The sequence below is a fragment of the Pleurodeles waltl genome, chromosome 7 (genome assembly GCF_031143425.1).
Source record: "Pleurodeles waltl isolate 20211129_DDA chromosome 7, aPleWal1.hap1.20221129, whole genome shotgun sequence".
Classification (NCBI taxonomy): Eukaryota; Metazoa; Chordata; class Amphibia; order Caudata; family Salamandridae; genus Pleurodeles; species Pleurodeles waltl.
Genome location: NC_090446.1, coordinates 80,906,762 through 81,049,966, shown reverse-complemented (window position 1 = coordinate 81,049,966; position 143,205 = coordinate 80,906,762). Strand labels below are relative to the sequence as shown.

The 143,205-nt window shown below is 43.6% G+C and overlaps 2 protein-coding genes across 2 annotated transcripts; one reads left to right on the top strand and one right to left on the bottom strand.

The window, feature by feature from the left end:
- The first annotated feature begins 23,165 nt into the window (after positions 1 to 23,165).
- On the top strand, positions 23,166 to 47,853 carry LOC138247199 (complement C1r subcomponent-like). Its single transcript, XM_069201942.1, has 5 exons — positions 23,166 to 23,258; positions 28,141 to 28,360; positions 29,086 to 29,266; positions 32,216 to 32,344; positions 46,603 to 47,853. The coding sequence occupies exons 1-5, from the start codon at positions 23,215 to 23,217 to the stop codon at positions 47,403 to 47,405; spliced, it is 1,377 nt and encodes a 458-aa protein (XP_069058043.1). The 5' UTR covers positions 23,166 to 23,214; the 3' UTR covers positions 47,406 to 47,853.
- An 18,556-nt stretch (positions 47,854 to 66,409) lies between these two features.
- On the bottom strand, positions 66,410 to 124,663 carry LOC138247198 (mannan-binding lectin serine protease 1-like). Its single transcript, XM_069201941.1, has 9 exons — positions 124,401 to 124,663; positions 122,046 to 122,262; positions 103,287 to 103,464; positions 97,172 to 97,300; positions 89,830 to 89,948; positions 89,438 to 89,513; positions 83,805 to 83,936; positions 66,957 to 67,031; positions 66,410 to 66,653 (listed from the first exon to the last, which is right to left on the bottom strand). Exons 1-9 carry the CDS (start codon positions 124,427 to 124,429, stop codon positions 66,529 to 66,531), a joined length of 1,080 nt encoding a protein of 359 aa, XP_069058042.1. The 5' UTR covers positions 124,430 to 124,663; the 3' UTR covers positions 66,410 to 66,528.
- Positions 124,664 to 143,205: the final 18,542 nt, after the last annotated feature.

The following is a 143,205-nucleotide window of genomic DNA, read 5'->3' as shown; positions in this document are numbered from 1 at the left end:
CTCAGGACTCCCTGTTATTTCCTTTCCTAATCACCAGTTAAACTTGAAATAAACGATTGACTCTCTATTTACGATTGAGTGAAGAGCAACCCTGTAGTCCTCTAGCCCAGGGGGCCGCATGTAATGGTCAAGGGGGTCGCCGTGGCCCCCGCCTTTGAGTATCCATGGCCTAAAGACATTGGCATCTGGCTAAATGCAAACTTTCTGCTCTTCTGTCTCAGGTTCATTCACCACTTCCTAAACAAACTACCTATCCCTCTCTATCTTCCTTTCTGTCTGTTCTGCAGCTCTCACCCCCGTCTATTCACCATTCCACAAAATTCCACTACACAAATACACTCCTTGCCACACAATTCCACCCCACACAACTCCACTTAACAATTCCAAACTCTTAAATTTGTTGTTCACTATTGCAAGGCCTATCCCACCCATAGGAGAACATTTGGATTACCTTAAACCATCTTTTAAGTGTAATTTCCAGATGGGAAAAGATAGAAATATGGGGTTTTGTGTTCTTGGACTCACAATTTAAATTCACAACTTATGGTGAAATCAGATTTTAAATGGTCAGTGTGGAAATGCCACTTTTAGAAAGTTGGCATTTTCTTACTTTAACCATTCTTTGCCTCTGCCTGTCTCTGAATAGATGTCTGGGGTGGATGACAGCTGGGCTCTGTGTATTCCCCCTAGAAAGTCACACAATGGGAGCTTAGGTGTGACTTAATGGGCCTCAATGGCCAATTAATTGGCTTGATGTGTGGGGAGGGGGAGCTTAGCACCGCCTCACTTACACCTGAATTGGGCTGTGCCTCACCACACACAAAGGGCTCCATAACCCCGTATAGAGTGTCTGGAGCGAGGGAGGGCAGGACAGGAACCTTGCGGACTTCAAAGGAAGGTGGAAGTTTCTCCCACCTTCTAGAACCAGAGCAACACAGTATAAATACTGGACCCCAAACCCAACCAAATCAGAACTCTACTGCAACAAGGATACCCGGTCAGAAAGAAGGACTGCAGTGTTGCCAGGAGGCACTCTGCACTACATTGCTGTGCTGGCCTACAGCTGCTGTGTGCTGAACTGTAGGAGGAACTTCCACCTTGCTGCTGATCTGTTGTGCTGGTCTGCTTCATGCCCCCGCTGCCCAGCAGGAAAAGGACTGGACTCGCCTCTCTGTGCCTGCCCCAAGAGTCTCAAAGGGCTTGTTGGCTTGCTGTAAGGTCATGATTTACTATGCTTCAAAAACTAATACAAGTGAAGAAATCATAAAAAATGTGTTTTAGAATGCATTGTCTATGCCATGTTTTCCCAAAGTTTCTTTGAGGGGAGAAGCCCCCAGGCCCCATTGGAGCGGACAGGTTCTCTCGCTATGCACCATATGGGGGCTGGTCTGACTAAATTTGCCAGGGCTGGTCTGGCCAGAAGGCTGTTTATCTCTTTTTCTTTTCCCCCTTCTGTTTTTTAATCAGTAGGGAACTTGGGTGGGGGAGATTGTGCTGTTTGACCTCTTGTGCACTCCTGGAGGGGGTTGTTTGCTGATGGTCGATTCAGAATTCAACATAAAGGGGGGATTCGGTGTGGATTCACACCAAAGCTTTCAAAGTTCTGCATGGCAGAGTAGAACAGGGATGAGTACGGGTCGGTGGGGGAGGGGATGGTTGGTTTGGGGTGAGGGATGGTGTGGTGTACAAGAGACTGCATGAGGCTTTGGGGCAAAGTACAACAATTTGGGGGAGTCAACAGGATTCTAAAGTGGTAAAAGTATGGGATATAGCATCAATGAAGGCAATTGAGTCAAATCACAATATCATGTATAGATGTAAGCTTTTGCCTACAAATAGATTATATCATTAGTATCCATGACCAGGATGTGCACATACTTTGATGGACCATCAATGGTATGCATTACATTTCTAAGATTAGATATGTTAGAAAGGAATTATGTACTCTTAACCATCATCTTTTTTGTGCACAGGAGACCCATTTTACCACCATCAAACTTCATAAGCTAAGCAGCTTAGGCTATTATACCCTTACTGCAACCACGATTGATGTTCCAAAGAGGGTAGTGGCATTACTCTTTAGGGGTAAGGAATGGGATGCCCATTGGTCAAGCTTCATAGGTCCGAAAGATGGATGATCGTTTGCATAGGAAACAGTAGCTTACAATTAACCTTACATGTGGTTTATGCCCCATATATGGACAACCATGCAATGTTCAACTTTCTTCTTGGTGAGTTCAGTGGCAGGACCCAATTGTCATGTTCAGGGATTTTAACTTGACTATTCACCCAGGGGCGGACTTAACAACATACTCGAAAGTAAGTCAGAGGTATTTGAGAAAGTCTAGGGCAGCCATTAAGCAAACTCTCAGTACATATCCTCTCTGTGACATTTGGCAGGCCTGTCTAGGTGATGAACTTGGGTTTGCATTTCATTCTATTCCACATGGCGCATCCTATTGTATAGACATGTTTTTTGCAAGGTATAGCTTTTTTTCCCTCTCTGTCTATCAAATTAAATCCTAGGACTGTGTCGGACCATGACCCATTGTCATAATTTGTTAAGTCAAGTAAATTGGCTCAGCTTACATTCGGATTGTGGACACTCGCTTGAGCAAATTTATTAGTATCAACAAGGGCTCTGTTCACCTAATAATGGGTTGGGATGCTCTAAAAGACTTTGGCCCATATTTATACTTCATTTGCGCCAAATGTGCATCATTTTTTTTAACGCAAATTCGGTACAAACTTAACTCCATATTTATATTTTGACGTTAGACAAGTCCATGTAAGTATATATTTTTTATTTTTTTTGCCATCGGGGCCCTAACTTCGGGCCCCCAGCATGGCACAGGGTGCAATGGCCATGCCTAGAGGACACTTGTCCCCTGTGCTGGCCATTGGGGTGGTGGGCATGAGTCTTCTCTTTCCTAAGACAGGAGTCATGGTTTCTGGTGGTAGTGGCCCAGGAAATGGCGCTAGTCAGGTTAGAGGCATTTTTTTGCCTCTAACCAGGCTAGCGTCATTTTCTGACGCACAACCCCCTCCTTTCCTACCGCTACCCCCACCTTTCTAGCGTCTTTTTTAAGACACTAGCCCACGTTTAGCGACGGCTTGCGCCATTCAATAAATACAGCGCCCAGCTGGGGTTGTGAAATGATGCAAGCCGGTGCTAAACTTTTTGTTGCAAAACTGTATTAGCGCAGTTTTGCAGCAAAAACTATAAATATGGGCCTTTGTCCGGTGTCAGACTACTAGCTCAAAAGGGTAAGGAAGAACTGGCAGCAGAGGTAAAACTATATGAGAAACATTTACCTGGAAATTAAACACTCACTCCGACACAGATTTCAAAATTGACAAGCATTTCAGATATATTTGGTCAATTTGCTATGTTGCAGATGCAACTGAAGATACGATCTGGGAACGGGCCTGCTCCAGGTATCAGATGAAATGTCTATTGTCCTTTGAGAATAGTGAGTAGATAGATTACTTCTGAATTTTCAACTTAAAGGAAAGCCCCAAATTTCTTTACATCAGGCATAAGAGAGCTACTGGCAAAATTTTTACAAGTTCCTCTGATATTCTGATATATGAGCAGTCTTTCACCAATTCTATTCCAACCTCTACAATGAGGACTTTCGGGCAACCCAGGGTTTGATCGACAGCTATCTTCAGGCAGTAAGCTGGAACCAACCTCCTGCAGAGCCGAAATCTGGGCTGGACGCCCCAATCACCAGTGAGGAAATTGAGAGGGCACAATTAGCAATGTTTAAAGCAGCGGGTCTGGATTCTAGCCCGACAGAATTTTACAAGCAGTTTATAAATATTATTACCCCTATTTTTTGTGAACTGTTAAAATTTCCTGGCCTTTTTATAATTAACATCACCATCTTGGGAGTAAATTTATATTTCTACATTGGTAGAGATGAATAAAGATGCACTTAACTGTAGATCATATTGTCCTGTATCATTAATACATTGTAACTCTAAACTTTACATTCGGGTATTATCAAAATGACTAGCAGCCTTTATAATGTCACTAATAGATCTAATGCAACATGGATTTGTTTCCTCACGGGATCCCACCTCCCACATATACCTAGCCATATCAGCTTTAAATTTCACAGGGGAACTGGAAAGCCCGGCCTGGATGATCTTGTTGGATGCTGAAAAGGCATTCAACAGGGTCTCCCGGCAGCACCTGTGGACACTTAGGTCTGAGATGGCATTTGGGCCAGGCTTATAACAAGGAGCAAGTCACTTTAATCCTTCTTAACTGCTTAGATCATCTGCATGGGAAGATTTTCTGAGGCTATTCATGTCAATCGAGGCACCAGACAGGGATGACCCCTATCCCAGCTTCTATTCGCTCTCTATTTAGATACATACATCCAGGTAATGAAATTGTCTACTTTAATTCCACCCTTGAGACTACATAACTGAAAGATTGAACTTTTAATGTATGCAGATGACATTCCAATTTTAACATCAGCTATCACAAAGGCATTGCTGACAATTGAGGATGCTGACCCAGAAATGAGGCAAGTCAGGGTATAAACTTATTATGGATCAGACAGAGATTGCAGCCAATCTCAGTCCTGAAAACGTTGGCTCCAAGTATGCCACATCGGCTAAGTGTCTGGGTGTTAATATTTCTTTTAGTTTGGAAACCATAATTTCTCTGAACTACGAAGAATTATATACAAAATCCCTCGCTCTATTTAAAAAATGGGATAGACAATATCTAGGTCATATAGAAAGATGTAACATTATTTAAATGGTTATCGTGCCACATTATCTCTCCCTATTTAGGTCTATTCTCCTATATCTTCACAAGAGTTTCTTATAAAGAGTTGGAAGTAGCTTGGAAAAATGTATATGGCATTTAAAAAACCCTGATGTGCCATATGACATCGACAACTGCCTCTGTAGCCTAACACATTCTTTAGGAAGCATGAGCCAAGGGACTATGGACAATTGAGGGTAGTCACGACAAATTGCACCCAGACTATACCACAGCGGTCCAAAGGCACAAACTATTCTATAGGTAAAGAGGCACCTGTGAAGTCTAAATCTGAATTATGCCTTACTCTTCAAAGGAAAATTAAACACATCAATGCCCGAAGAACCACTGTTCTTTACCACTGCAGCTGAGGTCTGGGACTGGGTGGAAGGCGAAAGGTTCCAGATGCTGGAGATAAAATGGACCCAACCCTCAGGTCGGCAGAACAGATATCGAAAGGAGCAGCAAGAAGAAGAAGAGCGATCTCCACAAAGGACCATGGTCCAAATGGAATGGTCAAAATTGGTGCAGGAAGTAGAGATAGAGTATCAATGGATGACGGGCAACAGATGATCACCACTGGAGACGTAGCCATCTGTATCGAAGGGGCCCCAGGTGATGATGCAGGAGTAACGACACCACCGGTGGTCACCCCATGACAAAGGATGAAATTGTCTGGTGGATTCAGACAGAGGACACTCATGTCGAAGGGATTGCAAGTGGAAATCCCCGAGGATGGACCCCACCAAAATGTAGTGGATGATGGATTTTGAACTGTGGGGTCACGCCTCCGCCTGAGGAATGTTAACACATGTTAAATTTGTATCACTTGGTGACAGGCATACCGTAAATTGAGGTGGCAGTCAGTTCAAAGGCTGTGGCACGGTAAGGTAAAGATGGAAGGGAGTTGGGAAGTTGGCTGTAAGTTTGCAATGTTATTAAGAAACATGGCGAATATGAAAGGGTCACAGAACACTGGAGAGGAGGGGTAGAAAACATTACAGTGGCAGTGCATACTCTTAAACTGCTAACCTGGAATATCAATGGACTGGAGAATAAGATTAAATGGGGCCTGGTGACTAAATCTCTGGTGAGTTATTTGACAAGTGTAGTGTACAGGCAATAAATATGAAAGGTGCTAATGGAGCTATGCTAGGTAAGGGAAAATAAACTGTTTTAGGTGGTTATATGATGGAATCATGCATGTGGGAACCGCACATACCTTAACAATGCGGTCGGAACAACAACTGCGTTGTTTCCACGCATGCCTTTACCACCCATGCCTTTACAACAATTTTTTTTGTAAAAGCATACCTACTAAAGGCATGCGTGGGAACGGCATGCATGGGTCTATCTTGGCACCCTCCAACCACCCTAAGGCCCAAAAGTACTCCACCCCTAATACTTAAACTATCCCGAACCTCCACCCACCCTAAAAACAAAACTACTCCAACCCCCCAACCTATCCCTAAAAACAAAACTATCCCATCCTCCCCACCCGCCCCTAAAAACACATATACACAGACCAACCCCACCCTCGCCCCTAAAAACAAAACTACCCCGATCCCCCTCCCCTCCAGACTCAACTAACCCAACACACCCCACCCATCCTGAGCCCTAAAACCTTCCCTCACCTGCCCTAAACACAACAAATCCCCCCACCCGCACTAAAAATAAAACTACCCTGACCCCCACACCCCTGCCCTTAAAACAAAACTACCCTGCCCCTAAAAACAAAACTACCCCAAACCTCCACCTGCCCTAAAAACAAATTACCCTGACCCCCCAACCCAAGCCCTTAATCCACCCCACCCCTAAAAACTACCTCCTAACCCTGCCTCAACCCCACTTACCTAGCCACATCCTCTCCCGATCCACTCTGCCTTTTTCTCTGCCTTAACCACACTTATGCGTAGTTCAGCACATGCAATGCATGGTTAAGGCAGAGTAAAAGCCATGCTTTTATGGGAAACATCTGCATTGTTTCCAACGCGTTATCCAGGACGTTTCCCGTTGCTGGTCATTGAGGGTACACCATGAGCTCTAGAGGACTTGCAATACTAATCAAGAAAGATATTGCCTTTCCTGTGACCAGAGTGTGGACCAACACACTAGGAAGATACACTGAGGCGTTAGGAGATTGGGAAGGGGAGGCAATGGCACTCATCAATGTTTACATCCCACCAGGATTACAAACTGACACACTGCAATATCATAACAGAATTACCACAGGCCACAACTCTATTGGGAGGAGACTTCAACATGAGATTACATGCACAGTTTGATAAAGCTCAAATTAGGCAGACACACCAAACCAACACAGGGACTCTAGAAAGTTGGGAGGAATGGGAGACATCTGCAGAATGATACATGGCACGCACAAAGACCACTCCTTTCACACTGGAGCAAACAATAACCACTGCCACATAGATTATTTTTTCACTTCCATCCACCGCAAGGGGAATGTCAAACCACCCCTGACTAAGCATTGCACTAGGAACCCAAAAACTGAGGGGGAGTGGCAAGTGAAGAATGGCTGCACGGCAATTAACAGACCATGTGGAACTGGACCATTTACAGGAAGCCACAGCAGGCTATTTTTAGGAAAATACTGATTCAAAGCAGGAGGAATCTACCCTGTGGGCGGCTTCTAAAGCTACAGTACGGGGTGTGACTATATCGGGAGAACTGGGGGACAAAAGAAAGAGAGAGAAAGCCTCCTCAGAAACTGTGAGGGATCTTCTGAACCGAGAAGTAGTATGTGCCCAACCACCTGCAGAGGCCTTCAAAAACCAGAATGGATCAGGGTTGATGTCCAGATATGGGGCTGACACTCTGAAAATGCACAGAAAGAGCTGATAACTGTACGCAGATTATATCCTGCTGTAGCTGGAAGAACCGGAGCTATCCCGAGCAAGGGTAGGCAAAATCTTTGCAATATATGGGGGAGCACTCTGGATTGACGATAAACTGGGAACAATTCCTTATCTTCCCCATAGGTAGTTGGGTAGTATATGTAATCTCTGTAGTGGGATCATTATGAACATTTCTGCCTGTCCCATAAGTGAGACTCCAGTGTTTCACTTCAGGCTCTAGCCCCTGAAGTAATGGGACCAAATTGTCTTCATAGTGTGACTTCTCTTCCCCAGAGATTCAAAGTCTCAGGTATTTGAATTGACAGTTTGCAAACTTTAATGGCATAGGGAGGCAGCTGATCACTAGTTGTGCTTTAAAAATCACTGATTGATTGATATACGTCCAACTGCACCTCTCAAAAGACACCATAAACATAACTTGTATGCCAGCATTGCACCACAGCTTATATACCAGGATACTCCTGTACTGAACAAATACTGCAAAATACTTAGAAATGAACACCCATTCACATCAATTATATTAATTCTGATTGTTGTGCACTCAGCCTACAACCAAAGTGTCCATTAACACAATTCCCTTTTCAAAAACACTAACAACAATCAACACATACACTGTTCTAATACCCCATTACTACAACACACTGTAACATTTTCCCCACTCCTAAGAGCATACCAAAAAGCTAATTACCATGGGACCAATATGTCCTCCACGCACCACAACCTCATGGCAGCCACTTCTCCCCGCGTTGAGTGTGAACAGCCCTACTGCTACTGGAAGCACAAAGTGCTCCAACCCACCACAATATCAGTCCAACCACTCCATCATGAGGTGCTCCAGTGAACCCCAATCATGTAAAAGCCATGTCTACCTCACGAGCTTCAGCGCAATATCACATTGGCTTCCTCCGTGAGGCTAAGGTGAGCATGTGTGATTTCTAACCAGTAGCTCGTCTGCACTGACACCACAGTTGAGGCCTCATATTATTTTTACCTCCTTTGCTGCTGCATTCATCCCAGACCTCCTTGAGATGGGATTGAAATCTATAGCAAAACAGGAGGGGATGGGCTGGCTAGGGTGTTCGGTGGCATAGCAAGGGACCTCTGGACCCTAGTGCAAGTAAGGAAAATTATCCCTCCCCGATCAGTGGAGTAGTGAACAATAGCGATAAATGTGAGTTCCTAACATCCTCTAGACTTGTAGACACAGGGGACCTGGGAGGGCTGGGCTCACCAATGCTTTGTCTGTGCACAGTACCCTGTAGCCTTGTAATGAAGATCCTCTATGTGGACCTGACATAGTCAAGGAGGTGCATGCGTCAAGGGGTGGTGCTGCACTGTCGGGCTACCATTGTGCAAAGCAAAGGAAAATGGGGTCACAGCCACTGTCATTTTCACAACACAGCAGCACACAGCTGCAGAGCTCTGCTTCACGCCCAGCAGCCATCAGCAGCTCACACCCAGCCATCGGCTGCTGCCATCCTGTGTACATAGCCTGCTGGAAAGTTAGAACCATTTGGGGAAGAAACACTCTTGTGCAGTGTGAAGCAAACAGAGTTGTGGGACAGGAACATTTAGTTCTGACAACTTCAATGTCCTAGAGGTGTATAATACAACCCACTCAACAACTTTAATCATGTTGTAATAAGACTGCACCCAACCACAATTACAAGCATTCTTTCCCTACCTCAAAGGGTATTACATGTGGTGCTTGCTCTATTTCATTCTTCAGTTTCTCTAACGTCTGTTGTTCTAATCCCACACTTAAAGTATTTTGATATTTAGAAAATTTCTCAGGAGTTCACTTTTGATGGCAAAGTCTTTCACACAGGGAAAGATAACTGTTGCTCTTTAAGATTGAGGTGTTGATGCACCCAAAGTTGCTTGGACATGATTCTGCTTCTGTTTGATTCCACTCCTTGGTGATTTTGTGTCCTAAATATTCCATCTCTTCTCACCAGAATTTTCACACTCTCAATGTTAATATCAAACCATTATTTTCCATCTCACTCAAGACCTGAAACTGATTCTTGTCATGGTTGTGATAATCTTTTCCAAAGACTAACATATCGTTTGGAAAAGCCGCTTTGCCAGCATGGGGAGACTGATGTGGCACTCAATAGGCCTCAGGGCATTCTGCAAGACTGAAACATCCCCTCTGGAGTCACAAAAGCAGTTAAAGGTTTTGATTCCTCTTTGATTTTGACTTGATGATACACATCAATTGCCAATATCATCTTTTGGAGATTTGGAAGAAGATGCGTGTCTACCTGAAGGGCTTCATTTAGGCTGCGCGGATCAATGCACTGTTGAAGTAAGCCTCAGCAAGGCCTACTAGTGCAAGGGGTTTGCCCTTCTCTGCACAAAGTCCTCAGACCATATAGGAAGAAGTTGGCACAGAAACTGAAATAAAAGTCAAAGTTTATTAAACCTCATGAGGTGGTACTACAGTTCAAACAGCACCCTTCTGTAGTGTTTGAAGTAGCACACTGAACTAAGAGAGCATGGTACTTTTATACCCACACCGGGGCTAAAAGAAGGTGGTACAGTTATAGAAGCAAGACTTACATACATGTAAGGTCATATGGAAATGCACAGTCGACAGGTAGGAGGGGCTAACAGTTTCAAGGACTAGTTGACACATTACTGTCTGTTACTGATTACTAACAGCTGCAGATCTTACTGGGCATGTGCGAAATTGGGAAATGCTAAATATAACTTGTCACTAGACAGATTTTCAAGAGTAGTTAACAGAAAGGTAGGACAGAGTACATGGCAGAGAAAATGGCTGCCTTGAATACAAAATGGATTCCGCCAAATGTTCACAATAGTTGCTAAATACAAGATGTCTTCTGCTAATGCTTAATCTAATCGCTATTAAATTACAACAGACGACCCTTTCAGCATTAGCTGAAGACATTCGTTTTTCTGGGATAATCTAAATATTCATCTTGTATATTTATGCTCATCATTTCAGATATTTTCTTATCTAACATGTGTTGTGCTTTCATTTCTGTAATATTTCTTTTGGTAGGCATACAAGCAGTAATACACATGGAGCACAACATTGGACCACACTGAATACAGATACAGCATGTGAAAAATATTGCAATCATTACACACAGGATAGTCAGTAGTTTCCAGCCCCAAGCGGAAACAAGAGCCCAAAACCATCCAGAAAAAGTCCAAGTACCAGTCTCTGTGTGCATTTCTGCAGCAATTTTATGCAATTTAGATATTGCATCATATACTGAAGGTGAGTGATCTGGAATAAAAACACAGCAACTACTACCGATGATGCGACATGCACCACCTCTATCAGCTAATATCACATCTAGTACCATACGATTTTGGAGCGCTACAATCCTCGCAATTTGGAGCTCCTCGGTAATATTCACAAGTGCCAGAGCTGCCTGATTGGTAACAGCTTCCACAACCCTAGTCAATCGTCTCACTTTCCTACTGTTTAACGCAGCACCCACAAAGGAGAACAACCCTAAATTAAAATCAACATATTGTTGCAGGCTAGTATCCGTTTGGTCTACCTCATTTGTACTTATTGTCCTTTTATATCTATTTTTAATGATGTCATTGAACAGTTTAAAATCTCGGTGATATGATGCAGGGGCCAAAAACACAGGGGGTAATAGAAAGATACATAACACACACCTGACCACCCAACAGGTAGTTGGTAATATCCATAGTTACCACAAACAAAATATGTATTATGTGAAGCTGTAAAACTACTATTATTTACACCCTCAATAGTTCAAATCAAGGTACAATCGCTTATCCCTACTGAAATTCGCCTAATGCTACGCATACATAAATCCGCTTTAGTTTTTGTAACAGAAATCACAAATTGTTCTTTCTTGTCAGAGTCTCTTATATTTGTGAAGACATATGGTATTGAAACATTGTCCGGTTGATACTCTTCCCATTCCCATTTAGTTCCTTTGGCTTGGGGATACCCATCTTTGTCTTGGTAGCATACTTTATTAAGGCGAAAAAGAAGTCAGCCCTCTGTACGTTTTCCAGATGCAAATAAAAGCGTATACCAAGCTTGACAAGAACCATTGTGTGAAAAAGGAAGAGGAATGAAAGGTGTTCCTCCTTTCTTTTGATACGCAGGTATCATTCCACATACCCAACAGTTAGTAGTATTTGTAGCATTATGAGTATGATGCAACATCTGAATGAAAGTATTATTCAAGTACGATTGGCGGTGCTTCTGCTCCTGATAGGGAAGCGTAAAGTAATAGTGATCCTCTGGTACTGGAGTAGTGGCAACAAAACACTCACGAGCAGGAGCCTTCTTTTCAACAGACCAGGTGATTATTGCTGTAACCACCAAAACAACCACAAACCCCATTGTACTAATGATCAGTTTGTTATTCATTTTAGAAACAGTGATAATCGACTCTTTCAGAAATTAATTAAAAACAATCATTGGAGCTCTTATCCCTGGGCAGCTGCTGATTTCTTCACCATGGGCCAAGACGGGTGTCACTACTCTAATGCATGGCATATCCCCCCCCTTGCCACATTGGCTCTCCGTTTCACTAACCCAGGGCTGTAGCTCAACCAGTTTTCTCCAGCACTATGGGGTCTTTCCTCAGTCTCAAATTATATCGTGACACTCCAGAAATTGTATGGTCCAGGAAGAACTCCGCAGATTCGTCAGGTGATATAGCACTGCCTTTCTCCGTAGTCAAAATCGCTCGATGATTGGTCAGCACAGCAGGTTCCACCAAGGTAGGTAGCACTCTCTTGCAGTGAGTACTATGGACCCAATTATTACAGTTCGTCATTCTAACTGCTGTCCTTGTCGCAAGGAGCACCTGTTCTGGGCCTCACCACCTTCGTTCCAAGCTGCTTGACCTTTTAAGGACTTAATCATCACCTGGTCACCAGGTCGGAGTTCATGGCCTTCACCTGTAGATCTGTCAGGAAGTGCTTTTCGAACCTGTTGATGAATAGAAACCAAATTGTCGGTTAACTGTGTCAAATAATAATTCATCAGGACACAAGGTACATCATATACAGAATTTGGCTTAGGAACTCCCCAAATGTTCATTGGCCTTCCAAACACTATTTCATAAGGAGTAAGGCCGATTCGAGAGTGTGGCACTGACCTAATAGACAATAATGCCAACGGTAATGCATCCGGCCAAGTTAAGGATGTGGAAGCCTGTATCTTTGCTAACTTCAGCTTCAAAGTAGCATTATACCTTTCCACCAACCCTGCTGATTGTGGGTGGAATACCGCATGGAACTTCTGTTTGATCCCTAATCCTTTCAGGACATACTTAATAACTTCCCCAACAAAATGAGGTCCGTTATCATTCCATAAAAGCCTTCAAACACCAAACCTAGGGAAAAATTATTTCAAAAGCAGCTTCACTGTGGTAATGGCAGTATTATCCTTTGTGGGGTACGCCTCTATCCATTTACTGAAGGCACATACCACCACAAGACATACTTTAAATTGTTGCAGCGTTCAAGCTGAATATAATCCATTTGTAGTACTTCAAAAGGTGCAGTTGGCGTAGCAAACCCTCCATCAGGAGTACGTGTCCCTTTTCCAGGATTGTATTGTAAACAGATCAAACAAGACTGTACTACTCTCTTAGCAGTACTGAAAATTTCTGGAAGCTCCCAAACTTGCATAAGCAACTTCGTTATTGTTGAAGCTCCAACATGTGCCAGCCCATGTGCCATCTGAACCACACATAGGTTGTACAAAAGCTATAGGCAATTTCCATTTATCCATCTGCTTATTCCGCCAACAGCCCTCATCATCCAATTCTCCTTCTTCAGACCATTGCTCACGTTCTTTCACAGAAGCAGATTTCTGTATATCTAGTACGTCTTGTCCAGCATGATGCCAACGTTCAGCTTGTGACTTCACTACATACATAGAAGTAGTACTTCGCTGCATTGCAGTCTCACGTGCTACGCGGTCCGCAAGGGCATTACCTTGCCCTATCCTATCGGTCACTTTCTTGTGTGCACTATATTTCACAATAGATAGTTTCTTTGGATATGTCAATGCAGTCAAGAGGTTATGCTCTAATTCTCCGTGCATTATCTGCATCCCGTGGGATGTGAGAAAGCCTCTCTCCTTCCAAAGCAAACCAAAATCATGAGCCACTCCAAAAGCATAGCGGCTGCCTGTATAAATGTTCACACATAAGTCAGTACTAAGCTCACATGCTCGTGTCAAAGCTATTAGTTCAGCTGCTTGAGCTGACTTCTGTGGTATACGAGCTGTCTCCACTACCGTGTGTATTGTAGTGATTGCATATGCAGCTGAGGTCGTACCGTCTGGCAACTTCAAACAAGACCCATCAACCCACAATTCCCTGTCTACATCTGGAAGGGGCGTATCTTGTAAATCAATACGACTCTTTGTCCGTTCTTCGGTAAGGAATATACAATCATGTGTTTCTTGTGATTGAGGCTGAGTCACCGGATATGGCAACAAAGTGGCTGGATTTAGTGTTGCACATCTCTTCAGTGTAATGTGAGGAGCCAGCAATGTCAATTCATATCCTGTCAGGCGAGCGCTAGTTAAATGTTGTGTCTTTGTTTGTTTAAAAGAGCATCAACCGCATGGGGTACTAACACCAACAGCTTATGTGACAAAACTATCCCTTCACTCTGACGTATTGACACAGCTGTTGCGGCAACTGAACTAAAACACCCAGGCAATGCTCAAGCGACAGGATCAAGTACTGCTGAAAAATATGCACAGGGACGCTGCTTATCGCCATGTGTCTTTACTAAAACTGACAATGCACATCCATCTTTCTCATGTACGTAAAGTGCAAAAGGCTTCATGTAATCTGGAGTACCTTACACTGGTGTTGAACAAAGGGCGTGTCGTAGCTGCCGGAAAGCAGTCTCACATTCATCTGTCCATGGGAGGGGCATTGGAGTATCTTTAGTCAAAAGTGCTAGCAAAGGTTTGACAATGTGTGAAAACCCTAATATCCATTGCCTACAAAAAAAAGTAAGACCAAGGAATGCACGAACAGCTTTCTGAGTAGAGGGTACTGGTGTGTCTAAAATTGCTTGAATACGATCTGATGTAAGTGCACGGCCCTCCTTAGACAAAAGGTGACCTAAATAGGTTACCTTTGGTCTACAATATTGCAATTTCTTTTGTGACACTTTATGATGGTGTGAAGCAAGAAAAGAAAGTAAGGACAAAGTGCACTTTTCACATTGCTCAGGGGTATCAGCTGCCAACAAAATATCATCGACATATTGTATGAGAGCCACACCTTCAGGCAAAAACAAAGGATTCAAGTTGTCATTTTAACGCTTGACTATAAATACTAGGACTCTCAGTATAGCCTTGAGGAACTCTGCAAAATCTATATAATAATGTATTCAAAGTAAAACCAAACAAATATTGGCTATCAGGATGAATAGGGATCGAAAAGAAAGCATTCTTCAAGTCTATCACAGAGAACGTAGTTGCTGTCTGGGGAACCAAAGTAAGAAGTGTTGTGATGTTAGATACCACAGGATATTGTGGTATCACAATCTTATTGACTTCTCGTAAATCAATAATGAATCAGTAAATCCTAGTATCAGTATCCTTTTTCAGAATAGGAAGAATCGGACTGTTCCAAACATTATACGGAACTTCCTCAACAACTCCAACTGTAATAAGATCATGCACAATTCGTGTGAGTGCTTCTTTGCCCTCATGTGAAATTTTGTATTGAGGCAAACGTGGCAATACAGCTCCCTCCTTGACACTAATATGTACCGGTGGAATAATAATTTGTCCCGCATCAGTATCTGAAGTAGCCCACAAAGTACTAGGGAGTGAAGCTAATGCAATATCCTCTTTAACAAGACAAACTCTTTCCATCACAGGATGATTATCATTTAAAATAACACGCACCCCTTCAGGAGAGCATCGTATTGTAGCCCTGAAATACTTGAGCATATCAAGACCCACAATATTGTCTGGTGTATTTGGAGAAAGCAAAAATGGACATGGAGCAGTAAATTTATCAACATGGAATGCAAGTGGCTGTGACAATGGGCTAGGGGAAGGTGTTCCATCGAAACCTATCGATGTAATGGTTAAGCCAGACAGGGGAGCCCTTGGAATCAATTGTTTAGACAAGGCGCTACTAGTAGCTCCTGTATCAACCAGAAACTGATCAGTAGAACCCAAAACATGTGCTGTAACATAGGGACCCCTCTGATCTACTGGAACTTCAACTGATTCTTTACCCCATCCTAGGCAATCCTATGCATAAGCAGAATCTTGGAAATCAGGCTGCACATAGTTAGACATCTGGTATTGGTTGCGTCTATCAAAAGTGTTAAACCCATCCTGCCCTCGTACATTAGCATCAACCCTAGCATGATCATTTGTGCTTCTTCTAGGCCCTAAATATCCTGACCGATTTCTCATTTGTCCCCGACCACGTGAACACTGCTGAACACGTAGTGCTGGACAATCGGCAGCCCAATGCCCAAATTTCTTACAATACGCACACTGATCAACAGACAAATTCGAACGAGTGTAAGAAGAACCATAAGATCCACATCCACCTCTATCACTACCTCTAAAAGGCAGACCATAAGCTTGAGCCAACATAACCTTTGTCTTTAATTCTTTAATCTTTTTATCCTCGCTACCTTTTGCTTCTAATTCTTGACGTTCATAATACTGAGCCATAGTCAAAAGAGAAACCAGAGTAGAGGTAGTCCATGAACTTTCACTAGCTTTTAGATGACTAGCTATTCCTGGTAACAGATTTGTGACATATTTATCGACAAACAAATGTCTGCCCGTATCATCTGACAATAACTGTCCGCTAAAATCATAAAATGCTTCTTCAAAGCGTGTAAAGAAATCAGAGACCGATTCATCTGCCTTTTGCTTACAAGACGCTAAAACAGTCCAATCTATCTTTTTAGGGGGAATAATCATTTTTAACTTAACTAATATGGCTGCAGGAAGATCTAGAATCAACTGATATGGCGTTTTCGCAGGTTCCCTATCCCCGTCCATCTGTTCTAATTCTTTCCATGACGCCCCAAAAACTACACGATCATCAACTTTACGAACAGTTCTCAACATATCTGGCGGTAATATCAATCCGAAAAATAAATCAATGTCAGCCAAAGTCATAGTACAAGAACTAATTGCTCCCTCAACTTCCTCATAAAAGGCGGCTGGATTTTTCCGCGGGTCAGGTAATGCTGTTTTAAGTGCCATTACATCTGTCCTATTCCAAGGAGTATACACCCAATTATAAATAAAATAACCCTTAGCATCAACAGAAGTTTTATTATCACTTGTACCCAATCCTTTAGGAGGAACATACAAAAGCGCGGCCTCCCGCATTGGTTTTGCGTGAACTATCATAGTCTTATCTGTTCCGAAGATGGAAGCTTGCACCCCGCCGGTCTGAGATGTCCGTGCAACTACATCCACGGCCCTTTTCTCCTCTTGCAAACGGACTGCTACAACACATAATTTCACCAAACGCCTGATTGCATCAGCTCCTTTTCCGTCCACCCTTTCATGTTGTCTAAAAGTTCAGAAGCAGAGACAACGCTACGATTTGTTTTACGAGCAATAGATCTAAGCTCAGACGCACGGTCAGCAGGCAACATAGAGCGACTGTCTCGTATCTTTTGTTGCTCCGAACCGGAGACCTTAGCTAACTCATGAGGGGCAGAAGGAACGACATACGGAGGTGGAGGGCGATCTAGTAACAAAAAATCATTGTGTTGTTTATTAAGGATAGGATAGAGAGGTTGCTAACAGTGTATTGGCCAGTTACCTGTAACTTACGTTCTTTCTCTTCTAGCTCCTTTAAGTCATTTATTTCTTTCTTCCTCATTTCCAATGCTTTCACATATACATTCTTCTGCTGCTCTTTCTCAAGCAAGGCTTGCTCACGCTTCACTCGTCCACGCACTTCTTTCTCCCACATTCGTACACAGTCAAACATATCTTGCCTAGACCTTCGCTTACACATACATTGTTCGACATACTCAATCTTTCGCAAATCAAATGACCCATGCATAGGCCAACGTAACTCAGGATCCGCACAAGTGTATTTATTCCATAATGTGCTGTACATTATAGAAGAAAGACCATGTTTAACATACATATCTCTATTGGGCGTCCCCTCTGGGGGTGCCGGTTGCGATTCTTCCAGTCTCAAATTGGTACCATTACAAAAGCAACACATCCTACGAAGTGCGCTAAAAACAGGCCTGCCAAAAATAGTGCACAATATGCAATATTATAATCAAAGTAGCACTGAAGGTGCCGTTCAAATCAAAATTAAATTGGAGAAAATTCTCCTCATTACCTGCCTATATAAATTGCAATTTATATATCAATTCAAAGGACACAAATTGACTAGTCACCCAAAACACGAGAGCCACAGTAAGTAGTGCCAAACTTCATTACCAAACAAAGGCATCAAAACCCACAGCAAGTGCCGTTAAACGGCTCTTATCAATCACAGGGTGTCCAGGTTCCAACTGCCAAGTTCTAAAATCGACCAAATGGTCACTGCATGACTAAAAGGATCTCAGTCGAGGACCGGCGCGACCTGGATGGTCAAATCAGAAAGAAGGGAAAAACGCCGTGGTTGCCAAGACTCGGCTCTCCTCAGGCATTGATCGTCCGCAGCGAGATCCCAATCCTTCGTCGCGACCAATCCGTCGGGCGTCCGAGTCGCCGATGGGTCCCTGTTCGGGTGCCAATTTGTTGATGTAAGCCTCAGCAAGGCCTACTAGTGCAAGGGGTTCACCCTTCTCTGCACAAAATCCTCAGACCATATAGGAAGAAGTTGGCACAGAAACTGAAATAAAAGTCAAAGTTTATTAAACCTCATGAGGTGTTACTACAGTTCAAACAGCACCCTTCGGTAATGTTTGAAGTAACACACTGAACTAAGAGAGCATGGTCCTTTTATAACCACGCAGGGGCTAAAAGAAGGTGGTACAATTATAGAAGCAAGACTTACATAGATGTAAGGTCATATGGAAATGCACAGTCAACAGGTAGGAGGGGCTAACAGTTTTAAGGACTAGTTGACACATTACTGTCTGTTACTGATTACTAACAGCTGCAGATCTTCACGGGCATGTGCGAAAGTGGGAGATGCTAAATATAACTTGTCACTAGACAGATTTTCAAGAGAAGTTAACAGAAAGGTAGGACAGAGCACATGGCGAGCACATGGCAGAGAAAATGGCTGCCATGAATACAAAATGGATTCCGCCAAATGTTCACAATAGTTGCTAAATACAAGATGTCTTCTGCTAATGCTTAATCTAATCGCTATTAAATTACAACAGCACAACCTTGGTTTTCTTGAAATGACTATCAACAAGACCCAGGAGTCTATGAACTCAATTATATTGTTCATGCACAAATCCTCCAGCACATCTTTGAGATTCTTTCTATTATGTTAAATGTGCCATTAGGCCTATTCTCACCTGCAGCCAAACCTGCTGGTCATGGCCAAAGGCCCTGTGCAGCAGGGATGGCTACTTCATCGGGGTTTGGTTGCAGGATTTCTCTATAGGCCCAGCACATACAATCTGCTGTGGGGCTGCCATTCCCTACCCCTACCCCGCTGCACATGGCCTCTGGCCTAAGGTTGTTCACAGCAGGGTTGGCTGTCCCACTGTGGGTTTGGTGAGGGCATGGTTACAGGCCTGGTACTGCAGAAAACTCTTTGCCTGTGAACAGCAGGGGTTAGCTGCTCCAGGGGGGTTGCCAGCTAGGCCTGGCTGCAGACCAACCCCCACTGCACACATCCTCCTGTTGCCTTTTGTGACTTTGATGGAATACTTTAAGTGTCTAGGGCTATGGCCAGACATGGGACGTGTGCGCACTGTGCAATTGGAACCAAATTGCACCTGACTGAAGTGGCCAAAACAGGGAGAAACTGGTCTTGAGTTGCTTGTGTTCTTGTTTAGAGAAGAACTGGTGTGACACTTTGAGCTGGACTATTCCTATTGGAGTGGGATCAGCAGTTATTCACAGGACATGTTGGACAAAAATGATTTTGTTTTGGAATGCTATCCCAAGTGATTGCCGGTGGTTAGACTATTTGCAAGCATTTGTCCCATCACCTTTTTGTGTGTTTGTCAACAAAATATTTACATTTGCCAGCATCCCTCTATAAATGTGCCCACTGATTTCTCAGCCTCCTTTCTATTGTTAGTTTGGTAAGACAGAGTGCTGTGCAACTTGAATTACAAAAGAAGTGTCAAATGCATACTGTGGTATCAAACTTGCAGTCACCAAAGGGGGGGCGCTAACTTTTCCGGTGTTTGATAATGGCTCTCAAGAATATGAGGTGGAAGTTATAATTGGTTCTTACCTTTTTTGGTAAGCTCCAGCAGTTAATATCCTGAAAAGGGTATGAGGCCTCTGAAAGACCCTCTGAGATAGGCCCTTTTGTGCCTGCCACTAGACTGATGAAAGAAACTAGGCCATATCAGAAGATCAAGGGAGCGAGGTTTCTTTGGGGGGCAGGGTTACTGTCAGGAATATCAGGAAGTATCACACCAGCACAGTGCCTTTACCCAGGCATGTAGGATGCAGACCTTCCGTCAAGTACAAAGATGTCAGGCTTGGGAAATATGGAGGATGGGAACATAGACGGTAGGTTAGTACTGGGCCCAAGATGGAGCATCAGGGGCCATACAGGCTAGTGACTCTTAAAGGATAAGTGCACGCGCTGGGTAGGTGCCTGGCAACAGCTTATGGGTGTTTTGGCTTACTTTGCTTCAGTCAGTTTGTCACTCATCATTGGCAATTCCTCCTTTTTGTTGTTTTTTTCCCTTCTTGATTACCTGCCCCCCTTGTCCTTAGAACCCCTTCATCTCTCTTCTCCGATTTCATTTTACCCTTGTTTATGTTTGCCAAGGCCATTTACTTCTTTCCTCTTTGATGCTTCATATCAAATACCATATACTGGTGCTCCCCATCTTGGCTGCAACCCTGTAACATTGGACTCTGTTCTTTCTTCAAGCTGTGCAACCATCCTCCTAGATCTGCAGGCTGTCTCCCTCAGCTCCATCAGTGCTGTGTCCTGTACGCAGGCATTCGGCTGCAGGCCTGGATTCGGGTACCACCTGGGCTATCACAATTGTTCCTCACTGAGCTAGAAGCAAGTTAATACTTTCTTTGCTGAGTGACAAACATTTCCTGTTTTTTCTTTGTCTCTTTCACAAACATGTCAGAGTAGTGATTCTGACAAAGTTCTAGGATGCTGTTGACACCATCTCGAACCAGCGTCTCTGGTGTCTGTTCCTCCCTCCATCTTTCCCCAGGCCCCTAACCGATGTATTATATTTATTCAGTACCTTCTTTGGAAGAGGTAGGTAGCTGGGATTGTTGTCTGTATACCTTTTGTGTAATTACACTTCTGTCCCTAAATACTGAGGGGCTTTATTTAAGATTTGCCAAACGATTGCCCAACATTGATTCATGAATGGTGGCGGTAACTTAGCTCTGACCCTTGAGACGAGCTGCGTATCATCAGTGAACTGGGGGATGTTGCTGTCCTCATCTGCCAGGAGTATGCTGAGGGTTCCATTTAAATGCTGTCGACGACCTGTAATAGAATGGGATCGTGTTGTACATCACAGATCACAGGGATGCTTTGGAAACACTCATGGGCAAAGCAATGCTTGTTTTACAGGTGAAAGGAAACCCATAGCTAGATGGTGTCATTGAAATCCATTGTGTAGCAAGGGTGTTGTATGTGGGTTAATCCATGACTACACTGAATGTTCCATAAAAAATGATGAGGTATGAGTTGCAATTCTCAGTTACATTCAGGACATCAACCACAGGAATGGGGCTAGTCTGTCTAGTGCACCTTGGCCCTAATTAGTACTGGTAAGTAACCTCGTAGAAGAGAGAAGCTCATGATTCACTCCTACAGCTGGGTAGATGATACCTTCTTGACCATCCTTTTTTTGTTGTTGCTCAAAACATTTTAATATTTTTTAACTATCCATATGACATACATGAATGTAAAATACATGGGGGTCTATTGAGAGCTACACAGGTACATTTACTCTTCCACGTTAAGTAAATTTAAAACCTTTTGCTGTTCACAACGTACAAGTGTAAATTTAATTCAAAGTTGAGGCTGAAATAAAGAAATGGAACCAACTTTAAGAGGATAAAGTTGGTATTGGTAACATTTCATACCTAGGCGGATATCTCCCTACTGTGGTGAAGATGTATACAATATTGGAGCTCTCCCTAAGGTAAGAAATAGAGAAAATGATTAAAGCTTATTGATTTAGAAGACAATATTTCATGTATTTATTGTGAAATATAAATGTAAAATAAATTAAAATAGGTCATTTTTACTCTATAACTAATGAAATAAAGTAACATGTTACTACGCATTGCTTGCTCAAAATAAACGTTTACGAAATATTTAAATAATTTAAATATAAAAATTTATTTAATTAATCTTAGTTTTTAAGCAAAATAAAAATGCCCTGCCTAGAAATGTTATTGTCATTATGTTGACATTATTTCCTATGGGCTGTTAAAATAAGTACCTCTTTTCATTATTTTCTAGGGGAGTGTGTGTCAGTGTCTGTGAGTGGCCTAATGTGGTGGTAGACATACTTCACAGCTGGGCTGGAGTACATTCACCTTTTTTTCGTCACCATTAGAGCCGTATGCTGCTGACATCTGTTGCGATCTGCAGGTCAAGCATTTGGATCACGCCAGCAACATCTCGGTTGTTCATCCGTCTGAAGCTGATAAATTGACTCTCATTAACGAGGGGTTAATACATTAATATATAGAGCCTAGACGAAATGTGTTACTGAGCGCTATTTAAAATTCCATGTTATATTATAATGAATCAACCTCTGTGTTTGCAATAGGCATATTAACCAAAAAAGATAACGTTTGCATTAGGAAATATGAAGCAACCGTTTTTCCACGATTTTGCTGGTTATGTAATGAGACACTGAATACATCGATTACGTTTAAATTTCAGTAGTTCCCTCTCTCACATGTTGGTCAAATTACACGGGATCCTGAAGGGTTCCAGGAAACTGACGCTAATCAGAGCGCTTTGTGATTTTGTGAGGGTAGCGTGGTTTGATGAAATACATATACCTACTACGCACAATACAACACGCATTGTGTAAATGCACCAAACATATTGTGAAATGAGGAAGATCATTTATTCTATGGTGCAAAATTATACTTGGGAAAAAAATATGTTTGCCCCATTCCACGTTGTTCAAGCAGCAAAAAAGGTGCAAAAGGAATTTGCACTTTTCTGTCCAAAGGTGCAAAACTGCCGACGTCCTGGACCTGCATGTTTGGAAATGGACAAATACACAAGTCTCTTTCACTTTATTTGGACCCCTGCCCTCCCCCAGGTTAAACATTACCGACCTCCCTTCCTAGCCACGGGTTCATCCTTTCTGTGGTCATTTCAGTGCGGCTCAGTGACCACCCCCTCACAGGCCGGCCAGTCTCCGCCTGCGCCCACCGCAGCCATGCGTCGCCATCCGCTCCTGATGCACAACATGTCCTTCGTGTGGTGAGTGAGGCAACCCCAGCGCAGGCGGCGCAAACCTTCTGCAGATTCATGTGTAAATTATGTGTAGAAAAAATACAGTTTGCACCAGTAAGCTCCATTGTGAAATGTTATTATTATAATTTGCGCTTACGGCATTGGTACATTTCCACATAATTTACTTATGCGGATTTTCCACCTAGTTGGAAATCCCCACTAGTGCACTTTGCCCATTCGGAGTAGAAATAGAAGTCATGGCTGTTGAAGATTTGCAGGAGTGGATCTGGAGTTCTTTGTGAATCCCACAACTTTAAAAATGTACTCCAAACGTTGGAGGAGACCTACAGGAGTAAATATCTGTCTTTTTAGGGTCGAGCCTGCGTTGCATGCGCTCGCGCATGCGTATCGCAGCAAGACGCTTTAGTATTTAGAAAAGGGCTCGGAGCCCTGTCAACTTCACGTCAGTGTTTTTTATTTGTTCGTGGGCTTGCCTAACAAAATCTGCTTGCTTTCATTAGTCGAAGGCACGCATACGTCATGCCTTTTCCGGTAGCTAGCCCTCCTCGAGCGCAGCGACCAAGTACAGAAAACATGCGAGGCTCGCTGTTTTCCATCGGTCTCGTGGACTTCTTTTTCTCTAATTTATGAGCGCGATCTCGCTTGGCAGAAGTCGAGCGCTTTACATAGTTAATTTCACATTTTCGGGTTATGTACATAAATGCACATTTGTCCGATAGATGAAAAGTTGGGTTAGGAGTTTACAACGCGATCAGCTCTAACATGAGCAAACACGAGACCCGTTGCATTGTAAATGCTTGTTAATACTGTACTTTGCGAATTGGGCCACGGTTGGATTGGAAGTAGGCAGGTTAAATCACACTACGTGTGTCTGATGCTTTAACATTCATTGTGGTTCAGGGGTAAGCATTTTATGGGCAATGCATATTGTCTACATACATTAAATTAAAAGTGTTGTCCTGTTTGTGTTGACTATGGGCCTCACTACGACTTTGGTGGTCCGACAAGCTGACCACTGAAGCCGTGGGGAGGAGTCTGCTGTCAAGCCGACGGCCTCCCCCCAACCAATTACGATGTTTCCATTGGGCTGACAGGCGGAAACCTTCATATTCGGAGGCCTCAGCTACCTAAGTTGCAAACAGCACACTCGGTATGCGCACTGTCTGTCATAGCAGGCAGTGCACCTTCCGAGGGTGCCTGGCAGGGGGCCCCTGCACTGCCCACGGCATGGTTGTTGTCAATGCATGGTCCCCCAGTGGCCCCCAGTACAGCGTTCCCACCAGCCTTTCTATGGCGCGACCCCCCCCCCATGGGAAGACAGTTGGAAACTGGACTTGTGATCAGCTCGGCAATGCTGCTTTAAGCATCGCTGTGGCTGACCACGACTCCCCCCACCACCTACCCATTGGGATGCGGCACCCCAGTAGTGGCATTAGCCCACTGGAGGTTTGACCACCAGGGTCAGAATGAGGGGGTAGGACTGCCAGGATTGTGGCAGTCTGACTTCCTCCGCAAGTTTGGCATTTCTCGGACCTCCAAAGTTGTAATGAGGCCCTAAATGCCATAAATTATTTGTACTAGCCATTCAGCAACTCTTTGTGCCCTCTTTACAAAATACCAATGCCACCCTTCCAGAAAACCTAAAAACAAAGTATAGTGTGCATGCCATAGTTTGCATTATCGAGAGGTGTCTGTTTTGGTTGACATGTTTCTGGTATTTCATTAGAAAAGTGCCTGTTTTCCTGAGGAAAAAGTGCATGCTTGCATCCTCACTTTGTGCATTGTTCTCAAAGTGCGATCAGGCCATGTAGGAATGCAAGAGCGAGTGTAATACTGTATTTCATGGGCACTTGTACTGTGCCTTCCTGCCACTTACAATGACAACAAAACTTTCAGAATGATCGAGTGAGTAGCTACTCCATGTATAACTTGTCAAAAGTGGGAGAATTTACAGAACTAAGAACATGTGTGGCAAAATCAGCTTTATACTCCAAAAAGTAGACAGGAGGAAAATCCCTCTCTATTCCACTTCTGATTGTACCTAAAGGAAAAAATCCCTCAATCAGACAAAAGCCCCCACCCACCAAGAAAGTGGCACGCTTCATCACAGGGCTCCTCCTCACATTAGTCAAGGTGTGTAGCAATGTGGGATACTAACACACCTAGACCAATGTGAAGAGGAGTGATATCCCTATACATGCAACTTTCTTGGTGGGTGAGTGCTTTCATCCTATTAAAGAAACATTTAATTTGAGTACAACCCACCAGAGTAGTAAAAATAGAGAATTCCTTTCACACTAGGCCACACCTAGGCCTTGACTACTAGTTTGGTGGTAAACCACCAAAGTTAAACACAGGGCAAATACCAATGCCACAGGGTTCAGTAAATAATAAATAATATGAGTTAAATAACACTAATTATTATTTTTTACAGTATATTGCGAAATTGGTACTTACTGTATATGTTAAATTCCAAATTTGTGTTATTTACTGCATGTGCTATGTACCAAATCCAATAGATGGCACACACCCAAGATACCATGAAGTGCCCATTCCATGCACCGAAAGTTCCTGGAGTGAGGAAATTAATCTCTAGAGAACAGAAACAGTCAGTGCAACACACAGAAGGAACTCAGGACACCCCATAGTACACCAACAACTCCTTCCTGTGTGGGAGCGTGCAAGCATCAATTCCATGTGGACAAAACACCTTGAAACAAAACAAACAGAATCCAGTGACTTCTGGTATCACTCAGCTATCTCAAGCAGAAACCTGTAAAACTCATCCATCATGGACCACTATAGTGTTAGGCAGGGAAAGGAAATACAAGTTTGTGGTTCCTGAGCTGGAGGTCCTGAGGAAGGATTTGGCAATACACCCTGACCACCTAATGGATCATCTCCTGCTGAAGTTGTCACAAAAAACAAACAAGAACATACCTGTGGGAGGATTTATTTGGCAAAATCAAAACTGTATCTAGATATCCACGTGAAGTTGAGAACATTTAAAACAGGTTCCAAATCTTTGTATGCTAAGTACTTAAGCGGGTTGCCAAGAAGAAGCATTAAAGCATGGCTTCTGGTGAAACACATGAAGGAAAGTATTGAGGTCAGAGAAATCAAAGGTAAAGAGATGCACAACCTGGAAGTAAGGGTTGTTAAAAAGTTGACTTGGCTGAGAATCATCATCATTGTAAAGAGTTACCTGTGTAATTTGTTAGACATTTTCACATTGATTCATAAATGTGCAGCCACAGGGGCTAACAACTCTCTAATGGTAATTCACTCGCGTAATTATTCCTAATTCCCACAAAATTACTCCGAATTATGTGTAATTGTGTGAGAAGCATAATCCTGAATTTAGTTCTATTTTCTTGATGCAAAATGCACCCTCGTGTTCAAAGTGGACCAGAGTATGCATTTTGTACTAAGAAAATAGAACTAAATGCTACAGGACATGAATAGCAGTACCGAGCAACCACTCGCTCTCTTTGTTCGTTTTTCCTACTGTTAGGATTTTTGCCCCAAATTACTCTTAATTACAGAAGCTGGAGTGATTTCAGTAATTTCACATCACTAGAGTAATGCGTAATCCCTGAAATTACTCCAATTACTCCGGAATAACTGGAATTTCTCCCAGGCTTACTGCAGACGTATTGAAATTGGGCTTCAACAAGTACAATGCATTGTAATCTTGATGGTGGAGGGTTGATGTGTCTGCCTGGCACCTTGAGGGTGATGTCTTTCCACAGTAAGGCTAATGTTGCTTCTCCACGGGATCATGGCCTTGTGATTTGATCTAGAGCACCTCACACAACAGATCAGTATACACAGATCCACATCACACAGCCTGTGCACCTAAATAGTGTGCTTTATTTTACATTTCAATACACTGGTCCCTGTCTGCATGAGGCCACTGGATGAGTAGGAGTGCAGTCAATGAACCCTTGGATGTCAGGAAAGACTGATTTTGGCTTTGTTAGCATTGTCTGTGTACATGTCCATATTGAGCCATATTTGTTGCTCCCTCTGCTGAGAATCGATCACTCAGCGGGGTATTTTGGTAAAGGTTGACTGAGAAATGTCACACACCAATCCTATTGCCTATTGTTCGGTGCCTGATGCAAAGAATTTTAGTGCTTCTAGTATTTACAGGAAAGGAGGATGGAGAAGATTCTTATGTTGGGCTCAAGGGTATCCATAATGATGAAATGTATTTTGCATGGTGCCCATATTGAGCCACTATATCCTCTGGATCTCAAGCTGACTCATATTTATGTGTTCCTACCCCTTACACTATCAATCCTGGCTGTGCTACTAAAGGTCATTGTGTCACGGCCTGGTTGTCCCATCATGCTGCAAGGTTTATTGTAGTAGAACATGAGTCTGGCGTAACATGCTTCAGCGGTCCAGTGGTGCTGCATGCAGGTGGTGTACTGGGGAATGCAGGTGTGAAGTGCAGCAATCAACCTGTGTGGACTTCACCTGTCCAGGGCTAAATATCTAGGTCTGGCCCTTTGTGCAGGGGGGTGTGTGTGACTTTATTTTTTCAGGCCATACAGCGTATGCATTGTTTGTATTGTTTTACAGCTTTTCTTTCATAATTTAACACTTTCAGGAATTGTACCTACTGCTTTTGACTGTAGGTATTTCCCACTGGTTTTCAATGATCTCTCGTACTTGCAATTGGACATTATTTACCACATGCAGAATTTTTTGTGTGTGGTAAATATCACATACAGTAAATAGCACATGCATTAAAGATGGATGTATGGATGGACAGTTAGGTGAGTGAAATGCTGATGAAGTAAATAGCCAAATTGATATGATTCTATGTTAAGAGTCCTCAAAATTCCCTTTCAAACTACTTATAATGTTTCTGTTTCAGGACTGTACTCTGCCTGCTGCAGTGGCCCAGCGAGGCAATGATCATACTGCCACAGGCTAATATTGGCAACATCTCATGTGCAGTCAACAGAATGTGCCTCGAGAGCCCATCCTGCAACCAGACGTGGTATCTGAATGTGGCACACGGCTACCGGATCAAGCTCCACTTCACCCACTTTCACATCAGTAGACATGAAGACACCTGCCACAACTTTGTAAAGGTGAGTTCATCGAGACCTTCTCCCCACCTTCAACTAGTGAATCAAGTTCATCCCCAGTATTAAAGTCCTCCTGTCCGGAAAGATTCTGCTTCTTACTGCCATCAAGGTGGTCTCTTTCCAGTACTTTCTCTTTGTCTTTCTCATTTCCAGAACAGTTGCCCCATTTCCAGTGTTAAGTTGACTTGATTTTTAAATACTGTCCACATCCTATCTAGCTTTACTTATGTTTCCAGCATTTTTCTCTTGCCTTCAGAAGTCCTAAGATCTGACGCAGCAAGGACACTGCAGTGTGTAGTAAAGACCCATCAATGGGGTACCTCCTGCTGTGCCCATCTAGTCACAACTGACATTGTTTGCCCATATCCTCCTCCCGATGCCTTTCCTCAAAATTATCCCCTCTGATGAACCAATCATATTTGTCATTTAACACCTCATATAGAACTTCCTCCAGTTGCTTCCATAAAGATTTTAATCAAGAACCATCTCCTCATTCAACCCTGTATTTGTGAGGTGGAGAGATGTTTTTATCAGGCCAGTGATGTTAAAATAGGTATCACTTTTACAGGGACAAACAGAATATAATTGAGGGGAGATCTTTTTGTCAGAAAATATTTCCACAGCAGTAATCACATCACAAGGAGAGACATAAAAGAGGTGTGGATCAATGTCTGCATGAGATAGATGTTTTTATAGCAGAGATAACACATTGTTCTCTCTCCCAACAGGTGATGGATGGATTGAACCCGTCTATCATCATCTGCGGCAAGCAAAATGTGTCCTCTGGGCAGGGCAGCCAGGCTCCTATGGTCTTTTTCTCTTCTTCCAATACTATGACAGTGGCTTTCCATTCAAGCAGAAAACAGAGGGAGCACCTGGGAGGTTTCTCTGCTCACTACACAGCAGTCGGTAAAACTTCTACTTTGAGTTTGCTGGACAAGCATTGAGTAGAGCTTTTATGATGTGGCATGCTGAGACAATATCCCACTGCAAAATCAGCTGTGCTGCTTTCTGACCCCCGTGTTAATCTTCATTTTCTTCATCAATATTTACATTAAATTTTTCTTTCTTGTTATTAGACTTTAACTTCAAAAATTCACCTCCTAACTCTTCTGGCAGGTTACTCTGTGAGGCCAGACAGATAGCTCAGTGAATTAGTGCATCTGCTATTAGAGATTTTCTAACCTGGAGGCCACTGGTTTGACTTTGAGAGTGTGGTCTCAGCCTTTCATGCTTCTGAGGTCAACATAAGAGGTACCATTGAGCTGGATAACAATGAACACTTGCGGCGGTCACTGCTGTCATGACAGTTGTTGTTGCTGCTTTCCATGCTGTGGTAGTTGATGTGTTATTTATGTGATCCACGCTGTTATGGTAGGGGGAAGTTCTGCTGTGGTATTTGCCATGTTGAAAACTGTAGTTGCTATGGTTGTCTCTACTTTGTTCTCCATCTTTTAGAGTTGTGGTGCAAGATGTTGTCACTGCTTCTGTACATATTGTGCTTAAGACTATTGTTGCTTCAGTGGCTGCTTCTGTGGATGTTGCTTTGGTCAAAGCTATCGTTGGTGGTATCTGCAGTGGTAGAAGCACTGAGTGCAGCAGTTGTTGATGTGGTGGCAACTTTGGTTGATGCCGCGGTCCCTTCTGTGGTCACAGCTTCAATTCCTGTCCTGGTGGCATCTGTGGCCTCTGATGTGCTCCCAGCTTTCACCACAGTAGTGGTCACTGATGACTTCTGTGCTTGCAACTGTTGTTGCTGCTGCTGTGTGGGTGGCTCCTGTGGCACTGCTGTGGCTGTTGTGGATCTTGTTGTGGTGGCAGGTGTTGTTAATCTTGAGGTTCCTGCAGTTGTGTCGATAGTTGTTTTTGCTTTTGACCCTGTTGTGGCTACAACTGTGGCTACTGCGATTTCCCTGTCTTACTGTCAGCTGTTTTTTGGAATAGTGTTCCCTCAGATGAAGGTAGCTGTGGTCACGACTGTGGTTCTAGCTGTTTCAGCATCTCTGTCAGCTTCTTTCATTACAATGTAGTCGCTGCTGTTGTAGCATCTATAGTTGTTGCTATAGACTCCACTGGGGTCATAGCTGTGGTTGCTGTTGTGGTCCCTGATGTAACAGCTCTCAGCTTTACTGTAGTGGCAGCTGTAGTTTATGCTGTGGTTACAGCTGTTGTTGCTGCTGTTGTCTCAGTTATGGTGGTAACAGTGGCTACTATGCTGTCTCTGCTGTGGTTACAGCTGTTGTTGCTGTTGCCTCAGTTGTGGTGGTAGCAGGGGCTAATGCTGTCTCTGCTGTGGTTACAGCTGGTGGTGCTGCTGCTGTTGTCTCAGTTGTGGGGGTAGCCGTGGCTGCTGCTGCTGTTGTGTTTGCTGTGGTTACAGCTGTGCTTGCAACTATTGTTGCACCTTTTGCAGTAAATGTGGTAACAGAGGTGTTTGTAACTGCTGTGGGTATTGTACTGTTGTGGCTCCTCTTGTTACTGCTGTGGTCTTTATTCTGGTCACATCTATGCCTGCTGCTGTTGTTTCTGCTGTTGTGGCACCTAGGGTCCTTGCTGTGATCACTGCTTGGGTTTCTGCCACAATGGTAGCATTGGTCTCATTGCTGTGGTCCCTGCTGTACTTACAGGTGTTGCTTCTGTGGCAGCTCCTGCGGAGATGGCTGTTGTGGCAGATGTTGTGGCTGCTTGGGTGGCAGCCATTGCTGCTGTTGTTTCTGCTGGTGTTATCTGTGGCTGCTGCTGTTGTGCCTTCTGTGGTCAGTGCTGTGGTCACCTCCAGCATCCTTATATTGCTCCCTACCCTTCTTTCTGCTGTTGTCCTGCCATGTTGCAGCTGTGGTTGCTGCTGTTGTCCCTGCAGTGCTGGCAGCTGCTGTTGTTGTTGTTCCTGCCATGGTGGCTGTTGTGGTCACTGCTGTGAACCTGGCTATCGTGGTAGATGCGATCGTTGCTGCAGTTTCTGTTGTGGATGTTCCCTAACAACACACGAAGAGTCAGGAGGAGAATTTGGACTGTGCTGGCAGAGTGGGAGTACTTTTTAACCAATGCAAAAATAAAACGCAAACTGTACAATTATTCACATTAACATGAAAGGCCCTTCGTTATCTGGTCTATATTTTAATGTTGTGTTAATGCATGATTTCTCGCAAATCCCCCAAGCTGTCTGTAGCCAGACCTAAAACTGAAACACTGTCATTAATATGTATCCATGAGTAGCCCCCCGCATTTCTGGAAACAAATCCTGTTCTATGCATTAAGAGTTCAAAAAAGAGATTTCTTTGTGGGCTGAATGTTCCATACATTACGTTTTAAAATATACATTACATAAAGTATGAACCGATAGACTGTATGAATAGTGTCGTGAAGAGGGGATGTTTGACTTACGTTGAGAAATCACTCATTAAATATTATTTTATTAGCCATTTAAAAATATATGGTGCTGTAACTGACTAAGAAACACATTTCAGCAGGTTTCTAATATGTATGTGCAAATCTAGGAATATTGAACTCACACGTTGTTCATTCCGTGTAGCCTGCTCCATTGTAAACGCTGTGAGTGTTGCAGGGCATTTCCCAGCCGCATGGCGGGCATTGGAACATCATGCTTGCTGTGTCATCAAATGGTTAGCACTCTAGATATTTATTAGAGCTCTGTGGCTGACATACTTGACAGATTTCTGATGTCACATTCTTCTTTCTGTGATGTCACAGTCTTGTCTCTATGATGCAACAGTAGTACCTATGATGACGTGCTTTGAGGTTTCACTATGACATCATACTACGCCTAACCTGCCAGCTTCTAATTCCCTGATGCCTCTCTCCTAACACTTGAGGTATATGGACCTTCCACCCTTACAGATATTGATGAATGTGCATTGAGGAATGGTCGGTGCAGTCGATTCTGCCACAATTACCCCGGAGGCTACTCATGTTCCTGCGACCTTGGATATTTTCTGAAGGAAGACAACAGGACCTGTTATGAACTAGGTATGTACTTCTCTACTCCTTTTGGGTACTAGGAATGACTAAATTGTTTAAAAACAGATGTAATGTTTCTTAAAGTTTACTTTGCTGAATTTACCTCGGAAAATCCACCCTCAAATCAAATCAGGGTTTATAAAGCACAACTACTCACCCGTAAGAGTATCAAGGCGCTAAGGGGATTTGTCCTCTGAGCTTCAGTTGAAGAGCCAGGTTTTAAGGTCCTTAAATAGGTCCTCAATATTGTCTGGGCTACCAGAGCCCATTGTAGACTTATAGACCATTTTGAAATAACTTTCTCGTCTTCCTATTGAAACGTCAGCTTGTGGCATGCAACGTGCTCCAAATAATCTCATCTTTCTAACACAGATTTTACAAAGCCTCAGCAGGGGAAACAAGAAGCCTGCCTTCTTCTGCAGGCTACACTGAAGGCTCATTCTAGATTAGACTGATGAAAAAGGTATATTTTAATATATAGGTTTCCAGATGTGCTGTCCACTTCCTAATATCTGCCCAGAGGGATCTTAATTGTCATTTAACAATCTCTAGAGTTGAGAAGTGAATTTTTTCACTCACACTGGATCGTTGTGTTCATATTGAGGCAAACCCAGCCCACTGTGACAGAGATGACAGTCAGTGGCTTGAAGATAAACTAACAAAAGATGAGCGGAGTAATATAAACTCAATGGGCATCATATCAAAAATTGTAAGTTGTTTTATTTCAAGGCTGACATTTCCAGGCTGTCATGTAAGTTATAGAGTAACACCCAGAATTATGGTGGCCTAGAGCCATTCCAATGCCACATTAGCAACCTTTTTTTATGCTATTGTGGTGTTGGAAGGGCAAATGCTGCAGCATATTTACAAAGTGGCGCAACGCATGCCCCGCCTCACTCTTCCTTCTCCCGCCTCTCTCCACACTCCCCGCCTCTTGCTCTCTGTACCTCACTCTTGAATCCGCCTGCACTTCTGTGCCTCTCTTTTCTCACACTTCTAAGCCTTTTTCTTTCTCACACTTCTTGCAGCTTTTCCTCACTCTTTTTCTCATACTTTTTGAGCCTATTTTCCTCACTCTTTTCCATTACTTTATGAATCTTTTTCTCATACTTTTGTCTGTTGCTATTTTTCCCCCACAGCTCCCACACCCTCACCATAGGTTGAGTGAAAACACATTTTTCTCTCAGGGAGTACTCATGCTATCACCTTCAAGCACTCAGTAGGAAGAACACTTTATTACACATAAGTTTGTGACAGGGCGAAATCTTCCTCGCCACCTTCCTCGCCACCTTCCTCGAGCACCTCTCATGTCAAACAAAAAGCTACAGGCATGTGACAGGAACTATTCAGTCGTGTCTCACAGGGGTTACAGGGGGTGGGGGAGCATGCGGGGTGGGGAGATTAATAAAATAAAATAAATATATATATTTTTTAAACTTACAGCCACGCCCCCTCAGCAGCAGGCAGGCACAGGCTCCCAGTCTGCCCTTCGGCCAATCCTGACGGTGCCCACAGCAGCGTTAGGATTGGCTGGGAGTGCCCAGCCAGGGCGCTCCCAGCCAGACTGGGAGCCTGTGCCTGCTCTCTCCAGCCTGACAACACAGTGCCGGGCTGGAGAGAGCACAGTGAGCTTGTGTGTTTGGCCGACCCGAGACGGCCGGCCAAATATACATGCGCACTGAGGGGAGTGCACAGTGCACTTCCCTCAGTGCTCGTCATCCCCAATGTCCCGCCCCTTTAACAATGAAAGAATAATAAACATAGCGGAGGAGCTGTCGCTGGAACTATTGCATGGGATGGAAGTAAGTGATAAAGGGGGTTTGGTCCCTGCCTTAACTTTGGTTAGCCAACAACTCTTATAATAGCACAGGAATATGAAGAGACAATGTTATTTGTGTAATGACTGAAAGCAACACTGGCATCCACCCTTCCTTCATGTGCTCTTGGTTCAAATAATATTTCCACGGTTGCAACATTGGAGAGACGGCAAACATGTAACATTTAAGGTTAATTGTCTAAAACTGGCAAACTTATTTCCCTCCTTTTAGATGAGTGGCGGGTTAAAGTACTGTAATTATTCTGAAGAGATTACATAAAGTTGATCCAAAACCTTGCACATTTCCAATACATTCAGATTCTCCTTTGGGTTGTGGATTTTGCTCAAAACTATATAGTCATATTTGCTAGGAGTTGTCTTTATTTTTCCCCTGGTTGCAAATTAGGTACTGTTTCTTTCGTTATAGACGGATGACCATACCAGTCCATGTACAAAACTACACGATTCAGTCCTTCCATATTGTCTCTATGGAGGTAACATACTGGGCTTTATTCACATTGACTCATATCCTAAAAGCAGAGTTTGTGTATTTAATTCGTAAATACCACTTTATGAAATTGGATTATCATATGTGGGGTGACTACCCACATAAAGGAATAATCACAACCCTTGTCCTGGTGAACCCTTAAGGTCACTAAATTAACCTGTACTCAACCTCCTGACACAGAGCAGACTAACTTAACGCAGGGCAATGTGTTAAGTGTTTATGACGCACCAAAATAATAATAAAGTTGAAATTCAAAACAATAAAAATCCTAAATAAAATTAGATAAACTAGGGTAACATTTAATAAACAAGATGACAACAAACTAACAAAATCCAAAAAGGGAAACTGGAGATATGAATTTAAAAAAATGAATTAGGGATAGCACTAAGAAGCATAAAGTGCCAATGATCTCAAAGGAGCAGTGTCTGATACGCCAACCAGTTTTGTCCTGTCAAAGATTTCAAATTCTGACTTTAGTCCTTTAAGTCCCAATCCACCAGAGGAGTAGCTTTTAACCAAGACCCCAGGGGATGCACTGAGAGAGTCACAGGTTGTCAGGCAAAGGCTAAACACTAGGGTCTAGTCCAGTTATAATTTTCACTGATCGGTTGGGTAGTTGCAGGAAAAGGTAACTTGTACCTTGTTGGGTCTTTGTAGCTTTAACAAGAGGACAGACATATGGCCCTTGGAGTTCACTTCTTGGCTATGGGTACAAAAGAAAGCAGGCCCAGTCCTTTCTTCTCAAGTTGCAGACAGCAGGTTTAGTCCTCAGGCCCAGGAATGTTCTGAAGTGGATCCCTGGTGGTGTGACATTTATGCATGGCACCAACTAGTGGGAGGGAATGACTCCTTGACACACCCATAAACAATGGAGTAAAAGTTCCAAGGGCCAACCGACCCACTTTCTGCATTTTCAAAATGGCTAGTCTTTAGCCACACTAAACCTGAGCTCTGAGGGCTAGGGGTGTACTAGGGTAATCCCAGAGCCCTCCCACATCAAACACTTAAACCCTGTTTGGGGCACTCACTGTACCCACAATAAACCCAGACACAGAAGTTTGGTAGAACAAAAGCAGGATTCGTAGCTACCAGACAGCAGATAAACAAGATTTGTTTTGGTATCCTATTTCCCTTCATTTTGTCTTCCAGCATCATATGTAAAAACCCAACAGACCATTTTAAGCAGGATTTTATATTCAAACAAGATTGGAAACTGCAGTATCAAAAAGGGTATGCACAGCCTCCCCCTGCAAATTCTGTTAGGTTCAGAGGAGACATCTCTGCCTGTTGTTTGCTCCAGGGAAGCACTTTGCACCTTGTTCTCACCTACTCAAATGCTAATTACTGTTGGCAGAAGTGGGAGAGCAAATGCAGCCTCCATGGATTAAAACATCCAACTTCACCAATTAATTGGATTTTTAATAACTATAAAAAATAGTTGTTGAATTATTGTTCAAGCTAGTTAATTCCTGAGGTACAGTATTAGGACTTTTAATCTGTACTCTGGTTTTCTACGTAGCACACTATGCCTGCCACAGTGAAAATAACTTTTTGGATGCTAGTCATTGTAAGGGCACCTTAACATTTAATTTCTAAACGGGCTGCGTTTAAATACCATGCACTCTGCATTGTGAGCTGCAAGGCATATATTGGGGTGACTGAACAATACTTAAAAGGGAAGTTTTTACCTGTCAGAATGGTTTATTTTGACAGTTCAAATTGCAGTCTTTAAACTGCCACAGTCAGTTTGCGATGATAGGCCTCAAACCATGTTTTACGCTGTCAATGTAGTGGATTGCACACATGGTGGTGCAGCTGCTTTAGGGTCATTTAACTTATGTGCTTTCTTTACATCTTGTACCATATACTAGGGACTTATATGTAAGTTACAGATACCCATTAGGAATATTCCAATTTGACCGTGTTGAAACGGGAAGAATGGGTTCTTCAACACTGGTCAGCAGGGTTGCGGAGCAACCAGCTTCCCCCCTCTTTACACAGATATAACAGTCTTCCCACAGTAACATAACACTGGACGTATCATAAGTAATTGATTAAAATGTAGCTTATTAGCATGCGTCACGAATGGGTATGTCACTCATATGTGACCTGTGATGGTGTTATCTCTCAGATAATCTGCTTCATTGAGATGAAGCACCCATGTGGGGTTGGGGACAATGTAGTCCTCAAGAACAGATGAGGCAACGTGTCCCAAAGATAAGCTTCAAAACAGCCTTTGTAAATGAAAGTCAGTAAAGGAAATTGACTCAATTAAGGTGTTCAAGATTAGAAATATAGAAAAACCATGAAGTTTTATTAAAATATTAATTTGCAATAGAAAAGTCAAAAATATAGTTAGCCAATAAATTAGTCATGAAGCTCACAAATCAATTGCCATGAAGGAATGTAGTATTTTAATTGATGCAGTAATGATCAAAGTCTGAAAACTCAAGTAAGTCCATGGTGTGCAGCAAATCAAGAGAAAAAGGTATCATCCCTGGTAGAGACCCAAAAGAATCGGGTTCACCCCCAAACTCAGGGGTTTATATAATAAGTTTTACAATGGAAGCAGAGGAAATCGCCCATTCGGTGAAGGTTGAGCAAATGTATGAATGCATTGTTGAATCCTAACACAGAATTATAAAACATATAATATCACCATCCTTGCACTATCCCCTTATGTAAATATTAATAAGTTCCCTTCTGACCTAATGTCATCTGAGGTGCCAATACAAATCTGGTTATAAAAAAATGAAAATCCTCATAAATGAGTAGTTTATATTGAGTGAGCAGGAAGGGCCATGAAAAGTAACAAAAGACTTTCTACTGAGTCCTTGAAGAACAGCCTGTCAACACAAAGCAACAGTGCACATTTTACGGTGTGCACTGTCAATGAGAAAAATAAACACACAATGAATATTATGGATGCTTCAAGAAACAAAATAGAAATGATGCCTGATAGAGGCCTGCTTTGACCCATGCTAGGAAAACGTAGGGGCTTATTTCCAAGCCTCTGTGTTCCCACAGAGTATCATTTTGTAGATGCTTCTGTGGTGCACAGTGCAGCCCCATATCTACAAGGCACGCAAAGCCCCCCTCCGTGGCTTTACTTGGCCTTATAAACATAGTGTAGGGCCACGCAGTGCAGCATTGGGGAGGCATGACATGGGCGTTGGGGGTGTTACCACTCAGCACCCATGATTTTTGACACGGCCCCTGTTTTACAACATAGCGTCAATCTGGGGCAGTGCCAAAAACGTACACCTCCCCAGAGCTGGTGTATCAGAGGAAATGTTTACATTTCTCCTTGTTTGTCTTCTTTTCGGGAGTGCTGCATTCTGCAGCACACATAGAATGAGTATAATGCCTCTCCTAATTGTTTTTGTGCAAGAAGGTGCCTCTTTCTGCACAAAAAACAATCATGCCAACAACACAGACACCCTCGCATTGTGGTGTAAGGGTGCCTAGGTTGGCACTTGGCTGCAATTTGTGAACCGGCACTATCTGAAAGGACATAAATGAACCATATCTTGTAGATACGTGCATTCCTGCCCTTTCCAATAGGCGTACGGCAGTGCAGCATGATGACTTGCATCACCGCCTTATGCCAATTCTTTGTTGATAATGTCCTTAGTTCTACCCATCACAGCATTATTGTTTCAATTGCAAAAGGTTCATTTTAATAAGCAATTCAGAAATTAACCATTCAAACTGTAACTGTGGCAACTATGCCTCACACACAGGAACGGTAGGAGTAGGACGGTACTCTGCAGTACAGAGGTAGAAGGAAAATCAAGGAACAGGTAGCCACACTAACCTAACACCGTGAAACTGAAGGACAAAACAAACATAGGGAAAAGAAAGCTGTGTGTGAACTCATAAAACAAACAGGAACCTTACAACACATATCCGTTACTAGGCAAGTTGTTATTTGCTGACTCTGCCTTTAAACATATGGAATCTTCCATGTGCCACCTCTTCCCTGATCTGAAGCCCCTGTGGGCCCCTGGTAATAGTTTTTGGTCATCAGCCTACACAGATTATGGGTGTGCGCCATGACCTAGGCCTGTTTCATGGTAGTGGGCTTCTGGTTGGGCCAGAGGAGGTCTCCAAACTCTACCCTTGTGATCGAAGAGTGCTAATGCCCCTTCCTTCCAATTAAAACGTCCTAAAGGCTATTTTCACTGTAGCAGGGTTAAATTTAATATTGTTATCTCTGCCTAGAAAATAGCTACAAAGTTAATTTTATACTTTTTGAAATGTTTATTACAAGTCCTATCTATTGGTGAAGTTGGGTTTCTAGTTAGCATTTTGGAAAATGTACTTTAAGAAAGTCACACCCTTCCCCCTGCCCAAAGTATCTTGTGGCCCATTTGCATGATCTATAGTTATAACCCATAAGCTAACTAGCCCCTTTGATGAGGTGTGAACTTGCTCCCAGAAATGAGAAAAAGGCCTTGGCTGTGGGGAGGTGTTCTGTTCCTCTGGCAGGGGGACCAGTTGGGCTGTACCCAGGAACTTAATTAACTTCAAAGAGACCTATCCTGACACAGGCATGTGTAGCTAACCCCTGGGCCTGCCCCCTCCTTCGCCTCTCTATTCAGCCGAGCACCAATCCCACTGGGAGAGGTGCATCTCCAAACGGATTTCAAGTGACCACGGAGGAGAGGTTCCTCATTTACCTGTCTATACCTCTATGGTGGACACTGGAGTTCTGGACAGGAGAAGAACTGTCCTGCCATTGTGATTTTAGGTAGAGAGGGGCACTGTGGGATTGTTTTAAGAAGAGGGCACACAGGAAAGGGTCCAAAAGTGGGTATGGTCACCCCTGAGATCTTTTATCCCATTCGGTTGGGAATGGCCAGCAGTTTTCCCACCCACAGACATGCTCCAAGCCTAAATGTGACACCTACAGTACTCTCCTCAGAACACTTCATGGACCTGTGAAAAATCAGAAGAGGGCTTGCCCTGATGTCTGTGGCATGAGAAGAGCTCTGAAGACTATACTTGCTCTCCTTCTTGTACCCATGACAAAAAAGTGAACTCCATGGATCTTAAGGCCAACCTCCTGCGCAAGCACAGGGACACGACAAGCTACAAGAGCCCTTATCTGCAACTTCCCGGGTGACCAGTTACAACTCTTCCTGCCCTGGTCCCTTCTTCTGGAGTGTATCTTTGACACCAAGGCTGTCCCTAAGGTTCTGGAGCCAAAGTATACTCCTCATAAAGTTTCTTGAGACCTGGGACTTAGAAACATTTTGGCTTCAAAGGGTTCCGTGGGATTAGGACCAACCTGCCAAGCCGATCCAACGAAGGTGCGTTGCTGCTGCGACAAAGATTCAGGTTAATCCCACTCAGAGCTCTTCCACAGCAGCAAAACTAATTCAGTGAGACCTCACAGAGGTGGTATTCAGCCTTGAAAAGGCTTCTTTGGCAACAGCCTGCAGCCTTGCCCTGCTGTAAGAATCTGAGCTCCAACAAAAGTGACTAAGTCCGAAGGCAGAAATATTAATATGGCAAATGTGAAAAGTATCCAGCTAGTGAGGGACCCGTGCTAGTGCAAAATTAAAATTTCTCCCACTGGGACCTTTATTGCCAAAAGTCAATGGCTTCACCAAAACCTCCCAGGGCATTATCTGCCAACATGGAGTCCCTTTGGCAATAGCCTCCTGCTTTGCTCCAGTGAGACATTTTGACTTCCTTTTAAGAGAAGGTAAAATGTCTGCATGGTTCAACCTGGTTTCAATATCTGTCCATGGCTCCATTGTAGTTGGTCTTAACTTGTGCCTTTGTACTGGTCAAGCGTAACCACATGTCTGTGGTTTTTCGTTGAAAGCTTTTTGATGTATTTTGAACCTCAAATTTAAAAAAATCATAACTCTGCTTTCCTTTATTGGCTTTTTGTCATTTTTGTGTCATTTATTTATTACTATTTACTCTATTTTTCTAAATTAGTTTGGGATGGGATTTTTCTTGCATTGTATTTTGACTTGAGTACTACATAAATAATTTACACATTGCCCGTCTGTGTGCTCTGTGCCATAGCTACCAGGGGGGTGAGTGCAGGTTCATTTAGTGACTTTACAGGTTCTCCCTGATGAGGACTGAGGTTATTATCTGAGGTGGGTAGCCCCCCACCCAACTAATACCCCATTTTCTTACATGCATGGATTGTCTGTAACACTGGAGAGCATCTGATACTTGTGTGCGTGCTGAGATGCATGTTTGCACCTGTGTATGGTACGTAACATGAAGGTCTGTGGGTTACACTTTGGAAGTCTCTGTCCTGAAGAGGATAATGGATGTGAGGACTGCAGCCCAGAGACAGGAGATGTGGATTGTTGACATTGCCTAGGGCTAGGGTGCTGACCTTATAAGTTCCACAATCAATCTGCCAATGAGTTCAATCCCCAATTGCCAGCAACTCTCCCTTGGATCAAAAAGACCACTGATATGCACAGAAGATGCTCTACATCACCCTCTCCGTGTGTGTGTCTGGCAATCAAACCAACACACACAGAAGGAGGTAAAATGTCTGAAATTCTGATATCTAAAAGTTGCATTGTTGGTTTGCTGATTAAACGAGTGGTGTGCTGGACTTTTAGGAATGTATGTGGTTTCTTTGGATGGACACTATCAGTTATTCATAAGGCTAAGATCCCTGAAGTTGTTTTTGCTTTTTTGTGGTTCATGGAAATACCTGGCTCACGTTTTGGATTATTTTACAAGAACTTGTTCTCTTGTTGGTATTAATGCACTTCCAGCTTAGACGTATTTGAAAGCAAAGGTAATGGGCAGATTCAATCCATATGTTCTCTTTGCCAGGGTGAATCCTGCCTTCACATCAGGGTGAGCCACCTCCTAGAGCATCTTGAAACACATAGAGTCTCCTGCTACCATGCTGTTCTGGTTATAATCTGGCAAGGCTGGCAAAATGGCAGTGGCAGGTATGGGTTAATTTCAAGGGCACATCCACAATAGATTACAAGATCACTGCAGACACAGGCTTTCCTCACCCATGACACTCCTAAGGTAAGATCTTTCAAAGTTATAGTTGTTCACTGATTCAAAGAGCTGAGTGGTGACTGATACCAAGTGTGCACTCACTTACAAACAAGTGCATTAGCTTGTACACAGGTGTGCATTAAATATAGTTCAACCTTTAACTAAACACAGCTGCACACTGAGCGTCAGCTGTTGGCTTGTGCCTAGGCAATGTGCATACACACATAGATGTCATATTATCTCAGTGATGGACGTGCTTGATGTACCACAGTAGGAGTGAAGAGTAAAGAAGAATAGGAGTCATTGAACTGAGAAAGAACTCAAAGAGGCTGTGAATAAAATTAGGACTTGTTGATATCTGCTGATGAAGGAATGAATGCAGAAACATGTGTCTAGAGTTACACGGCACAGGGTGCACCAACAAAGGGAGAAAAATTAAAGACTACTACTGAAATAAGTGTTATCATGTGCTGCATTTACCATGATGCATTGGGCCAAATTGAGAGCTGGGATGTGAGGTAGTGTGCTCTCACCTCCTTCTACTTTGAGTCGACAGTGCAGCCACAAATTACTGAAAAATCTCATCTAAACCTCAAGACACCCAAAATAGGGAGTGACACAGAGAACAAAAACTGTCCTGAGGTAAGCAAATGCATTGTGTACAGTCCTGCTTGAATTCACCTTAGAATGGCAGATCTCCACGTTGGGAAAGCCTTATTTGTGCGTACAGCACCCCCTGCGCGTTAACTATCCAGTGAAATACCGCAAACAGTCCTAAATCGGTTGGGAATGCTTGAGTGACAGGTGAGTCTCATCTCAGGTACAGAATGTTACCTGGTGGTTTGGTACGTCCATTAAACAGTCTGGGTCAGAATTCAGGCCCTTATTTTCATCAGCTTTTAAGTAGAAGGAAAGAGAATCAAAGCAAGAGAGAAAGTTGGAGATGGAGGGAGGAGAGGCAAAGAGAAAAAAAGAGAGAAAGAGATGGAGGGAGGGAGAGACGGGACACATCAGTACAAGACAGGGAAGTTAGAAGATATGGATATGTTAGAAATGGGGTTTCTGGTTGGCTAGGGTATCCACTAAGCCAGGCAGAACCCACCCACTCTAGTCAGGGTGAGGAAGGTACACACCTAAAATAACCCATGCTCACCTCCTTTGGTAGCTTGGCACAAGCAGTCAGGCCTATCACAGAGGCAATTTGTAAAGCGATTGCACAACACACACAACACGTGATTCACCATCCCCACCACAAAGGAAACACAACAGAAAGTTATATAAAAATAAATTCTATTGTACACAGCATCATTAGATCAAACACAACATGTCAGTAATATCCTGCTACCTAAGCAGTTGTCAGAACATTAGGCGGTACTATTACTCTGCAATAGCCAGCAGTAGTCACTTAAAACATATAGGTTGCTGGTTATCCTGCAACATAAGCAGTAGTCAGGTAAACATTACTAAAGGAATGCACATGTCATACCAAACATATGATCATCATTGCCAAAGCATTATCATGAATGTGCATAACGTGTTGCAGTATAAAAGCTCATGACATTAGCATACTGTAAAACATCTTTGAGCTTGTTCTTCACACCAAGGAATTCCCCTTGTAGGAAACATGGAGGCCATGACCTCCGCATGAGACTCAGTCCCCAAGGACATATGTAAGGCACAGTAACTTAATGCATAGATTGCTACTCCACCCTGCCAGGGATGTGTATTGCAGGCAAAAGGGGCCATGACTTCTTCCTCCCCTTTCCTTCACAAGGGTGGTAGTGCCTCAGAGCCTCTCTAAACACTGAGGGATCCCCTCTAGCCCACCAGGAGGCATCCCTGGGTCTCCTGTGCCGGGCCTAACACTAGCCAAGAAGAACTACAAAGAAAAGCCTACACCTTGGTACCAGACGGGGAGACCTCTAGGGTTCTCTTCCCGCAGTGGGAATCCAGCTCGCGCTCTTCCTGCACTTTGGATAAGTTGGACAAAGTTAAACCCAATGCTTCCCTCATGCCGGGGAGCAAAAATGAAGTGCTCTTCTAGCGTTGAGAAGCAGGGGACAGGGGCCTCAGTACCCAACCCCTGGAGACAGCAAAATGGAGCACAGGGCGGGAGGGCCCAACAAGCAGCCCAGCACAAGGGGTTGCAGTCAGTGGCAGTTCCTCCTAGTGACCCAGGAGGTCACAGGTCAGCACAACAGCAGCAGATCAAGGCGGTTCCTGGTGAGTCCCTCCAGCAGCATTCTGTGTCCAAGTTAGTTCAAAAGCGTCCCCCCAACAAGGAGAAAAACCCCTGTACCTATACTCAGTTTTGCACAACTCTTACAAAGAGGAGGGGAAGAGGTTCCAACCAGTTCCAACTGGTTCTAGGAGTGTCCCCTCTCTCCTCCACAACAGGCTGCAGACATCAGTTGTGGGTAAACAAGTCTTTTGTGTGAGGCCAGGGCACAGCCTTTACAAATGCAGGTGTGCCCTTCCTCCACTTCTCTCTGCCCAAGAAGACGATTCAGTATGCAGATGTACCTTTGTGACACCTCCACCCTCCCTGTGTACAGGCTTTTCCGAAAAGTATGCTCAAAGCCCCACTGTCACTCTGCCCCTGACGTATTTTGAAGTCAAGCTGCAAAACACCAGAGTCATAAGCACAGAGAAATACTCACTTTCTAGGAGTGGCATTTCTATAATGGTAATAAAAAATCCACCTACCCCAGTAAGCAGCATTTCTCATTACCATTTCAATCATACCAAAAATGCCCTCTCCACCCCCATAGATCAGAAAATACCCCCTAGACATAAGGCAGTGAATTTCCAATGCAATCCTATGAGCAAGGCAGCACTTAGGGGGTCACTTACATGTAGGAAAAGGGGAGTTATGGGCCTGGCAAGTAAATTCAGATGCCAGGTCCCTGTGGCAGTAAACAGAGCACACAGGCCCTGCGCTAGCAGGCCTGAGACAGGTTTTAAAGGCCACGTCTGTGGGTGGCGCAAGCAGCGGTCCAGGCCCACTAGTAGCATTTAATCTACAGGCCCTGTGTGTAGAGATACCACTGTACAAGGGACTTACAGATAAATTAAATATGCCAATTAGGTATAAGCCAATCATACCAACTTTAGAAGGGAGAGCACCTGCACTTTAGCACTGATCAGCAGTAATAAAGTGCTCAGAGTCCTAGAGCGAACAGCGAGAGGTCAGAACAAATAGGAGGAAGGAGGCCAAATGTTTGGGGATGACCCTGCAAAAAGAGCCAGGTCCAACAGGATAGAAAGAAAGCAAAATTGAGAGATATAAGAGAAATCGTATGAGAATGCGATGGGAAGTAAGGGAGAGGAGAAAGAGAGAGGCAGAACAAGTGGGTACTGGAGGAAGGGAAATAACGAAGAATTAGAGAGTGAGGGGCAAGAAAACGATGTGGGAATAATAGGGGGTGAAAGAAGGAGTGAGTGAATTAGAGGCTGAGAGAGAATCAGGAAAGAGGTAGTTGAGATGAGGAGAGGAGGAAAAGAGAGGAAAGGAAAGAGGAGAAATAGCCACAGAAATTGTCACAGTAGAGATAGATTGAAAGACAGGTAGAGCGGAGAGACGAATGTAGCTAGAGGTAGAACAGATAAAATATGAAAACCAGAGTGAGAAATAAATGAATAGAGTGTAAGTAGACAACGAGGGATGTGGGAGAGAGTAGAAAGAGTAAAAGAGAAAAGAGTTTGAAAAATATTAATTGGAAAAGAGAAGGAGAAAAAGAGTGTGGCAGAGAGAGAGACTTGGAGAGGAAAGAGAACAACAGAGAAGGGGTGGGAGAGACGGAGAGAGGGAAAGAGACCGGAGAGAGCAATAGCAAGGAATATCATAGAGAGGGGTAATATCAATAGAATCAGAGAGAGAGAAAGGAACGGGTAGGAGAAAGGTGAAAAAGGAAGAGTGTGAGAGAGGGAGACAGAGAAAGGAAGTGTGATGGCTGAAAAGGAGAAAAAGGGAGAAAAAAGAAGAAGCATATATGTGAGGGGAAGAGAAGGAAGGGAGAAATATGGATAGAGAAAATGTAGAAAAAAGGAAACAAAAGGGAGATGGACAGGTTATAGAAGGAAAGACTGAAAAGAAGTAAAGTTGTTGAAAAAAAGAGCGTAAAAGCAGGAAAGGGGAAATGAGAACTGTCAGGAAAAGGGATTTGTAGAGGATTGCCTTCCAAAACTGCATTTATCACAGTAACATGTCCATGCCCGGGTGATGGGCTTTGCGTGAGTCGAATAGGATGGCGACACGTTCGTAAAGAACAGAGGGGCATATTTAAAAGAAAGTGCCACATCTGTCCCGATGCGCCACTTTTCTTATGCCCTCCTACCGGCACCAAATGACAACATGATTGCGCCGTACTTACAATCGGCGCACCATGGTGGTCGTTAGCACAATAGCGTAAAATCATTTGACGCTATTGTGGCATTTTGCTACACTAGTGTTAAAAATGTTGGTGCTGGTGCAGCAGAGCACAGGGAAGCCCATTGAACATAATGGGTGCGTCATTTTAACGCCTACTCTGAGCAGGTGTTAAAAATGATGCAAAAAGTGACACAGTGAAATGTTGTACATTTCACTGCACCATTTTTTCAGGCCTCCCAGTACCGGAACGCCCACCTTGCATACATTATGCCTGGCACAGGCATAATGTGGTGCAAGGGGATACAAAGTGGAGCAGTGCTTGCATTGCCCCTGTTTGTAAATATGGCATGTTGGAAATGCCTACCTAACGCCACATTAACACAAAAAATGACACTAATGTGACACATGGTGGCACGAGGGGCTTGTAAATATGCCCCAGAAAGCGAAGAAAGAAAGGGTTAAGAACTCACCAGGAGAGAAGGGACATATGGGAACTTGGGAAGTGGAAGGGAAGTGGGAAGCATCTGAAACTTGATACCTGTAACATTTTTGTGCTTGTTCCACAGACTGTGGGAAACCAGAACAACCAGTGGCCATGATTGGGAGAATCATTGGAGGGGACAGAGCTCAGGCGGGGAATTTCCCGTGGCAGGTGTATTTGAACGCGCATGGACCTGCAGGTGGTGTCCTGATCAGTGACCGCTGGGTTCTGACCGTCGCCCACCTGATACGCCTCAAGCGGGAAGAGGAGGACCTGGAAGGAAACGTCACTGCAGTAGATTTGGAGGTCTACATGGGAGACATTAATATGAACAAGCAGTTCCAGCTGGGCCAGCACCCAGTGGAGAGAGTCTTTGTCCACCCCCAATACTCCACAGAAGGGCACAACTTCGATCATAACATCGCCCTGATCAAGCTGAAGCACAGTGTGACCCAGAGTGCCGACATCAGGCCCATCTGCTTGCCTTGGAGAAACAGTGAGAACTTTTACGAAGAAGGCCGGATGGGCTTTGTGAGCGGGTTCGGAGTCACTGAGCAAAACAGGTTGTCAGCCTACCTTAGATATGTCACTCTACCCATAGCAAGCAGGAACACCTGTAGGGACCACCTTAGGGATAAGGAAATATGGGGCAGGCGCCCTGTGTTCTCTGAAAACATGTTCTGTGCGGGCCTCCCCGGGCGGCTGAAGCAGAGGAAAGACGCGTGCCAAGGAGACTCTGGAGGGGCCTTTGGCCAGTATGACGAGGAGCGTGACCGCTGGGTCGTCACTGGACTGGTGTCTTGGGGCTTCGGCTGTGCCCGCGGCTACAGCTTTTTTACCAAGGTGGACAACTACATGGCCTGGATAGATGAGGTGATGAGTGAGTGAGCACGGTTGCCAACAGAGCACCCCATGGCCAACACATCTCTGCAGGCCTTTCTGTGGTGTTATGCAGGGCCAGATAAAGATAGGATGGAACCCTTTGCAAATTGCTCAACCAAATTGCATTGATGCATTGCACAGCATTCCCTTTTGAATAAAGAGATGTCTATGGGATGCTGTTATCAACTACAAAGTACCTTTCTCCTTTCATATTCTTTTTTTCCTGTCATATGCATTACTCTCTTCTCCCTGTCACTCTTCTTTCCCATGTAACGTTCTCTTTCACACTTTCCCCTTATCACTAATTCCACTCTTTCTCTTTTTCTTCTCACACACAGTTCATTTTACTCTTTTCCTTTCTCTTTCCCTCAGTCTCAGTCAGTTTCAGACTTTCAGACAATTTTTTTGTTATAATAAATTGTATGTCACCAACACATGTAGGCAAGGCGTTAAATTTGTGCAGTAAGGTAAAATCACATGGTAGTACCATGTTGACTCTAAGGCGAGTTGTTTCCCCGTGTAATTATTACATGAAAGGCTATACACAGGTTTTTCTTATGTCAGTCTTGCTGTACTCTGGTCACAAACTCAAATTTGAACTTTGCACTGGAGGACTAAATGTGTGAATGTGCATTTAATAGTACAGTTGCTGTAAATAATGTTTTACTAGGTCACATTTATTTTCACTGCCATGCAGGGGCGGCTCCTCCATAGGGGCGGAGGAGCGTCACCCCCCTCTCCCCCACCAGAGGGGCAGCTGCAAACCTTTTTCCCCAAAAAACTATGAGAAACTATGTTTATTATTGTTTTGGGGGGGAAAGGGGCGGGGCCATGGGGGTGACAAATGTGAAGGGGAGTGCTCAGTACTCCCCCTCAGAGCACATGTGTGTATGGCCGGCCGTCTCAGGCCTGCCAAACACACATGCACAAAGGGCTTTCTCCAGCCCAGCAACGAGAGCCTGCACAGGCTCCCAGTCTGCCTGGGAGCGCCCAGCCAGAGCGCTCCCAGCCAATCCTAACACTGCTGTAAGCAGCGTCAGGATTGGTGTAGAGGGATGCTGGGATCCTGTGCCCGCATCGCCAGCGAGACGGAGGAGCAGAGGAGCAGCACAGAGCGGGAGCAGAGGTAAGTGGTTTTTTAAAACTTTGTAAAATGTTTTTAATTTAATTACTCCCCCCACCATGCGCCACTGCCTGGCCCCTTTTCATTAGCACGAGCCGCGACTGCTGCCATGATATCAAAGTAAATATTGTTACAATATCTTTCACACATTCCTCTGTCAAAAATGCAGTCCTGTTTTTTTGCCCATCATTCTGCTACTTGAGTCTAAAAATACTAAACCAGAATGTGAAGGCAAAAGCTAACACCTGACGATTGCTTTTCAATACTTTGAATGAATAAATATGAACGTAGAAAGCATCTGTCAAAGAAGGTATGTGTAGGTAAGAGTAGGCTTACTAAGTTTTAATCTACATACATGTACTTCTTGTGACCACATTGGTACCTGAGGGGGGAAGGCACACCACTAGATTCATTAGCCTACGACAGTGGTAGGTCATTGATATTCACTCTAAGCCTCACTGAGAGTTACAAAACTTCCCATTGCACATGTACCAGTGGTTCGCTTCAGTGTTGGGACGTTTGAGCCAATGTTTGTTGGTTTTCTAGTTTTGACAATTCTTTTTTTTGCATTGACATTATTTTAATTTTCATGCAGAAGAGCCAGAAGTTCCAATCATGCACAGCTCCTGGGCTGGTGTTGCCTTCTCTTACGCGCACATCTCACGCAGGCACTGCTTGAATGGGCAGCCATGTTTGGTTTAATTATGCTTTACCATTGAGTTCCCATTCTTAGATAGCCACTGTGTTCCTTCCAAACATATTGGCGATTTTGGAATGGTAATCCAACAATAAAGTATGCCAAAACCACTGAAGGTGGTTAGGCAATTAAATCTATGGAGGCATTTCATTTGTTGGCAGATGAAACAAAATAAGGTGACAATTACCAAAATATGTGTGACTTTATAGGCACGTGGATCACACAAGTCAAACAGTGCTTGGATTGACAAGAGTACGAAGTGTAGTGTGTCAACCCCTTGAGGTCAGCCTCAGTGGATATTGCAGCTAGCTTCTTTTAGGAGTGGTAGGTTATCTTTCCACCTTGCTCAAAAACCCTGGATGAAAGGCACAGTGGAAGTTTTGTTTTATACCTATAGCCATCCCCAATTCCTACACCATAGAAGAGGGAAAATGAGACCTCGTGTCACTGGATAGCCGAAAGGGAAACCCCAAACCTTGGTATGAAAGCTCTGATAAATTGTGATAGTGTTAGCTTTTGCACATAGGTATGCCTCAATCCAACCTGAGACTAGTTCCTCACCCCTAAGATCATACTCCCAGGGGCATCTCTAGGTGGACAAAGGGTCCTCTGGGTTCCCGGTGAGCACTGGGCATAGTCTTACTCCTTTTCCAGATATTGTAGGCTTATATGTGGCACAGGAATCGCAGTACTCTTGGGCAATAGAGGGAAAATAAGTAGAAAGCTACTGGGTGACTGTGACTCAAATCATACGGTACCATCTGACAAAGGAATAACCATAACACAGTCTTGAAAGGGTGGGGAGAAGAAAAGTTCGGGTGACCGCTGTCTCGGTGCTGTCCCCCCACACCATCAGGATCCATGTTTCAAGCCTGTTTCACCCACAACTGTTTCTCAGCACCTCTGTAAACCAGATAGACCTTTAAAATTAGTAATATAAAAATCATTGGTTCAAACTATGTACAAAGTTACTTCAGAGTATGAAGAAGATAATTTCCTGGGGACTTTTCTGCAAGTGCATGTCCATGTGACACTTTATCTTGGGAAGACAGATGAGCAGTACATTTACCAATAGACATTTTGGAGGGCAACATAAGTGCATCTAGCAAGGTTATATCCACAGAGGACCAAAATCATGAGTTAAACTAGAAGCATATTTAGAATCGGTGAATATGGTGACAATGTTTTAAGTCGCAGGCAGACAGGTTCAGGTAAGAGAACTCAATTTGGCAACATATGCCAAACATGCATATGATAAATGACAACTTCCAGTCACTTCATGCAGAGTGCCTACAGCTTTTGGGTATTGTTGTACCAGAGAGATCGAATTGGAGCTTGGATAGCTTTTTATGACTATTAAACATTCATTAAGGCACTGGATAATAGAAAGGCCAAGTGTAAATTTGGGGCAGAGTATCAAGGTGATTCAGATACAGTTAAGAGGATTTCATTATGGGACAGACTAGATGTGGACAAGTGTTGGGATTTAGTGGTTAGTAGAAAGGTGGACTCCAGTGGGGCACAGCTCCTATAGGAGTGGACTGGAGGACAATGTCCTCAGAGACTCCAACAGGATGGACTGCAGCTGCCACAGATTACAAACAGTGCGGGAGACCTGCAGTGACTGAGTCAAAGGTAGACAAATACAAAATCACAGGTTTCTTTTGAATCCCTGTGATCTTGTACCAGTTACCACAGGGCGTACCCATCTTTTTCATGACCATTCAGAGTAAATGTATTAGAATGATCTGAAAGACCCATCAAAAGACTCAAAGAGGGATTCTGATGTACTCCAGCAAAGGCTTACTCTCCCTCTCTAGTCCAATGCAATCCTGTAGAGGGTTGACCGATGAGGCAGATCTGAGTATCCACCGTCTACACTATCCTGCCAATCCCAAAAAGTGTGTACGTGGTAGACCGTGAAAGAGCATGGTAACTTACAAATAGCTTCGATCCAGTCGGCAAATTGGTGGTGCTCCTCTTATGAGAAGCCATGACCCAAATATTTAATATGGGAAACATAATTGTAACTTTTTAAAGAAGTTATATGCTCCATTTTATCCAATGTAATGAGAAGGTACAGTGAATCTACATTACATTGATTGAGAATGATAGGTGCAATTGAAAAATCATCTACATATTGAACCAGAGTGGATACTTCAGAAAAAATACAAATTTCTAATCCCATTTAAGAGCTTTGGAAAATACGCAGACTTAATAAACCCCTGTGGTAGACAATAAAACATTGTCTGAAATCTAGTTAATGAGAAGGCAAAATGGTATTAACTATCATTAGATATTGAAATAAAGCGCTGAGATCAAGAACAGTAAACCATTTGGCTGTATCAGGGATTCATGGCCATATCGTTGCCAGCTTAGGTACAACAGGGAAACCTGATATTACAGAATTATTAATTGTCGCAATGTCCTGCCTGAAACAATAGGTTTCCTTTCCAGGCTTTTTTACATACACTCATTGCAAAGGACTGCTTGCTTTATTAAGGTGGCGATTTTGAGCCAAATTTGAGCATCAGCTTCAAGACACGGTGCACTGTGGAACTGGGATACTTTTTCATAGGATTAAACTTGATGTTCACAGGGTCCACAGAGAATACAAAACTAACCTCATTTAGATGTTCAGAACACAAATATGAATTACATCAATAGAATATTGGAAGCTTTCTCATATCTTTCAGTGGTGTCTATAAATTTACACTAAATTGCTGGCATTTGATGTAGGCACATTCAAATTAACACAATTATTAGTACAATACGCAGAGCAATTCATGGGTCAGTTGCATCTCTTCAGTTGTCCTAAAGGTTAAATATTGATTTTGGGAAAGCTGGAGCTGTCCACAGCTAAATTGGGATCCTTCCAGCGAGGCCATATCACACCAAACCTGTTCTGCATTTCTACACTCTCTTCCTCACCCTTGAACACCTCTATGCCCTTTTGGTTGCATTGCTCCATTTCCCTCTTTTTTCGTCATCAGTTAAAATTTCTGCATTTATCAACATCAGTCTTGACTCAGTTGACTCATTTTTATTTCTTGCATTGCCACAGTGGTTGGGGCCACCCTCTTTGTCTGAGTTGAGCTGAGAGCTGGCCCTATATTTTTGCAACAGCCGCTGTACAAAGCTGCCCCCTTTTGACCCTGTTCTGCAGTCTGTGTAATACAAAAGTACCCATCGTAGACAACTCTCAATCGATCTACATAATCTGTGGAGAATCTTCCTGTTTACAGTTGGTGATTTTAGTCTAAGTCAAGTTGATTGGGTATCCCTCCATTAATGACACATTTTAGAATCCCAGAATGAGGCTCAGATTCCAGAATTCAAATAGGTAGCTTACCTTTTAAGTTAGTTTATAGTTGCAGTTAAGTTGCAGATATTTGATGCCCAACCAGGAACCAGGCATCTTCCTGCTCAGTCACTCCTGCCTCCCCATTCGATTATTACCATACTTCAACATTCCACTCAGCCAGGCTAAGCAATGACTCCTGATATACAGTGCAAGAATACTATAAATCTCTTTTCCTTCTAACTCAAACAACATAAGCATGACCCTCCATGCATCCCACCACTCAAAAGACAACTTAACCACAACTTGCATACCAGGAATACGGCTGAACTAAACAAATACTGCAAAATACTTTGAACTGAACATCCTGCCAAACCTCTACCTTCTTCTTCGATTGCTATGGACTTGGCCTCCAACCATATTATCAACCAACACTATTTACGATCCATTTTTAAGAGACACCAACAGCAAACAACACACACTGGCATAACACGTCATTACTATTACATACTGTAACAATATCCATGCACTCTACTGCACACCCAAAAAGTTAAAAATCATAGGACCAGACATGCTCCTACACACCATAACATCATGGCAGCCACTTTCGCCACAGTCTACTTTAACAGCACTACACCTTTTCTCATCATATGTGCTCTAACTCACCACAACAGCATTCAAACCAAGCCATCATCAAGTACTCCAGTGCACCTCAAAATCAGAACAGCCATTTTGGCCTTATATGCTCCATTGCAATATCACTTTGGCTGCCTGGGTGAGGTTAAAATAAATCATGTGATTTCAAACCAGTAGCACTCCTGCTTGGGGCTTTTGATTATTTTCACTTCCTTTGCTCCTGCATTCCTCTCAGGCCTGCCCGAGATGAGAAGGAAATCTGAAGGTAAACATAGTGAGGGTCCTCTAGGTGTTGATGCAAGGAAGGAAAACACCCTCATTGATCAGCTGAGTTGTGAACAACAGCCATAAATGAGGTGTTACAAGTTCCTCCCAAACCAAGGTCCTTGGCACAGGTGGCCTTGCATTCCTAGGCTAATCAATATTTTTTCTACCCACGCTAAATCTGTAGCCTTGTCAAGAAGATAATTTTCACGCTGTTAAAAATTGGTTTTCTGGGTGGCAAAGGTATGCACCCTGTCCAAGTAGAAAGCACAATCCTAGTCAAGATAAGTCAGATACTCACCATAAATGAACCTGTGTTCACCCCTTGGTAGCTTGGCACCAAGCAGGCAGGCTTAACTTAAGAGGCAATGTTTAAAGTATTTTTGAAACACCTCAAACACTAACACAGTGAAAACACCACAGAAAGACTCCACACAAGGTTAGAAACATAGGCCCTCATTTGGACCTTGGTGGTAAAAACCGCCTACCGCCGCAGCAACGGCCACCAAAAGACTGCCGCAGTGGCTACCAGCTGTCTGCCGTATTATGACCACAGCCAGATTTCCACCAGAAGGATGGAAGAAATCCGTCTGTGGCCATACCGGCGGATGGCAGTAAGGTGGCGCTGCTGTCACCAGCAGCCCCATGCCAGTAGACCACCGCCGGCCATATTATGAGAAATAATACGGCCTGGCAGTGTTCTGCTGGCGGACGCTGCTCCTGGCAGCAGCACCCCGTCTCTTCTGCTGCCGGAGGACCCCCTGGACACAGGTAAGTGGGTGCTCCAACAGGGGAGGGGGGTGTTTTTCGTGTGTGTGGGGGTGAATGTTTTTGTGTGCGTGTATGTTGGTGTGTGTTGCATATTCTATGTGTGTGCATGTCTGGAGGTGTCAGTGCGTGTATGTTGAGTTGTGTGAATGGGTGTCTGCGTGTATGTATGTAAGTGTGTGGGGATGTGTGTGTGAATGGATGTATGCATGCGTCGATGAATGTGGGAATGGGTGCGTGTATGCGTGTGTGAAGGGAGGGGCGTGTATGAAGGGGGCTCTGGAGAGGAAGAGGGGGTGAATCTGTGGAGGGGAGGGGGGCGGGGAAGACCTCTATCAGTGACAGGGAAGGGATTCCCTGTCACTGATAGTGCCTACCGCCATGGTTTTTGTGGTGGTAAGGAAGCCACGAAAACCATGGGGTAGGCAGGGTCATGATCCCGCAAGCGGTACAGTGATGGCCACCGTGGCTGGAGATTGATATCTCCAGCCCGGCGGCCGTTACCGCTGTGGCAGTCGGTGTGGTATATTGGCGGTTTGACTTCAGCCAAACCACCAATGTCATAATAAGGTGGAAAGTACTGCCAGCCTGTTGGCCGTACTTTCCTCCAAATTACCGCTGACTGCCAGAGTCATAATGACCCCTATAGTGCTTAATTTTATGATTAAAACAAGACCAAAACAATAAAAAAAATCAATAAGTAGAAGTCAAGATGTGAAATTTTAAAGAATAAACTGAAAAATAGTGCTTAAAAGCATAAAGCGCCAACAAGGGCTATCTGGTCACGCTAAACTGGATTAATTCCAAAACTTCAGATCAAAAGCGGTGGAGCGCAGGTTGGATACAGTCCCAGACAAGTCCTGCTTTAGATTTACCTTCTAAAGAATTGAGCCAAGAGTCCTGTTTGCGGTAAAGAAGTTCACCAGGTGAAAGGAGAGCGCCGCTGGCAGTGGTTCATAGGCACAAAGAGTTGGCCGGGCTTCACGAACAGGCAGCTGGATCCTTGTGGTCATGAGCCGCAATGTTTGCTTTGTGAAGAGACAAACTTGCGCCGGCTTGTGCTGATTCTCTGGGCATGCAGGGCATTTTCAGTGCAAGCAGGCCCATTTGCAGTGGCGAGAGCCCAAATGCTTGATTTTAAGAGCAAAAAAACACTTTGCAGACACTTTGGGTTCAAGTGAGATGGGTCCTGCCCTTCCTGAGCAGAGGGCAGCAGGCACACTGCAGTCCAGAGTGGCAGTTCTTGAAGCAGCACAGCAGTCCTTCCTAGCAGAGTTCCTCACAGGTCCAGCAATGTTCTGTTTGTAGTTTGAAGTGGGGGTGACTTTAAAGATGGGTCTTTGAAGTGCACTGAAGTTCTTTCTTCCTACCCTGGCTCCAGACTCACTGCAGGGCTGTATGCAGCCCTTTGTGTTGAAGCAGGACACTGCCCATTCAGGTGTAAGTGTCAGCTTCTTCCCCCTATCCTGCCGGGGTGGCCCATCAGGATGGGGATACCCCATCAGTCACAGCTAAGCTGACTTTGTGTGTCACTGTCTAGAGGGAATGTACAATGTCCAGCTGTCACCCAGCCCAGATGTGCATTGGAGACGGCAGGCACACAGGGCTAAGAGCAGGAAACGCCAACTTTCTAAAAGTGGCATTTTCAAAATTGTAACAATAAATCCAAACTTACAATTAAAGAGGATTTCTTATTACAAATAGTTAGGTACGATACATAACATATCTACTTCTTCTCAATTATGAATTACAGCTTATTAAACGTAATAAGCAATCCCCAGAGTTAAGCCATTAGAGGGGTAGGCCTCAAAGTAGTGAAAAACGAATTTAGGCGTTTTTCACTACCAGGTCATGTAAAACCTAAAAGTACATGTCTTACCTTTAAAAGTTACATAGCACCCTGCTCTGTGGGCTACCTAGGACCTACCTTAGGGGGAATTTATATGTAATAAAAAGGGGGGGGTTAAGGCTTGGCAAAAGGTCAATTCAACATGGCAGTGTAAACTGCCCACACAGGCTCTGGAACGCCAGGCCTGAGACATTTGTAAGGGCTACTTGAGTGGGTGGTACAAACAGTCCTTAAGGCACGCTATCACTGGGCACATGTAATGCACTGTACGAGGGACTTCCAGGTAAAGGAAATGTGCCAATTGTGGTTATACCAATCAAACCATGTTTTAGAGGAGAAACAAGTGCGCTTCAGTACTGTTCAGCAGTGGTGATGTGCTCTGAGTCATAAGGCAACAAAGAGCATCAGCAAAAAAGAGGAGGAAACAGGCAAAATGTTTGGGGAGGAAGACCACCCTGAGGCTGACAGACCTAAGACCATGGCCGGTCTTGGACTCGGCTGGTGTCAAATCCATGTCCAGATCATTAAAAGTGGGGGCTTGGAGAAGATGGTGGAGTACCCTTTATTTTTCTCGCTTGAGATCGGGAAGCCAATGGTTCAAGACCTCAGCCTCCTGTTCTGCTCTTACTTCAGGAAGAACTGTTGCTCAGTTTCCTGCAATAGATGGATACTTTGCTCTGGAGACAAATCCACTTCAAACTCACTGCTTGTCGCTGTGTTTGCTTGCAGCCTCGCTGAGAGACCTGGCCTTAGGCTTAGGTTGCGGTGGTGCTGTTGATGCAGGAGTGCTGCTCCCACCTTGCTGCCCAGAAGACAGTGCGGCAGGCACACCACGTTTCCTGAAAAAGGTGGAGGGAGGCACACCAGTAGTAGCAATCTGCTTCTTCTTCTCCTCCTCACTGGCCACTTTCTTGGCAGGAACACCATTCTTTGGGGGCATTTTCAAGCCAGGGCTGTGTCACTAGGAGCGACCAGCGGGCTCTGGCACCCGTGTATTTGTGCCTGCCCCCCTACATCTGAGGCCAGAATATTATCAAATATGCTGTTATGGGGTTTAAATATATATATATGATTGCTGTTTAAATTTAATCTCTCCAGAGAGGACGTCCAGCACGTGGTGTCCATTGCTTTACATGTTGCAGTGAAAGCCAGATACTATGGCCCAATGCCTTCTCTCATGCGATAAGGGTGGGGGAGTACTGTGGTAGCTCTGTCCCACTGGGCTTGGTGCTAACTATAATCTACTCACTGTCCCTGCCTCCCTCAAAAGCGCACAGAGAGGACAGACGCAGAGTCCATCTGTTGCGCTCTGAGCTGACACTAGTTGGTTTGCCTTGTTCTATTATTTTACCACGGCAGCAGTGATTTATGGAACTTGGAGTAAAGTTGGGGCCACGGCCTCTCCTGGTAGCGACCTCAGGCCAGCTGCAAAAAAAGTCTAATTAATGCACACAGAAAGTTATGGTTATGAGAATAGAAGTCCCTTACACATGATGGAATTGGAAATCCAAGATTAACTCTAAACAAGCATTGTCGTATAGTGCAAGGACTATTCGGTGAGGCGAAAGAGGCGCTAGTTTTAGCGTGAAAAAAAGGGTTTTGGAGGGGGAAGAGTGGGGTGCCATAATTTGGTGGGAAGAAAATATTAAAAGTTTAAAAAAACACTGTGGAAGCCCTTTGTATCTGTTTAAAGAAGTCACTTTGTTGCACAAAAAGAAATTGAGAAATGCTTCCAATAAATCAATATCTTTATAAAATGCCATGGAAACTGTCACAATCGCTCTCGGTAGGAGTAATCCCCGACCTAGGTGAAGACCTCATTCTGATATCCGTTATCTTGTATTGGCCATATCTTACCGAATAAGGTGAGAGGAGATTCAGTTAAAACTGGAAGAAATTACGCTCTGTATTACCTGAGGTGGTTCCCATATCGCTACTCTTAAGTAAGAGTCCAATCCTGATGTATTTAATGATCTTTGCAGGCTACACATATTTCAAAAGTATCTTCAAGGTTAATTGCATTTTAAAAGTATCTTCAAAGGATCTATGTATTTGAAGGCACCATTAATATTTTTAAATTAATTCCTTCAATTTGCCATGTTGCTGTTGTTGTTCTAATATGGCTTAGTGTATTTAATGCTTTTAGCCCCCTTTTGTTCCTGCACGCACACTATCTTGCGATCATGTCCTTACTTTACTGTTTGGTGGATTTAAATATTTAATTTTCATTTTCTTCCTCTCCATCTTTATCTAATTATAAGGATGTATATTGGCCGTTGTGGTGCATTTGTAGCTGTGAGAATGTTGTGGTCCAGACCTCATACTTCTTAAGTACTGGCTGTCTCACTGACGTAGATATTGCCAAGTTTAACATTATAGTGATGTACATCTCCAATATTTTTCTATAACAAGAATACACTAAACTTCCCAATATATTTTCAGGTTTTGGGGACACCTTGTCTCGTGTTTTGTCTTTTATAACCTTTGTGCTTTGTTTCGTTATACTATGTAGTGGATTCTCATGTCTCTTTTTCTGATTTAACAGCCCTGAATAAGTGTTATTGATGGGAAACATGTGTAGGCTGTGGCTGTACCTTCTTTTTTAGGTCGAGCATTCGAGACCTCTTGTATATACTTTAGTATATACTTCTATACTTCTTTGTGGGGTCTCTGCTTTTACACTAGTTTGTTTCAGTGTCCTTAAAAAATCCTTGCTTGCTAGTGGTGAATCCTTGCTTTTTGTCCCACCTTTTCCACAGTTGTACACTCCCCTGGAGGGTGGCCCTAGTACTTGTACCCTTCCACTTGTGCCTACGTAGCTTGTGCTTAGGGATTACTTTTTTCTTAAGTTAATAGCATTTGACCAGAGCGCTGGATGTTTCAGTGGATCCAGTCTGTTTATTCCATTCCTTACTCTCCCTCATGCATTTATTTTCTGTTCTTGCATTGCAAATGCTTGTTCCTTTTGTCTGTCTCTGCGAGCTCACGGCGGCGTTTTGAACCAGCCGCTTATGTCAACTGTTTTACTTTTTATTTTCAGTTTGTGTGGCAAGAAAATGCTAATAGCGCTAACTCGAGCGAACACGTGATCTATTGCAATTCAAATGCTTCTTGATCTTCTTTTTTGGCTTTCCAAACACGCTCAGCCAACGGCTGAAAACCATGTTCTTATCTTATCTGTATTTTTATTATGCTCTCTTTCTTCCCCCTTTTTGCGAGGCGCTCTCAATCAAATGCAATCATGGCAGCTGTTTTTCTTCCGTCACAGCATTTGACCTGTTTCGCCCAAACGCTTATCAGCTTTTGACTCAGAGCCAAGAGAGTTACAAGGGCAGAGCAGCCTCGGCCGTGCATCTGGTTTCGAACGCAAGGGCATAGTTGAGAAAAAACACACACTCCATTTTTACCAGTGCTTTGGTCTGTGCTCTTGCCTTCATAATTTTAGCATGATTCTGCCTACATTTAGATAGATGGCTTTATTCATAGTTTGTGTTGAGTTCTTTTTTATGTGTGTCAAATTTGCAGAACAAATAAACTTATTTGGCACTCACAGACACTGGGAGACAGAGAGAGACTAGATTCCGGAGCCCACCTCACAGCGCCAGAGTCCTTTGCTGCAGTTTCTACCCGCTCCTTTTCTGACACCGAGCACAGCTGCTGTTCTATGGAAGCAAACAGTGCAATCACAGCCAGCAGATCCCGACCAGGAAAAGCTGTGCATTCCCACACTCAGAACACTACCCTTCATATGAAAACCACGTGCTGTCTCACTACCAGCTGCTACTGCGGGGAATTCTGGGACTTGCAGTCTTTTCTTCCTGAGCACTTAGAAAATATAAACGCAACGGAATGTGCGACTCCTTTGTTCAATATATGTTCCACCATGGATGCCAGAGGCAGACTGTGAACATGGAAGCATTCCATAGCAGGTGTAGTCCGTTGTTTGTACCCTTCATTTTACTGAGGCCAAAGCTTTGATAAATTGCCAGATTGCCTATAGGAGAATGTTTGCTCCAGATTCTGATATATGAGTAATTATAGTCTTCATGTTTGTTGATTCGTTTTTATAACAAAACAATTTACCTGCAGCACATGTATATAAATGGAAGTCATTAAAAGCAACGGTATTTGAAGGATACATCGGTAATTTGGCGAACACCTTTCTGTTTTGTTTTCGGCCAATAAAATGTCATCCTGCCCCTACTAAATGGCAAACATAGAATTTAACTGTGGTGTGTAGTCCGCGCTGAAAGGCACCATTAGCAAGTTTGTAGCACATGGATTCACTTTCCAGAGAGACACGGTTTGTAAACAACTTGATATGAATTATACAAAACTGCTTGGGGACAAAAAAAACACCAATTCCTTTTGGTAAAACTAATGACAAATAGGAGCTTTGAAAGAACATTTAACAAATATCTCAGTGCAAAAATCATGTATTACAAAGGCAGTTCCACTGGGCCTTTAACCCCCAACCCATGACTGTGCACTCTCTGAAACAGATCTATTGCTAATTTTTCCCTTGTGCTTTAAAAGGAAGTAAGCAGGTTTTGAAGGTTTTTTCAGCAGTATACATGAAGGTCCGTATTTATACTTTTTTTAGCGCCGCATTTGCGCCGCTTTTTGGCGCAAAACGGCGCAAACCTACAAAATACAATGGTATTTTGCAAGTTTGCGCCGTTTTTGCGTCAAAAAACGACGCAAATGCGGCGCTAAAAAAGTATAAATACGGGCCGAAATGTTTGCTTTGACTCTGGTGACAGACCTCTGAACAACATTAAATAAAAGCAGAGGCTCAGGGGTTCACTTTCCTCTGTCATCTTCAATCCCTCTTTACCCAAAATGTACTTTAAATAACTGTGCCCAAGTACTGCCCTTGAGGAAGAGCCGGCATTGCCTTACTTTCTAATTAGGGAAGAGATCTTTGACAAGAAAGCCATTATATAACTGACTAAATGTGAAAACTCTTGCTGTAGAGTCAATGAAGAAACAAGCAAGGTGTTTGTGAAGGGCTGATAGAGTTGGGACATAGTAAGTGATCTGTACCAAAGGCTCAGTGTGGCAGTGACCTGAGGTTTACTGACAGTATCCCAGCCCTTCCTGCCTTTCAGGGGTAGGAACGTTATATCTCTTCCTTTTAATAAATGGTTTCACATTTTAGTGTTCACATTTTGTTACACGCTGGGTTAGAAAAAGGAGTAGATACTACGTTTTTGTGTCTAAAAGGCTGAAACTAGTTAGTTTAGGGCGCATTATTCCTGTTTCATTTTTTAGATGTACAGTGGAACTTACTTCTGCCAACCCCACTAGTCCTTCAGGAAACATATTTTCCCATAAGATAGCCCATTATATTTGGAATTTGATAATTACATATTTCAGTTTTATTTTTTTTAAACACGGTTCCCTATTTGAAAATGATTTACCTTTGACCCAGCCTATCTAGCTCTTTCTATTTTTTACACACTCAGCATTAGGTTCATGTGGCAGAAAAATCTGTTGGGATTTATTCTCACCTTACTTTAAAGTAGATTGTTGGCACCTCTTTGGCATTCAGAGCAGGGTGCTTCAGGGTGGAGGCGACCCCCTTCTGAGAAGAGATGTCACAATCAGAGTGTGTGTCTGGGTGGTGTCTGCTTTGGCATATGGTTCACTAATTAATGGAATTTAACTGGGAAACGATGAAAAGCAAGATTACAGATGTCCTAACTTTTGTTAACTCATTATGGTTGCCGTTGTAAATGTTTTCTGACCTTCACAAGCATCTGACCAACATGTGTATTTATTCGAATACATTTTAGCTGCAGGCAACTAAAAGTGCAACGCAGCCAAAGGTAATGTAAAGCAACCAATAATCCTTACTGTGAACGTGTTGTAAAAACAAAGGGCTGGTACTGGCGACACTAAACCAGTCACTTTGCTTATTAACTAGGTAAGCGCGTTTTCAGGCCAAAGCAATATAACATTTACTAAAACTAAATGATATTGATGTTCAGTTTGTGATGCAAAAAGAATGATTTTTTGCAGGGCTGATAGTTCGGGATATAGTTAGTTACTTCTGCCCACTGTACATCAAAATAATTCCATTTGGAAAACATAAAAGCTTTGTGCAGAATCCGTCAGTGCTTTAACCGCAGCTGTAAATAGACAACCTCCCTTTGTATGCTGACAGTCCTCACCATGGACCAACATGTCCGCTTGATAAATGGGAAGCCCTCTGCTGAGTAAAAGGACACGTGCGTAAGAGTGACGTCACCGGCAGGCCTGTCCTTTCCTTGTAGAATAAGAAATATGTTTCATTGTTCCATGGGAATCTGCATATTACAATTGGCTTCCTTTCCCTTTTAATAGTTGGCAGACAAACATTAAGTACAAATGGTGATTGAAATATTGACGGATTTCGCACAGAGCTTCTCTGATTTGCTTAAGTCATTGTCTCTGCTTCCCATGTCTCCCCCAGCAGCAGCTCCCCTCCCCACCCCCACTATTTGAAGGCACCCGTCTCTTCACCCACCCTCCCAGCTACACTCTCATTCTGCAGGACCCCCACACTGCTCTCTGCCCCTTGCAGAATATCCCCCATCCCTCTCTCCCCTCCTCCACATGCAGTAGCCTCCTCTCCTCTCTCCACTCCCTGAAGCAGCGCTCCCTGTCTGTACTCTCTGTATTAATTAATTTAGCACTAATATTTATTTGCTTTCTCATTTAAAAACTCTCTCACACTAAAAAGATATTGCTTACTGTCTCACCCTCAACATGCACACACCATTTCTTTCTTTTTCTCTCAATCATAATTGAAAACAAGTAGCAAAAATTGCCCACAACCACACTAACTTTGTAAGTTAATACAATTTAATTAACAAAACCAAACATTCCCTCTCTCTCTCACACACTCTCTCACGCTCTCACACACTGTTCCTACCTCTCTCAAAAAATTAAAATCAAAACTTCAAACACACTTTCATTACTATAAATTCTTTAACTCCTCATTAAAACACACACTATACTCCTTTTCTTAAAGTTGCACGTACAAAAACACTATTACTTTATACATCTTTTGCATACCCTACCCTTTTTTCACTCTCACACACACACGTTCTACTGCTCCATCTTACAATCATTCACCAATTCATACACAAACTATCACTATCTGTTTTCCTATCTAGTATCTGCAGATCTCACCCCAGCTAGCCACATAATACCATTACACAAATCAACTACACACAATACAAATGAACCACACACAATTCCACAACTAACAATTCCAAAACAAAATGCATAATTTTACTACACAACACAATCATCCACTACACTCCAAACCAAAAACATAAATAAAAGACATTGTAATTTACAACACCAGTAGCTCTAACTCTCACAAATGCAAGACCTATTGGCATAGCCAATGCTTGTTTTTGTTTAGAGTTGACTATTATAACTGTTGGGAAGACAATAAAAAGATTTTTGAACTCTTGTTTTGTGTTTTTTTTTTTTTCTGTGACCATTGTGAAAAGACTATGGCCCTCTTTTTGACCCTAGGGGTCTTTTGACCTCCAGGGTTAATGTGGCGGTATCACCACCAACAGGCTGGCGGTGTATACTGCCACATCTCCACTCATAACGACATGGCGGTATGAACCGCCGGGTAGAGATGTGCATCTTTGACCCGGCGGTCCACACAAGACCGCCAGCAGTATAATGAGCCAGCCTACCACCATGGTTTCTGAGGTGGTAACACCGCCATGAAAACCATGGTGGTAGGGCTACCGGGGCAGGGAATTCCTTCCCTGTCACCGGTAGATGGCCACCCCACCTCCCAGAGTCACAGCAACTCCCAACTCCCCTAGAGTCACAGCGCCCCCTCCCCGCAATCATGCACACACACACACCACGCATACACCCACTCACTCACACTCATCCATACATGCATTCACTCACACTCATCCATACACGCATTCACTCACACATACTCACACGCATCCATGCTGACATGCTCATATGCTTACACACTGACATGCAGACACGCACTCACTGTAACATTCCTACATGCATTCACTCACATGCATACAACCACGCAGACACCACAACACTCACAGACACATACACACATTCATACACATACACCACACACTCACACACAACACCCCCCTCCCCTGTCAGACGCCCGACTTACCTTGTCCAACGAGGAGGTTATCCGTCAGGGAAGGGGCACTACTACCGCCAGCAGGACACTGCCAGGCCATCTGTATGGTCAAAATACAGCTGATGGAGTCCTACTGGCGGGGAGGTGCAGGTGGTAGCCCAGGTGCCTAAATGCAGCAGAATTCTGGCAGTAACAATATTATGGCTGGCGGAAGACCACCAGAACTGGTGGTCTTCTGGTGCCTGTGGCTTTGGCAGGCTTGCTTTGAGACCGCGAAAGTCATAATGAGGGCCATTATGTTCACGGATCACATATTTAAATTATCTATCTATGTATGTATCCTTGCGTTTCCTCTTTCTACAGTTGCATGTCCTTAACGTTTTCTCCTAGTGCCCTCACATCATGTGCTCCAAAGGATAAGATGGCAGCCAACCCCCAGGAAGTACCACCTCCCTGGAGCAACAACATTACACATGTGGAGGGCCTCACAGATCCTCTAGGCCCTAGGGACCACCACTACCCCGGGTCTACAAATGCAAAATAAAGCTGGGGTGCTGTGCAAACCCCTAAGGACCTGGGGACCACCTTCCTCGGGGTAATATTTAAATAATTTGGGGGCACGTGTATCCCCTGGGCCCTAAGGACCTCCATCCCCCCCAGTGGCCAATAACGTTAATTTAAATATGGGACAGGGGCATGCAGACCCCCCTTCTGGGCCATATGCTACCCCAGGGACCACCGCCTGCCTGGGGCCAGCCCTTGCCAAAAGAAGGGAGCTGCACAGCCCCCCTCCTGAAGCTATATATGACCCTGGTGACTGGCCCTCCTAAGGGTCAGCTTCTGCTACCTCCCTAGGTACATGCCCTCAGGAGGTAGCTGTTTGCTTTTGCTTAGTGGGAGCTGCGACAGCTCCTGCCAAGCAAAAACTGCACTTTCAGAAAACAGGAACTTTAAAAATGCTGCTTGCAGTAAAGGTGATATTTCATCTTTCTCTGCCTGCAGACATGCGGGTGGGGAAAGAGATGAAAATATTGATCCCATTTTCAGAAGCTCCCTGCTTGCGGCCTTAAGGCTTCCCTCATAGTCCCTTGGATGAACAAGAAAAACAGAAGCACTTGCTTCTGTAAAGTACAAATCATCAAGTGTACTTTCTATACAGTTGCACCCTGTATAGTTATCTGATGAAGCCGCTCAAGGACAACTGCAAGGGCTAAGTTACAGGCACACCATAACTGGAGACCTTATCTTGGCTTCTTTTACTGATCTGTAGAATAGCAGATGCACTATAAATTTACCCAACAAGGACTCTCTCCAGTGCAAAAGATAACCTCCCCTTGAGTACCTAAGCTGGAAGCCTCAAATACAGTTTTGTTTTGTAGATGAATCCAAAATAAAGTTACTTAGGTTAACTAGTTGGAGTTTGTCAAAGGAGCAACTAAATGACTAAAGCAGGCCAAAAATATCTTTCTTATTTGCATGCAATTTCACTGAAAAAAAAATATAGATATACATTTTAAATTCAAAAGTACTTTACTCACCAATACTTAAGGTCAGATAGGTATATGCAATGAACAAATAAACATTGCCCTCAATTAAATAGCCAAGGCTGAGGAACAACTTTTCAGTGACTGAAGGAGGTAATTTAATTGTACGCATTAGAGTATATTGCCTTTGAGGTTACTTTCTCTTTACACTGTCTCACCTTGGCACAAGCAATCTAAGTGTTCTTGTGCTCCAACATTGTCTTCTTGATCCAGTCCAGGTAGTTCCTCACATTGGTGTACAACCCAAAGGTACCACACTTGGGACCCCAGGAGACAATGCCAGCCACAAAGTAAAGTGTATCATTGTGCGGATCCTGCATAACAAAGGCACCACCACTATCACCCTGACAGCTGTCCTTGATGTTATCTCCAGCACAGATCATGTTTGATGAGAACAAGTACTGGTTGGAGTCCCCAATATCTGCTTTTACATTCTGACAATCTGCCATCTTCACTATAGAAATCTGTGCCATTTGAAGAGTTTGAACTTGGTCTTTGTTTTCTGTTTTGCCCCAGCCAGAAATGTATCCAGTCCTTCCATTCTCCAGTATGTACTCCAGGTCTGGGCCAGGAAGGCAGATGGGTGAAACCAGGTTGCTAAGCTCCACCTTGGCCTTTAGTTTTATTAGGGCAATGTCATTGTCATAATCTGTGCGAGGGTCTGGCACGCCTCTCTTCCACTTGTCGTGTAAGAAGACTTTCTTTGCAACAAGTCGATGTCTGGGACGGATATTAATGAGATTTCTGATTCCCACATACATTACAGGGCTCTCCTCATCCTCCACCATGTGGGCTGCAGTCATAACCCACTCATCGGAAATAAGGGCTCCACCACCCCTTGGGTTTTGGAAGTAGACCTGCCATGGGAACATCCTCAGCTTTGAAACCTCCATACACGCGTCCAAGGCCACCCAGGTTAACGGTGACACCACAGACTGCAAAGAGGAAAAAGGCAAGAAGTCAGAAAAAAAATCAATGACTGAATATCAGTCAATGAGTGGAGAGGTAGAGGGAGATGCAGTTTAAGGAATACATGTTTCAGATAGATAGGACCGGATGTTCAAGAGACAGAGTAAGAGCAGAGACTTGGTGCCCAATAGACTGTGGTGTTGAACTGTGCTACAAAGAGTCAATTAAGTTGCTTTCTAGGCTTTTTTTCAACACTTTCCAGAAGAGGTGGTGTAGCACCTACTAGAAGCCTTTCAACACATATTCAGTAATATCTAGAAAAATATTACCTGGAACACACTTTGGGAGTCCTGTCCTGGCTTGGCTGTTTACCCATTCGCCATCAGCTAAACATCTGTAGATTCCTCAAATCAAAATTGAAGTAACATTGTAAATTATGTATGAAACAGCAGCAACCACAACAGTTTTCTTTCCAGGATACTCGAATTGACATATTCTACTCACCCATCATGCTTAGCTCAACATCTCCACTGAGTCAACTGAGAGCTCACAATGAAAGCTACTGTGTTCTATTCATGTTGTTATGCATTTCTGAGTAATAGGTACTGTGCTTATGTTTGACTGCATTCATAACTGTACTTTTTGGATTGCTTGTTTTCAGCATTGGTGACTAGAACCAGGAGGGTATCCATTATCTATTTAGGCAGCACAGGAGTGGTACATTTTCCGGGGGATCCTGTTAACATTGTAGCTTTTTAAAACTGCTGTAACTCAGTGTCAGCAATACTGTGATGTGATATGGTGATATTCCAGCATATGCATTAACCTTCCTTTGTGAGGACTGGTTACTTATTGCTCTTAAATACACCACAACCCAGTGATGCTTTAACTCTTCCATATTCTTTCAAATCTGAAGCTCTCAAGCTCAACAGAGGCACTAGTATCAGCACTCGCTTTCCTGACTTGAGATCTTTGGTTACGTATGTATGCATAATGATACGTACTTCAGATTGGTTGCTTCACTTTGGCACCGATTGGATGTCTTATCTTGTCTTCGCACACAAACACTGATTGGTGACAGCGTACAAGCATTGTACTTGGGCAACTACCAATGGACGTTGTCAACACAACTGCGTTGGATTTTGGTCTTCGCTGGTTTGCCACATCTGCGGATGCGATTGTATTTTACAGGGAAGCTATTACCTTGACTGGCCTGTAGAGGTTATTTAACTTTGCTTTCTTGACATTTGGGCAAGAATTATCATCATGGTCTTCAAAACTTTTGTACTACTCTTGAAAATATTTCCTACTACTTGTTTCTTCCAAGAAATATAATTTTGCCATATTTTTTTTTTTTTTTTTTTTTTTTTTTAACAAGTCTACCACAGGTTGCACCGCAGGATAGACAAGGGGACACTGATGTGTACAAGGAATCCTTAGTGAGAATGAAATACAGAGTTAACCCTTCTACCAGTATACCACTGAATAGGTTTAAGTTTTATACAACAGCTCAAAAGGACTGCGAGTCTTTTGATGAATTTCTCACAGTATTAGAACATGTAAATCTGGGCTCATGACTGACAATGTCTGATTAGGGATCAGACAGCGGTGCATGTCAAGAACATTTGGTGGTTATGGCTGACTCTAAGTTGCAGGATGCCATTGCCATAGCTAAAGCATTAAAAACAATCTAAGAGGTAGATGTATCTGTTCAGAACAAAAATACTAGCTCTGAGGATGAAGTGTCTACAGTAAATTGTTCTGATTCTGGAGTGTGAGTACTGCTCGCTCATACAACTCTAGCTCCAATAGGAGAGGTGAGAAAAGCACTGGGTGCAATGGGTGTGGCAATGCTACTACATTGCTTTGTTTGCTCAATGCCCTGCTATTGGGAAAGAATGTAAAAAAGTGGCAGTGTTAGGCATTTTGCTCGAGTGGGTAAAGATCTTAAGCAGAATATCACACCCCGAAAGAGAAAGCGGCTTGTGTGAGTGAAGGCAAGAAGTTAAAAAAATGTGTGATTGTGGTAAAATAAAAAGACACAGTATGAGTATAGGATTGCCCATCAGGAGGTTCTGCACAGGTGATGAGGGGCAGGAAGTTAAAGCCCACCTAAATGTGTTGTCAAGATTTTGAATGTTGAGTTGGAATTTATAGCTGACTCTGGTTCTTTATGGACTATAATCTAATAGTACTTTTTGGAGAAAATCACTGATATATTGGACCTGAATACACTATATGAATCAAATATTATAACTGAAATTTTCGATTGACCCACCATTGATACTGTAGGTACTGAGAATGTGGTATTAAAGTTCAAGAGAAGACTAGCACAAATTAAATTGTATGTGTTTGAGAAAGGTGTGAATGTGTTAGGGTGGAGTGATCAATGCAAGTTGGGTCTAATTCTCAGTTGAAGGAGTAAAGAACCTGTGTTGGTAGTTACAAATAAAAGTGACGATGGTGAAGAGACTGTTCAGTTTCCAAAAGATGTGCACTGATAGGCTATGTAAAATAACTGGTTACTCACATAAAAGCAGAATAAAAGAGAGTACTGTGCTGGTGAAACAGAAGTTAAGAGGTATACCCATTAATGTCAACCAGGTATTGAAGGGGATGCTAGGTGAAATGGTTGATGAGGATATTATCAAAGAAGACGAATCCTCTGAGTGGGCGTACCCATAGTTTTGGCATGTAAAGCGGATGACAAATTGAGACTATTTGTGACTCTGAGAGCATTGAATGTGAATATTATGGGGGATTGTTATCCTCTGCCTAACATTAATGAAGTAGTATGCATGTCGGAGGGAGCTGCAATTTTTCCCACATGCGATTTAAGATGTGTGTGTCACCAGATTGAATTAACAGAAGATTCAAAACTCTGGACTGCTTTCCTTACGCTGCAGAGTTTGTATTAATAAGAAGAATGCCTTTTGAATAGGCTTCTTTGGCTTCACTGCTCCAAATGGCAATGTTCCACATTTTTAAGGCTATTGATAAGTGTAAAAAATGCTTTTAGGATGAAAACTGTTTATTTTCGAAGGATGAACAGGAGCATCTGGGACATATTTGTGAACTATTTAAGAGGTTAGAGAATCACAGGCAAACCTTGAAAAAAGCAAAATGTAAGTTGGTTTTGTAGCTCTGTAGAGTATTTAGACTATACTTTGTCTGGTGATGGGGTGGTGCCTAAGAAGTCTCTATTGGATGTTATGCACTAAGGAAAAAATGCTTTCGTTTTCTGAGTTGTGTACGTTTAGCACATATTTTGCAAGAAAAACGCAACCATTGAAAGAGTTTGCAAGAAAAAATGCCAACTTTAATTTTACAGACAGCAACAAGCATTTCAACAAACCAAATTGGATGTTGGGGGAGCACCTACATTGAAGCGGGTAAAGATTGTGTTATCTCAGTTGATGTGAGTTTATATGGTTTGCGAGGACTACTATCTCAAAGATGTGGGAAAGACGAGTGGAATGTGGCATTTGCATCAAGGACTCTCAATGATACTGAGAGAAGATATGCAGTGATTAAGAGAGTTTGGACAATGGAACATTTCTGAAGCTGTGTGTGGAAGTAATTTCACTTTGAGGACTGATCATGAGCCGCCTGCGAATATTTTGTCACCAGTTGATGGATAGAATACCACTGCTGGCATCGCAAGACTTTCTTTGAGACTGCAAGAATATAATTTTGAAGTGGAATGTGCACTCAGGAAGAATGTCACAGCAGATTGCTTATTCCAGGTGCAGTGCTGACGGTGAAGGTGAGGACTGAGTGGATGTGGATATGATTGCCACTATTAAAAAATGTTTTGTCAGCTAAGTTTGAAGGAACAGAAGAAGAAATGTGATTGTAAAGTGATGCTAAGGATGGGTTATGGCAAAGTAATTAAAAAGTGACATGGAAGGGCGGCCTAGAAAGAAGAAGGTGACTCCTCAAATGTTCTCACTTCAGAAGATGTCTGGTTTGTTGGGAGTTGAGGGAGGATTATTTAAGAATGACCAATGTATTACTCCTATGATTCAAGATGTGATTCTACCACTAGCTTCTGAAAAATATCTGGGTATTTCTTCAATGAAAAGGGTTATTTAAGCATATGCTTGGTGGCCATGGCTAGGCAGAATGGTTGATAGGGTGGTTGAAGAGAGTGATGTGTGTGAGCAGGGAGAGGACACCAAGGGTTGCTCATGCACCATTGAAGTCTATGGTGTGGCCATCGTTTCCATGGCAGAAAATAGCATTTGATATTTCAGGACCATTTTATTTGTTACCACAAGGTGGGTGGATTGCTTTGGTGTTGGTGGATTACCACTCAAGTGGTTTGAGGTTACATTTGTGGTGCAAACTACCACTACTAGGAGTTTCCTAAAGAAATGTTTGAAAGGCGAGGTTAGCCAGAGGTTTTAATAACGGATGACTATGTTCGACTGAAGTCAAGTCAAGGGAATGGAATATTTCCTCAAACATTGCAAAATTTGACATGCTAATACGGCTTTGTATGAACCTCAAGGAAGTGGCGAGGTGGAGAGTTTTAGTCATGTATTTAAGAACTGGGTTGTGGAGGCATGGAAATGAGGGAATGAGTGGAAAAATGTTTTGAAGGAGAAGTTGCAGATTTATCATATAACACCTCATACTATTAGAGGGGTTTGGTTCTTTTAACCTACGTAAAGGAAGAGATCCTGTCTCTAAATTATGGCCATAGTGGTTCAAGAAGTGTGGTAAGAGATGGAGAGATGGAAATAAATCAGGTGGCCAGAGGATGAAGAAGTTGTACTATTTGTTTTAATGGAAAATTAAGAAACCTGTTCACAGGGATGTGGAATTCCTATTGCCCATCACATCTTGTTTGGGGTCAAGGGCAACGAGTTTTTATGTCTACTTTGTCCTTGGGACAAGTAGGCCCAACCCCTCTGTAGCACAAACCCTTTAACTGCCTGTTTACAGAGAGTGGAACTCTCTGCAGTTGAGGTAATGTGTTTCCTAAAGATAATGCTGTTCGAACTTGTATTTATGGTTCATTATTTGAAAGCCTTCATTATTAGGGTGAGTGCTGTAAATAAATGTTTTAAGGTCACACTTCACTACTGACGTTGGTTCCAGTACAAAAAAAAAAAGTGTTTACACATGTTTGAAAAGTTTAGGCTAAGTATAATGCTCCCAGAATGCTCTCTGATTAGATGCAAATGAAGTGTCATTTAGTAAAATGTTTTGATGCATGCTGATATTTCCCAAATATATTTCTAATGGAAAATCAGTGTAACCATTTTCAACACGATTATGGGAAGCATGAAAATAAACCAACACTGACAAAGCCAACTGATCTGACATATTTTTATAAGTCCTTTAGTTTCATCAATGCGTGTCTTGTTTTGACATGGCTTTTGTAACACTTTATTGTTGTGGGAGCTACCAGGCCCTCAACATTGTAACAAACACTGGCAAAAAAAAAAAAAAACGTTTTTGAACTCTAAAAGCACACGTTGCCACCAGTGGTATAACAAAGGCCCCGTAGCCGCCCTCCAGGGGGCCCCTTCAGCACAGCACCTGCCCTGAGTGAGTCTGGAGAGGGGGCTCCTCCATGTTCTTTGCAAAGGGGCACCCTCCAGTTTCGTTATGTCACTGATTGCCACTGTAGTTCCTGACACTGAACAAAACTACTTTGTGTGCCAATATGCTCCTTGTAGAAGAGCAGAATGCGATCACTCACAGTAAAGCCAGCCGAAAGAGAGAGAAATAGAAGTTTAATAAAAACAAAATGTCTTTGTTAACAGCAGACCTAATTAGGGACCAAGACCCACATGTAGGTAGCTTTTTGCATTTCGCAAACAGCGACTTTCGCTGTTTGCGACGTGCAAAAAGCACATTGCGATGCACAAACACAGTTTTGCGATACGGTAACCTGGTTACCGAATCGCAAAACGGGTTTGCGACTCGCAATTAGGAAGGGGTGTTCCCTTCCTAATTGCGACTCGCAGTGCAATGTAGGATTGTTTTGCGAATGCGGGCACAAACCAATCGCAGTTTGCACCCATTTCAAATGGGTGCTAACACTTTCGCAAAAGGGAAGGGGTCCCCATGGGACCACTTCCCCATTGTGAATGTCACTGTAAACATTTTTTCAGAGCAGGCATAAGTGAAACGAAAACGTTTCATTTTTCGTTTTTGTAATGCATCTCGTTTTCCTTTAAGGAAAACGGGCTACATTACAAAAAAAAAACTGCTTTATTGAAAAGCAGTCACAGACATGGTGGTCTGCTGTCTCCAGCAGGCCACCAGCCCTGTGAGGGCCGCCATTCGCAAGGGGGTCGCAAATTGCGACCCACCTCATGATTATTCATGAGGTGGGCATTTGCGAAGCCCTTGCAAATCACAGATGGTGTCAGGGACACCATTCTACATTCGGATTTGCGACTCGCAATTTGCGGGTCGCAAATATGAACCTACCTACATGTGGCCCCAAATTCTTAAAGAAAGTCACAAAAGTGCACCCATGGTATATGTCGTACCCCTATAAAATATTTGTGAACTGTATTTTAGCATGGTTAAATACGCATGTGTAGATTTGCTCATGTGAAAATCTATTGAGCATTTGCAAGTTCATTTTCCCTCCAGCCACTTTCTTCCCAACCCTGGAAGAAGTTCTAATTCTGCCATTGTCAGGAGTAAATGTCCAACCTTTCTTATTATGGGAAAATATTAGAGAGAAGCTTGCTGCGCCGCCATGGGGATTCCGACCGCCTCACCGCCATCCTGTTCCTGGCGGTTCCGCCCGCCAGGAACAGGATGGCAGTATGGGGTGTCGTGGGGCCCCTGGGGGCCCCTGCAGTGCCCATGCCAATGGCATGGGCACTGCAGGGGCCCCTGTACGAGGGCCCCACTCTGAATTTCAGTGTCTGCTTTGCAGACACTGAAATTCGCGACGGGTGCCACTGCACCCGTCGCACACCTTCCACTCCGCCGGCTCCATTCGGAGCCGGCTTCCTCGTGGAAGGGTGTTTCCCACTGGGCTGGCGGGCGGCCTTTTGGCGGTCGCCCGCCAGCCCAGTGGGAAACCCAGAATGACCGCCGCGGTCTTCTGACCGCGGGACGGTCTTCTGGCGGTTCCCTCCAGGCGGGCGGCTCCCGCCGCCCGCCGTGGTCAGAATGACCCCTCTACTATGGTAGTAGCCCTGGCATAATCAGAGAGGCTATTATCAGAGCTCTTACATAATGAGATTGCTGCCATAATTTGGCGCCACACTACATGGCACCAAAGGGACAAGTAGATCTTTTTACAGGGCAAGTAGATTTGAGAAGCAACCTGTCCCCTGGACAAGTAGATATTTTAATAAATTCCACACCCCTGCAGACTGTTTTTTCTTTTTTTTATGTGGGTGATTGGGTGAGAATTTGCATAACTGGGGTGTTGATGAAAGGTATGCCAAGTTATGGTAAAGATATAAAAGTCATTAAAGTTAATACCAATAGTGAAGTTACACAATATGGAAAGGTGTGGTATGTCAGGCAAGTTGCTAAGTACAAGAGTAGATTGGAGGAGAATGCTGTTTAAGAGAAAGATATGGAACAGGAGTGCAAAGTATATTTGGTTAAAAATGACAATACCAAATTGATGGTGTGATACAGGGGAGCAGAATGTTCAAAGTGATGAATCATGATGATAGTGTTCAGAGAGATTTAGAAATCTTAGATTCAGGTTTGAACAGGGAAGAGGTGGTGAATGAATGGGTTGCCTCCAGGGTTAAGGGTACAGGGCGGGTGAGATGCGCCCTGTGAGGTATGAACATTTTATGACTGTTCAATTTCTCCCTCTTTGTTTTTTATGGTTGGTTTCTCTTTTTGGGGAACATTTGTAGTAGATTTACATTGGTACCAATCTGTTATTAGTACTGTTTGTTTGACCACGCTTTTAACTTTAACTGCATTTACTGTTTAGAATGTGGAATCTGTAATTAACATTTGGTTGGGAGTCGTTCAGACAGTCGCTCTGTGGATACTGTGCTGCCAAAGGAAACTCCATCCTTTCTTACAATATTTTCTAGTTTGCTTGCTTTCAACGGCTACTTTTCTGCAACAATACTATAAAACTCAAATGAGCGTATTAATCTCCAGGTACATTTGTTAATAATTCTTCCTCACTGCCAAGAGACTCAATATATTTTTGTACCTCATTTTTTCATAAATCAATTTGAAACATTGCTCTCATGTATTAGTTAAATGGAGAAGAAATAGGGATTACTGGCCCCATGTGATTTATGAAGTCCACAGATTTTACCACAGATCGCAAGTTGTTAAACCGTGGACTTCATGACAAGTAGTAGGGAATTGCAAGGGAATTGGCCGCAGAATCATATAATTTCTTAGTAATTCTCATTTCCGAGGGCCCCTCAGTGACCCTTCTAATCCCAGTGTCCCAGCCCTGCTTACAGGTGACTCCGGTACTGCTAATTCTAAGGAGGGAGCTGGCAGGATCAAAGCTGGGCTTTTCATGAGAAGCAAAGACTTTCTGAAGTCCGAACAGGAAGCTAAAGCTACTTTGGGAGGAATATTCTTCTAGTTCTCAGGGACATGGAAAAGTCAAAGAAGAATCTGTTAATTTTAGGGCTTAGGAAAACCTTTTAGTTGACAATAAATGCAGGGTTGTGCACCATGGTAGCAAGTATTGCGCTGTGTCCAGCTGAAGACCATCATCCACAAGGAAGAGGAGCTCCCTGATGTTAACACCTCTCTCTTGTCGCTTTTGAATTTTCATGAGTTATGACCTATCTATTCAGAAACTGTCAACATCAGAGCAGTGCGCACTCTACGGGCGATAAGAATGCAAAATCCCAACAGTTTCAAGCTAACATAATTTATGCATTGTGATGATATGACGTTGTTTAACCTTTTGCATTGCAGAGTTTAACCTTAAAGATTTATGTTCAGCATGCATATAAATACTGTTCACATGCTATGTACTGCTGCAGGTTTCCAGACTGTGTCAGAGTGTGGTCCCCTTCCAGGGCCTTCTAGAAGCTTTCCCTGCAGCATGCCTGGGTGTTGTTTGTGGGCTGGGCCAAGACTCTATATAAGGGAGCCAGCCCAGCTCCACGTGCTCACTATTCAGAGGTCCCGGTGCAGAGCAGCAGCAACTTCCTGAGCTCCTGTTCCGGTGGCCTACTTTGATCTTCCGGGCCTCTGCCCTTCATATATATTGGTGATCCTTAATCAGGGCGGTAAGACGGAGGTTGGGCTGGGCCCCCGACCCTGTTATCGAGGACGCTCAAGTTCTTGGGCCTAATGCTTGCATGATAAACCATTTAACTCTTGCGCGTGTGAATGTGCGCTTGGGCGTTTCGTGGCATTTGCATGCTGATACTCGAATCGGCAAGACGCGCGATTCATGTTCTTGTGATTTAACCCTTGATATTCATTGTGCGCTACCATTCCTTGACAGTTACATGGTGGCATTCGAATCGGCAAGACCCGCGATTCATGTTCTTGTGATTTAACCCTTGATTCATTGTGCGCTACCATTCCGTGACAGTTACATGGTGGCATTCGAATCGGCAAGACGCGCGATTCATGTTCTTGTGATTTAACCCTTGATATTCATTGTGCGCTACCAACCCTTGGCAGTTACATGGTGGTATTCGAATCAGCAAGACGCGCGATTCTTTCATTGTGCTTAATTCATGTTATTCATTGTGTGTTTCCATTCTAACGCATTTACTTGGAAGTTTTCGAGTTGACAAGTTGTGTGATTTATTCCTCGAATCTACGTGGTGTTATTCATGGTGCACAATCCTTCTATGGTGTTGACTATCTATGTGAAAATCTGCAAAGTGCGCAAATTCATGTTCAGACAATTTGAGAAAACAAAAAGGCCAGAGTTCTAGATGTAATGTGGTGTGTTCCTAATATGTTTTCTCAAAAATGATTCACATGATGGTTTTAGAAATTATTCAGATTGTTTCCTGATTGTCATGAAAAGGAGAGTACTTGAATTTGAAAGTTTCATTTAACCATTTCTTGATTCCCTCACAGGTATCCAGTCATCTTGAAGCCTAGTCATTTTAAGTCTATGTTTAGGTTGTTCATGTTTTCAGAATGACGATGCTTACAGTCATTACCTAGTACTGTTTTCTTGTGATGTAATTTTGATACTGTGTGTTTTAACTTTTGCTTCCTACAGGTCTCCTTCCCAGCTGTTCCCTTCCTAATCCCATTTTCCCCACTTGGACTCCCGTAGACTCTGTGACAAATCGAATCAGAGTATTGGAGCTGTCTTGTGGTGGAAGTGTTGGGGACGTGCACAGACCCCCAGGATCTGGTAACTCTGACAGCAACATCTACAATCCTATGATTTTTAGGTACGTATGACCTATCTGTTCAACAACAATCCATTGAGATTTAATGAGTTGTGACCTATCTGTTCAGGAACAGCAACAATCCATTGCTCGAACCAGTCTGATGCTGACCCTCGTTCATAACCCACATGGATAATGAGCTGAATATCATCAGTCTAAAGGAGCAAATGAAATTTAAGGAACAAATTAACACATTCAGACTTCTTTGAAACTTGATTGTAATGATCAATTATATGGCACACATCAACAATTTCTGATGGTTGCCTGATGAATGTGATCTATGGAGTGGCATGATTAACCACTCCATTGATTAAATTCGATCAGGCAACTATTAGAAATTGTTGACATACACACCAAGATTGATCATTACAATCAAGCTTGCCAAGCAGTCTGAAACACAGGAGATAAAATGAAATATAAACTCTTCAAAGCAATTTACCAGATGTCCCAAGGAAGTATCATAGTAGCATAACAACCACACAACACAGGGATGCTGGAAGTTTCTATTCCAAAAATAACCTCACAATCAATTTTTATTAGTTATCTGCAAAAAGGAATGCAACTACAGACTATTTAAACTCAAAACGGATTGTTGTGCTAGAAAAACCTTTTTGACCTCTAATTTGTTTTTACAAATTGATATCTCAGCACTGTGAGGCAAGGGACACTGCAACCCTTGGATAAATTGCTGGTGCATTAAATGGAGCCATTCACCTGTTTACTCATTGTAACTATTTTGTTATGTTGCTTCTGCCTGCCACACGCTGTGTTGTATTGGGGTGATTCATGCCGCATAGAGGCCATCAAATATTTCACAATGCCCACATGTAAAGAATATATATAGCTGAGATAGGATAATACTAGTGCCTGGATCACAGTCTTACATCAGTCAAAAGGAAGATGAGATACGATTTTTCACAAATTATTTGGACATAGAAAATAGCAGATGGCCAACCACCAACTATCAGACAATGATGTCCTAGTCAGCTTAGATTCTTGATGGTCAAACTTCAAGCAATCCAGAATTCAGCAGTTTGGTTTCCATAGGAGTTCTGCACAGTGAACACATTACCAGGCACCTGCTTGATCTGTAGTGGCTCTCTGTGACAAAGATTTCTTTTTAAAGACCTTTGAAGTTGCCATTAAGCCCCACTGGTTTATAGAATATTAAAATATCTGAGTTGTAGACAAAGTTACAAGGTTTTACAAGGAGCTGATAAAAATATTTCAGAGCATATAACTAAAATACAAACACATAATGAAAACATCATCTGTGGCTACACATCTCAATCAGGAAAAACATGACATCAATAAATTAAAATTTCAAAAAGCTGAAACATTACAACCATCCATTAGTGGAGGTAATATACAGAAGATAATTTTGAAATGTGGTATGATGTGACTAGCCTAGCTTGGAACTAGATACCCAACAGGGGATTAATGAATTTTGCTTTTAATTATTCAAAATGAAAAGCAGTCTCAGGAACAAATTGGATCATATTTTTACACATTGGGATGTAACTACTACTTCAAGAACAATATATTTTATATTACGAGTAGAGACTGCAATTAAATGGCAGCATTGAACAAATGTAAATGAGAGAGATATGCACGTGATGATATAATCAGGGACTTCGATTGAAAGTGGAAAAAGATGCACATGGATTATGAGAGTCCCTCTTTACAGAATCTGGCTTTGCAAATGTTTTTCATATGCAGACTTGGGCTGGTAACATGTATTTGTGTGCCACCTATACTTTTGCATGTGAAATATTTGTTGCCTTTATGTAACTGGTAAAACTGGTAGGTACCTATAAGAAAGGAAGCCGCAGGTTTAAAAAAAAACCTACTATAATAGAGTAGACAGACCTTTGCAATTTTTCTATTATGAGTGATACAAAATGTGTCCTAGTAGGAGTTAGCATGTGGCATCAAGGTATATACAGGTAACATAAACAACCGAGCCAAGCACTGCATTGTAGATGGATATATTAAAGACTTTTGACCACTACTCATCAAGCTTGTACAGGTAGTACACATGTGGCATTTTGACCTATAGAAGGAGAGGAGAGACATGTAGAATTATTGATCAGTATTGGGAAGTTGGAGAATTTGAAAATTGACATTTACATTTAACTGGTGGTTTAATATGGGGTGTAAATAAGTTTGAGCCTCTACTCAACTTTGGTCTTTATTTAATTCTAGTATAATATTGCAATTTTGACTCCCCAGAAGATGGGGTTTAGTCCCCAGAAACACTTTTGGAGCTGGAAAGTGAACATTGAATAAACAAAAAACTCAATAATATATTTTGGATGTATATAAATCAGTAGAATGAAATATGAAGATATAATTGGTAAATTAAGAACTTTAAAAAGTTTAACATAAAAGAAAATCTAAGACTAGTGTGATCAAAAAGACAAAAAATGCAATAAGGGAACCAGAGATATGAATGTTTAAAGTTTTAGGACAAAATAACATGAAGAAGTACAGAGTGGCAATTATAGTTAATGGTTGCAGTAAGACCCGGCTCTTGAGGCTGACCGTGATGGTGCCCTGGTCAGATACACAGTTGATTGGTCCAGTGAAAGTCCGGAAGTCAAAATGTTTCTAAGTACCACTTCAGAAAGGGACTTTGTCTTTTCCTTGAAAAAAACATGTTAATTTCTTCTAGGTCCCAAAGCAGAAATGGACTATCACTTTTACAGAAGGGACATTCTCCCTGCGCGGGTTGACACTGATATTGTAGCCATCATTACAGAACCGAAAGCCAAATACTTAAAGCAGGTTAGTCATGCTGGAGTGATGTAGCTATGGATATGTTTTGTGCTGAAATGTGTCCATTTCACTATATCCTGTAGACATTGCAATACGGCGGCCAGAATATCCATCAAGATTGTTATAAGGGCCGCAGTCATGAATTTCAGAGGTGATGGGGGGCCTTGAGCGGGACAAAGCTGACTTAGTTCCACTGCATTTATGGATCTATGGTTGATGGCAAAGCTCGTTATCAAAGAAACTTCCACCTCCACCAAGACAGCTCCTCTGAAGACACAGGAAGTTGCTGAGTGGTCACTTTGTTTCATGGGGGGTAGCTCAACAAACTTGCTTGCTTTCCAAAAACAAACTCCCAAAACAGAAGTTTGTTTTTGTAAAGCAAAAAAACAATGACCCTGTTAGTTTTCTACCAAGGATTAGAGATCATTTTTAATTTTAACGGTTCAGGGGGACTACAGTTTTCCTGGTGGTTCGAAATAGGAAAAAAGTACCTCACAACTTCTGCCTAATTAGTGTGGATTGTCTGGGATAATTACACCCATGGACCCAAGTCTTTAGGGCCATGGGTGCAAGGTTTCTGCAGGCAAACCGAGCACAGATGAAATACTGTTCTGCCGGACTCCGAACAGAGTGGGCAGACTGTAACTTTGGTTGGCAGGGTACTATGCTACATTTCTGGTGGAAGGCCTTCTCCGTCATTTTAAAATTCTAAATGAGGCTTTTAGTTTTTTTAATTGACCCACAACAATTACATTTTCCAGTCAGTGGGCTTACTTTAAGGGCATACCTAATTACTCAACATTTTGGGTATCAGCAAAGGTTCTTCCATTCCCCTCTTACCATTTTATGGAATGTAAATGTAGTTCTCAAGGTTCTTCATGCTCTGACCCCTAGCCATCCTTGAGCATTCTGGAGCTACCTTTTCAGGTGGGTCTTAAGCCCAGCAGGCCCTTTTGAGCCATATCTTTTTGCATAATAATTGAGATTTCCTCTCTTTTGATGGACATCCCTCTTCATATGTCAGCGTGCCACACCGTAGCAGGGAATTTTGTCTGTTGTACTCATATCCTACTTGCATAATATACAGGAAGACCAAAATAGTGTATTAATGTATTTAATTTGTTGGGACTAGCATCTAATCCGTTTCTTGTCCATGTTGTTCCATCATGATATAAATTAATTTACTGACATGGTATCTAAATACATAGCCAACATTTTGTCACCAGTAGTATAAATATTACTAGGATATATCTAGAACACTGAAGGCATATTCAAGAGACTGTGTAAAATATTCTGGGCACCCTGGATGCTGGGAATCTTCACACTTGAATAAACCACAATAAGGGTATTGAAAATCTTAAACCAGGTGCCCCCAAATTATTTCTATTGAATAACTACTATTTATCAATAAAAAAAGTTCCAAGCTGCAGCCTGTTGTTTGAATTAGATAAGGGTAGATATTGGCGAATTAAATTTAACATTGGACCCTGAGATGCCCAGTTCTGAATCAGTGAGTACATATCACTAATGGGACAGGAGCTGTGTCTGAAAAGGTTCTCCCGTGGCATACAGGATCAATTTAGCTGTTTATGAAGAGTTTTTCACAGGTGAGTGTCTCACTGGTGCTTGTGGTGTCTTTGTCATGCAGTAAATGGAATGGTGCTGCTCTCATTTTGAAAGCTAGGACTCAAAAGTTTTCCATCATTTGACTAATAGCTCCGAAGTCCATTACTAGATGCCCACAAACAAGCAACCCCGAAAGGTATGTTTTATTGCACCCTTAGCCAGGACCAATAGCAATGATACCTTTTGTGAGGTACATGCAGACTACTTAAGTCTCTAAGAGTATTGCACAGCCATGCCATGCTTATGGGTACCTTTGCCAGGCAATTGTGAAACAAAAATGGATGGTCAGATGAATGGATATCAAACATAAAGGAAAAAGAAGATGGGGAGGAAAGAAAACACTGAAGGAAAGGATGAAAGGAAAGGACAAACTGAAAGAAAAAGGTGAGAAGTCAAAAAAGTAGAGGAATTAGAAAGGGAAAGAAGGACAAAGAGAAGGCGTGTGAAGAAGGAATTACATGGACAAAGAAAGTAGAGTCAATTGAGGGAAAAAAAGCAGAAGAGAAAGGAGAAATGTAGGAAAGAAAGGTGAATAGTAGATAAGGGAAGGAGTGAAGGAGAAAACAAGAGAAAGGAAGAACAAAATAAAGGAGAATAGAGATGAATAGGAAAGAGTAAATGAAAGGAAAAAATGAAAGACAGAAAGAATGAACGGTGAATGAGAAAGGGAAGAAGGAGAGAAAAACAGAAGAATACAGAAAGAAATTGGAACTCAAAGGTGAGAATGAAAGGAGAAAAATGAGTTAAGGAAATGGAGAGAGGAAATGTGGAAGAGGAAGGGAGAAACAAATGAAAAAAGGTATTGAGGGAGGAGAAGACTAGGGAAAAGGGAAGAAAGAATGCACAGAAAAGGAAAGAAAATAATAGGTTTTCAAGGAAAGAACTTAAGATGAAGAAATGCTTAAAGGAGAGAAATAAAAAAAAAAAAATAATAAAAAAAAAAAAGCTCTGCCAGTAGTACTGAGCTCAGTTGCATAATAAACCATCAGGATGATTTAATTTTCTTTCTCCCTCTTTCTCTTCAATGCATCAAAACTGAAATTATTTCACAATAGCCTCTTCTTTCATGGCCTAGACTGGCTTGCAACTTGTGAATCTGCAAGAAAGAGGTAAGTCACAAGGAGTTTCCACAAGACTGTGCGTGGCCTGTGGGAGCCTACACTGCCAACTTAAAAAGTCTGACAAAAACAGAAGCCATTTTTTTAAAGTGTTTCCTTGGTAGGAGCTGCATATTCTCAAACAGAATGAAATCGCACGTAGGATGTGTAAGCTACTAGCCTATTGGTAGCTCAAGATCGACCTGTTGGAGACCCCTGTATTAAACACTATCTCATTCTAGATCAAGTAGCTACATTAGACAGTCAAAAACTTTAGATAATTGGGCGTTTATTCTTGACAATAACTATTTCCTATACCAGAATAAAGTAAACCATTAGAAACATGGGACACCTATGGGACACCTAAGGGATTGAGATTTGCTCTATTTTACGCCATCCTTTTTAATGAGATGTCATGTGCCTGGACTAATTTATAATGAGACAGCTCACAAAGTGTTTACACTCGATGGTACAAATACTCACTTTTCTCTTTCCTGGAGAATATTTTCTCTGTTTACAAGGTGAAAGCAATAGTGGGCCCCACCAGACCTTTTCGATTTGGGCCCCACAAAAGATTCCGAACGGGCTAATTACAACATATTGGGCCTCTTCGAGATTATCCTTATTATGCCTTAGTATGGAGTGTGAAACCTGCCATTTACTGAACTCATAGTTTATTAAAAATTATTTTAAAAAAAGACAAATATGTGTATATAAAAATATATATGTATGTATGTTTGTGTGTGTGTGTCAGCTGTGCAGCCACTGAGCAAACCATCTTGTACTACCTGAGGAAGGCGGAAGCTGAAACGTTGTAGTAGAAATATATTTTTGTTCTTTAATGAGATCATCTGTTTGAGTCACTTCTTTCTTGGATATTACATTTTCTTGTGGCTCTTTGTATCCTTTGGGATCCAGATTTTTGCCCTGGCTGGCTGTTGTTTTCTTGTGATCCTGCATCTTCCAGTATATATATATATATATATATATATATATATATATAGGACCTGTGATTTAAAGTGTGTATGTTCTTCAATATAGAATAAGTACACTATTACTGATTGATCCCATTGGACAATGAAACAGCGCATAAGACTTCATTTGATGACACACCCGGACAACATTGTGACATATTAAACCACCTTCTTACTGACATCTCTAGGCCCTTTTGCACTGAATGGTCCTCCTATAAGTAAACAACAATACTGCCTTTTGGCTTATCAGGGGCATGCTTATCTTCCGGTACCCAGTGCTGGTAGTATTCGCTTTGCCCCTAATTAGGGGTTGTGGCCACGATGGTGCAATAAAATCATGGGTGACCTACCATTTCCTGGGGGTGACAGTTCATAGTATATCTTGCATGTGTACAGAATAGCTGCTGCATAGGTCGTTGAGTTGCCATGTGATAAGTAAGTGATGTAGCCATCATCAATTTGTGGAGGGCCACAATCCACCACTGAAAAGGGAACGGAAATAATGAATCAGAAGGAGATTTGATGCAGTGTCTTTGCTTTCAGCATAGTTTCTTCCCTCCTAAGCAGGGAATCATTTTATCATACTGTTTATTATGGTATTGTACCCAAAGTTATTCTTCTACCATATTTTACCAAACTGAGAAATATTGTTTTGTTACTTTATTAACAAACCACACTACGTTAAACATGTTAATAAACAATGCCATAGTTATTTTTTAATAAAAAAAATCTTCAGTAACATATAATCTACCAAACCTGTTGTCCTAGTTCAACTGTATTCAGTAATAATGGAATCCTGCATCATTACCCACACATGTTGAGGCTCAGCGTGAATTGCAGATTGTAAAAATATGTATTAGATCTTCTTTGATCTAATCATAGAATTATTTTTTAAATCTCAGCTGTCTCTCTAGTACCTCAGTAGCACTCACTTTGCCTCTGAAATTATACGTGCAGGGGAGCCGATAACGTGCTTCCACTTGAGTCTATTAGGTGGAGAGCCTGGCCGGAGGTGTGCAGGGTAAGAGCTGGTCCTATGCTACCAAACCGCCTGGGTCGCGCAGTTCTTTCACCTTCTTACCACTCCTGGACTCTACATCCCAGGATACATAGCAGACTGGATCAACAGCCAACTCTGGGCCTGTTTTAGAGTCTGGCAGAGCTGGTTACTCCGTCACAAATGTGACGGGTATCCCATTCGCCGTATTATGATCCCATTATAGAACTTGTAATACAGCGGGCAGGATATCCGTCACATTTGTGGCGGAGTAACCCCTCTGCCAAACTCTAAATCAGGCCCTCTGTCTCTGGCACAGGCTTAGGCATGCTCATCCTTTATCTTGTGGCAGGTAGGAGCCAATCACATCAAATGTGGCTCCTCCGTAATGGCACATAAGAAGCGGCGGTCCACTGCTCAGTGCCAGCAAATGAAAAATAAAACAATTTTATTATTTTATATTTCATTCCCTGGCTGAGCCATGAGAAGGTAGGGTGGGGCCGGGCATTGACAGGGAGGAGGAGTGATGGCCAGTGCAAGTGCGCATGCCGGTTTGGCCGGCCATCATTCACTTTTACATTTGTCGAATCCAGCTGTGTTGTACAGTCCAGTGAAGAAAAGGCACAGGCTCTCTGCCCCTGAACGAGCATTGCACCAGCTCTCTCAGGCCAATCCTGACACTGCTCTCATGCTGGGTTAGTGCATGAGAGCAGCGTCTGGAATGGGTGGGGAGTCTGGGAGATTGTGCTGTGTGGCCACCGGGAGCAGAGGAGCACTGAGACGGCCGGCAGCAGGACTGGGAGTGGCAGGGAAGCGTTTTGTTGTTTTGTATCCAACACATGATGCGTATCACCTCCACACCTGTGCGGAATCGAACTGGCTGTAAGAGAGTAGACTCCAGAACTGAGTTTAAGTAGGTTCATTATGGGAAAACATCCCATCCATAACATGTAGCTTCTAATTTCAACAGCAACTGACATCAGAGCATCACAGATGGATTATCTAAGCTCTGGAATCCTCCGACATTCTATATTCTCCCCTTTATAAATCAATACTACTTGTCAATGCAAGAAAAGAGCATTGGACAACCCCAAACAACATAAAAGAATACTTTACTGGATACCACACAGGCTCATGCTGGACACCATTTCTGAGTCCAACCACACTGACTCATCTGCTGAAGTCTCTCTGGCTTCCTAACTAGTCCTCTGCTTGCTCTCATATGCTGCTGTTATTCCTAGAATTCATGTATTCATGTTCTTAGCAGGCTGAATTGACAGGCACTCGTGCCCTCCCAGTTCCCAGCTGACACCATGAACCAGTGGCAGTGGTGAGCATCAAAGCGGCAACTATAGACATCAAGACATTTAATAAGAAACAAGTGGCAATGCTGCGCGTTCACACATCCCAACACCAGTGCTTAATTTGTGCTTGTTTCTGGTGCTGAGCACTGGCACTTATTTTTGAGGGCCGGCGCTTATTTTTCAGCCTCAAGCATTTGCTGCGAGCAAAAGACACATATGGGAAAGACAAAGGAGGAGGAAAACGAAAAAGCGGCACGAAGGGAGAAAGCAGAAGGCTGCAAGAGTGAGCTGAAGGGGCAGGGAGTGGCTGTAATAGATTAAAGAGGCCCTAGATGGCATCAGGACTACGGTGCCTCAGGATTCCATGTTCACACAGTTAATTGCAGCAGCTGCGCATTTAAGAGGAGGGCTTTGGGCACCGGCACGTTTTTATTTACAAATTAAGCACTGCCCAACACAATGGGAGTAGGTGAGTAACAGTCATCTATGTAATGGGTAAGTAAGTCCAAAGAGCAACAAAGAGCAGAGTCTGCTCACATGGTACTAGTCCCAGCAACCTAAGCGGTGAAATCCCATCCTGTGAGACAGTCTGTACAGCTTTTGAAGAAGGTACCGCAGTACACGCTGTAAAGATGTTTCCTAAACTCCCTGATAAGTAAGAACAAGTAGTCACAGGATAAAGTTGCTCAAATTCATCTGTCCATTCATCCAGATCTTCACTTCATAAGATAACAAGCTTTCAACATAGAAACAGCTGACGTGTCTTGTCCAAAGGACTTTTTCAAGGTTGCAAGAATGTACAAAAACGAATTTAATGTACAAAAATAATAATGATAAAATTAAAAAGGGTAGTCTGAGAAAACAGGTAATCTAAAACCAAATGGTTACACCGGTGAAGAAAAACAGGGTAAAAGTGTGAGTTTATAAGTGTAACAAGTGAAAGACCCTAATAGTACACGGTGGCATGGCACCATATCAAACCACAACGCAGGTGCATCGAAAGCCCGAGTACCATAATTGAAAGGAAAAAAAACAACAATGCTTACCAAAGAGAGCCACTAAAACATTGTAACGTGAATGAAACACAAACTTGTAGAAAAAGGTTTGCATATGCAAAGGTGTGGGAGCCACAGTAAAAGCAAGAATGTGACTAGTAACTAATGTGTACCCTCGTACCATCCATGATGGCAGGGCGTTCTTGTAGCCTTAAAAAAGTCCTGTGGTCGAAACACGTGTCTGCTGTTTCTATGGTGAAAGCTCGATATGTTATGAATTGAAAATTTGGATGAATAAACAGATGACTTTGAGCAACCTGATCCTGTGACTACCTGTACTTACTTTGAAGGAGTTTATGGGAACACATTTATAGTGTGTGCTTCGGTACCTTCTTCACGAGTCATCAAACATTAGGTACTGTTGACTGCAGGTTGCTGCCAGTGCTTGTCACTCAGCTCATCTCCTTTCTGCTTCTCCATCTGTCCAGAATGGATTGGGCTCAGGATCTTTTGAACTTAAGTAGAAACTATCCTTTGCCTCCACAATGCAGAAAACCATGTGCTATTCTGGTTTACAATGAAGACCAACCTCTTCCCCTTACTTTGAACATTGGCAGAATGCAGCTTACATGCAGATGAATTGCTGTAAGCTACATACAGGATCAGCAGATAAATAGCACCAAGAAATCAATGGTCTAATTGTTACCAAGAAGAATGATGTGCTGCTTGGCAGAAACATGACTAACCCCTAGTAGTGTGCCTACCATTGATTGCCCAGTACCTTCATGGTTTGGTTTTGCGGCTGAAGATAGATCTCGGGGAGGGGAAGCCATCATTTCCAGGAATTTCCTCAACATAAGGCAATATACATTCCTGATTTTATTTGATACCTTGATGTTTAGCTGTCTCCATACAACTTGCTCAACCATTTGGATGCTCTGTGATCACCCCCAGGGCACAATCCTGTCAACTCTCAGCACCTACTTGACCCATAATCTCTGCCCATGTATTATACATTAATATCCCTTTTGCAGGTTGTTCATTTCTGTCTGGGAATGTACTGAGAACAATTGGTGAACACATTGGCCACATTGGCAACCCCAATGGTAGACAAGAGATACCCCCATTTAATACAGAAACCCACAAATGCCAAAGGACACATTCTGAAAGCCCTTTATTCAGATAGGTCTAACATACCTATGTGTGGGACTTCCTACATAATATGGTCTGGTCGCTATCTTATCTACTTTTGCTTATCAGCTCTGACACCACCTTTTCTTGTGTTCTAGTACAACTTCCCAGGTTTTAAGTGTCCAATGGTGAATCTGCCTGTGGATTAGTTATCAGACAGACTGAGTAACCATAAGATCTATGATCAGGCATCAGGATGGGAGACTTACTAAGATCTAGCACAATGCAGCACAGCAACCAAAGTTGCTGCATTGCACTATGATAGAGCAGGACAGGACTAGCACCTTCACTTAGTCATGGCACTGATGCTCTGTTCTGCAGCTCTGGTGCTCTTTTTGGTTACGTAGCAACACACACATCAATGCAAATGTGTCTGCTTGATTTCTAGAAGTGGTTTTATACAGAAAGTTCATGTTTCCACTATAAAATATTATGCTAGGATATACTCTAAAACTTTTCAAACATTGTATGTGCGCTCTACAGTGCATCCCACGTGGAAAGTTTGACGCAAAAACAACACTTCACCGTGATAACACCTGCCTCCAGCAGACATTATGGTTTGCGCAAAGTCCAGTCTACAAATGTTAGCTGGTAGGCATATGTGCCAAAAACCACCCGTTTACCACCATGGGGCCACCCCTTGATGCAAAGTAGGAGAAAGAGCTACGTGTTACTTTTTAGGCAACCTTTCGGATTAAAAGAAAGTTTTAGTACTGCCAAATAATTAACAAATCCACAATTGTGTGCCGGTTTGTGTCATTTTGGTTACTTTTCACCGATTCAAAGTGTTGATAAAACTGACCCCCCAATTCCTTGAAGTGAAGTTTTGAAAAATGTAGCTCATGTTTAAAAGATCTTCTATCTGTGCTTGCCCCTTCCTCTAAATCTAGGCCTCAACTGCATGATGTCTCCAGATATACAAAAGTCAAGATAAAGAGCTGTAACTTTATATCACAATGGATATAACACTGCAACCTCCAAGAATTAAAAACGGTTCTGGACAAATGTTACTTTCAAACCTATATCTCAGTGTCTTCCTGATCCTGTTCCATCTGTCTACTTGTGTCAACAAATCTACTTTTGGGAGAAAATTTAGAAAATAAGGCAGATTAAGAGTGGCTGATGGGCATCTTGTCAGCCACATACTATTCTTTTCTTCTTACCTGTAAGCAAACCTTTTATCCTAGAAGCCGTGTCTACTCGTTCCTTAGAAAAGTGATTAAGTTTGTGCTAATATATATATATAAAAAAAATAAACATAGTTGTTCCGAGTAGCTTTCTTCTGACCACTTTCCCTCTCATCTTCTAACATCTTCCCATAGTAAGCCACCTAATGCTATGAACAGTCATTTAATGAATTCATTTTCACAGTGTTTAGCGTGTACATGGATACTTTACAAAGGATTACATTTCTGGATCCCTCTGATGCATTCCCCTTTAAAGTGAAAGGACATGGTAGAAGCCGGAGGTTCAGTATGTTGGCCTGAGGTACTCACACTGACAGTGGTGGTAGTGGTCCCATAGTCCATGCTTTTGACACGTTGCCTGGTAGGACGTCTTGCTGCTCTGGTCCTGAAAGGAACAAGGTAAGAGAAGGTCAGAGTCTTGCATCTGAACAAGACCAACAATACCTGTAGAATGGGAGGAAGAGGTTACCAGGACCTCATCCACCGGAAAAAATGTAACTGGGGGATGGAGGAACGTAGGAGTCACATTATCGTGGCCTTAGGAACCCCCGTGTCAGGCAGGTTATATCCTTAGACTGACTGTGACAATGATGGTGGTTTGTTGAAGCTAAGTAAATTCTGCTCTCCCAGCAGCATTATTTTTGGGTTGAAATAAAAGTAAGAGAATAGAAGAAGATGCCCCTGCCCCAGTAGCAACTTACCGACATCACTACCGCATATCCTTCCAGGCATGTGACAGTCACCTCCTGGCCTGCCCTGTAGCTCTCCTGCTTGGGTTCCACCTTGGCGTAGGCTGGTACTGCATGTGTGCAGAGTAAATCTGGGAAGTGGAAAGCAGAGGGATTAAACTAAATTTTTATAAAAAAGGGAATGCTTATGAAAAGCAAGTAAAGAAAGAACAGCTTTAAGACAGTAAAGTATATACATTTACATCATATTTTGTATAAAAGGGATATCCTGAAACTGAGAGGACGAGAGCACTGACATTTAGGTACCTCGCCAGGGCCACTGGAATTATGTCAGACGGGAGGACATAATTATGTGGCATGGTTGAATAAATTACGTAAGGAAGAAGAAGCTAATTATGTTGCATAATGTGGCACATTTTGTGTGAGAATAGTAGTTCATTATTTTGTCACTTTTAATTCACAGTAGCACTGTCTCGGCAAAGATTCCACCTCAGTAATACCAGTTTAACATACAAATACAGCAATATGCAAAGACAGATTAGCACTCAACCTTTGTGGCCTTACACTGCGCAGGAACACGGTGCACCATATCAAGTTACCTTTGATCCGTTTGAGCTACAAACACAATTCTTTTTTGTTAAAATCTACAAATTATGGGGCCGATGATGGATTTTGAGGTAAGTGCGAGAAATCCCTAATTATGCGGAAAAAGCGGCTGCAAAAATCACATAATTCCAGTGTCTCTGACCTCCTGCGATGCAGCACAGAAACAGCTGGAGGATTGGAAGCCTTTGCTAAACATGTGCCCACTTGGCAATACCTGAAAAACTTCAGGTGATCTACAAACTGCACATGACAAACCGAGAGGAGAATTAATCCTATTTTGAGTCTGTAATGGTACTAAGGAATCACAACACTGTATTTCCACCACTATCAAAGATTACTATTAATGACGGAGCTCAGATTATAATGTACAGATGATGTCAATTTACCAGCATCGGAAAAAGGATGTTTGGCTCTACAGGCAAAATATTTTGCTGCTGGGGTGTGCATCATCCTGTGTAAACAATTTTTAGTTGCTTTCTTGTAATTTTGTGCCACTTACTGGGTGTCCTAAGGCAACAACTTTGGTAAACCCTCTGGTGGTGCCAGACCTGAAGTGGCCTCTTACACCATAAATAAATAATATCCCCTTGCAGTACTTAGCCTCATCCGGCTTGTACTATTCTTTATGGCATTGTGTTCTGATTTTCTAGTCTGAATTTAATTATCGTGTTTTAAACGAATTCGCATTTAAAAAGACATTGTGTAACTACTACAATTTTTCCGATGAGAAATAATAACAGCACTTTAACTAACAGTTGCAAAGAAACAGCACAATCCACACGTCTCGTGCTGGGTCTCTTGCTCCCATTAACCCTGCCTTAGCCACACCTGAAGGGCATCTGTTCGGGCCCATCATTCACATGTCAGGGGATGGATGGAACCCACCTTCACCAAAGGACACAGAGAACAAACTGATACACACCATGTGTAATGCAAGCCTGCAACATCACATTAAATACCTTTTAAGCATCCTTTCCCAGCTTTTTGTCAACCACGTGCACAGTCTGGTACTTTTCATTTAATTGTTTAATGGTTAACAGTGTAACCATGGCCTACCAAATTGTGATGTGCAATCTTTCTTTTTTTTTTTTGTAAAACAATAAATCAGGAATGGCTCAATGGGTCACATGGGATATGACAATTTTTGCAAGTAGGATTTGGCCCCATTTTTCTCCCTTCTTTATCCATGTGAGACTGTAGGCCACATGTATAAAGCATTATTCTAGTTGCAAATTAGCCGATTCGCTGAATTGACCCGTTTGCGACTAGAAAAATGCTTTTTGGGATGTACAAAGCTGAATTGTAAATTCGCAATTGTTACTGAATCGTAATTTGGGTTTTGCGATTCAACATTAGGAAGGGGTGTGTGGAGGGCATCCCTTCCTAATGCCAAATCTGAGAGGTATGTACCAATGTTTTGCAACCAAAATGCGGCCTCAAAACAGTCACATTTTACCGCCATTAGAAAGTTGCTAGTTACCCATTTGCAAATGGGAAAGAGTTCCTAAGAGGCCTCTACCCTTTTGAGAACGGACTACTGCCTACTCTTATATTGTTCAATCTCTTGCTTACATTCTGAATTTAGAAATTAATCACAGACCTGGGGCCACGAGAGACGCGCAATGCCTGGTGAAAAACTGCCTGTCTCCTTGCAGTGGCTCTGCTCCATACATCCTCATCTGTTCCTTAAAAACTTTCAGATTCTCCATGATGAGGTTCAAAAACCTTCAGATGGTTCTCATGGACCTCGGTATAGCCCTCAGATACTGTCATCTCACTATGAAAACCCCTCCAGCAATCTTTCAGAAAAACCCTGCTGGTCCTACAACATTTCATGGCAATTAAGGTCAGAAACCCTTGGCATTTGCTCTCCTAGAAGGTAGTCTCAGGGCACTCCACCATGCCCTGTGGCTCTTGTTATCTCTTTAGACACCCCCAGTTAATTGTGAGGTATTCCTGGCCCACCCTCAAGCTCTCTGGGCCACCTCTTAGAAATCCCCATTATGTTCTATGAGACCTTAAGGATAAGCCAGCTTTCAGACAACCACATTTAATCATCGGATACACCAGCAAGATTAGACACCACTAGATGCCCCTTAGACGCTTTCAGCATACACCCAGACACTGCTGGAAGGTCCTCACAGATCCTCAGCCAGCAGCCCAACATCCCAATTAATACATAGTCCACCCTCTGCCAGACAGCATTAAATTGACAATCAACCTCCCATATCTAGTCAGGCATTAGATGTCCCTCAGAGACTCCACCCAGCCCTTCAGACGTTCACAGCAGTCTGTTTGAGTCTTGCCAACATCTAGACAACCTCACCATCCCGGATGATAGCCTAGACCGCTAACCCCAAATTGGTCCTCAGAGACCCCGAGAAGGCTGTCGGCTTGCCCCTCACACATGCCCATTTGGTCTCCATTCCAGGGGGCTCCAAACTTTTCTACAGTGAGAGCAACTTTTGATCGGTGAAAATCATCATGAGGTAATGAAGGCTAAACAACTTGTGCATTGTTACCAGACGCCCCCCCCCCAAGCCTAATTGACTTTAAGCCTATTGTCCATAAAGCCAGACACTATGGCCTGAACAGAATACTTTGACTAGGAGCACTGTGACAGGGCTCCCATGTGTCAGTATGAACATGGACTTTGGGAATGTATGAACATGTGTGCGTATGAATGGGATATATGTGTATGGATGAATGAAAGCCTGTGTCAGATGCATTTGTTGCACAAGACACCTTTTTCATTTTTTATGATGACAACACAGTGAGTTTAGCATCTGTTTATTTTTGACAGAGTCCTTTTCACTTGGGTTTTTGGTTCAGAGCATGCATGGGTTTTTATAACTTGTCATGTTTGGGGCACATTTTGTATTCAGGATATAAGGGGCTTTAGGCACAACCACTTAGTATACGTTATTTAGGTTTTCTTGTTTATCATGATAGTGGTTGCCTCATATTGCCTTTTATTGCACGTGAGTTTTATCATGCTAACTGAATGTTAAAATGGTGAGCATGCACACTGAAATTTTGTAATGGACATTATGCAAGTGATGCTGAAAGGGTATAATTAAGTAACCTATCATGTATAATTGATTGAAGACATGTGGTATGCTCTGTGGCGGCTGGTAATTTTAAGAGGGGTGGGGCGTGGGGGAGGGGGTACGTTACACATGCACACATACACCTCACACACACCCATTCATTCACATATGTACTCATATGTCCATTCACAGCAATCACTAACAAATACACATACAGTCATACACACATGCTCGCACCAAACATTAAAAAAATAATTACATCTTACCTCAGCAGCTCTGACAGGGAAGCCTCTGAGGTCCCAGGAGGGTTGAGACTGCTGCCTTCCCTCATTGGCTGGCCAAAGGTCAACCAATGAGGGAAGGCAGAAGTCACAACTCATCACAGACTGGGATGGGGTCAGTGAGACTGCTGACCCTCAGCCCTACTCTGTGACGAGGTGTCACTGCTTGACACTTGACCCAGGGTGCTACAGGGATTAAAACTGAAGCACAAGGGTCTAAGGCAATCAGTGTCATTCCCCCTCGTCATGAGAGGGAGGGCCTTGAGTCACCTTTGCTGGGCTGAAAAGGTCACGCCCACAGGGCTGTGACTTCTTCAGTCCAGCAAAGTACAGCTCAGGCCGCCAGGAGTCTGCACATTTAGCGCATGTCCTGAACCAGAAGAGAATCTATCAGGCTGACTTTTGTTCAACCTGACAGATACTCTTCAAGTCAGGAAAAAGGTAGTGGGTTGTGGCCCCTCAGCCCGTACGGATGGGCCTCTGCTGGGTCTGCTGCTGGTTCTTAAGCATTTGAGTTTAAATTCGTAATATTACGGTTACCCCTGACAAAGGGCGTAGTCCTGAAATGCATTGGGTTTAAGTCATCAAGGTTACTTGCAACAAACTATTAACTGTTATAAACTGCAACAATAAGCTGGAGTGGCATTTTATATGAAAAATGGAATCATCATGTCTCTTGAAAAGCATTGATGAAAATTTTGCAGAAAATATGGATCAAATGTACAAAAATCTTATAAGATTGGATCAACATTGTTGATGTATTGGCTTAGGCCAGTTGGCAGTGCATTTTGGATCTGGTGCACAACTTGGGCACTACCCACCATCATAACATGACATACCTTTCACAATGAGTTGAGCCAATGCATGTATAAAACAAATATACAACCATTTTTTTTAAATGGGAGAAACTTGAAGTGCAGAATAGCATGCATAATACGGAAGTTTTTTCTGCACTTTAAATTCCTCCCACTTATATTTGGTAATTTTGGAGTTCTAAATATGATACCATGTCAATCACCAACTGGGATACATACTGTTTGTAAAGCAACACTTAAAGGGGGGGAATTTAAACTGAACAGTTAGCTTTATGTTTATGTGGATTACATAAAACTCATCATTTCAATGTTCTCCCATTCCAAACTGTCACATTTACAAACAAAAGGCATCTTGCAGCCAGTGGCCTGTAGCTAAGGTGTCATATTTATAACAGAAAAATAAACCCATTTGTTTAAATGGGAGGGATTTAAAGTGAAGGAACATGCTTCATTAAATATTAATATGTAATTTGCTTAAGTGAAGGTGGAAAATAATATTAAGGCTTAATGTTTCTTAGAAATATTTTTCTTCCGTTTATTTTTTATTTATTTTTTAAACAAAAATGACTATCTTTCATTTCTAAATATGGAACCCTGTCTACTGGCCACTTTGAGAAAGAAGCCTGTTGTTAGTAAACCCAACACTTTGAAATGGAAGACAAATTAAAATGAAGAGTTTACCTAATTATTAAGTTAACTCTTCAATTTAATATTCTCTAATTTAAAAGCAATCAGTAACATTTTTGTTTTCATGCTCCAATACTGATCTGACAAGGACTTTTATTTAAGAGTTAAATACTTCAGTGCCTCAGTTCTTCACCTCTGTGCCACAGTCTAGGTCATAAGTCCAACTGAGCACTGCTCCTTATCAGGCCCTAGTGTCTGCAGCCTGAAGACAGTAATGTAAAATAAACACAGGCTTTGCTAAATTTTAAAAGGAAAATGTGACCCTGTGCTTATTTAAAAATGAACTCAAGGCTGTGAGGTACAATGAAGGTGTCTGCGAGCTACTGGTAGCTTGTGATCACCCGGTTGGAGACACCTGCTCTAGACACACCAAACTGTTCTTGAGCCAATCCTAAGACACAACATTGATATTGAAGCAACTCTACTATGTACATAGAGATCCTTGGTGTGCCCTCACACATCCTTCATGCCATTAGAATCCATGAACATGCTCTCATGGGCCCTCAGACTGACTCTACCTTCAGCTGATCTTTAAACGCTCCTAGTAGCCTACAGGGACCGTTGGCTGGCCCTCAGATTCCACTATCATGCCGACAAAAGAAACCGAGACTGTCATGTGCCACATCCAGCTAACACTACTTGAGCATGCTCTTACAGAACCTCAGTGTGCCCCCAGACCCCACCAAACGATCCTATAAGGACCCTTGTTTCTCCCTTAGGAACCCTCCAGCATCCAATAGAGCTCACATGCAAACACATTTAGCTGTAATGCAAAATGCAGCATCGCTCTGCTGTCTGTGTGGCCTGACACAGCCTCAATATGCCTTCAGACCCCTGCAGTAGATCCTGAAAAGACTCTTGTTTCACCCTCAGAGGCCAACACAGATTGACGCTATGCACCCCGCCTACGCCTAGAACTCCCCAAGGTGACCTTCACATTTCTCAGTGTGCCCTAGGTCATCTCCAGCCAGACCCGAAAGGCCCTTTTTTCACCCTGCAGATACAACCATCTGCCCGCCAGAGGGCGTCAATCAGCTTTCAAACGCCCGCATTTGGTCTTTAGGCACCTGTTTAGCTGGCCTTCACACTCCTTCAGAGATCCAGTCAACTATCAAATAATCATCAAATCAGAAGGAAGTTAAGAGAGTGAGGCAGGGAAACAAAGTGTCATTTTGCTGAACAATGTTGGCCCAAACCTGACCTTTGCTTGAGCTCTGACTGGAAATCATGTGATTGCCAGGAACAGATCCTGGATTTGGCAAACTTTGCTTTCAAATTCCGTGCGCAGCCCATGCACTTCAAACAGTCCTTGAACTATCACCCTCCTCTGTCATCCCCTGGCAAAAGTCACGCTGAGTTGACAATGCAGACAAAAACAATTGCATCTACCGTTTCAAACCACACAACCATGAGTCCTGGATATATGGAAGTGTTGACTTGTATGTGTTAGTTATGGTCATCCAGCTCATTTTTATGGTTGTGAAATGAGTAGCACAATGTCACTCATTTCATCAACCTTACATGGAAAGATGCTAAACCAACACGGCCTGTGCTATGCAGGTTAGACACACATCTCTGAAACAGCCTCTTCACACACAAGGATGTAACTTTATTTCCACAGAGTTCTAAGAAGAATGGAACCTAGTTTATTCAAATTTAAATTCCCAAAAAAGCTTTTTGTCACTTCTTTACTGCTCAATTTAAGTAAGGCACAAGCTGAATTTACAACATTTAGAGCCAGCCTTTTCCTAAAATTGAAATACATATTTTTTTAACTTCCTGTCATTCAATCAATTTGGTTTGAATGGATTGTAAATCTTACCAAATGATTCAATCCTGTCACATTTTATCCATAATTCTCATCATTACCATTGCCATCAACATTGTTATATGATATTAAGCCCGGCTCACTCACCGATCCCTTCACAGGATGCATTGTCCCTGCCCAGGACGTACCCATGGGCGCATGAGCAGAAGTATCCCGCAGGGTAGCTGTGGCAGTAGTGGGCACAAGGCGTCTTACTGTTGGCACATTCGTCATGGCCTGGGCAGTGGGTGAAAGAAAGAAAAAAAGAGAATTTATTCTAAAGGGTTCAGAGGCTTGGGAGGCCCCTCCGCACAACCAGCTTGCCCCATTTATCCACATGTAGCATTGAGAAGCTGCACCCTCAGGGCCCCAAGCGTGGGTATTGCATCATGCTCCACTCTCATGGAGGTTGTTAGGAAGCAGTGGGAATGATGCAGTTATGCGGTGGCTATAGGGCCGTCCACGTAGTGACGACCCTCATGGTGGTGTGTGCACTTCCTTTGTGCCTGCTACTGAGCTGAAAGGACTTTCAAGAGCTCCTGAATTAGTACAGCAGATAGTGAAGGCCTAAATCTTTGACAAAAAGGGCAGTTTTTCTCATTTTCAGGCACAACACTGCCTTAATTTAGCCTATGTGAGGTGGTACTTTTTTGAGGCACAGGTGTATTGATGGCTTCAATCGCCCCCTCAGAAATGGAAAGTCAGCGCACGTTTGCATTTTTTTAAGTGAGTGGCAGCTTTCCCGTGGCATTGAATGTTTTGGGAGTCAAGCTACCTCACACCCGTGCAGCCTCCACAAGGGTTTCTGCTGCAATTGTTTTGCATGCAGATCACACCCCAGGTATGAAGAAGCATGAGTGATCTGGAGTAGGTTGCTGTGGGGGGCTCTACTGTGCCCCCTCTGACACTTGTCAGCACAACAGATGCCAGTTCTGGGGCTCACAGCATTGGGCATGGATTGCTGGAGGAATCAGGGTCCAATCAGAAGAAGGTTTTCCAGCTGTCCTATTGGCCCTGGAATGGCCAGAGGCTGTGGCAAGAATTCACCAACATTATGCAGTAAGCCTGTTATAAGTCCAAAGCTGGTATGCCCTGGTGGGTGGAGGGGCCTGGGGAGCCAAGCAAGATTGGTGCACTAGAGAGAGGATGCCGACAGAAGTCCAGGTCATCATGGTACCACTCCCTGGCAGGCACTACAGGTGCCGACCTCCCCCCAGGCTGGAAATCCTAATGGCGAGCATGCGTACCAAGTAGGGGGCAGAGTGTTGCAGTAATCGCAGCTCCATTTCTTCTGGGAGCTGCAAGGCCCTCTGATGGTGTAGGCACCCAGCGGCAACCTGTGCAGGACAACAGTGGATGGGCCCACGGAGGAACTTGTGAGGCCCATGTTGTGGGCTCATTACTCTCTTGGGCTGTTCATCACTAATATGGAATTCAAACAGGGCTTGAGGCAGCAGAAAGAGGTGCACATGTATATGAGTGGCACGCAGGTCTCTGGAACAGCTACAGGTCAGTATTGGGGGGCAAATAAGTCTATACCGACTGTGGAGCACGAGACTGCTCCATGGTCAGTGGTGGCAAAGATCTCGGAACTGGCATCACCTAATGATGGCAAGCTGGGGGCATAGAGGAGGTGGAAAAAGGTCACAAAATGCTTTGGCTGCTTTGGGACACCTTTCTGGTCCACACAAGAGTGACAGCCGTGGGGCTGGGACCTCCCCTTTGGCGTGAGAACGGTCCGACACTGACCTGGGAGGAGCTCAGGACAATATTGATCAGAGCCCCGAAGGGGAACAAGTGCAAGGTTAGTCTCCTGACTGTGGGAAGGCTTACACTGACAAGAGACGTGGACATCAGGGCAAGTGGCACATGCAGGAATGTCATGAATGGATCGGCATCAGGCGGGGAGCATCAATGATGAGGTGCAGCGGCTGGGCTCAATGGTGGGGCGAGTGCAGGACAGACTGCAGCAGGTGGTTTGGCGGGGCGGCAAGGCTCTGGCGTAACATAGGTGAGGCAGAGGGAGAGGGAGTCGGGGAGGATGCCCCTGTGGCAATCTCCATGAGGAACTGCAACCACGACACAGGGGAATGATGGGGTATTGACTTACTTGGGCATAGATGATTTCTTGGGAGGTCATTTGATGCAGACCACAAAGGATAAGATAGGGGCAAACAAGTATCTCAATTTGTTAAATTGCTACATACAGAGAATGTAAACAAATAAGTCTTGAAAGGAGAGGAAGGGAGGTGGGCAAGAGGCCAAAGGTGCCCAGTGCAATTGATATCTGGATGGCAGAGCTGACAATTTCAACAGCATCTTAAGCGGGAAGGCAAGGGCCTGCTAGAATTTTAACAAGGGAGCCTGTTATAGGTAACCTGCAAGTTTTGCCATGACTATTCCACATGCAGGGGAAGGTCCTCCCTACTACAGTAAACAGGGGGGACAGCAAAGGAGCAGCAGTATGGAGCAGATACTCTGCTTCATCCGGAGGCAATACTACTGTGGTTGAAAAGATATCCTGATTGTGTCCCAAAGTCTTTCTTGGAGAAGGGTTTTAGCTTTGGTATTCAGATACCCTACACAGCTCCCAGACATGTTGAACACTAGGACGCCCTGCAGAGTGCTGGAGAAGCCGTTGCAGGAGAAGCTGTGGAAAGAAATAAGTCAAGAGGGATGGAAGGGTCATTGCTGATTCCTCAGCTGAGAAAGTTAATGGTGTTCCATCTAGGGGTGGTCACCAAAGGAAGCTCCGGGGCAGTTCAGGTTGATGCATCTATCATGGCCTCAAAGGGCTTCAGTGAATGATTTCATTGACCAGATGGATTGTCAGTGTCATATTTCAGTGTAGACACAGTAATTAAGTTAGTGCAGAGGTTCAGAGTGGGTGTGAAGTGACAAAATTACAAACTGCCTTTTCACCTTCTACTAATGCAACTAGATGATTTCTACTTGTTGGGAGGACTATTTATGTGTGGCCACTTAGTTGACAAGTGCATGCTCATAGGACGATGAGGTGCTTGTGTAGGGTTTGAAACTTTAGCACCTACCTGGAATGGCTGGTTCGCATAGTAGCAGCGTAAAAGCAGGTTCCTAATTACTTGAACGGTTTCCTGCTTGTAGGGAGAGCAGAGATAATGGGAGAGTGTGCAAGACTGAAGAGGACATTGGGGGTGGCCACAAACAGTTTGGTGTACCATTGGCAGCCAAAATACAGAGGGACCGGCAACTACTCTGTCATTTTGGAGGATTGAATTGGACTTGGTGGCAATAGTATTGCAGTTTCTAAGTGACAATTCAGAGGTGCTGAATGATTCAATTAATAAACTGCTGTGGAATCGGGAAGTGTGAGCTATGATGAGCACAAATTTCTAGGATCATTTGAATTTTTCTTGTAGGGTGATGGTCCCTGGGGGGTGTTTTTTGCAGACGCACTGTATTTTCTATGCGGGGGACTGTAAAGATACATTGCAGGATTCGTTTGTCAAGCCAAGGGAAGGATGACTTGTTTGCTTTGGAAGTGTTTTAGGTGGGTTATAACAGAGTAAAATGACCCAATGACATTGAAGGTGGAGATTTCTTAAGGGCCTCAGGAACAGGGGGTTTGGGACGTTCTGGGAGAAGGCATTGGTAGATGGTGCACTGGCCCAATCTTTGACAGTGTAATGCTATCTGTATTTAACCACTGACTCCATATTGACCAAACTTGTGCTTAGCTTAGCTTCAGGTGCCGTCACCTTAGTGGTGCAGGATTTTTCCACACCAAGCTTGTTTTCCACATAGAACTTGTTTGAGCTTCTTCCCACCAGCACTGGGTTGCACTGTGCAGGAACATACCATGGGGGATGTGGACAGTAGATGTAATAAGACAGTCTCAGATTGAGAATGTTTTCAATGTTTTCATTACGAAAAAGTACTGCTCCTCTATCTCTGGAATGCGCATCAGGGCAAGGTCCGTTCCTTTGCGTGCTTTCGGCGCAGACCGAGTACAGCCAGCGATTGAATTTCATAACTTACTCGAAAGGAGGGGCAAGGTTGCCAGAACCTTCCTCTTGGGTTTGTTTAAGGTATATAAGGTGGTGAAGCTTGGCACTGAGGCAGAAGGAACTCGTTTTGGGGGTGGACGCACTGCCCAAAACAAAATCCCTTTGGGGAAGGTTCTCCTGTTAGGCTGTCCAGGTTTCCTCAGCTTGACGTTGGCAAGGATGATGTTGGATTCGATCCCCATGGTGATGCATTTTTATTCTTGATTATCTAGCGTTGCTGTATATATATATATATATATATATATATATATATATATATATATATTTATTCACTGCATATATTCATTGTTGCATTATTGCACCTTTTTCTGCCTGTCATTGTTTAACTGCTGTGAGTATTTGACCATTTACACGTGCTTTACTACACTCTAGTTAAATGCTCATGTTCCTGTTTTTGTGTGCTTTTATTTGATATCTGGGAAGTGCCTTAATAAATGTATTACTCAAACTTGGAGTGTTGCATTCCTTGGCATCGTTTTCATCTTAGTTTGAACCACAGCAGAACAAACAGTAAGGGCCACAGTACGGGCTTCCTTTAATTTTTCCTTTGATATTGGAAGTGCGTCTGTGGAGTGAGGAGTTGAGAAACAGGAGGGTGATGTTTGTGTCTAACAATGCAGGATGGCCAGGTTGTGAACAGGACCACTGTGTGATGCTTGAGTTTTGAAGACAGGAAAGGTAGTTCAGGGATGATGTTGGCTGACCTGGTATGGCATGCCAAGGATTTCGAAGGGCGTTTGAGGACGTCATAGACTGACCACAGTGACAATGGTAAAGTTATGTGCTTACCCCATTCCATTGATACATGAGTTTACCCTTTGCTGCAATTGTGGGCCTTTTTTGGAGTTAAGGGGCAGGTGTGAGGGCCCCACAAGAATGCTTATGGGTGTTGGGCTTGCTGACACTGGTTTCAGTTAAGGGCAATAGTGGAGGCTTTCTGGTTAGGGATGAGGGAAGACAGACTGAAGGGTTTGAGTAGGTGGCAGAGCAGCAGTGTGTGGAAGGATGTTCAGCAAGCAATGAACTAGCAGTTTGTTGGCTCCTTGAAAGATGCTCCTCATGCTGAGTCTCACTGGTAGGAGATATGGCTGTTTGGACACTTCATGGTGAGGTGGGCTTGTGTGCAGGCTGAGAGGCAATTTGTAGGCAACCACCGGGGGCTTGACAAAGATGGTGCTGAGGTGAATTGGTTTGTCCTTGGTGGGATGCTTTGGTGCAACTTGTGGAAGTACAGGGCAAAGTGGGGCAAGCCCGATGTTTTGATTGTTTATCTGGGGGGAGAATGATATGGTACAATCTACTGAGTTCGATTTACTGAAGTCCATGCAGTGATACTTGGAAATGCTGAAGGTCAGCTAGGTTTCCATAGATGTTTTATGGACTAGACGATTTCTAGGATGGTGTGGAGGAGTGCGCTGTGCTTGTCTAAAGCACAGAGCCAGGAAGGAGCTGAATAAAAAAATGACTGGTTGCTGCAAGAGGTCCATGTGATAGCACACCAAAGCATTCTTTTTGAGTCTGCTTTTGCTCAGGCAGGATGGGGTGCAGAGCAATAACCTGTATCTTGAAGGTGGGTCAAGGTCACTAGAAGAGTGGATGTCAGAACTTAGGAAGTTCTGGGTTGAGAGGGACAGATAGGACACCTCAGAGAGTGTATTTCTGGTGGTGGTGGAAGGCGAACTGTTCAGCTGACTGGAAGAAATATGTAGTGGGGTGTAAGAATGAACAGAGAGCAATGAAGCCAAGATTTGGGCTAGGATGAAGGCCAGGTCCAAGAACAGGCAGAATCAACAAGATAGTGAATTTTATTTCTGGTGTGAGGACCACAAGGACTCATGGCATTTTAAAGTTTGTGTGCAGTTCAGAAGAGTTTGTGGGGGGTGGGATGTTGGGGGTGCGAGTTACTTAGGGAAGGCAGATTGGCTTAGCTCAGTTGACAGGGTAGCTTGTGCAGCTCTGTCAAAATGCTTGGTACTTTGCTTGCCAGCTATAGTGTACTCAGAGCAAGGATTGTTTTGGGATTATTTCCCCCAAATTGGATCCCCTATAAAGCCACACCTTTCATTATATTCTGCAGTGGGGCCCCAATCATTTTGAGTTAAGCCACTGATTATTAGATTACCCTTCAGTGGACCTCCCTCTCAGGTTAAGATCCATTTGTGTCTACCAGAACATACCAAGCACAGTGTAGACAGCGTGGAAACCCCGGTATTGCATGCTCTGGACAGGCCGTGAAGCAAATGTTAGGGTTAGGGTGCTGGAGACGGAGATAAACTCTAGTGGTTCTGGGATGTTGTATGTGGCAGCGTGGAGTCGACCGGAAGCTGTGACCAGGGGCTGCCCAACATCAATCACCTGTGGGAAGAGTAAAGTACACATGATAGTGGGCGGATGATACATGTAGTCTGTAGCAAGTGGCAAGCTATCCCCCTCAAAAATCCTATCATTTCTACTGTAGGAGCAGGGACTTCCACGTGGCCCAACACAGGCACATTTTCAAGTGTTTTGTCTTCAACCATGAAACATTGATACATTGGCGATAATGTTTCCCATTGTAAGACAAACTTTTCACTTCTCCTTTCTATTCCACTAGACACATTATTTAATGACAGAATTTTATATTTGCTTTTATTTGAAATAGTCCCATTTTTATTAGCTAATTTATTTCTTTGCCAATTCGTATATATCTTTGTATATGCCTTGTTATAATGTATTCCTGGGAAGTGAGGATGTTTACAGGAGTTGAAATAATAATTATTCTGCTAAAGCAAGACTTAACATCAGTTGCTCTAGGACAAAACTGCTCTCTCTCCTGCTCATAAACTAGGGGACATTTTAGGTTTCTAAACCGCCTCACTCAAGCTAGAATAAGACTTCTATAAAAAATAAGCATTGGCCAATTCTGCATGGCTGGATTTAATTTGCTAGTGCATGCACATATATGCGTGGGCTAATGGTCTTTGCACAGCATCAAGAATACACAACACACCAACACAAGACAAAAAACACAACACAAACACTAACAGACCAGCACAGCAAAACACAGTATAACCAAACAGCAACAACACCTCATATCAGCAAGAACCCTCACCACAACAGGTCAGGAATGTGATACAGCACACACAACAGCACCACAACAAAGCAATAAACATAATGTATGAAACTAGCACATCATCAGAAATTAATAAAACAAACCAGCACAACTACTTACTTGCAAAAAATAACAGCACATCATTAATATATGTAATTGCCTCTTAGGTAATGTTGCACTTAGGGCCTAATTTAGAGTTTAGCAGATGGATACTCCATCACTACAGGAGCAAGTTTAGTCCCTATGCTTCTCGGACTAAGCCCAGAGATGTTTTTATTATAAATGTCCCAAAGATTTTGAACCGAGTCAGAGAACCACAAGAATCACTAGTAAATAAAGCCATTCATTGGTTGCGATATTCGATGGGATGTAGATCCTTAATAATGGACGATATAGAGCATGCCACTCAGTTTTCCTCCCTGGATCAATTATCTGACCATATAGGGCTGAAGTTAAGGAACCAAGATGTAGTTGAAGGGCTAATCTCACTTGAGTTAAGATTCAGACCCAAGATTAGATCACAAATAAGACTTAAGACAAAACCACCTGTGCTTACCGCTGAAAGTGCAATCTCAAGGGGCCATAAAGACCAAGTGGCCCCGAATCCTTGTAGATCAAGGGAGTGCTCAAACCTTTCTGAGAATGATGGATTTCAGGTATCTGAGTAGCCCTTACAGGAAATCATTTTACATAGGGAGTGGTTTTTCCTATCCAACTAGGGAATGTGTGCTAAACAATTCATTGTCCATTTCTGAAACCATTTTTAATAGCCATAGCTCATTGAAACATGGAATTGAGCTATTGCTTGGGGTGGAGGAACAGTTGCGCTTGGTAACGCAAGTTAGAGAGAGAGAGGTGGTTGGGTATGATCATATTAAAATGCTATCTTGGAACATAGCAAAAATTAGAGCAAAGCTCTCTGACCCAAAGTGGGGTGCTCTGATAAATCAATATCATATAATATTCCTACAGGAAACATGGGCTACTAATCCCATTCATAGATCGGGGTTTCTTGCATTTAATATTAAAGCTTTTCCCTCTCCCGCAGGATGAGCCTCTGGGGATATCTTGGTGTGGTTATATCTATTCCCGGTGGTCAGGGTTGTTTCCTCTAACTCTAGGGATTTGGTAGGTCTGGAAATTAAAATAAAAACCATATGGGGGGTTCAGTATATTGCCTTGGTTAATATTTATTTTAGATCTGTTCCACCATATCTTAAGTCTTGTACAGTTGCTAGGACATTTTGATCCTAGAGCCACAAAAATAATAGCAAGGGATTGCAATATGAGACCGCCCACTGACCATGCGCTGGTGGGAACAATATGCGGTACCAATGAAGCTGTAACATCATCTAGGTCAACTTGTGTTGGGGATAGGAAACTGTCAAATGTGGCATCCCAGCTGCTGGATGTAGCTTCAGAACATGGCTTAAAAATGGTAAATGGTAATACGAGTACTGATTTTTCCACCACACCCCACTTTTGTAAGAGGACAAACCTCCACTAATATTGATTATATATTTTTGAACCTGTACTTATGACCATATTTATGATATGTAGGTTGTCACAAGACACTATAGTGACCACCATGCTCTAAGTGCTAAATTTGTAGCCAGTGTACTGATTGACATAAATCTGTCTCCCCTTACTTCCAAAGTTCCGCTGGAAACCCCGAATAATAGAAGAAATGTGAGATGGTCTGTAGTTGCTTCTAACACTGTAACCCTAACACAAATATGAGTTATTTGCGAAACACTTCATGAATAGATTCCGCTAGTAGCAGTTACGTGAAATTTGTAAATCTCCATTGTCAACTAATGGATAAGCTGAGGGTCTTTTTTGTAGAGGAACTGAGGAGAGGCAGCTGTCAAAGAAGAGTCCGTATATGGTATTGGAAAGATTGTCGCACAGAGAAGCAGTGGCTTTTGGAAGTAACAAAAGAAGGTAATATTGGGAATATAAAGGAGGCTATAAAGAGATATAAGAAAACACTTTGATGTGTGCCAAAAGAGGATTGGATGCTGAACAGTGGATGGAATTATTGCCCTGCAAAAGGAGATAAAAAGGTTTTCTGGAAGCTGATAGCTGTTAAATCTCCTGTAATAGATAATCATTTAGAAGCGACAATTCCCCCGGAGAAGTGGATCCAACATTTTGAGGATCTCTACCGAGTGTGGCCGTGAACAGGCTCTGATCCTCGCCCCCCCGATGGATGAGGTAGTCACCGAGGGAATGGCATACCCTAGGGAAAAGAGGGCACCCATTGGAAAGGAGGTTATTACCCATTTAAGTACAGTTGAAACCACCCATGCCTTACAGCAAATGAAGTGGGAGAAGGCCCTGGGATTGGATGGTATCCCTTTAGATCTCTACCTGTCTCAGCTGGAAATATGGTTTCTGTATCTCCATGCCCTGAGCAATGCCATTTTGGAGGGTGAAGCCATCGCCCCTTCGTTGCAGTGAGCAGTCATCATCCCCATTTCCCAAATGGATCTGCCATCAAATTACAGACCCATAAGCCTACTAGATAACTCAAAACATTTTTTGTTGGCAGGTTCTGTTTAGGCTTCAACCTTGGGCATCTGAAACCCCTACCCGGGCAGGTTTCAGAAGTATGGTCAGCACTCTCGACCAGGTCCTTTGATTCAAGGTGATATGCAGGCAGTAGGTCACCTTGAAGCAGATCATCTTTGCCGCTTTCATTGATTTGAGAGCGGCTTTTGAGGTGGTGCCAAGAGATAATCTTTGGAGGGTGCTGAAAGCCCAAGGAATCATGAGGGATTTATTATGGATACTGAAGGTACTCCATGCGTAATCTTATGCCAAGGTGAGATGGAACATGGGAGGGGATCTTATGAAGAAAATTTGAATTAAAAGGGGGTAAGGCATGGGTGCGTCCTCGCACCTACTCTTTTTAGTATTTACATTAATGGTGCAGTAAAATGGCTCACCCAGTGTATACACGATGCTCCAAAGTGTTTAGCTCTTCCGGTCCTGTTACTAATGGTTGCAGTTGATACTACATTCATATCCAGGACCCCTCAGGCCTTCAATCAGAATTGAATCCTTTTTTCAGTTTTCTGAGCTAACAGGGGGCTAGAACTTAATCCATCTAAATCGAAGTTCATGTCAATTAATCCCCACAAGTCTTTTAAAGGAAAGATGTTGATAGGTGCGGATACCTTAGAACAGGTTACACATTTTGATTATTTATGAGTAATATTAGCTTCAAATCAGTCATAGGGGGTCAAGTAGAATAAAGTAAGTCTATCCTTCGCATGAAGTCGTCTGCAGTCAGGACGAAATATAAAGCAAGCTTTGGGGGAGCTGTGTCTCCTGCACTTAATGTACATAGAACTTTGGCCATCACAGCATTTATTTATGGAGATGAAATATGGGGTTATGTAGATGCGGCAACTGAGAATACCTTTATTAGAGCCCTTTCCAACTTGCCTGTGGGTACCGCTCATACCCCTGAGGTCTGACCTAGCATTAAACTCCATTCATTTGGTCACTCGGCTGGAACCTTTATTATATTGGGTGCGATTATGGTCAACAAAAGAGTTGGTTACTACCGTGATTCACTTGAGGAGTTAGTTGTTTGTGATAAGTATGTACGCACACCCTGGTTGAAGAACATCAAGAAATTGTTCATGAGCTTGGGATTGGGTGAACTATGGAGAGTTCCTGGAGAAATAGTCAAATTGGATACCCAGAGAGAGAACGATGCTTATTGGGAAAGTGTCTTACATCAGTCTTGGAAGGACAACATAGTAGGGAGCATTATAGGACAATTTCTTAACCACAAATGTGTCCCCTCTTATGAATCATATATGGACAAAATATTTCCTTTTCAAGCGAAATGTTTATATGTTCACTGTAGGTGTGGTGTCCTCCATCTAAGATCCCACACTTCAAAGTGGGCTAAAACGGGGTGTCTTCCGAACTGATGCCCTCATTATCAAAGAGACCGAGGTACACTTTTTATTTTTCTGCCCCCACTATCCATCCGTCGGTAAGAAATTGATTATTGCTGTGTGTAAACTCGTTGGTGTGAGGCATTACTGGAGGCTTTGAAGATTTTAAAAAGTGATTTAAAATAACAAATAGTGTTTGCTGTCTCTTGTTTATTTTACATTTAGCTTGGAACCTTGAAGCAAAAGCCATTCTCCTCAGGGACATACACCTCTGATAAATTGCACAACTCGGGTTATATATGATTGAACAGATTAATAAGTTTGTCCCTTGTCTGAAACGATGAAAAGGCCTGGCATTTGAATTGGTAATAGGGGGTTGGACCAAGGGGTATGTGTATTGTTTGAATGTTAACTTTGTATAAGTGGGTTGTATTATCACAGTCTAAAGATTTAGGGCCATATTTATACTTTTTGACGCAAAACTGCGCTAACGCAATTTTGCGTCAAAAAAATTAGCGCCGGCTAACGCCATTCTGAAGCACCATGCGGGCGCCGTATTTATTCAATGACGTTAGCCGGCGTTAGCCGCCGGCGCTGTCTGGTGTGCGTTAAAAAAAATGACGTACACCAGGCAGCGCCGGCGTAGGGGAAAATGGAGCTTGGGCGCCAAAAAATGGGGCAAGTCAGGCTGAGGCAAAATTTGCGCCGCAACCCGATTTGCGCCATTTTTTTTTACTCCCAACCCCCATTGACATGACTCCTGTCTTAGCAAAGACAGGAGTCATGCCCCCTTGCCCAATGGCCATGCCCAGGGGACTTCTGTCCCCTGGGCATGGTCATTGGGCATAGTGGCATGTAGGGGGGCACAAATCAGGCCCCCCTATGCCACCCAAAAAAAAAAGAAAATACTTACCTGAACTTACCTTAATGTCCCTGGGATGGGTCCCTCCAGCCTTGGGTGTCCTCCTGGGGTGGGCAAGGGTGACAGGGGGTGTCCCTGGGGGCATGGGAGGGCACCTCTGGGCTCCTTCCGAGCCCACAGGTCCCTTAACGCCTGCCTTTTCCAGGCGCTAAAAAACGGCGCAAAAGCGGCCGTACGTCTTTTTTTTTGACCCGCCCACTCCCAGGCGTGAATTTTGCCCGGGAGTGTAAATACGGCGCACATGCCTCGGAGTCAATTTTTTAGATGGGAACGCCTACCTTGCATATAATTAACGCAAAGTAGGTGTCCACGCTAAAAAATTACGCAAACTCCATGGACTTTGGCGCTAGACGCGTCTAATGCCAAAGTATAAATATGGAGTTAGTTTTGCGTCGGAATTGCGTAAAAAAAAACCGACGCAATTCGGGCGCAAACAGAGTATAAATATGCCCCTTAGTGCATGTTTTTATTACGTGTTCCTGTTAGCCTATTTCTTTCAGGCGGTTTTTATGTTTTATTTATAGATTTATGTTTTAAATCCGTTTAAGTGATTGTTTGCATGACTTTTAAGGCTTTCAGCCAAAATAAAGTTTATTCCTACTGCTCCATTACAAATCCATCAGAGCTATGTTGTCCTCCTCATTACCAATGCAGTGTATTAGGACAGGTGAGGCACCTATCTGCCAAACTCTAAATTACCCTCATAGTCACTCATTCATTGATCCACGAACTCACTCTTCTAGCAACTGTTGACTTATCGTCACATGAATGCATTCACCCAACCTGACACACAATATCACAAATCAATGAAAAGTGCTTCCACCTCATACACATCAAGGTCTATTGGAGTTAGCTAATGCTTGTTTCACATTCCACTGGGAGTCTGGAGGCTCAGCTGTGACTGAACTTGATTATTTAAAACCCTAGCATCAAAGATGCAAAACTTTAATGCAAGCACATTCTCTCCAACCGTTCCCTAGGACATTCCAATGAGCCTCCGTGACAACAGAGCCCATCATAGAAACACTCGCCTTTCTATGCTACCTTAGACGTTTAGTGTGGCTTTTGTCTGTAACCGATGCTATGTCAAATGCAATACATATACATAATAATATACTTTTTCCTTTTGTTTATAGCATGCTTTATTTGTTTTTTACTTTTTGTGATTGTGTACGAGCTTCAGACCAGCACATACTTTGCTTGGTTTTTGCCTCCTTCATGGTTCTGCAAGCGCAGCATGTCAGCACGTTCAGGGAAGTGGCATATTTAGGCTTGTCTCTTGGCCTGGGCTTGGAGGGTTCTGCTGAGACAAGGTTTTCTTCCCTCTGCGGATACTGGTCTTTCTCTCTCTAGGGTGTTCATGGAAGTAATTGTCCAACTCGTTTCCCTGTTGTTCACTGGAGCTGTTTCTTAGGTGCACCTTTCCTAGTCGTGCACGTGCTGCACTGATGGGCTCGTGCGCATTCGACAGTGGTTTGAGTGGAGGAGACCCCAGTGGTATAATGAAACTTAAGGGGCCTCCCTGCAAAGTACATGGAGGTCCCCTCTGGCCTCACTCAGGAGCTCCTCGGGTCAGGCTACTGTGCTGAAGGGGATCACTGGAGCTCGGGCCCCCCACCGCACTCATGGGGGGAGGAGGGGGGATTCAGGTGCGTTTGTTACAGCACTGGCGGACCCCTTGTAGTGTACCTTGTTGTGTAGGGAGGGCACACATAAAAGTGGACTTTGGAAGTTGACTCTTCCAAGGTCGGGCTAGAATCTGAGCCAGCTGAGTTTGACTATTGGATGGATGAGGTACAGACAGATTCATCAGCAGGAAGCTGCTAGGGATGGGAACACATAACTTTGGCTGTGCTGCAGGAGTGACATAAAAGGAGTAATCAACAATGTATATCACGTGCTTTAAAGTTACAAATGTCAAGTGGTGCATTCAAACTCATATTATTCAAGTCACACTCACAAGTAGAAAGGTAATATTTTATATATGTGTTTTAATAATGACTTTAGTTGGTTGAAATGGAGCATGTGTATGCATTTATATTCATGTATCTAGATTATGATATTGTAATTGAAAGATGTATAATCACAGTTATTCATAATGATGTCATTTATGAAGGAAAATGCACGTATAACTATGTATCACAAATGTGCATTGCATTGTCTACTAAGTTAGCTCAACTGAAGGCCTGAAATGTTGTTTTCCTTAACCTTTATTGTGGAGTTTTCTTGTGTTGTATTATTTTATGTGCAGGTGCGTCTGTACGAGCCTACAGTTAATGAAAGGCATGTTTTGTATTTGAAATAGCGGGGTACGGGAGGATATGTTGGCAAGGTCAGGGAGCGTTAACGAACGGAAGGAGAAAAAGAGTCCTCTGTGCGCACCAGCATGTGGGAGATACCCAAGGTTGTTCTGTTTGTTTCGTGGGATGAAACTGTGATTGGAGTTGCAAAATCCAGCTGCACACAGAAGATGGAAAACTACTGGTGTTAATGACGTTGATTCTCGCAGGTTCCATGAGGTCTAAATTGGTGTTATTTTTTAGTTAGGCAGCAGCAGACCCTTTTACCATTTCGATTAATGCAAATGCCCCTGAGAATTTGAGAGAATTAGAGAGGTATAGACTTCTCTAGTCTTAATCTGGTTGACTGGCTTTATGCTAAACTCACACACACCTCTCTATCAGAACTTCTACTGTAGTTTCTGTTATGTTGACACTTCAGAATATTTCCATTTCAGGTCAGGGAGATCGTTAAGATTGCCCTTATAGCTTAGTTAGAATATTTGTTTTTCAAATGATTAGGCAACCAGTATATTGACCATCAGATTCTGTTTCTCATCTTTTGTTTTGCTGCAACCAAGATTCTTATATGCTTTATGCTTGTACGATTTAATCTGATTCAACTCTTTACTTCACCTTTGGTTATTCTGTACATATATAGCATGTTTTTGAGACTCACCTACATAAGTTTGGCCTTACATTTGTAATAAACCTTTTAACTTTAATGACAGACTCCGATATTTAGTGTGTGACTAAATAGGTTATAGAAATCAGAACAAATGGTTCTGAAGCTTTGTAAGGCTTCATTAGGTTGTCCAGTCTGTGGTGGAACATGCATGAGCCTGTAGGCTCTTCTACAGCTGCCTCATTTGACCTTATTTCAGTTTTGGCCCCATCTGCTCACAAATGCAAGCTGTGCTCTGGGTTATCCCAAGATGGGAGAAAGTGTAGGAATTCCTCTGAGGCCTCTCAGAAACACTGCATCTCTGGTGTTTTCTCTGCACATGATGGAGAATGCTCCCACTTAATTATGCACAAAGAGAGTTATGTTTTCCCTGTCAGTAGACTCCTTTTTGACTAGGCAGGTGTCTAATCTTCTTTTCCCTCTTGATGATAGGGATTCCTCTCCCCCTCTTGGCCAATGGAATCACGCTGATAATGGGGAGGATGGTGTTTATACCCGTAACTAAGATTTTACCTCTCCTTCAGGAGATTGAGATGTGGTAATTCTGGATGCTTTGGGTCAGTTCTGTTTTACTCCAAATGTACTAACTCAACCTACATCTGGGAAATGGACCTTTTCTATTTCAGAATATATTTTCCATTGGATTTGGTTGCCCAATGGGCAGTGTATCTGAGACCTGTCTTTCTTCATAAAGTATCATCTGCCCAAGGTTTGTAGACGCAGCAGTGGCAGCCTTTCTGTCCAACAGAGAGGCAGTGAAGTCAGACAATCCGGGGCACTTGCCTGTGTTGAAGGGTTGAAGCCAGCACAAAGTATACTTGTTGTGTAATGCCAGCGCTTCTCTTTCAGTGGAGCATAAGAAGATCCTCCTCGTGAGAACGGATCCCAAGATTGAAGAATGTCTGATAAGGCATAGGGCCATCGTTTGTGACAGATTTGATACAGAAATATCTGCCACTTCCCACACATTTACCACTGTGGACAAAGCCCAGCAGAACTTATGAAAGCTTTTTAGCACACATGTTTGTGCAAATTCTGGGTGATGCAGAATTCAGTTCTCTGGCCTCTCTGCAATACAACTCCTTCAATTCTTCATTTTACCCCCCTTGAGCATGTCATACACCGAACTATAGCACCAGGGGAGAGCTTGCATCCTTTCACTCAAAACACACAGGTCAAGGGTGAGTAAAAGCTCCTAACTGCATTGCCCTTGAGGACCCTAACAATTTAAGTTCATTTCAATGTAAGTCTCTTTTCCTTGAGAAAGTGGAGTGGCAGACTTTGATTTTGGAAACAGTGCAGGATTACAATATAAAGTTTACTCTCCCCGACTTCAACTAGTTCCTCCTTGTTAGGTGAGATTTTCAAAGTTCTTCATAGTGAGGAAAGGAGGTTACAATCTGATGTTTAAACTCAAACTGCTAAATGGGTTTGTTCCCTGCAGACCCTTCAAGATGGAGAGTGTCCATTGTCAGAGACTCCCTTCGACAGCTTACTTAGCACTGGTGGACATAATGGATACATATCTTTTCATTGATCTCACAGGTGTGTTTTTTCAGTTTTGGTGAAGAAGATCCAGCTCAAGTCACTCACTATTGGGTTGTCATCAGCTCCTTGGTGGTGCATGTAACTTCTGAATCCAGAGATAAGTCTGTTCAGGTCCCATTGCATTTGAATAGTGCCATGTCTAGATGATAGCTTGGTCATGTGCTGCGACAGAGGCTGGAGAGTTAGATTCAAAGGATTGTCACATTGCTTTAGAAGTTAGGACTTGTTGTCCATCAGAGAAGTGTATTTTAATCCTGTCTTGTCATCATGATCATCAATACATAGTTTATTTGATTAAAAGTAAACATAAGCACACATAAACTCTACATTCAAATATCACAGTATTACTACATCATGACATAAATACAAAACAATTTTCTTAATTGTACAGCTGCAATCATCCTACTATGACTGCATTTATTGATAGTCTTGCTACTAAACCAGATTAGAGAGGCCGCTACTAGCTGGTGCCTCACATGATACCAAGTTCCCATCTTCTCGTCAAGTAACCCTGCAATAGGTGCATTCAAAAGTGCAGTCTCAGTAAGCATGAACTAATTTTAACCTCCACATGCACTGAGCTCCTTATAATTGGGACACCCATCACCCGTGCTTCTCAGGTGACCCTATCTCAGTACTCCAGATGACTGAGCACTGGCCCCAATCAGGGGCATAGCTCCAGAGGGCGTGTGGGGTGCTACACCCCCCTAATAAATGCATTTTTTTAAAGAAATAGTTGGGTACAGGAGCTTTCAGTTGGGTATGGTAAGGTGTTTGTCAGATTTTGTCTCAGATTTTTAAGTACTCACTCAGACAAAACACACACATATACACTCTCATCTATGTGTTGAAGGTCTTAAAACATGGTTATTACAATAAATACTATTTTGTAAGTACCCTTTACAATCTGTACTCTTTCCCTTTCCACTAGCCCTTAACCCTCCCCCCACCCCCAATATGCAGTGCTTCTTATATAATGATTAACATGATATGCCAGCATGATTGTCGGAAAATTTGAAGCTCTCCCCCCTCACTCTTACTGACCAACCTATGCCCCTCTCTGCAATGGTTCCACTCATTACCATTTGTCAGTAAATCTAGATATAGTTCATGAACTCGGGAGTTAAAATATTGAATATATATGTTAATTACTAAGCCTAATACTTTCCCTAAGAGATTACTGTCTCTGAGAAAATCTATTCCTAATCCACACTTTACTTTTGATTTGGGCAGAATTAATCAGTTACAGACTTCCTAATTTGTTGCAAACCTTTTTAACATAGCCCAACCTGGGAATCTTACAGGTGACATCTAAATTTATGCTGTCTAAAATTATTTCTTATTCAAAGTTTTTTCGGAGTTAAAACAAAAAAAAATGTTAAGAGGATAGGAGCAGGTTGAATTTTATCCTCCTCTGCTTGTCATATGAAGTGTAAAGTGCATGGGGGGAGACAAAATGAAAGTCTATCAAACGTAGACCCTTCGACTTGCAAACACTCATACCCACATAACCCCAAACATCAGCGCCACAGGGAGCAATAGAAATACATTTACTGCTGTAGATAGTTTTCAGATATTTACAGGTTTGGGCCCCAACCGGGATGCAGAACTGAAGACCGCTCCCATAGGCTGAACAAACAAAAGCCTGTTAGAGAGAATTGGAGAACCTAAAATTAGACTTGCTAAAAAGGACCCCCAAATATCTAAATGATGGATTCTTGGTGAAAACATGATCCTTGACATTTAGGCCCTCTTTACAACATTGGCGGTAAATCCCGCTTACCGCCGTGCAGAAGGGGGTTTTGGATTCAGTCAAAGTATGTCTTTTGGGAGCTTTTCCATTCTGAGATCAAAGCAATTAAGGATATTCATTCGGTGTTGAAAGGGGGACGGGTTTCCTTAAGGAGAATAGCCAGAATTGTGGGGTTGTTCTCCATATTTGTTTGGGTATTCTTCCTGGCACCTTTTTCATTAGAAAGCTTTGCTACGTCTTAGTCACGATTAGGTTAACTTTCTGCAGAAAAAGGGAGGCTTAGGTTGGTGGCTCTTGTAAATGCAGGTCTAGAACTGAAGATCTATTTTTTATCTAGTTTCCAGTATCATATTAACAACTGATGCTAGCAAGCTGGATTGGTGGGATCTCTGACAGAAAACTGGCAACAGAAATATCTTGTGAACATAATATCTTGTCAAAAATATTGAGAGCCAAAATATCAAGGAGGTAAGTGAAAATAGGTAAGTATAGATTTACTATTCTTAATTCCACATCTCCATACCTTAAAGATATGTATCATCAAGGTACATGTATGTGGAGTTATATATAGTAAACCTTTGCTTACCTATTGAAACTTCCCTTCATGATATTTGTGTCCTCGATATTCTTGACACCATGTTTTGGTCCACGATATTTCCGTTACCAATATTCTGTCTAAATACCGGATTGGGGCACCAGCGACATCTTGCCAGATGACAAGTGGTCTCTAAAGGATTCTTGTGTCACCAGCCTTTTCATGGCAGTGTTACTTCCATGAAAAGGCAGTAACGCTGCCATGAAAAGGCTGGTGGAGAACAGGTGCAGAGGGCCAAAGGGGGACCCCTGCACTGCCCATGCAGTTTGCAGTGCACTTTGCACATGGGCAGTGCAGGCCCCTCCTGCTCAGCACCATTGCAATGCAAAGCAGACAGTGAACATTGGGAGGGTGCTGGTGCACCCTGCTGGCTACAGCATTGCTGCTGGATCAATTACGAGCTGGAGACAATGCTGTAGCCTGTTTCCTGCTGGGCCGGTTCGGCAGAAACTTAGGTTTCAGCCCGCCGACCTAGTGGGAAACTCATAATGACTCCGGTGGGTAGGTTTCCGCACAGGCGCCGGCCACCATGTTGGGAGTTTGGCAGACGGGCTTTCCCATCTGCCTAACTCATAATGACACCCAAAGTCTTCTATTTTTCATCCAAAGTTTCCTAATTGTTGTGTATTTGTGGTGACTTGCCTGAAGTGTATGAAACACAGACAATAGTTTTGATTCTACTTTGGCCACTCAGCTTTTAATTTAATTTAGGAAGCCTTTTACAACAGCTTCTTACTCTGCTTTAGCTACATTGGCTAGGTGGCATATAGAACAATCTGTGATTGATGTTTCTGTATTTATTGATTTCATAGTAATTCCACAGAAACTCTACATTTTTAAAAACTATTTGTCGCAAAAATGTATGGTACTTTGTATCTATGACCACACCAACCAATACTCTTTCAGTGCCACTGTACAATATCATGATCTTCTTCAAAAACATTTTTCCTTATACAGTGTTATGAATCATTAAAAAAAATTCTGTATATAACAGATATTTGCCGAGGGAGTATGTAATATCAATACTGCTTCCTCATATGTATCAAGCAAGTATTTTAGAAATGTTTGTCTAAATAAATTTCTCTTGCAAATACAATAGGCCTGTACAAAAAGAATACATGAATCACGTCCTGCACAGTGGAGTTGTAATATTTACACCCTGGTTGCACTCTCAAACCTTCGCTTTTAAGCCAAACATTTTCCCATATTCATGATAAACCAAATTTAAAATTAATTTAGGCTCTATGTAAAGAAACACAAAGATTTGCTCTCAAATAAAACTGCATTGCCACACATCTAGTAAATGCACAAATCACCTGTAACCTTTCAATTTTCAAGCAGTGATGTAGATTGTCCTAATAGCTTTCTAGCTTTGCTATTTTCTTTAGCTTCAGGCCAAGAGACACAGGTTGAAATAAGTGATGAGTTATTTTTTCATTTACGCAAGTTCATCGTTGTGCCCCACAAACTCCTTCCTTAGTGTTTGTTGGCGGAATAAATGTATTGTAGTTATTGGTCCTTCTTGTCCCTTCCTTTTTTGTTGGACCATCAATCTATTTCAACCATCAGCATATGTTACTGTGGACATTTCATTTGTACTGAGTTTAGTGAGATGGTTATTGGCTTTTTTTATTTTCATTGGAAAATTTGATAAATAAAGGGAAAATAATAACGGGGTTAGTATGCATCCATATTTCAACCTGCTGTTAATGCTTGTTGTTAATGTTTTTTTTGTATATAGTCTTTATTGTAATTTGTAGTAGCATATACTTTTTAGTCAACAAATAGTTCCCCAAGATCCCCTTCCCTCTGCTCTTATCAGTAATTGCATGTATTGGCTAGGCTGTGCCTCCCACGGAGTCAAGTACTGCACTTTCCCAGCATCACCACAACAGCATACGGGGTGGGGGAACCCGCAATGCTGCCAGCATAGCTGCCCATGCCTGCAGGTTTTTCCCCTGTTTCTCATCCATCCTTGTGTGCTTCCTTCTGTATTTCCTCAGCTAATGTCCACTCAGATATGTCTCTAAACCAATCTCTATAGCATGGGGGTTTTAACCTGTTGTCAATGGCTATTTTGGATGAGTTCTCCTTACCGGCCCCCATGAATAGCATTATCTACGTTCCTGTATTCTGGGCCCAACAACAAGTGTTGGGGGGTATAGCTTTCACTTTTTCTGGGCATCACTAGAGCATTATGAAAGTGGCAGGCTGGTTTCATGAGTCTACCTTTAGGTCTTTTTAATTTAAAGCAAAGATTCAAGTGTCTTGTGATGTTTTTGTCTTCTCATAATTGAGCCTATGGTCATTTGTTAGATTGCAAAAATCTCCTCCGCTAATGTGTCAGGAGGCTTAGATTCTGTGAAATAACAGGGAGGCAAAGATTATCCCTCACAGCAACACACTTAATTTTTGAAGCTGTTGTTCATTTTATAGTTTAACCTTTCACCATGTTTCAACATATTACGCGTGTTTGAATGAACCTCCTAGACTTTCGTTTTTTTCTAGGGATTTCATTGGCAGTTCAGTGTCTACCTTGCCAATAAGAGGAAATGTGGACTGGCTCTGGGATATTTGAAGGATGGGCTCTGATGTCAAGCAGGCTTATTGTGATGTTGTAGGTGCTCGAAGTACAGTATGTGTTTGCTAGATTATAATGAGTAGTTTCAATGTCTGTTTTGTGTTTCTTGCATTACCGTGTTTCATCTTTGCTGCTAGTGTTTTAAGTAAAGATGTTCAGTCATAACCCCTCTCCCTCCATTTCTGTAATAGAATTTAAACCTCCTGTCATGCTACTTTGGGAGATTTCACATTTGTGAGCACTTCTGATATTCATTGACAGTGAAGGATGATAACAGGCACTGAATTTCAGGCCAATGCCACAATTTATTTCTATAGATTCAAATTTGAATTTGTCGTGGAAAGTCCATTCCATGCATGTTTTCAATATAAAATAGAATACGTCCAATAACATTAAATCATCCAGACTTTTCCTTCTTGAGCTCCTGCTTTTTGGAAGCCTCTGCCCTAATCAGACACCCTTGTGATTATATCCTAAGCTTACTGAGAAAGTTAAGTCACAGTTTACAATACATTGTGTTAATGGTCACAGATATATAACAGAAAGCATAGCTCTTATTATAAATACAAAGGCAATTATCATACAAACTATACTTTAGATGTTGAACAACAAAAACAAAGATTGAGAAAAATATAGAAAAATGCCATAGCCTGTGCAGCTTAATGAGAACTAATAGCTAGTCGTATGATGTGATATTCAGTCTGAGAGAACAAACAGCTTGATTTAGTTAATGGCAGACGGTGATGGATATCCGGTCTATCGAAATCGAAATCCCATTATATCCTATGGGATTTAGATTTCGGTGGATGGGATATCTGTCAACTTTGTGACAGAGAAGCTTATCCCCCAACATCTATATCAGGCCCAAAATCTTCAAATGTCAGAGCCAATTGGACCCAGGCATATATAACACAAAGAGCATTCCAGTGATTGCTTTAGAAATGAAACAAAAAATAGATTGCTCACTATGAGAATTGAAAGTACTAACCACTTGTATATTAACAAAAGAGTCCCTCCAAACTGGTGATTTGAATCATGGACTCTCAAATGAAAAGGCTGATGTTTTCCTGACTAAACTAATCTGGTTCATGAAGTAATAAAACAGTATAAGTTATATTCATGTACCTATATCTTTTTTTGGAATCTATATCTATTGAAGTTGATGGTGTAAAGCATCTATGCCACCTGCCCTTTGTTCCAGGTTGTGACTGCACTTATAGTGGCCAATGTTCATACATACACAGCATAACTATTTGTTTTCTTTGTCTCTTGTTTGGTCAGCTCAATATAATATTTATACTCTTGTTTTGCCCATTTGGATGCGGAAAGTGTTCTATCTTGTTCCAAATGATTGTGTAGCTTGTGGTGGGTCTTCTTGCCCTTGCTGACCATACTGGTTGAAGGTGTTGCTAGTGTGTAGAATGTTACTGTTCCCAGGGTTTGCCAGTGTCCTTCAGAAGTGTCAGATAAAAACTGGAAATTGAGCTCTGAGCAGGACTAGCTCCTGGTGTGGTTTAGTATTACCTGTGTACTTGGATCCTTTGTGGAACCTGTTTTGGCTAGAAATCTGCTTATGTTGTACATGAACACATAGAGTGGATTTCCCTTACTAAGGCAACAGACTTGTCGTGGACAAGGGCTGAGCAAGAATGCAAACCCTCTCTTAAGAGGAGAACGACATGAGAGTGTATGGGGGGGACTACCTTTATGGAGGAAGCTTTCTTTTTCAGTTAGCAGTGAAAAAAACATATTGTTTGTGTTTTTTTGTGGGTACATACATCAGGCATTTCCTGGCACTGAGCAGATCTCCTAATTCTGTTGAGTGAGTGGGAAGCCCCTCCATGTTTACAAAAAGAAGTATGTCACCCCCACTATCATGAAGGAGCAAATTGTTATACTTTATTGCTCGATTAATAAAAACTATTGAAATACAATACAAATTAAAAATGCTGATTTCAGAGAACACTAAGGGGGTCATTACAACCCTGGCGGACGGTGTTAAAGCGGCGGTAAGACCGCCAACAGGCTGGCGGTCTTTTTTTTAGTACTATGACCATGGCGGTTACCGGTATGGTCATCCGCCGCTTCTCCGTTCCGCTCGCCAGGGTGGAGACAACCGCTGGGCTGGAGACCAGGGTCTCCAGCCCGGCGACCGTCACAATACCGCCGCCGGTATTTTGACACGGCTTACTGCCGTGGATTTCCAGCGGTAGGAACCGCCATGAAATCCATGGCGGTAAGCACTATCAGTGCCAGGGAATTCCTTCCCTGGCATTGATAGGGGTCTCCCCCACCCCGACTCCCTCCCCTACACCCCCCACCACCCCTGCCACCCCCCATAAAGATGGCAGGGCCCCCCTCCCCACCCGACACCCAACATCACATAACTCACACACACACAACACGCACACAGGCACCACCAACACACACACGCACACACACCGACATACATGCCTACATCCACACACTCAGTCAGACACGCACACCCATATACAGACATACACGCACACATCCATACAGACATACATACAGACATAAACGCACTCATTCCCAAAACACTCAACACACCCGCAAGCATACACACACTCACACACAACCTCTACATACACAGACGCACATCCCCATGCACCCACACAACACACAACACTCCCTCACCCTCCTCCCCTAACGGACGATCGACTTACCTGTTCCGTCGATCCTCTGGGAGGGGACGGGAGCCATGGGGGCTGCTCCGCCGACACCACACCGCTAACAGAACACCGCTGCGCCGAATCACAGGACGTGATTCGCTGGGCGGTGTTCTATTGGCGTGGCGGTGGAGGTGGAGCAACCTCCACTTCCCCGCCGCCCGCCAGTATGGCTGTTGGCGGCTCTCCGTCGGAAAAAGGACGGAGAGCAGCCAACAGTCATAATACGCCGAGTGGCAAACTGCCACTACTGGCGGTCTTCCGCACGGCGGTCCCTCAGCGGTCTTGTTAAAAGACCGCCGAGGTTGTAATGACCCCCTAAATTTGAACAAATTATCAGATAGAAAAGCAAAAATCTTAAAACGGTATAAGAACAATAGGGAAAGCTGATTATGGTCGGCCAGCCTGACCAGGTTCACTACAGTCATTAATGGAACTACATGTTCAGAGAGAAAACGATTATCTGCAATGTCATAAAAAATCTGGATCCCTGAAAGAATGACAGCATGTGACCCGTCAGATACAAGTTATCAATCTCTACCCTCTGAATGTCTGACCAACAGACTCTATGCGTAGTTTAGCAATGTTACCTAATCTAAACCGAAAGGGAGCAGGTAAATACCTGAACGGGTTTCGAAAACTATTTTCCTAAGGAGATGATAAGGCATATTAACTGTCATTTACGAATTATCCATGCTCAACTTATCAAGCAGTTATTCCTAGTTAGTTGACCTTGGTCAGTTTCTTGCAGAAGGAGCACAGTAGATGTCCTATGTCCCCTGTGGGAGGTGCATTTATATATAGGCTTTAATTAGGCAATGTAGAGGGGGGATGGATTTAAGACAAGTTACCATGGCACTTGCACATCAAAATATTACCTTCACGTAGTCTTGACTGTGCTCATTGCCTTCACCAACATCAAAGTGGGTGAACTGGAGTTTGATTCTCTTTCCTTGCGGCACAGAAATTGTCCATGTCATTGTCTGGTTTGGAGGATAGGGTTCGGGGTAGCCTGGAGATGAGATGTGTCCAAATAATACCTCTGCGATGCCATGAAGAACAAAGCAGGACACCAAGAAGAGCCAGGTATAAGTCCTGAAATGGGAAGAGGCTGTCATTAAACAATTAGATATCTACAATGAGGTGTCAAAGTGGTCATGTACAAGTCAGTTATAGCCAGCAACATTTTATTGTGAGCAGTCTTAACTAACAGTATGAGAGATCCAGGACTCCAATGAATAACTTAGAAACCTGGTCCAGGATGTACAATTTCTTTGTGATTGGTGTTCAGGAGGGAGCAGAATCTAGAAGTAGTGTGACTGAATGTTTGTGAAGTGGTTATGGAGGGTTTGGATTCAATGGAAGATAAATGGCCAAACATTAAGGAGTCACATAGGCCTTCTCCAGATCCCAATACACTGCAGGTGCAAGATCTGGCCTTCTCTCAAGCCTCTGCTCAGTAGCCCTTCCCACATAGGCCTGCAAGGAGAGACTTTGGCTTCAGCATTTCTACTTTGAAATGTCCTTTCAAAGATCCATATTGAAGGAAGGTTGTGAATAGACTTCCCTTTCCCAGGTGGGTGTAAAGATATCATTTCCAACACTGGCAATGTCAATTTTGATGTGATATTTGAGGTCAGCAGTGATGTCATCTGAAATGTCATGTGTGACAAATTGCGAGAGGTCCTGAGTAGTGCATTTGGAGGGCGATGGCTAAAAATCTCATCATTGCTGGTGAAATGCAGTGTGTTTTAGGTTGAAGATTGTATCAATCTGAACTTTCTTCAAGAATTGTTTTTTCTTTAAAATGGACTTTATTTCATGAACTTAGTAAAGAACCATTACTTCTATTTAGCAAATATTTTTGAGTGATTGCTTCTGTTTTGTTACAATATACCTTATCCTAAGCTTTGCACTCACTCCCCAGAGCATAGCAGGCTCTGCGATGGTCATTATTCGTCCATAATTAATTGAAAGAAGTTAAAGGAAAGATCAAATTCTTTGCTCAGAAAAGAAAATACAGTTTTTTACAAAAAAGTTTGATATTCCCTGATCATTTAAAGTGATGACAGTTATTTAGAATGCAAAACAGTAAAACCCTTGAAATTCACTATCTACGTTGAGCACCTTCAGGTCAGAACTTGCAGGTCACAATTGAAGGACAAAAATTAAGTCACATTTTGGTTGCCCCTGGCTGCTGTAGTCACTTCTGCAACGTTAGTTGCCTCCGACCGTCGGGACTCCTAGAAAGATGTCCTAAAAACCTTAAATGGGTCCAATGTAATATTCAACCAATCGTTGACCCTAATGGGACATACTTTTTATTTTTTTCAAAGTTCCTACCGAGAGAGTCTTTCTCTAAATGCTTTCTTCAAATTAACAGATCAATAAAATTACTTATATCGCCAGCAGTTGGGCTTCACCAGGAGTATTTTTGTTTTTTTCCATCCAGAATCCTGAAGGACTGACCTTGGATGACAAAAACATGGCCAACCATTTCAGGAATTTAACATGGGCTGACAAAACCAGAATTGCAATTGGTAACTCGTGTTTCTGTCCTCCTCTCCTGCCAGCACAAAGGAGAAACAAAGCATTGGCAAAGTCAGTAGGTGTGGCATAAGCTGTAGTCTTTTGGCTTTGTCAATGCTTGTTGCGCAATGGTTTTGTAAATCTTGATTTTAGAGGGAGCCACTGGGCCCCATCATTAAAAAAAAATCTTTGACTAAAAGCAAAAAATATATTTTTTGAACTCAAAAACTTGAATCTGAAGGGAACTACTACTTATGGCTTTACTTCTTTGTGAAAGAGCAGAATTTGTCACTCACAGAGAAGGTAGCCAATGGCTGAAGTGGGCAGGCCCACTGCTCCATGCTGTAAGTGCTAACAGGTGGAAGAGAAATATGAATGACACAACAACAGACCAACTGATGAAAATGGATGGTTGAAAGCCTCCAAAGGTAAATATATAACTTTAGAAAAATTGAAAGGTCTTGTATAACACCAGATCTAATTTGAAGTTTTGGGTGGTCCCCGCACTGATGCTGGTGTCTCCATACTGGTCATATAGTTTTGTTGTTTTTTTAACTTTGTTGTAGAACAGACCCTTCACAAGTGCACTCCGTTATTTGCTTTTTACACACGTCAAAATAAACATTCTAAAGGGAAACTGAACCTAATTTAAGACTGTCAGCTCTGTAGGACTCCAGAGAGGGAGAGGGGGTAAAGACACTCACCTCATTGTGCTCTGATGCCAGTGTAGCATCTAGGATACACCCTTTGGAGAGCAGCACCTCCAGGAGATGGTCACGTGCAGAACCAGGTCTCGAGAGATGCACAGTGCAGAGGCAATCACACCACAGTATCCCTGCAGAGAATCCAGCACCAGAACCTCCCACACCCTGTGCAGACTCAGGAGTTCATTCTTAGTCCCTTCACAGCCAGGGATCCACGATGCACCCCTGAGCAGGCTGTGGTGCCCTGCCTGTGGTGCGTGCAGTCGGACCTCCAGCCTGTGCCTGGCAGCAGCTTGACTGGTATTGAAAATGTGTTGTATCTGAGGGTCAACGCCCCCTGGCCAGGTGAACTCTCGGCTCAAAGTTCAGAAGTGTTGATGTTTGTGCATAAGGGACACTTAGCTGTTTAAAAGAGTTAAATGGGCAAATAACATGTTTTGAGTGTTTGCAATATTTCACGTTCGGGATTTTATTTTGGTTTGCATCAGAACCTGTGGATTAACTCCGAGGGGTAGTGGTTGGGAATTATGGCATCTAGGCAATGGTGTAAAACAAAAAGAGGGGTGCCCATACAAGACATTGCAGTGGGCCCCTAGAGCTTCCTGTAACGTGACTGTTCAAACAAGGTCCTTTCTGCCTCAATACTGCTAAACAAACAAGCACTAGCAAAACCAATATGTCTCACCTACACAAGGTATTGGATTTGTCAATGTTTTTAGCTTGTTCCGCAGCGGTGCAAATCACTCTGAATATGGCAATCTCAGGGATGTAAGATTCAGGGAACCACAATGTCTGAGATTGCTATTTGACAAAGGAGTTTTTTCGGGAAGCCCAAATTCCACAAAAGAAATAAGTCTGTTTTTGAAAAAATCAAGTTTCTCTTTTTTTTTAAAGTTTCTGTTAGAGTTGGCCGTGGTCTCAAGTTGGTCTCAAGTCATCTGCTTACTCCCCTGTAATCTTTTTCCACTCTTCACGAAGGTGATGGAGTCCAAAGGGGATCCTTTCCATTTTGCAAATAAGAAATATACCTTTTCAGTGGCTTACGGATAGAAATCCAGTAGCAAACTATATATCTGATAGCAATGTGGTATTTAGAAGGAACACCCACACCATGTCCCTTCCAAATATTAAATCTGTATCTAGACGCAATCCAATTTTAGAGTCTGTATAACTTTACTAATCCGTAAAACTGGAAACAAAGAAAAGTGGACCTAGCTAACAAGCAGGATGCCTGATTTAGAAACGAGACAATGCCAAATCCCTGAATGGTTTCAAATACATGTTGCTAGTACAGCAAAGCACAGGGAGCCCCACTGATTTCAATGGGTCTGTTATTTTAACACCTGCTCTGAGCAGGCGTTAAAAACGAATCCTCTCCCTCTCCAACGAACCCAAAAAAGCCAGACACAACTTCCACGAAGGCATGGAAGCAGTCACCAACTGGATGAGAAACAGCTGCCTTCACCTCAATGCAAACAAAACATCATGGGTCCTCATCCCAACGTGTGGAATGACTCTTGGTGGCCATCCACCCTCTGAAACCTGCTCACCCCTACCAGCCAGCCCGCAACCTTTGGATCATCCTGGACTCAAATCTCAGCATAAACCGTCAAACAAACTCAGTCACCTCCACCTGCTTCCGCACCCTCCGCATCCTACGCACTCCTTCAAATGGATCCCCCTCAAACATAGAAAGACTGTTGTAGTTTGGACTCTTGCTCTGGGCAAAACTGCTGGTTTAAGGATGACAGTACTTATGTTTGTAGGCGACTATGCCTGTCCTACAACAAGTTGCAACTGTCGTCCCAACCTTACCGGATCCCTAGCAGCACCTCACCAAAAACCCAAATAGTAAAAGGTGATTTCTGGCAGCCTTTACGCATGGACTCGAGACATCTGAGTTAGTGTCGTGGTTAAACGGAGATTACCCCTTTCTCACAGATATGTCATGTCTCAACCAAACACAGGCAATAATCGAAGATGCAGTATAGTTTCAATAGTTTTTATTTAATACAACTGCAATCTGCGATAAGTTACATGAGCTGCAATGATTAGGATAATGGATAATGCAAGAGACAAAATTGTAAAGACAAGAGTCATTATTAGAAAGACCCCCACCATCTTGCAATCATATGAAGAAGACATAAAGTGTGTAATATGTCCTAATACCCTATCGTGATGGGCCTAACCTCCTACCTAAAGGAGAGCTGGGTATGCTAAACCTAATCTGCCAATGCCATGTCTATGAGAGGAGCCCCCAACTCTCATTACCTTGGAATGAGGTCTCTATCTCAGACTCCGCAGGGACACGAAGACTGGGTCTGCGTCAAGACGACGTGCAGCATCGATATCAGCGATGGTGGCGATGCCCTCTGGTCGGAATCCCTCTGATTATCTGTCTAAAGTGTGATGTATTTATACAGATCTACTTGGACCCCGATTTAGGTGTGTTCCCTTAACAATAGATAACAGGTGTGCTTGGGTTGGCAATTAATATAAACAATTCCCTCGAAAGCATGAAGAGGGAAAGTCCCTAACTGTGAACACCTACAGTTTGTTTGTCTTTGTCACTTGATTTTGACACCTTAGCGCGGTGGCACTGATAATATAACTCATAACAAATGGCCTAACCGTAAACAAGGCAGCCATCTTAGAATAATTAAATAATTAAAAAGTCTAAGACAGAGCAAGCTACGTAGGTTAAAAGTCACTAGGTGACGGGGGCACAAGTCTGCAAACCAAAGGCTAAACTAACTCCTGTAGTCCCATTAAAACAAACTAGGATTCACTACACCCTCCCCATTGCCGCAACAAGTATGACGCCATAACTGGACGCCACCGAAAATGAATGAATCCAAATGCTAAAATTGCTCTGGACTAAAAAGCTAAAAGCATAAAAACTAGCTAAAAGGTCAGCCTTAAAAACATGTTAAAAGGTAGCCGTTAAAAACATTCATTAAAATACATACAAAGAGACTGAAGCCCTCATTACAACCCTGGCGGTCGGTGTTAAAGCAGCAGTAATACAGCAAACAGGCCGGCGGAAAAAAAAATGGAATCACGACCGTGGCGGTTACCGCCAACACAGCCAGCCACTTTAACACTCCGACCGCCATGGCGGTACAAACAAACAGCATGGCAGTCACTGCCAACAGACAGGCGGAAGGCAATGTACCGCCCACACTATTATGACACACCAATGGGCCACCTTTTCCGGGGCGAATTCAAAACAAAAGCACAGTGGAAACAGGACTTGGAAGGGGAAACACTCACCTCTACACAACCCACGAGGAACCAGGACGCCATGGAGCCTGAACTCCAAATACTCCCTGCAATGGTTTTCCTGCACCTCTACCAGAGCACGACCGACGGCGGCGATGACCACGGTGAGTACTGCACCTACAACACAGGGGAGGGGGAGGGAAAAGAGAGTGACACACACACGCAATACGCAACACCCCCACCCTCACACACAACATACACACTAATACATGCTGCTACATTACATTTACACCCTCCTAACCCACCCTGGAAGAACGCAAAGACAAAAGGAAATTATTTAAACCATTGTAATCAATAAACATCCATTAGTCATAAATTTATATACACTAGAAACAAATATGTACACCAAGATTTCAAGTCCAGGTACTGCACCTATATAGTCCGTGGACAACTGGGCCCAAAATGCATGGGCGAGGCCCACACAAGATACCCGATCGAAACGGAGAGAACACTGCAGGGGCATCAGATCGAAAGAGAACAGGCACCTCAGGGGGGAGGGAAGAGGGGGCACCCCAGCCGGTTGAGTGCACAACGCCAGCTCCATGAGGGGGCTCCATGCCCATTGATGTATCCTGGGGAGTGCAAAGCCACAGTATCTCAAGTCTCTCCAGTGGGTGGCTTGCCCACAGCTTTATCCTGGGGAGTGCAAAGCCACAGTCTCTCAAGTGGATGCCTTTCTCCACTGGTTCTGGAGGGGGCTTTGTGCCTAGAGTGCTTCATCCTGCCAAGGACAGAGGTAGTGGATGCCTTACTCCACTGGTTCTGGAGGGGGCTTTGTGCCCAGAGTGCTTCATCCTGCCAAGGACTGAGGTAGTGGATGCCTTTCTCCACTGGTTCTGGAGGGGGCTTTGTGCCCAGAGTGCTTCATCCTGCCAAGGACTGAGGTAGTGGATGTGACACTCCACTGATGGTGGGGAAACATGGAAGCTGGCCAGGCCCCTGGAACTGACCACCTGCCACGTACGGATGACCACTGGGGATGGCAGCCATGTCTGCAGCGGGGCCACTGGCTCAGGTGTGTCGCGGGGCCGCAGGCCCCTGGAACTGACCACCTGCCACGTACGGATGACCACTGGGGATGGCAGCCATGTCTGCAGCGGGGCCACTGGCTCAGGTGTGTCGCGGGGCCGCAGGCAGGGCTGGCGGCAGTGTAATTAGCGGTGGTGCTTGTGGCGGGCATTGTGGCAGCGGAGCTTGAGCGGCCTCACTGACTGCGGTGCTGGTGGCTGGCTCACTGACTGCGGTGCTGGTGGCTGGCTCACTGACCGGGGTGCTGGCGGCGGGGTCACAAATGGCGGTGCTGGTGTCTGGCTCACTGACCGCGGTGCTGGTGGCGGTGTCACTAATGGCGGTGCTGGTGGCAGGCTCACTGACTGCGGTGCTGGCGGCGGGGTCACAAATGGCGGTGCTGGTGGCTTGCTCACTGACTGCGTTGCTGCTGAAGGGCACAGTGTCTGCGGTGCTGGTGAAGGGCTCAGTATCTGGGATGCTGGCGGCGGTGTCCTTGGCGGCGGTGCATGTGGCGGGCCGGTGGCGGTCCTGTCTGCCGTGCAGGTTGGCGGCGACGTTAACTTGCCTTTCTTCTTCAGGCCCTTCCCCACCTTGGATGGTGGCGCAGCTGTCTTGCCACTCCCCACACTTGTCTTGGCTGAGCCCTTGGGGGCAGGTGTTTTGGGCTTCTCCCTCTGGGATGTGGGCAACCTTTTCTGTTTTGGAGGAGTGGGAATGTCCTTGACCTCACTCCTTGGGACACTGGCAGCCCTGTTGCTTGGCGCACTCCAGAATCCTGGTACTGATGGCACCCCTGTGCCCGGTGATGTGGTGGCTGAGGTGCTGGGTTGGGACCTGAAAAGGAGGGCCCTAGGGGACGGGGGGTGTAGGGAAGAGGTCAACATTTAAGAGGAAAAGTTTTTTAGACACACTGGGACGGGTAGATGGAGGGGGTTTGGGAGTGGAGGAAGAGGTAGTGGTTGTAGGAGGTGTTCGTTTGCTGACTTTGGGTGAAGGTGCATGGGCTGGAGGCTGTCGTGAGGTGGATGGCTGTTGGGTGGGTGTGTGACTGCATTTGTGTACTTTCGGAGGAGGGCTCACAGACACACTGGTAGAGGACACAGGGGATGTGTGAATGGTAGTGGGGGTGGTGAGTGCACGTGAGCGGTGTGTGGTGATGGGCGTGCTGGTGATGGACATAGTGGCTGAAGATGTAGTGCATGAAGGTGTGAGTGAAGATCTGACAGGGAGGGAGGAGGGAGACGTGGAGGAGGGGGACACAGTGGAGGCAGGGGATGTCGGTATGTGTGCATGGGTATGATGCTTGTGTGAGTGCTTGTGGGATGTGTGGTGCTTATGTTTGCCAGAGCCACCCTTGTGTGTTGAGGTGTGTGCCTGTTGGTCTGATGGTGTGCTTGGGATAGGCTGAGGTACAGGGGATTGGGTCTGGGTGGAGGAGGTTGGAGGGGGGAGGCTGGACACAGGGACAATGGCAGATCAGTGCAGAGGCCAGAGCCTGAAATGCTCGCTGTTGGGCTGCCTGGCCAGAATGAATGCCCTCCAGGTATGCATTTGTTTGCTGCAAATGCCTCTCAACACCCTGGATGGCATTCACAATGGTGGACTGCCCAACAGTGAGGGATCTCAGGAGGTCAATAGCCTCCTCACTCAGGGCAGCAGGGCTGACTGGGGCAGGGCCTGAGGTGCCTGGGGCGAAGGAGATGCCCACCCTTCTGGGTGAGCGGCCACGGGACACACGCTGAGCGGCTGCTGGGAGGGCGGTGCTGGTAGGGGGGTGGCGGCTGTACCTGTAGATGCGGTGGGCACAGAGGGGCCCGCCACCGCAAGGGAGCCCCCATCAGAGGAGGAGTCGCTGTCGGTGGTCTCAGTTCCTGTCCCCGCCTTGGAGCTCCCCTCGCCCTCCGTCCCACTGGTGGCTTCAGACTCCGTTGTCTCACCCGCCAGGGCCATGTGGGATGCAGCTCCCTCCTGCTCCGGTGGCACAGCTCCTCCGCCTGATGATGCGGAGGTCACTGACCAAGGAGACCACAAAAAGGGGAAGGGGGGAGAAAGTAGAAAGACATGTTCAGTGCATGCAATACCGCTACCGTTGGCGGACACTACAGACACAGCAGCCCTCTCCACTACGCCATGCACTTAGAGTTCCCTAATTCATCACAGGGACATGGGGTACATGGCCTATGCCCAATTGCTTCACACATTGCTGTCACAGGAGCCTGACTAGGTGGAGATGGCTCTAACCACTGGTGGTGTTGGGGGGCCACTTAGCCTACCTCACGAAGGGTCCTTGCCTACAAGGCTCGCCCTAGCCTAGGTGAACCCACTGCCCACCTCCCCCACCCAGACACCTCCAATGCACACAGAATCAGCTGAATGAGAGTGTACTCACCCCCTTGTGGCTGCTGTGATGACCTCACGCGCCCATCCAACTCGGGATAGGCCACCGCCAGGATCCGGAACATCAGGGGGGTCATGGTGCGACGGGCACCCCTCCCACGTTGGAAGGCCATCCCCAGCCGGGACTCCGCCATCTTCTTGCTCCAGCAGCAAATGTCCTCCCATCTTTTACGGCAGTGGGTGCTCCGTCTGTGGTGGACCCCCAGGGTCCGGACGTCCTTGGCGATGGCACGCCAAATATCCTTCTCCTGGTGGGCGCTGACCTAGAGGAATAGTACAGGGGAAAAGGAAAAACTTTAACCGTCCGGACCGTCACAGTCATTGTCCCACGTTCCCACCCTTGCCCTGACGTACATACACTCACCGTCCGATCATGCAGGGCTCAGTCCTCCCCCCCCATGTACCTTTCATCCACACCACTCCAAACAGGCATTGCCCATACAGCATGGTCACAGTGTCATCACCTGCTTGTCTGGAGAACCGTAGAGTAGCGTGTACTGGGGAGGACCCCATCCACTAATTTCTCCAACTCCTCCGATGTAAAGGCAGGGGCCCTTTCCCCAGACACATGAGCCATTGTCGCTTCCAGACTGAGGTCACAGCTGCACTTGCAGTGTAGGTCCTCTCGTGTTGAAGATCAGGTATCACGTGAGTGAACAGATAGAAAATGGCGGTCACGTCCGCGGCGGTGTGTACCGCCAATGGAATACCGCGGTTGAAAGACCGCTGCGTGGATTCGTGGGTTGTGATATTGTGGGTGTATTTTTGTTGGCGTGATGGTGGAGGTTTTGTTATCGCCAGTTTATCACTGACCTTTGGTGTGGAGGACTTGTGTGGGTGTCTGGAGTTTGGCAGATTCCGATCTGTGGGTCGTAATAGCTGCAGTGGAATTCCGCGGGCGCGGCGGTGTGTGTTGGCGGTCTTCTGCACAGCGGTAAGCGGGATTTACCGCCAATGTTGTAATGAGGGCCTTAATGTCGACCATGACAAGAACAGCAGGCCAAAGTAAAGGCAATTTAAATGCATACTTTGAATCAGGAATGGCAAGCCCATTCATCAAATTTTACTATAGTCATGATCTTGAAGAGAGTTATCGAAGTCACCAATCAAGGACATCAAAAATGGGTCCACCTCGTCAGATATTGATCGATCCCAGGATGGGCAGACGGATCCACAGAGCAGTAGTGCGTGTCAGTCTCTTGTGCAAGTCCACCTGCAGTAGTGTCACTCTCCATAGTAGATATTAGGACCGAAGGCTCATAAGTGGCCTCGCGGAGCAACCATAGTCTCAAGGGGCACGACCGTAAATGAACCCTCATCGGGGACATCAGCAGTTTTCGGTCCACAGGAGATGCCGGTGCAACAGCAAGGCACACCATTGGCAGGTGTTCGAAGAGGCACCACACGCAGCGGAAAACTGGTTGTACGCACCAGAGAAGGGCCCGGAATGACAACGACCAGTCACGCTCCAATTCCACCAATAGTGAAGCATTGAAGATCCGAACCATGCGCTCACGGCACGGCACAGTTGAACTGGTGGGAGCGGCTCCATTGCTCTGTGTAGCTGGAAAGAAACAACCACTGCGAATCAGAAGAAATAGCAGTAGTAGTCCGCCAATCAACGCCAAAATAATCGGAAAACTGCCAAACACACTTGAAAAGAGTGAATGGATGGCTGATGGGATGACTATGAAAACAGTCTGGAAGATGGGCACAAATCCAGGCCCGACAGCCTTAAAGAAATGGAGAATCCGAGCAGTGCTTGAAGCATTGAATATTCTGGATACCAGTTCTCCAAAGTGCTTGGGGAAGTTGGTATTTAATAGGGATTGTATCTCGGCTGATGATCTCGCTATCTGGAGAGCATACGTCTCTCTAGCAGATGTCAACGCAACCTGTTTTTGAAGCAGTAGCGCCTTTAGTTTGCTCAGCTTGTCATAATTTACATTAATAGTATCTATGTGGGGCCACATGTCAGATACTTTTATCTCTTGTGTGGGGGGAATAAAACATGCCTGCAACACGTAACGACCTTCGAGACCGAGGTTGCGTAGGCAATTCCTGGTAGCATGCTGCAACAGCTTTGGTTGCTCAGTACCACATAACTTCCATTGCAAGGTACATGAAATACAGGTCGAATGAGAAGGGACGGGAGTACCCTTCAGAAAACAGGCCAAGTTCGCGACCCCCACATTGCAAAGGCCGTGAAGAGACACCTGCTTACATATTATTGAATGACTAACAGTAGTCTCACATTCGCTTCCGCTTAGAAAGACCTCTCGTTCGCTGTTCAAACATTTATAATCAAAGGGCAGCTCCCAGTCCTACTTAATATAGCTATCGCCTAGTCTCTCAAATCGGCCCACTGCAAGATGTTTTAAGAATTTCGAAAAACGAAAAGTAGAAATGGCCAAATGAATTATGCCATGTAGGAGCCATATTGTTGAAGGACTCTCGGCTACTATAAAGGGCACTTTGTCTAACTTTTCAATATGAAGCATGGTGAAACTAGCTTCCTTTTTAGCCATTGTCTGTTGTTACCTGGAGAGATTAAAAGCAGTGAACAATTCACTAATGTTAATGTAATGCCAAGGAATGTGCCCATTTTTATGTGTCTGTAGTGTCCAACCTAGCTGCATGCTAGAACGTAGCTGAGTTTGTCCATGATATAAACGGGACATATCTGTCTGAACAATATCAATAGTAGACAACACTATGTTTGACAGTGAATAAATTCTGTTGGATATAGTGTTCATGCCGTTGTCGACAACCGCTAATGTTTTTTCCAAATTTTCCTTATCTAATTGCCTCAAACGTGCAGCAGCTTCTATCTTTGAAAGTTTCCAGATCTCATTGTACATAGCATAGAGGAACCTTTTAGAGCGCTGTTTCCTAGGACCCAGCAGGAAATCCTGCAAGTCTACATCTTCAGAAAGAGTGTTAAGATGTTGTTTAACTGCGGCTAACGTGTTAGTCTGTACCCATTGTTGACACAGTTTACCCACAATGTATGTTGTAACTATACCTGTGTTTTGACCCGATACAAAGAAAGGGTCTGGCCTGTTAATTGTAAAACCCCCTGAAGAGTTCAAAAAACTTGCTTGACATCTATTTGTGTCTATGGGCCATATTAACCACTCGCCGGGACTGGAAAGTGAAGAATTATAGGAACCAGCCTTAACCATTGCATCTAGCTTTTTCTCTGTGATATTAAGGCGATATTGCCAATCATTAAACTTTGCCAGTGTGGGGATACTGGGCGTGTTCATGTCCTTAATTTTTGCTAACCCCAGACAGGACTTCTGTTGAATGATGTCATTTAAAAAGATCATTTGCACAGGAATTAGGCATGCTCTAAACAAAGCTTCCCTACCCTGTATTTGCCAATCTTGTGTTCCCCATACACTTTTTAAGTCAATAGTGCTCTTCCAGTATTTGTAACCTTCAACTGCAAGCCGGGAAACAAAGGGATCTGAATAAATCAGTTTTGTGTTTGTTAGCAAAATCTTCCTAATTTGTGACGGAGGCAACCTAAAATAATACGACTCTGCAATTTTTGTGTCATGCCGAGTAAAATATGTAAATGTATCTGTATAGTGTTTTGGGCTCCCCACTGGTGGTGTTGAACAGTGTTCCCACTGTGTATAGTTCAATACTGGCCTGTGTCTAGTGGCACGGTGCAGGTAGTAATGTCCCCAATTGTTGTAGCAGAACGTTTCCCCATAATTCATTGTATGTCCATATAGATCATCACTTTCAAATACGGAATAGTCCTGCATTTCAGTTAGCATGGAATCAACTGTTTGGACATCCCAATCATCAGATACAACACCAGGTGTAATCACATCTGTCATAGATATTTTGAACACATATGGAATTTGAATGACCTCAGTAGGCCTGTATATATCAAAGGGAACTTTGTCTCACACAATCCCAACTGGAATCGGTATTGCTGAAATGTTCACAAGGGACAAGTCTCTTCGGACCTTATGTGAGGAATTATACGGAGTTAGGACTTCATCCACAGGCTTTACAGAGGAGCGTTCAGGAATATAATGACCATTTATAAGTAAAAAGAAAACAATCACAAAGCCTACCCAAAAAACCAATGCAGTAAATGTCAAACATAACCACAAATAGTTCCATGGGCAAATTAAATTGTTCTTTTTAAGCCATTGATACAGCTTACATGCTTTTGAAACATCGTCAATCACAATAGTGAATGAATCTGAAGAAAAATCAACAATGTCTATAAAATAGCCAGAGGCAGTCTCTGCAAATGTTGGAGCTGGTGCATTTGTGGGACTTTGGTCCACTTCACGTGGAGGCTCATGGTAGACGGTGTCATCAGTCTGTGTAGTGTTACTATAAAAAACAGCCAAATCTTGGACAGGTGTTGTCATCGAAGTGGTAGCTGGAACTAGCAAGAGTTCATTTTCCACCCTCCCCATGGTTGAGGAGGTATCTGTTACAGCGTTGGACATTGTTGCATAGTCCGTAGTAGTGTTGTTCATTCTACTATGTAGAGGTATGTCCTGTTGGGTAGTGAGAGGGGATCAGGAACCACCCAAGGGACCTCTTGGTCTACTGTGAAGGATCGGCCACATGGTGTAGCTTGACATCATCAATGGAAATGAATCTGTTTGTTCTGGAACCAGGCAGTGGTGGTAAGATGACAGTTCTGGTACCTTGAATTCCCAGGACTGGGACAGGTGCTCTGTATGATGAACCGAATTCCTTCTTCACAGCGATCTTCTCACAAACCAGATCCCCAACTTTAGGAATCCAGCCAGTCAAAGTTTTTGATAAATCCCTTATTCCTAAGGTGCCAGCACTGGTGAATGATTTATCATCACGAAATTGCTGAAGCTCCTGGAAGACAGTGAGACATTCATTTATGTCAAATGGTGTTTCCACTGCCACCAAACCAGAGGCATCAAGATCTGGGACATACATAGGTATCCCAAAGAGAACCTCATATGGAGTGCGTCCCCCCACGGACCGTCTTGGCAGATTATTCAGTGCTCTCTGGACCCCATATAGGTGATGTAGCCAACTGCAGCCTGAACCTGTTAAGGACTGCTTTAGATTACGATTCCGCCTCCCCACGACCGAATTTCCCTCGGGATGGTATGGTGAGGAGTAATGGAGCTCAACACCCATCGTCCCCATGGTGTCCCTGAATGCCTTAGAGGGAAATGCAGGGCCCTGGTCCGAATGGAATGCTGCAACCACATATGTACCAATAAAGATCAGCAAGTCTTTTATAACTGTTTGAGTTTCAGCCGACCGCTGTGACCATACCCACAGGAATCTAGAACAGGAATCTACAGCGACCAAGATGTATTTGTATGCACCATCTGGTTGTAGTGGACCGCAATGGTCAAGGTACACACACTGTAGTGGCCTACTGGACACTAAGAGGGATGTCTGCGGTGGGCGTTTGATTTTAGAGCCCTTTATCTGATGGCAAATGTCACAGCAAAGGACATATTGCTTTGTCCGTCTGCATAGACCAGGCCACCAGAAGCGTTTCTATAAGAGTGTTATTGTGGCCGAGATACCAGCATGTGCAGATGCGACACCCTCGTGCGCTGCTTTTACTAGATCTAATCTCTGGTCTTCGTTGGGGATCACTCGATCTCCAACCCCAGGAATTGTTGTGTAAGCAACATTGTGTGCACTGATATGGTAAGAATAACTTGTAGGGTATCCCTTTGGGAGGGGCTTGCCTGCAGCCAAAGCTTTCATGGCAATCAAAATTTCATTATCCAATCTCGTTTGTGAACAAGTCACTGCAGTCACAGTAGCCGTAGCTACTGCTGCTTTGGCCGCTTCATCAGCCAAATGTTGCCGGCAACATGTACTCCTACACGTTGGTGGCCCAATGTATGTACTACATAGACACACAGTAGCTTATCCTTAAGATCAGCCACCCTCCCCCACAATGTCTTGTGTTTAATGGTGTTCCCTTTTGTATCTCTAAACCCGTTCAGCTTCCAAAGATTAAGATAATCATTAAATGACTGAACGCAGTAGTATGAGTCGCAGACTATTAAAGTCAGGCTTCCTGGCTTTGTGTGTTCTAGCACTAGTATTAGAGCTTTAAGTTCACCCAACTGAGCTGTGCAGTCCCCTAGGGTCTGCGTGTAGGTATTGTGAGGGTGGAAGACTCCATCTTCCATCACTCTGCTCACGGCTGCGCAAGCGGCTGAGTATTGAAGTTTAGTACCTACAGCTGGTTGTGCTGAACCATCAGTGTATATGACAGTATTGTATCTGTCTAATGGCAATGTATTTATAGGAGCCGGGTACTCCTGTTCATACTGGAGAAACTCTTGTGTCTGAAGTTTTGGATCAAAAATGTAAATCGACATCAGTGGCGGTCAGAGACGTTGCCCATTGTATCCAACGTGGATGTAATGCTTTAGCATTAGGAACGCTTGCTTTGGTGACAGCCTCTAAGGCCAGCACCGGGGAAACAACAATAATACGTTTTCCCTGGGCAAGTGGCCTCTCTTTTATGACGGCCATCTGAACTGCCGTCAGAATCTTTTCTGTAGGTGCAAAACGCTGCTCTGCATTAGAGTATAAATGTGATTTATATGCAATGGGTACTGTGTCACCTTCGTTGAAGGTGAGATAAGTAAATCCAATGGCACCAGCAATTATTCTGATGACCAAATTTGTTTTATTGTTGTGTGTGTGCAAGTGTTTAGCTTCTAGCATGTCCTGTTGCATTTCCCTAAGGATGTGTGTGTGTTCAACTGTCCAGTGTCTGCTAGAAAAATTAGGCTGAACCAAGTCATAAAGTGGCTTTATTCGTTGTAGATAGTCTGGAATGTGCGTTCTGCCAAAGTTAAAGAAACCTAGTAGTGACTGTAGTTTCTTGAGGGTGCAATTGTGCACATTTCTCCAGAAAGTGCGGGCCAGGCTCTTCCCTTCTTTCAATAGCTCATATCCCAGGAACAATACACTGAGAAAGGCAATCTTACTTTTCTTAAAGTTAAATTTGTAACCGAGGTCTGCAAATCCCAAAATGATCCGATCGACCCTTACAAGATGACTGTCGAGGTCGTCGTCTGTGAGGTATATGTTATCCACGTAGGATAACGCCTCGGGATCAATATCATGTAATATTGATGTTACACGGGCTGAGAACAGCGCTGGGCTGTTCTTATAGCATTGGGGCAAACGACAAGAGCGTTTCTGTGAGCCAAATGAGAATGCACTCAGGTCCCGACTTTCATGTGCTAAGTTCTGGCAGAAAAACCCATTGGAAATATCCAACGTAGTTTTATATTTTTTACGCACTATGAGCCAGATGTAGCAAGATATGCTTTTGCGAGTCTGAAATTGCGAGTCGACTCGCAAAAACATATACAGAATGGTGTCTCAGACACCTTCTGTGACTCGCTATGGGGACGCAAAGACCCACCTCATTAATATTAATGAGGTGGGTCGCTTTTTGTGACCTCATAGCGAGTCCCTGCACTCACACCTCCATGTCTGTGACTGCTTTTTAAATAAAGCTGTTTTTTTTTTCATTTTGCAGCCCGTTTTCCTTAAAGGAAAATGAGTTGCAAAATGAAAAAAATACCGAAACCATTAAAAAATATATTTTTGTCGACATTCACAAAGGGGAAGGGGTCCCATGGGGACCCCTTCCCTTTTGCAAATGAGTTGCCACCAGTGTGACACTGGTGGTAACTGCGAGTTGCTTTGCGACCGCATTCGCGGTCACAAAGCAAGTCTGAATTGCGATGCGAGTCGCAAATAGGAAGGGAACACCCCTTCCTATTTGCGAGTTGCATTCCCAAATTGCAAGTCGATACTGACTCGCAATTTGGGAATGAGCATCGCGGGAGGCAGTTTGCATGGCGCAAACTGCGTTTTTCGCGGTTTGCGACTTCTGGCCCTTAATTGTTTATCAGTGCCATGCTATGTGAATTTTCTATAGCGTATGTGCGTGTATGACCATTTAAATGTCTGTAATCTATAACTATTCAATAGGAATGGTCTGGCTTTGCAACAGGGAATAACGGGTTACACATTGCAGATGTACAGGGCTCAACTACTCCCTGGTACTCAAGCTGAGTGAGGAACTCCTTCACCTGAGCTTTTGCTTCATGTTCAACAGGATATTGTGGCTGCGGTTGGGGTGTAGACCTAATAGGAATTACATGACAAGGAGAGTCCCTGTCCCAACCTACATAGTTGCGGTATAACGCAGGTGCCTGCGCTAATGCCCATTCAACAGCATAGGCTTGTTTTTCTGCTTCTTGAACAAGATTAGAGAAAGAAGGCAAAATGACATCTTCCCCATGTGGGAGATTACGGACGTGCTCGGGTGGCCAGTCTCTCTCTGCCAATAGGATATCACTAGTAAATTTATCCCAAAATATCACACCAATGGTGTGCTCTACGTCTCCCTCTATTTGAATCTTTAAATCATAAACCCTATCGGGTGGGAGATCGCGGCCGTCCATCGTCTCAACCGTGATAAAATCGCTAGTTGCTGTCGCATCCAGATGATCTCTCAGACTCTGGCGACATATTGTGACCTCTGCTGCGCTGTCTAACAGTGTCACTGCCCCGTCTTGTTCTTCAGCAATGTTCTCAAGTGTCCTGGCATTATTAACTGACAGTGCTGCCACCTTTTTCTTTTTAAGCTGTGGCTTTTGTTGAGTAGTCTTTTCTTCTTTTTTAACTGTAGCCTGTGATGAGTCTTTCTTTTGTTTCACGTATTCAGGATGTCGATCAGGACGGCCCCCTCTCTCGCTACGTCTATCCAGTGCGTCCTGAAAGGAACGAGAGGGACGTGAATCAGTATATCTGTCTGGAGTTTTAATATTCTCCCTATTTCTGAGATTGTATCTCCTTTTGGAGTTCTCCAGGTGTGGAGAATCAGCTCTCTTATTTCGTCTATCTTTAAAATCTTTTTGTTTTTCCCAGCGCTTTTTGAAACCCTCTTTTGCCTGTTTCGTACCCTCCTTAGGGGTGGTACTTTGTAATTCCAATTTCTTTGGTTTGGCTCCCAAACTATCCCGTCCTATACTAGTATAGGTGTCGGAAATTATTTTTGGTAGCTGTCTCTCCTGTTCCAAGTGTGGAGTTTCTCGTAGACGCTGGCATATAGCCAGTGCTACCGCTTCCCCTTTAATATTACTGAGTATTGTTGAGGAAACTGCGTCAAAATTACGCATTAATTTCATCCCTAAATCCAAGGCTGGTGCAGCCCCGTGCTCATTCTGTATTTGTTTTAACAACTCCGGTAAATTGACAAGTGTCGGGGACCATGTGTGGTAATGTAGATAGCAGCGAAGACTGTACCCCATGTGGCGCAGTCATCCACCAAGGGAACCATCCCAAAGGGCAAGCACATTGTGAGAAGTCTATGTTTTTCCTGTTGTCCCGTATGGGAAAACACAGCTTCCAGCTGATTAGTTTTCTGGGCAATCCAGAACGGTATTTTTTCCCGGTCTGTGGGTACTTTACCCATGATAGTATGCATTTTTTGTGGATTAATCCCAGTAGCCAATTGGTAACCACCAGGTGCTGGCGGTGCTGGACGCGCTGGTGTGGTGTTCAAAGTTCGCATTACGAACTGAACCAATCGTCTATATAATGTCACTAATTCATTATATAAATCTCGCAGATCTGCTATTGGCATATTTGGTATGCCTGGGTGAGGTGTGTATGTGGCAAACATAGGCCACGTTGGTCCATCATTACTTAAGGGACCTAGCCTCACTGTTTGTAATACATGTGGCAGGGCGCGTTCAAACCAGTTCTGGTGCTCTTGGTATGTGAGCGATATTTCATGATACTGGTATGCTTGGTACCGTTGATGTACGTTTGCAATTTCATATGTGTGGAATGTATGTGTTCTTTGGTCCACCTCACAAAAGGTGACCCAACAATAAAATGTTTCTGTTTGGTATGCTTCATTCGCTTCTATTATAAGAGTAACATCCCCGCCCTCATCTGGAAGGCCATGTGCTAATAAGTTTTGTGTTAGTGCTTGTCTAGCATTTTCAGGAATGTCAATGGCGTTAGCCATGTTTGTTTAGAAAAACAAAACACCAAATGGGGAGTAAAGTCCTTTTATGAGTTCGAGCTCGAACAACCTACAGCCTAATTAGGTGTTAACTGTTCAAATGAGGAGGATTTTCCCAAAGACCACGGACGTCTCCGTATAATTGTACTTAGGGTACCTGTTGTCTGTGAGACAGTGATAGTCGGGATAACCGTAAATTAGTGCCTAAACACCATCGTTGGTGGCGCCATGTCATAGTTTGGACTCTTGCTCTGGGCAAGACTGCTGGTTTAAGGATGACAGTACTTATGTTTGTATGCGACTATGCCTGTCCTACAACAAGTCGCAACTTTCGTCCCAACCTTACCGGATCACTAGCAGCACCTCACCAAAAACCCTAATAGTAAAATATGATTTGTGGCAGCCTTTACGCATGGACTTGAGACATCTCAGGGAGTGTTGTGGTTAAATGGAGATTACCCCTTTCTCACAGATATATCATGTCTCAACCAAACACAGGCAATAATCAAAGATGCAGTATAGTTTCAATAGTTTTTATTTAATACAACTGCATTCTGCGATAAGTTACATGAGCTGCAATGATTAGTATAATGAATAATGCAAGAGACAAAATTGTAAAGACAAGAGTCATTATTAGAAAGACCCCCAACATATTGTAATCATATGAAGAAGACATAAAAGCCCTCATTACAACCCTGACAGTAAATCCTGCTTACCACGTGCTGAAGACTGCCAACATACTGTTGCAGCGGCAGAATTCCGCTACAGGTATTACGACCCACATCTCGGAATCCGCCCCAATACAGATACCCACACAAGTTTGCCTCACCAAAGGTCAGTGATAAACTGGCGATAAAAAAACCTACACCATCACGCCAACAAGAATACGGCCGCAATATCACGACCCACGAATCAACGCGGCGGTCTTACAACCGCGGTAATCCATTGGCGGTACACACCGCTGCGCTCAAAATACACACACACTTACTACACCACACTGGACAATTCGAAATACACACACCTGATACACATACACACACAAAACCCACACACCCACACTACTATAAAACACACACCCACAACCCCTTACAACATCATCACAAAAAAAGAGAGAGAGAGATTAGCAAACACAACACCAGCATCCACAGGCACACAACACCATCACTCATACAGCATCCACGCACCTCAAACAACACACACCAACACAACACATCACATAGCACAACAAATATCACCCCACACATCACCCACACCACACCATAGCACCTCAAAGACACCCCAGGTTTTCTGAGGAGGAGCTCATGGTCATGGTGGAGGAAATAATCCAGGTAGAGCCACAGCTATTCGGTTCACAGGTGCAGCAGACATCCATTGCGAGGAAGATGGAGCTATGGCGGCGAATCGTTGACAGGGTCAACGCAGTGGGACAGCATCCAAGAACACGAGATGACATCAGGAAGAGGTGGAACGACCTACGGGGGAAGGTGCGTTCTGTGGTATCCAGGCACCAGATTGCTGTACAGAGGACTGGCGGTGGACCCCCAGCTCCTCCCCCACAACTAACAACATGGGAGGAGCAAGTCTTGGCGATCATGCATCCTGAGGGCCTCGCAGGAGTAGCAGGAGGAATGGACTGTGGTAAGTCAAATTCTCACTATTATATTCCCCCCACCCTACCTGCATGCCCTCACATACCCCCACCCACTCCCTCACCGCCATTACTCCAACACTTCACATATGCCCCACTATCACATCCCACACTTCCCAATACCAAGCCCTGCATGCAACACCAAAGCATGGACACCCATTGGCAATGCATGTCCATTACAGATACCTACACAGACCCCAAAACCCTAATCACACAAGGGCAAACACAACAAGGCAAGCACAGGAGTAGAGGGTAACTCACCAAACGCATCAGATGGCAAACACAGAAAATAATACTCTGCATTTATACCCCAACAGGACCCCTACCCAACGTCACTGGACAGGAGGTGCCAGATATAGCCAGTCCCCCCACAGAAGAGGCCCACAGTGATGATAGCAGCTCTGGAC

Excerpts from the sequence above, each read along its gene's own strand:
- LOC138247199 (XM_069201942.1), top strand. The coding sequence starts at position 23,215 with ATGCGTCGCCATCCGCTCCTGATGCACAACATGTCCTTCGTGTG. Across the intron at positions 28,361-29,085 it reads CCTGCCACAACTTTGTAAAG|GTGATGGATGGATTGAACCC; the intron begins GTGAGTTCATCG and ends CTCTCCCAACAG. Across the intron at positions 29,267-32,215 it reads TGCTCACTACACAGCAGTCG|ATATTGATGAATGTGCATTG; the intron begins GTAAAACTTCTA and ends CCACCCTTACAG.
- LOC138247198 (XM_069201941.1), bottom strand. The coding sequence starts at position 124,429 with ATGCTACACTGGCATCAGAGCACAATGAG. Across the intron at positions 89,514-89,829 it reads GATATGCGGTAGTGATGTCG|GACCAGAGCAGCAAGACGTC; the intron begins GTAAGTTGCTAC and ends TGTTCCTTTCAG. Across the intron at positions 67,032-83,804 it reads ACTGTCACCCCCAGGAAATG|GAATCTACAGATGTTTAGCT; the intron begins GTAGGTCACCCA and ends TTTTGATTTGAG.